This window comes from Cavia porcellus, unplaced genomic scaffold (genome assembly GCF_034190915.1).
Source record: "Cavia porcellus strain 051 isolate PalLab524CR breed Dunkin Hartley unplaced genomic scaffold, mCavPor4.1 scaffold_23, whole genome shotgun sequence".
Taxonomy (NCBI): Eukaryota; Metazoa; Chordata; class Mammalia; order Rodentia; family Caviidae; genus Cavia; species Cavia porcellus.
The window spans coordinates 40,050,373-40,159,552 of record NW_026947506.1 but is presented as its reverse complement, the minus strand read 5'-3'; the positions used below and the strand labels follow the sequence as shown (position 1 = coordinate 40,159,552).

The 109,180-nt window shown below is 49.7% G+C and overlaps 6 protein-coding genes across 15 annotated transcripts; 2 read left to right on the top strand and 4 right to left on the bottom strand.

The window, feature by feature from the left end:
- Window positions 1-10,481: 10,481 nt before the first annotated feature.
- Mospd3 (motile sperm domain containing 3) lies at window positions 10,482-13,290 on the bottom strand. 4 transcript variants are annotated; one of them, XM_013152799.3, is made up of 7 exons: window positions 13,192-13,290; window positions 12,639-12,734; window positions 12,467-12,540; window positions 12,170-12,245; window positions 11,754-11,983; window positions 10,821-10,985; window positions 10,482-10,714 (listed from the first exon to the last, which is right to left on the bottom strand). In XM_013152799.3, exons 2-7 carry the CDS (start codon window positions 12,692-12,694, stop codon window positions 10,683-10,685), a joined length of 633 nt encoding a protein of 210 aa, XP_013008253.2. In that variant the 5' UTR covers window positions 12,695-12,734; window positions 13,192-13,290; the 3' UTR covers window positions 10,482-10,682. The 4 variants fall into 4 exon arrangements, with proteins under 4 accessions (XP_013008253.2, XP_013008254.2, XP_005003745.2 ...); XM_013152800.3 differs by lacking the exon at window positions 13,192-13,290 and adding an exon at window positions 12,903-13,028; XM_005003688.4 differs by having other exon boundaries at window positions 12,467-12,734; window positions 13,192-13,289.
- A 679-nt stretch (window positions 13,291-13,969) lies between these two features.
- Pcolce (procollagen C-endopeptidase enhancer) lies at window positions 13,970-18,947 on the bottom strand. 2 transcript variants are annotated; one of them, XM_063234226.1, is made up of 10 exons: window positions 18,734-18,947; window positions 17,847-17,955; window positions 17,167-17,425; window positions 16,881-16,955; window positions 16,229-16,353; window positions 15,724-15,860; window positions 15,143-15,426; window positions 14,818-14,895; window positions 14,532-14,702; window positions 13,970-14,204 (listed from the first exon to the last, which is right to left on the bottom strand). In XM_063234226.1, exons 1-10 carry the CDS (start codon window positions 18,826-18,828, stop codon window positions 14,038-14,040), a joined length of 1,500 nt encoding a protein of 499 aa, XP_063090296.1. In that variant the 5' UTR covers window positions 18,829-18,947; the 3' UTR covers window positions 13,970-14,037. The 2 variants fall into 2 exon arrangements, with proteins under 2 accessions (XP_063090296.1, XP_003470197.2); XM_003470149.5 differs by lacking the exon at window positions 16,881-16,955 and having other exon boundaries at window positions 18,734-18,945.
- Window positions 18,948-19,116: 169 nt separating this feature from the next.
- Window positions 19,117-27,057, bottom strand: Fbxo24 (F-box protein 24). The gene is given in 11 exon segments (XM_023565162.2): window positions 19,117-19,873; window positions 19,875-20,198; window positions 20,527-20,697; window positions 22,737-22,868; window positions 23,081-23,202; window positions 23,453-23,611; window positions 24,245-24,479; window positions 24,639-24,877; window positions 25,641-25,824; window positions 25,919-26,017; window positions 26,359-27,057. Coding segments are annotated over 11 exon segments (1,776 nt in total). The 5' UTR covers window positions 26,431-27,057; the 3' UTR covers window positions 19,117-19,834.
- A 1,886-nt stretch (window positions 27,058-28,943) lies between these two features.
- Window positions 28,944-40,741, top strand: Lrch4 (leucine rich repeats and calponin homology domain containing 4). Of its 4 annotated transcripts, none has more exons than XM_003469962.5 (18): window positions 28,946-29,221; window positions 33,056-33,200; window positions 33,336-33,462; window positions 33,638-33,743; window positions 36,333-36,469; window positions 36,606-36,718; window positions 36,865-36,964; window positions 37,215-37,305; window positions 37,391-37,467; window positions 37,567-37,628; window positions 37,722-37,850; window positions 37,943-38,008; window positions 38,080-38,183; window positions 38,290-38,373; window positions 38,554-38,639; window positions 38,776-38,913; window positions 39,117-39,194; window positions 40,427-40,741. In XM_003469962.5, the coding sequence occupies exons 1-18, from the start codon at window positions 29,002-29,004 to the stop codon at window positions 40,529-40,531; spliced, it is 1,968 nt and encodes a 655-aa protein (XP_003470010.2). In that variant the 5' UTR covers window positions 28,946-29,001; the 3' UTR covers window positions 40,532-40,741. The 4 variants fall into 4 exon arrangements, with proteins under 4 accessions (XP_063090295.1, XP_063090294.1, XP_003470010.2 ...); XM_003469961.5 differs by lacking the exon at window positions 40,427-40,741 and adding an exon at window positions 39,560-40,176 and having other exon boundaries at window positions 28,947-29,221; XM_063234225.1 differs by lacking the exon at window positions 38,776-38,913 and having other exon boundaries at window positions 28,944-29,221.
- Window positions 40,742-40,882: 141 nt separating this feature from the next.
- Sap25 (Sin3A associated protein 25) lies at window positions 40,883-42,584 on the top strand. 2 transcript variants are annotated; one of them, XM_013152652.3, is made up of 6 exons: window positions 40,883-41,237; window positions 41,459-41,556; window positions 41,648-41,736; window positions 41,834-41,984; window positions 42,081-42,178; window positions 42,259-42,584. In XM_013152652.3, exons 1-6 carry the CDS (start codon window positions 41,113-41,115, stop codon window positions 42,523-42,525), a joined length of 828 nt encoding a protein of 275 aa, XP_013008106.2. In that variant the 5' UTR covers window positions 40,883-41,112; the 3' UTR covers window positions 42,526-42,584. The 2 variants fall into 2 exon arrangements, with proteins under 2 accessions (XP_013008106.2, XP_003470199.3); XM_003470151.5 differs by having other exon boundaries at window positions 41,648-41,742.
- A 7,042-nt stretch (window positions 42,585-49,626) lies between these two features.
- Window positions 49,627-77,623, bottom strand: Agfg2 (ArfGAP with FG repeats 2). 2 transcript variants are annotated; one of them, XM_005003692.4, is made up of 13 exons: window positions 77,309-77,623; window positions 67,060-67,153; window positions 65,107-65,222; window positions 63,215-63,368; window positions 61,749-61,914; window positions 60,951-61,079; window positions 60,290-60,322; window positions 53,775-53,895; window positions 53,546-53,625; window positions 53,286-53,372; window positions 51,616-51,744; window positions 50,962-51,047; window positions 49,627-50,750 (listed from the first exon to the last, which is right to left on the bottom strand). In XM_005003692.4, the coding sequence occupies exons 1-13, from the start codon at window positions 77,527-77,529 to the stop codon at window positions 50,691-50,693; spliced, it is 1,476 nt and encodes a 491-aa protein (XP_005003749.1). In that variant the 5' UTR covers window positions 77,530-77,623; the 3' UTR covers window positions 49,627-50,690. The 2 variants fall into 2 exon arrangements, with proteins under 2 accessions (XP_005003749.1, XP_003470016.1); XM_003469968.5 differs by having other exon boundaries at window positions 53,286-53,369.
- Between the last annotated feature and the right edge of the window lie 31,557 nt (window positions 77,624-109,180).

Genomic DNA, 109,180 nt, shown 5'->3' with positions numbered 1-109,180 from the left:
TCAAAATATAAAAGGAGCGAGGATACAAAGCCCTTGGGTTCAACATCCACTACCACAAAAAAGAAAAGAGGGTTATAGACTGAATTGAATTGTGTGTCTCCTCCCAATTCCTACACCAAGTCTTGAACTTCCAGTACCTGTATTTAGATATAGGGCCTTTAATGAAGTGATTAACTAAAACAAAACCCTAAAATAGGGGCTGGGGATTTAGCTCAGCGGCATAAGTGCCTGCCTTGCAAGCGCGTGGTCGTGAGTTCGATCCCTGGTACTGATTAAAACAAAAAACAAAGAACCCTAAAATAACAAAACAAAAATCCTGATATTAAAGCAGGAACTAGCCAGGCATGTGACTCGTGTCTGTAATCCAAGCACTGGGAAGACTGAGGCAGGAGGATTGCCCAGGGTTCCAGGCCAGCCTTGGCTATGTAGTGAGTTTGAGACCAGCCTCAACTACAAAGTGAGACCCTGTATCCAAATAAATAAAAAAATAAAAATAAAGTGAGATCTGATCCAGTCTGATGGGTGTCCCAGAGAAGCAGAAATTTGGACACACAGGCACCAGAGATGTGTGCACATGAGGACTCAGCAAGAAGACACCTGTCTGCAAGCCAAGGAGGTAGGCCACGGAGCAAACCAACCCCGCTGACCTCTTGGTCTAGGGCTTGTGGCCTTCAGAATTATGAGAAAATAAATCTCTCTTATTTGGTTTCTGGGGCATTGGCTTTTGTTTTTGTGTTTGCTTTGTTTTTTTGGTGCTGGGATTGAACTCATGACTGGGCTGGCACTTAAGCCATTGAGCTAAATCCCTGGCTATTGGGGGCATTGCTTGTCTTTTGTTTGCGGTGCTGGGAATGGAACCCAGGGTCTGGCACAGGAGCTCTCTGCCACTGAGCCATGCCCCCAGCCCTCAGCCTATGCCATTCTATCCAGGCAGATCTAGCACACTAGTACAGGGGAGTATCCCAGATTAGGGTGGGGGTGTGATTACAAGCGGAGCCTTGTAAAAGGAGACGGGAAGATCAGAGACAGAGATGTCAGTGGAAGCAGGGGTCAGTTGAAAGGTTCTTGCCCTAGTATAAATTACTGTACAGTTATGGCGGTGGTCTAACATGGCGGAAGGCCACAGTGGCAATGCCTACCACTTCCTGCTTCTTCTTCAGCCCTAACTGCAACTCCCCTTCCTGTTTGCATGCACAGAGAATTCCAGTCAGTTCCTCACACATCATCAATATCTGCGCCCTGCACCACTTCAATCAGAGGTCATATAACCCACTGCCTGTCTGTATTATGTTGAAGACAGCCCAGCCGCCATCGGTTGTGTGCTCCTTTCTACATCCTCAATTCAATAAACCTGTTTGTTTTGTATTTTTTGCTTCTCTATTGTGCTAGAATACTCTAACATTATGGTGCCTTGAAACTCAGATAGCTGGGGATTTAGCTCAGTGGCATAAGCACCTGCCTTACAAGCACAAGGTCATGAGTTAGGTCCCTGGTTGCGAAGCTCCTGGGAGTCACTCCCAATTCAGGCTACTCTGCCTATGAACCACCTATTTTTTTCCTTTGAACTTATCTGTGGCTGTAGCAGTTTTCACGCTCCTTAGGCAGGACAGCCTGAAGCAAGACTGTTAATTTTGTTCCCTGGAATCCCACCCCATACTCTTCAGTGACACCAAGGAAAACGGGTGTCAGAAACTTCCATGTCACACTTTCAAGACAGTGATGACTTCTTGTGACAGGCATGATCCAGGACAGCTTCCACGTTCCTTGGGAGAGAGCTAAAGCTCTTACGTCCCGAGGTGAAGTGGTTCTCTCAGCTCACTTATAATTTCATAATAGGGACCATTTCCTGTCCCCCAAAAAATACATCTCTGGGGTGCCTGGTTTATAACCTTGGTGCTTTTGACCTCAAAAAGGCTATAAAAACCCCCAAAGCTGATCTTTTATTTATAGTTTGGTCATAATGGTGGCAAGATGGCAGAAACCCTTCATTTTTAGGCCATTTTACTTTGAGGATGTGTCCTTCTCTCACTCTGCCTTGTGGCCCAGATACTTCTGGCTCACTTTGCTCCACCAGGATCTCTTCCTCCCTCCCCACCAGACCCCTTAGATCATCCATTTCCTGTCTTTATGGCTCTTCTCTGGTATCTCCAAAACCAAACTCTGCACCTTTCTCAGCCAGAGGTTTCTGTGCCCCCTGCACCATCCTCTCCCCGTTCCTCACCCCCAGTGGCCTCTAATCCTTCCTTTAGTTTCTTTCCCCAGTCTCAGATTTCTCAGTCCCCTCTACCTGCACCCTATATTCATTCAGATGGCTCTTTTTGTCCCCTACTCCTGCATCGCCATTTTCTGTGCCGGCTCATCATACTTGGTCTTGTGCGTTTCAGTCACCTAGCAGGCCACATGGTTCTCAGCAGCCATCTTGTTAGAGCTCACATGGAAGATAGCCGCCATCTTGCGGCTCTCTGCCATGTGACAGTGCTTTACCATCTTGCAACAGGTCACAGGGTAAATGGCAGCCATCTTGCGATCTCTCATCACAGGATCAGCAGCAGCCATGTAGTTGTGGGTCTCATGGTAATCAATCGCCATCTTGTGTTTTCCTGTCACATAGTGATGAGCAGCCATTTTATAGTCAGTCACCCAGTAATTGCCCACAGACACCTGCTGGCCAATTGGCTACTCGGTGGCCATCTACATCTCCCACTGTATAGCCTTCTTAGCCTCAGTCCCTATGCCCTCTTCAGGAACAGGCTTTTTCCCTCATTGACCTATCTCAGAGTAACCATAAATTAGGTTCTTTTTCTGCTATTCTTATTTCAAGAGATCTGTATTAATTAATCTATAAAAAGATTCACATTAGTCTATTTATTATAGTTCAAATTGGCCAAACATATTTAAGTGCATTCTGAGTTTGTAAGATATTTGTCAGTCTATATATCTGTTGTCTGTTTGTCCAGTCTGTTTATACTGTACAGACTGTCTGTCTGTATTTGTCCATTTGTCTGCTCTGTAAACAGCTGTTCCTTTTTATTTGAGCTCAATAATCTTTTTCTTTATCTTTTGCATTTTCGGATCATTTAATCAAGGTATACTTGGGTTATGGATTTAAAGAGCATGCTTCCATCTAGTTTGTCAACTTGTCAAAATGATGCTAAAACTGGTTAAACAAAATTGCTTGGGATTGAGGAGACATTGGAAAAGATTTCAACTGATGAATAAGAAATTGGCCATGTGGTAACTTTAATCAGCTCTTATTCATTAATCTGAGGCCTCAATAATCTCCATAGCCTTGTGGGAGACACCCCAACTAAAGTTCATATGACTAAGACAACTTCTTGTTGCTGATCTGATGGTATAGTCATACCTTCAGATATAAAATTGGGATTGTTTATGATGATAAATATTTTCTTTCAGATCCAGACATCTGCCTTTTTCTTTTGCTCCAGCCAAGAGATTCAAGTCAAAGCAACATGAGGTCATCAGTCAAATGATAATTTTTAAACAAAAATGTATGTAATGTCTATCAACACAAGGACCTAATAGCCAATGAGTTACAATTGCTATAACCTAAAAGCAGTTTCTAAACTTAACTGTCAGCCTACTGCTCTTGCTTTGATTATACATGCTTTCTACTCTGATTATGCATGCTTTGATTAAAGTTTGTTCTTGCCTAAAATATGCCAAACCCCAAGGTATCGTAACAAATATACTAAATTCTTTTTAGATTGCTTTTACTGAGCTCCACCAGACCTTTTCCAGAAAAAGGTTATATGATGTATATTGGGGCTATAATTAACTATACTCATGTGGCCTTAAATAACAATGCAGCTCAACTCTCTCCTAAATAAAAAAAGGTAAAATTAATAAAACAGGCTATCCTCCAAAATCAGATGACATTAGACATTCTAACAACACAGTAGGTACTTATAAAATTGTAAAACCTAAATGTATGTATGACAAATGAATGACATGTCAGTTTCTAAAATGCCCTGGACCTTATCCTTATCCTCCTTTAGTAATGGGAAGCCATTACTAAAATTATACTCATAAATATCCTGTTGATTCTATTGACTCCTGCATACTTAATTGATTCTTTGCTTTTGTCTCCTTTAGACATAAAGCTATATACCTACCCAAGGTAGAAATGCCTGCTGTCTACTGAGGGTCACTAGTTAAAAGCTCTGCAGAGTATCCCTGATTGCCATTCGACAACTTCAACCCTCTTCAGCCTGAAGAAGTCAGATTGGTCACCACCCATTATCCTATAGGGCAGTTTGGGTTACTTCTTCAGAGGAAAAATGCTACAGGCAACTAAGTCAGTTAGTAAGACAGGGCTAGGGCCTCAAAGTAGCCAACACAAAAGACCAGATGTCCCACTGTGGGCCAGATCCCAAGACAAAAGGCTAAACTTGGCCCTCAAACCCCACAGGGAGACCTTCTTAATATAGCTTTTTGTGAGTTCAACAACAGAGACAAAAATCAAAAGAAAAAATAACAAACTGATCTTTTAGTAGTGACACTTGGAGCTCTGAGACAGGTAAACCGAGACAAGGTGGAGCTGCCCAAGCTTCTCCTGGAACATGCTTCAAGTGAGACCAAAAGGACTCTGGGCAAGAGAATGTCCCTTCTAGAATCTCGAGGGCTATTAGAAGAGGGACTATCCTAGCTGCCAGAGATCGGGTAAGCCATCCTCTAAATCCTTGCCCTCACAGGAGATCTCATCACCCCTGGATTCATCACTGGCTGATCTACTCAGACTTGCTGCTGAAGACTGATGGGGCTTGGGGCTCACAGCTCTCTATTGGAAGAGGTCTCAGAAATCCTAACACAAACGTGGTTGTTATAAATCTTTAAGTGAAAATACTGGGTAGTGACAAATATATAATATCCAACATTTCTTTTTATTTTTCTTTTGGTACCAGGGATTGAACTCATGCCCTGGCACTTTCTAGGCAGGCAGTTATGCCACTGAGCTAAATCTCCAGTCCTACAGCTCTCCATTAAGGTATCCTTCTCAGAGCCCCAAGTCCCACTGGAGGTCTCAGGTTAGACATTCTCTGTACTTATAGACATAGAGGCCATATATAGTGTTCTTCCTGAGTTTTCAGGCTGTTGTATTAAGTTCTCAGTCTCAGGGCTGAGAATTTAGCTCAGTGGCATAAGCACCTGCCTTGCAAGCAGGCAGTCTTGAGTTTGATTCCCGGTACTGATAAAAAAGTTTTTTAAAAAAGTTCTCAGTTTCTGTAGTGGGTGTTGATGGCCAACCTAGATGGCCTGTACAGATAGGGCTTATTCCATGCAGATTCCAGACTCTCTTCTTTACCCATAGCTTCCTAGTAATTCCAACATGTCTCACACCCCTTTTAGGTAGGGATCTTCTTCAAAAAGCTTAACTTTTCCTTTATCTTCTCCCTCCCCACAGCTCTAGTTCTCCAAACACCCTCACAGTGCACTGCAAAGCCATCCCTTTCCCTCCCTTGTTCTCTGGTCGATCACATAGTTTAAAACACCTCCAAACCCACAACTGCTACCCATGCTTTCTATGCCTATTTTATCTCAGGGATCCTTCAATTTTTCCTTGAATTCCCCTATAGCTTCCAAACATTTATGGGGGTTAAACCTATAATCAAGTGTCTTTTATACAGTGGTTTTCTTTTTTTTTTTTTTTTTTTTTTTTTTTTGTCTTTTTCCTTTTTATCGGTACCGGGGATCGAACTCACGACTGCCTGCTTTCAAGGCAGGCGCTTATGCCGCTGAGCTAAACCCCCAGCCCCTATACAGTGGTTTTCTTAACCTTACCCACCCTACAATACTCCCATTCTCCTGATATTTAAGCTTAATGGGTCCTATCAGCTAGTACAGGGCCTTGGGGTAATCAATGATGCTGTTACCCCAATTCACCCAATGGCGCCAAACCCTTGTACTATGTTCTCTCATATCCCTCCCTCCACCACTCACTTCATAGTCCTAGATCTTAAAGATGCCTTTTTTACATCCCCCTACACCCTGATTGTCAGGATTCCTTTGTGTTTATGTAGACTGACCAGATACACTCAGGTCTCAACAACTAACAGCTGTCATCTCTATATTAGACCCTCTCCTCAGAGACACGTGCCACCCTCTTCCTTTCCTATTCATCAATTTCGCAGACACACCCCTGCTCAGGACTGGCAGATAGATTTTACACACATGCCCACCACAAAACTCTCAAATATCTTCTCACTTTTGCTTGTACTTTTTCAGGAAACATAAAAGCCTTTCCCACAACCAGGGAGACTGCTGATATAGTTACTAAAAAATCATTCCAAGGTTTGGTCTACCTCAGAGTAGCCAGTCAGATAATGGTCCAGTCTTTATTTCTTAGATCTCTCAACAGGACTACAACCAGTGGCCCCTAGCTGGTCTTCCTCAGAACTTCAACGATCAAAGTTGCTGTACTGCCATCACTCAAGGTAGGCAGTGCCCTCCTAACCCTAACTCCCTTGACTCTAAAAATCTGAGTGGTCATCTCATCTCCTATCTCCTGTCTCCATCTCACCAAGGCCTCACAGCCCCGATTTTCAGGCTGGGTCATGTTTTGCTATTCTATTTGGTTCCTGATCTCTTACATTCTATTAGTTAATTTTTTCAGTGTAACTATCTCAGTTCTCTCCATCCTCAGCTATTTAAACATGAGACTCCTGTAGGTGTAAGATCTCATGTCACTTACAGTGACATGGCCACGGCCCTCCCCATCCCTATTCTATAATTTCCCAAACATGATTCAACTGTCAGGCCTTGTATTTCTCATGCTTCTTATTCTTTCCAGCTCAACTCCTGGGGCAAGGAGAAGTCCGACCTACACTTTTAACTTTTACTTTTTCAGATGGGGGAATAATTACCTCTCATAACTCTACCCTCTTAACTCCATGCTTATTTTTCAGATTCTACCTCACCATAGCGCTGATAGAATGATACATTTGGATCAAGGATACCTTTCCTTCTTCCTCTCCAGAGTCCTTTAATTATGATAGTGATCTGCCTCCTCATAACATCTTGTGTTTTTTATTTCTCCAATCTAGGATGCAAGCATTCACCAATGATTAATTCCTTGTCCTGGCTGAAATACCTGGCACCAGCTTCTACGTGGGCATCAACTGTCATCCTGTCAACCCCATAGACCCCAACATGACACCCCTGTCCAGCAGGCAGTAGTAAGAAACAGTCTTTGCCCTTTTCCTAGCAATACAAAGACGGGAATGAAAAGTTCTTGCCCTGGTATAAATTACTGTACAGTTATGGCGGTGGTCTAACATGGCAGAAGGCCACAGTGGGAATGCCTACCACTTCCTGCTTCTTCTTCAGCCCTAACTGCAACTCCCTTTCCTGTTTGCATGCACAGAGAATTCCAATCGGTTCCACATACATCATCAATATCCGCCCCATGTGCCACTTTTGATCAGAGGTCACATAACCCTCTGCTTCTCTGTATCTGGTCTAAGGAGACCACACAACCGCCATGGATTGTGTGCTCCTTTCCATGTCCTCAATCAATAAACATATTCATTTTACTCTTTTCATTTACATTTACATTTCATTTACATTTTCAAAATACTCTAACATCAGTAAGAAACAGATTTGAAAATGCTGATGTTATGCTTTATATTTAGATGTCCCCCCAAAGCCTCATGTGCTCTTAGGTGTGGCTGGGGGGTGACTGGATCATGAATGAGACAATCATCACTGGATTCCCCCACTGATGGTTTATAGCACGGTGTGATGTCAGGAGGTTAGTGGCCTGGGTGTATGTATATCCCTTTTCTCCTTTGATGCCTGCTGCTTTCTGGCTGCTCTGCCATGAGCTCTTTCTCCTCTGTGATGCCCCTCTGCCATGTTGCCTGTCTTGCAGCCAGCTGACTATGGACTGAAACCTCTACAAACTGAGCCAAAATAAACGTCTTCTCCTTTAACTTGGCATTTTGTCTCAGCAATGGAAAGTACCTCAGACCCTCTGTCTTTAAGATGAAGGAAAAAAGAGAAAGAAAAAAAAAAAGATGAAGGAAGAAGCTAAACTGGAACAGCAAAACTGGAACATTCAGTGGTAGAGCACTTGTCATGCCTGAAACCCAGAGTTGCATTCCCAGTGCTAGAGGTGATGAGGAAAAAGAGGTCACAAGCCAAGGGCCACAGATGATCTCTACAAGCTGGAAAAGTCAAAGAAGTAGACCCTCCCATGTTGCATCCCAGAGAAACACATCCTTGTAAACACCTTGATTTTAGCTCCAGTCTCTATTGGATTATAGACCCCCAGAACTATAAGAGAAATTGTGATTTGTTCTGTTTTTTGTTGCTAGGCATTAAAGCCAGGACCTTGCATGTGCTAAAAATTTATTATCGGGGCTGGGGATTTAGCTCAGCGGCATAAGAGCCTGCCTTGCAAGCAGGCAGTCATGATCCCTGGTACCAATAAAAAGGAAAAAGACAAAAAAAAATTTATTGTCCAACTGAGCTACACCTTTTGTGTTGTTTTAAGCCATGAAAATTTTCATAACTCATTACAATAGCTATAGGAAACAAATACTCCTACTCCCACTGATACAAACTCAGTGCTGTTTTCTAAAAAAACCCACTTACCCCCTTGACCAATGACAGAGCCTCAACAGGCCTTCTCAGCCAATGGCAGCTCTTGTGGCCTCCTTTGGGCCAATGATGTTGCCTCCAATACCCTTTCTCCCTCCTCTATGCATGTCCATTGCAGAGAAGGGGACTGAGACCAAAGCGGGTGGGGATAATAGGGAGCTCCATTTCTGGCCAGCATTTCAATGGGCCTCCTCTCACCCACCTACCCAGTTTATTTGTGCTTAGAAACCAGGAAGATTGGGATCTAGCACTAGGAATAAACCTTTCATAAAAGCAAAAAAAAAAAAAAAAAGCCTACTTAGAACACAGTGTGTAGCATGTGTGGTAATCCCAGCACTTGGCAGCTGAGACAGGAAGATTGCTGCAAGTTTGAAGCCAGTCTGGGCAACACCATGAGTCCAAGGTGAGCCTCAACTACTAATGAGACCTTGTCTCAAAAAAACAAAACAAGACAAAATGAAACAAACAAACAAAAAAAAAATCAAAAGACAAGGGGCTAGGGATTTAGCTCAGTGGTGTAAGCCCCTCCTCTCAAGTACAAGGTCTTGAATTCGATCCCTGGTACCGGAAAAAAAAAAAATCGAAAGATAGTATGTCCCTCCAGCTCCCAAATTGTCCTTTCACAGTTGTATCTGTGGACACTTTTGTATTTCAGGAATTGGGTGCAGTGGTGCACACCTGTATTCCCAGCACACTGGGAGGCTAGAGAAGGAAAATGGCAGCAAGTTCAAGCTCAGCCTGGGCAACTTAGTGGCTTAGTGGTGACCTTCTGCCTTTGCAACCTGGTGAGAGGGGTTTGCTGGGTGTGCCAAGTTTTCCCTGGACTTCTGGGTACAGACTGTGAACCCCTCCTCCGTACACTGTGGGGAGATGGCAGCACAGTTCGGGGTGGGAGGGCCACAACTCCCAGGGCGGGCTTGGGGGAGATCCCAAGGCCCACAGCAAAACTGGAACAACTGATAACCTCCCAGTAGTGCAACGGACTGCATCTGTCTAACATTATCTTGCAGATTCTTTGTCCCCAGCCAACAATCTACCCACTGTCCCTGGTTCCTTCTGTCCCTCCTTTCTTCTCCCCTTGCATCTGGAGGACAGGTGGCCACAAGCTGCCTTTTGAGGCTTAGTCATTTCCTGTACCTTAGTCTCTCCCATTCAGTCAGGGTGAGGTCACATCAGGCAATGCCACTTCCCCCAGAGCGGGCAAGGATCTATGTGTTTTTGATGCATAGGAGCAAAAGTCTCAAAGGAGGGAAAAAATGAAAACTCATTAAGGGTCACAAAGGCAGAAAAGGATTCTGAGGATTGTAAGTATGTGGGTCAACTTGGCAAGAAGCCTTACTGGTTCTAGTGGGATTAGGTGAGATTTCTGTTTGTTTCTCTTTAGTTAGGCACATTGACTGAGGACAGGACCCTACTATAGGGCCAAAGAGGACTTTTCTCCCCAATACTAGGGTTGGAACTTGGGACCTCACACAGGCCAGGCATGTGTTCTACCAGTGAGCCACAACCCTAGAAGAAGATCTTAAGAATCAACTTGCCTGAGGTGTAGTTTAGTGGTAGTGTGCTTACTTAGCATTTGCGATTTCTTTTAGTCTACTCTCAGTAATGTACACACACACACACATGCATGCACACACAGTGTGGTCAGTGCTCGTTTTAGAGACCAAAACTCTTGAGAAACAAGTCACTCAAGGTCACACAGTGTTTTGGATGCAGCATTAGGACTAACCCAGATCTTCTAAATACTCACTAGACCCTTTCACTGGCCCAAGGGTCTGGGTCTCCAGAGAATGGCAGCAGGAGAAACCAAAGTCTGTTTATGCACCAGTAAGAAGTGGGAAGCTAGGAGCAAGTAGCCTACATTTCTCATTTTCATTTAAAAAGTTTATTTTATTCAAATTGGAAAATGAATACAAATCTCTGGGTATTTTGGCGGGGGCGGGAATGTTAAGGGTTGGGCACGGAGGAGGAGAAGACAGTTGAGGTAAGGTTATGAGCATCACAGTGGCTGCCTCGGGGACCCTGCCTGGAAGGAGAGGGTGGCATTGGGTTGAGCAGGGTGCTCAGGGCCGGAGAAACACCATGGTGAGGAGGCCTGGAGGTGGAGAAAGAAACGGCAAGTCAGCCAGAGAATCCCTCTTGGCCCCTGCTCCCTTTTCTCTGGATGTGGGTCTGGATCCCCATGCCATTACTGCTCTCACCTAAGACATAAGCTGCCACCAACTTTTGTCCCAGGGAAACATGCAGGACCTGAGGCAGCTGGCTGCCGGATTCGTCCTGAAGTGGAAGCAGCAAGAAGGCCACAGAGATGATGCCAGTCAGCAAAAAGAGGACGAAGGAGCTGGTGGCCAGCTGCTGATGGGGACCTGGAAACAAGGGTCCTTAACAGCGGTATTCTCTCCTGTCCAGCTAGGAAGCTGACATGGAAGATGTCTCTACATTTTATCATCCACCAGAGGCCCCACTGTGAGTGCTCTCTCTTCCCTGGAGCTTTGGTCCCCAGAGCCACAAGAAACTCTCCTTCCTCTGGTCCCTCTCCTCATTCTGTAGTCATTGCCATCTTCTGTGCACTCATGTAGCAGGTCTCTCCTGTACCCACCACAACGCACAAGCCAGGACAGCATACTTGCTCAGCCTATGTCTGTCTGCCTGTCTCTCTCGTCTTTCCTCCCTTCCCCTCTTCTCCTCTCCTCTCTGCTTGCTGGGGTAGAGGATGGCATGGGATTGAAAGCAGGGCCTTCCCACTGAGCTGCATCTCCAGCCTTTTAAAATCTGAGACAGGATCTCATTAAGTTGACCAGGCTTGGCTCAAACTTGTGATTCTCCTGCCTCAGGCTCCCAGAGTACACATATGTGCCATCACACCTAGCTGTCAGTATAGGCTTCTTATTGAACTGAACTGAGCTGACACTTGATACAAAGCCCTACAGTTAGAGTTAAATGAGTAGAATCCAAAAATCAGGGAAATGGCAAAGACTTTTCTTTACCAAATCCAAATTTCGACTAGGAATGTTTCCACCAAAAGGCAAAAAGGTGAGCCAGAAGACTTTTTTAAACCCACTTTAGCTCATCTCTAGAGTAATTCTAGTTCTTCCCTCCATACAGAACTCCAGAATCCACACTACCCTACTTACTCTCCTGGAAGTGTCTGGCCGAGGGTGGTGTTGTCCAAGCAGGAGGCCCTGGCTGGGGTGTTGGCTCGGGCTGTCCCTGAAGCTCAAGGGGGTACGCTGGGGCCCGCAGAACTGAGGTGATGTCCTTGCGCCCCACCACTCGGCCCTCGGCCCCCTCCTCTGACAGCTCAATGCGGAAGCGGTCCTGGACATCATAATGACTGGGAATGGGGGCCACGTGGCGAATCACACTGGGTCCAAGATAAGACACAGGATCATTGGAAGGAAGTGAGGTCACTCTCCCTAGAAGATCTCCCTCCCAGAAGGGTTCCCTAACAGATATTGACACGGTGGGGAAAGCACCTTAAAGACGACAAGGCCTCAAACCCAAGGTAACGACCCCCAGCTTGCTTCAGCTTCTCTACCTTCCAACTCACATGTCAATACAGGACTGGGGTTTTACATATCCTTCAGCGTCAAACACCGTGTATTTGGCAGGTGCTGTGCACAGAACTGTGGATAAAGAGATCCACAAAAGAGATCTTAGACAAGTCTTCCCCACGGTAGAACACTAGAATTTCCTGTCTCCAATCCCAGCCAATCCAAGGGCTAGACATGATTCTTGTGGTCGCCAAGATTTGGCATCTGGCCCTACTCATTTGAACCTCCAGCCCACACAGCCCCCAGTGTTCTGCAGCCAGTCCCAGATCCCCAGCAAGCACCCATTCCTTCACCTCGGAAGCGAAGCGCAGTTCCTGTGGGGTTATAGAGGGTCAGCAGCTGCCGGGGTCCACTCCTTTGGTCCGCCCTGAATACCAGATCCGGGGGAAAGACGAGGACCGGGACTACAGGTCCCGAGGGAGGAGGGGCGCCCCGGGACCCCCGCCCAGGGGCCCCCGGACCCACCAGCTCCAAGTCCTGGGGCGCCCCACGGCGCATGCAGGCTCTGGGCGGTCGGACATCCGAGGAGAGAGCTCAGGGAACAAGGCTTGGAGTCTAGAGCTGAGGGGTAGAGGTGAAAGCGGACAAGATGAGATCGTGTAGGGCTCGAACTGGTGACGCTGCGGCCTCAAAACCCTGGTAGAAGCAGCTTGTTTAGTTCTAGGACCCCAAACCTTCCCACTTTCCAACTCGGCCCAGATCCCTGCAAACCCCGCCCCCAAGCTTCACCTCGACAGCCACGCCCATCTCGTTAAGCCCTGCCCCTAGTGGTTCCCAATCCGGGGTTTCTCAACCCCGAATAGAGATCTGTATAAGTGCCTCCCTCCTCAAGGCTCCGCCTTTTCCGGGACTTCCGGTGTCTCCTCCCCATCTTTCCGGCCAGAGTCCGCCCTCTGTAGTGGCCTCCTCTGGAGCAGCCTTTCACGTCGCCTGCTCTGCTATCCCTCCCTGTCCTCCTCCCGTGCCTGGTCAGACTCGGGCCGCTCGTGCTGTGGAGACCACCTTGTGGTCAAAGTACCTGCCAGTCAACCTGTGGCCAGACTAATTGTGCCATCTTCCCGAGTCCCTTTCTGCGCTTCCGCCGTACGGCCTCTCTCATTGGCCAGAGTGCGCTTCTCTCCGCCTAAATTTACTCTGATTGGTCGCTTAAAGACTAGCACCGATGATTGGCTTGATCTCAATGACGTAAGAAGTTTATGGGCGTCTCAGTCTCAAATTCAAACCGCGAAGTAACTGGGAGAAATGGCACTGGGCTGCGAGGTGGGCTTTGTTACTTTCTCCCTACTCTTAGATTGTCCAAATCACTAGATCCCAATTCTGGGCTCAGATCCTATTCCTTTCCTTCCTGGACGTGCCTATAGAGTCACATATACCTGGGGATTTAAAGACTCACCTAACCCTGCTGTTTACATCGTCTCATTGAATCTTTATCTCCTTTTACTGACGGGGAAACAGCCTCAAAAAAGTGAAGAATCTCACTGTAGACCACACAATTACTGGCCAGTGTAGCAAAAACTAAGTCGATCTAATGAGAAAAACGTTTCCCTGAGCATCTTATTTATATAGAATCTCCTTTGTCCTCTTAATCATGCTTTTGCTTTCCCTGTAGTATTTATAATTCTAGTTGACATTGTATTTTCTCTTCTGAAATTGAATATTCTTTCTACAAAAATATTTTTGTTTTGTGGTGGTGGTGTTTCTGTGGTTCCTGAGATTTTATAGTAAAACTTAATAAATGAATGAATGAATGAAATCCCCAGGATGGGACCCTAACTCATAGAAATGGAAATAACACCTTTCCTCAGATAAGAAACATTTATTTGGATGAGAACGGGGACCCAAGCACACAGGGCTGGACTCAGTCTCAAGCCTGGGACTCCACAGCCCGTACAGGTTGGGAGAGGCATTTCCTGTTACTTAGGTTGGTGAGAACCTGGTCCTGGTTGGGCCGGTAGACAACTACAAAGCTGTCTGGAGGAAGGGTGGGACCTCTTTTCTCATCCATTTGGCCCATCATCAGATAACTGATTCCTGGGGGAAGGGAGGAGAGAAAGAGAGTGAGTTGAGACCTTGCCAAAACATTGAGGGAAGGGGCCTTGGAAATGAACCCAGGGACTTCACACTGAGGCACATACACACACACACACACACACACACACACACACACACACACACACACCAGCCCTATTTTTTATTTTGAGATAGGGTCTCCCTACATCACATTTCCCAGGTTGGAGTTCAATTTGCAATCCTGCAGGGAGTACTGAGGTTATAGGTGTGCACCACTATACCAATGCGTTATATCTCTATTATTTTAGTGTTGTTAAGTGCCCCCTCCTGATTTCTTTTGTCTGTTACCTTTTTTCATGGGTGGGTACTGCTTGCAAGGCACGTAAAATTTCAAGGAGGTGCCAGTGGGTGGAGAGGGTAGGTCCAGTCCTCCATTTTTGTAAACACCAATGAGATTGACAGTGACAGTGAGGGCATCGCCTGGGCCCCGAACCATAGACTTCACTGTCGCTGTCACCACTGTGGGAGAATGGGGGTGAGAGATGAGGAGATAGGAAACCAGGGCAGAGCCAGCACCAGGAAGGTGCCAAGGTAAAGAAGCTGGAAGAAGAGGGCATGGGGAGGGGTTTCTTACCCAGATCACTAGCGCAGAAGTTGCTCTGCAAGGTGCCTGTTCTCCGGTACTGCTTTGGGCAGGTGATAGTGGGGGCATCTAGGAGGGAGGGGGGCTGTTTGTGAAGGGTACCTCCCCAGCAGATAGGAAGGCCCACTTTCTCCATAACTACTTCAGAGTGTTAACCCCAGCTTTGGTTCCCAGAAACCAGTACCAGCCATCGGAGGAACGATCCTCCAGCAAGTGTAGCATGAATGAACGGGTAATTAAATGGATGCCTCAAGAAAACTGTAGGAAACAATTCCCTTCGGTCTGAGCTTCCTTCTTTCCCCCTTCCCAGACTCACTGGGGCTCACTGGAATTCCCTGGGCCTCAGGCAAAGCTTCTGATTTTTCCACAGGTTGGACTTTGGGCTTGGTGGGTGGCTTGACTTTGGGTCCAGCTTCAGGCTTAGAGCTGGGGCTGAGAGTAGGGGGACCAGGATGGACGCCCCCTTCTGGACTCGAGGCTGGCCTTTTGTCAGCAGAGTCCCGCGGCAGCATCTTGTAGGAGGCTGAGAAGCCATCTGCGGTGACGCTGAGATCCGAGACGAACTGGACCAGAAGTTCGTTGCCTTCTGAGGAGATAGGGCTGTAGGCATCGTGGGAGGTGTTAGGGCGGCCGCACACCCCTCACCCCCGCCTTCCCAGTGCCCATGGCCATTTGACCTCTTGGTCGCCTGGCTTCTCCACCTCAGAGCCCCACTTGCCTCGCCTCTAGCTTCCAGTTCTGCAGACCCCAAGACCTTGGCCTCTGCTCGCCCCTACTCGCTCTGCCCAACTGTTGGGAGTCTCAGGGTTCAGTTTCTACCCCCACCTTCACCCCGCCCCTCAGTCCCCTGGGTGAAGCCCAGATTCTCCCAGCAGCCCACCGCGTCCCGCCCCTCACCCGGGGGCGGTGTCACCGCAGAATTTCCCCAGCCTCTTGGAGTCGTCGCTCAGGGCTCCGTTGAACACGCTGACCGAGTCGTACCGGCAGTAGGTGTCCGGCTCCAGGTCGAACTTCCCGAAGGTCAGCAAGATCACCTGGCGGTGGCCGAGGCGAAAGCTGCTCGGCTGGACCTGAGCCCTGCACCTCTCGCCTCCCTGACTTCCCACACCTGGTGCCCTCACTGGGGCATTCACACCCCAAATCCTGGCTCACTCTCAAGGGACAAACCCTGATTCCACCCTGTGGCGCCGCACAGTTTCGGGGCACCATGTCCTCGCTCTGCTAAGACCGCACAGTTGTGATTTCAGTTTTAGTCTGCGTGCAAGCAGGCTCTGAGTCTTATTTTTGGTCCACACAAGCTCTGGGCTCTGGACACAGAGGATGCTCAATAAATCCTTGCTGGCTAGGTGCAAGAGGGGGTGGCTCGGGGTCCCCACGGGCAGTCGGGGCACAGGGTCGGTACCTGGTTTGGGGGCGCGATGATATGCCAGTTACAGTTGATGCCCGGGGGGTAGTCGGACTCCGGCCAGTTGGGTGTGGTGAGGGATCCCTGCGCCTTCTCCAGCCGCCCCCCACAAAACTGGTGCTCTGGGGAGGGGAGACAGGGGAGGGGGAGGGGCGGTGGAGACCCTCAGTAAGCTGGAGGAGAGTTCTGGCTCAGAGCCGGGTCAGCAGTTCGGATGTTTGGGTCTCAGAACGAGGGGACGAGGCGTGGGCAGAAGAGCGGGGGAGGTTAGCAGAGAGGGGGCCGAGAGGAGAGGATGGGACTCAGAGCTGCAGCTGGGCGCGGTGAAAGGGAAGGAGAACTGGCTGGATGCGCCCGTTTTGCCCCTCCCGACCCAAGCCTCTTCCCCTAGGAGATCCCATCTCCCCAGCCTGGCAGAAGAGTTCCCTCTGTGAGGGTGCCCTTGATTTGGGCCCTTCCGGGTGGTCCCCGGCTGAAACATTTCCAGGGAGATTTCTGCCACCAGGAGAAGGTGATGGGACCGCAATCGGGAACCCAGGGCTGGGTGCCGGGGGCGCCACGTAAGGGAACCTAGTCCCCCAGCCCTGGGGTGCCCCCTCGCGCCCGTCGGAGGGAGCCCGATTGCGGACGGGGGCGGGCAGTTACTCACCGTCCCAGTAACCCCAGGCCGCCCATTCCACCCGCGGGTCCATGACCCATTTCCGCCTCGCGCCTGGGGGGGGGCCTGGAAGAGGGGGTGGGTGGGAGCAGGAGGGGGAGAGAAGACGGGGAGGAGGGACTGAAGGGGCAGTTAGTGAGGAGAAAGGGTGAGGGAGTATTGGTTGCCCTAGGCTCTTGGGATTGGGTCCTCTCAGGGGTTGAGGTTAGGGCTGGGGTCTGGGGCCTGAGCAGGGTCGGGACAAGGACAGGGGAAAATGGAGGTAGAGGAGGCTCACCATTGCCTAAGGTGGCCCGCCCGCTGTACCAGAGCAGGAAACCTCTTCCTCCTGTTCCCTCATCTGCTGTCATCTTCAGTGTCACCTGATTACCAGGGGCAACCAGGGGCGCTGGCCGGAAGGTCCCACAGAAACGTCCAAGCCGCTTGCCCGAGGTTCCAGACCCAGCAAAGACCTCCAGAGCATCATAACGACAGGCAGGGTGCAGCTCCAGGTCGAAGACTCGGAAGGAGAGGGACACAGTTTGGCCCTCAGGGACCTGACATCAGGGACATTAGGCATGAGACCCACAGTGCCAGGCTGCACAAAACCTGGGCAGAGGTCTTCTAACCCTCCCTGAGTGTTTCCTAGAGTAGTGGCTGGGCCTGGAAAGGACCCTATGCATAGCTGCAGAGCAGAGGCTCTGGGCTCTGCAGCTGTGGTCTCTGGAGAGATAAAAGAAGACAGGAAGGAAGTTGGGGGTGGGGTGGGGTGGAGAATTAGGATTTGAGTTATGGGTAAACTGTGGGGCACTCGTTATGTTGGAGATTGGTCCCCTCAGTGATCAGAGGGGATAGGGCTTAGAAGATGGTATGGGGTAGGGGGACCCATTAGCATCCGTTTTTTTTGTTTTGTTTTGTTTTGTTTTTTTTGCCTGGAATACTTTGATAAGAGGACAGTGACCAGAGGGGTCTTCTCACCGTTATGGTCCAGATGCACTCCTTATTGGGGGGGTAGAGGTTGGGGAAACCCTCACTTGCCACGTAACCTGACTCCCCCGTCACATCCCCTCCACACAGGAACACAGGTCTGGAGAACAGAAGGGGTTGGTCAGCAGTGGGGAGCAGTGGAGGGACATGGATGGGGTAATGAGAACAGGAAGCCAGGGCAATGAGGGAAAAGGCCAAAGGGATCCAGGAGAGCCTTGGCCAGCTGGGCCAGGATGGGAGCAGGGTGAAGAAAAAGTGAGCCTCTCCAACCCCCAGAGGCCCCACCCCCACCCAAGAGGAATTCCCAGAATCCTCCTGGGGAGCCTCCTCTTGCTCACTCTCCTCCCTCATACTGCCTGGCAGTCTGGAAAAGGAGCTGCTTAACTACTTCCAGATGTGGTCGAGCCACGAGGCCAGGCGGTGGGGGGAAGGGGAGGGCCAGGGATGAGGGGAGCAGCATAGAATTGGCCCTCCCATTGGGCCCAGAGACCAGGCTCATGCACCCCCACCTTTGCCCTGCTTCTGTTCCAACTCCCAAGGCTCCTCTAGTCTCCCCCACCCCATCTCTCTTTCCTTTCTGGAAGCCAGATGTCAGCTACCAGGCAAGTTCAGGATCTTGGCTCTCCTTTGAGGCTCCATGGGGGGCCACAGGTTTGGGTGGAGGGGGAGACTCAAGAGGGCAGAGGGTGAAGGTTGAAAGAGAGAGCAGTGGTGACCTGCAGATCAGGGTCTCACAGCAGAGGGGAGCCCTTGGGTGCCAGAGAAGACAGGGTGGGAAACCTGCAGGGGTGGGTGAATCCGAGGCCCCACAGGCACATCCCCCGGGGCCAGGGTTTAAAAGCTCACTGGGGTCACCTGAAATGCCGAGACCTACATACCTGGTATAGTTGGGGGTCTGGCCCTGGGCAAGAGGCAGTAGGGCCCAGGCTGTGAGGAGGGGCACCAGGAGGGAGGCTGGGACAGCGGGCAGCATGTCGAGGGGGACTGTGCTGGGGTCCTCAGCCCAGAGGCAGCAGTTAAGTTCAGCAGCAGTAGAGGCAGCAGCGGCGGCAGCAGCGGCAGCAGTGGCGGCAGGATAATCAGGGCCAGATGAGACAGCCCAGGGCGTGTGGGCGTGGGGACTGGCCTGTGGGGCGGGCAGCAGGAAGGCGGGACAGGGAGACAGCTGTGACCGTAGTGAGGCCAGGGGCCTCTCTAGGTCTAGGGCTCACAATATTGACCGAAGGATGGGGTGGGGGGGAGAACATTGACCAGAACCCGGACCCCACTTTGTCCCACATGCCTGAGCACCCTGTGCGCAGAGCTCTGCCCTTTTCTGGGGACCCAGCTCTCTCCAGCCCCTGCTTCCTCAGCACTCAGAAGATGCCCTTCCTGAGAGCCTCTCCCATGTATGTCTTGGCCACCCTCTCCCCAGCTGCACATTTCTACTGTCTCCCCTCTTATACCTGGGGGATAATTTTTTTTCCACTATTGGGGATTGAACCGAGGGCCTTCATGCTGAGCTATATCCCCAGTACTTTTAACATTTTTTATTTTGAGCCAAGGTCTCACTGAGCTGGTCAGAAAGACCAGCTGAGGTCTGGGAGTGGGAAGGGGAAGGGAGGCTGGAGGACTCAGGTGCCAACAGCTCTCAGCAGCAGAAACTTTGATCGTTCCTGCTCTGCCTCACCCACCATGCCAGGTACCAGGCACCCCATCCCCTGCCCTGTGTACCCCCAGGCTCCAGGGTTCCAAACTAGGCCTTATTTCAACCTTTTATTCTGTTTACCCATCAAATCTCTTGTCCATGATATCTGGTTGGAGGCTCCACCTGGCAGCCCCTGAATATTTTATAAAAACTTCATTCTTTGCCTTACCCTACCAGGTCTGGCTGTAATCCCCATCCCCCTGTAATCCGTCCCTGTGTGTCCACTACCACCACTCCTCACTGATCCCGACTCAGGGCCACTGTCCCATCAGGGAGGTGGCCAGGAGAGGGGTCAGCTGTTAGGGGTCGAGGGGCCTGGACCAATCCCCCCCAGCAGCCCTCTGCAGCATGTTCAGGGCCTGCCAGAAGAAATCCTTCTGTGCGGCCACCAAGGGCATGTTGCCCACGATCTCTTTCATCTTTTCCACGCGGTCCTGCAATGTGGGGCAACTGTGGATCTGGCTGAGATATTCCTCGCAGGCCCAGTCTGTCCTCCCAGGGTCGTGGGCAGCTCCAGCCCCCAGGTTGGGCTCCAGGCTGTCCACTGCCCAGGTGGCTGGCAGGTCCCGGTAGAGGGAGCAGTGCTCAATGTCGTGGCTGGACAGCATGTAGAGGCACTCTCTAGTGGAGCAGAGGGAGCAGGCACACAGAGGGACCTTGGAGGAGAGAAGGGGTGTGCGCTAGCACTGCAGGGGCTCCCGGGAAGCTGACTAATCTGGCCAGTGTGTTTCTGCTCTCAGAGCATCCCGGAGCCAGCAAGTGAGCTGCTGCTGGCCCCACACAGGGCCTGTGTAGGGTCACACAAGGCCAGCAGTATCTGCTAAGGGACAGAGCTGCCTGTGTGCCTGCACGTGGCAGGAAAGGGAAGTGGAGTGGGCCAGGGAAATGGGCTTGCCGGGTCCTTGCAGGAGATCGTCCTGTGGGCTCCCTGGCTCTACTGCTCTGCTCCTCCCGGGGGTCCCACTTGCCTGCCCCTGCTCTGACCTTGACCTGCAGCTTGACGAAGGAGGCGCTCCCCTTAGGCCAGCCAGGGAGACGGCCACCGGCCCCACAGCCACAGCCCAGCAGCTGCTTGTTGAAGTCTGAGTCCTGGCTCAGCACCAGGGAATGGTTGAGGCCGCACCACAGGGCAATGGGGCGTTGTAGATAAGGTACCTGAGGACACAGGGCCAGGGTCCTTGAGAGGGCAACACCAAGGGGCTGGGGGCCCATGGGAGAAGGCTGACTGGAAGGCTCATGGAAGAATGTCATCTAGGGAGGGAAGAAACAGGAGTCTCCCCCTTCCCTCCCCTACCAAATGCAGAGCAGCACCAGTCTCCATACCCTGCAGCCCCTAGTGGTTGGACATATGGCGTCTTGGTGGGTAATTTATCTTGGTCCCCAGAAAATAAGCTCTTGCCTGAGACCAAGGCCTGCTCTGTTCCCTTGTTCTTAGCCCATACTCTACACCATCAGTCTCCAACCTCACCGGACACTGAGCCTTCCTCTTCCCAGGGGCTGAGGTCTCCTCTCCTTCCCTGCACAGTTCCACATTACCCCATCCCTCAAGGAAAGACTGCCTTTCATTCTCTCTAGCATTTTCAGTGTGTACGGGTGTTACCTTCCAAAGTGACCGCCTTACTTTGAAAAAAAAAAAATCTGTTTCTCGTTGCTTCCTGTTTCTGTCTCTGTCTTTCTCTCTAGTCCAGGATGGCCTATAACTCATAGTGATCCTCAGGCTCAAGTGCAGGGATTACAGGTGTGCACCACCATGTTCAACTCCTACCTCTCTCTTTAAAGTAGCACAGTTGGCTCCCTGAGCAGACTGAGGCTGACCATATTCTTGTTCCTTACTAGTCTTTCCTTAACCTCCTTGTCATCTGGCTTTTCTTCCTGCCATGCCACACTTTGCTCTCCAAAGGTACTTAGTTTTTCAGCTGCTAAAACCCAGGATGTCTTCTGTGTATGCTCATTCTCCTGAGTCTGTTAACATTTTAATTTCAAAAACACAGGTAAGTAATCTATGGTCGCTAAGAGGAAATTACAAAATACTGACAAGTAAAAATTTAAAAATCAGCTGGAAATACCACCATGAATAATTAACATCTTGCTGGGTATTCTTCATTGTTGCCTAGACAAACATATATAGATTATATATATATTTTAGTACCGGGGATCAAACTCACAACTTCGCGCTTGCAAGACAGGAGCTTATGCCACTGAGCTAAATCTCCAGCCCCTAGGTTGTATATTTTTAAGCAAAACTGAGATTGTAAAGCTGGGCATTGTGGCACAGGCCTGTGATGCTGGCACTTGGGAGGCTGAGGCAGGAGGATCACTACAAAGGTCAGCCTTAGCTACATAGTGAGTTCAGGGCCAGCCTGAACTACACAGCAAAACCCTGTCTCAAAAACAGACAATCAAAAATGAGATTGTACTATGCAACCCATTTCATAAAAGTTTCTTTCACCTAACTATATAGCACGGTCATCTTTCCATGTCAATAAATGTGTTCCTGTGTTGTCAGAGTGTCACCAGTAGCCCCCTCCCACACGCCCTGTTGAAACTTTCTGCTCTTTGGCTTCTGGAATGTAGCAATGGAGGGCGATCCTCCTGTCCCAGAGATGTCGCTTCTTTATCCCTGCCTCCAGTGATGGCTGCTGTCGGGATTCGCTCTCCTCTCTGCTTTTGTCATGTCAGCCTTGTTCCAATTCAAAATGCCAGCTAGACAGTGTTTCACTTTCACCAATTTAGTGTTTCACTTTCCCCGCAACAAGCCCAAATTCACACATTCTTTTTCCTGAAACCAGCAATCAGTTTGGAGGACCTGTTTATTTTCTAAAACATCTCCTCTACCTGTTTCTTTTCATTCCTGCTGCCACGTACTAGCCCTGGTCTTAAGTGCTGCTGTACCTCACTAGGCTCCTGTGTGCCATGGCCAGCTGACCTTTCTGGTCACTCCTTGGTTCCTGCCTTCTCAGATCCCCTGGCCACGCCCTCATTCAATTCCAACTGTGGTTTATAGAGTGAACCACACGGAACAGACCTTCTAGTGCCAGCCCTATGTAAGACCATCAATATAATGAGCATTTCCTGCACTGGCTTTGCCTTCCTGGGGAGGAGCAAGTGGGTTCTTACAGAAAAGTATCCAGATACAGGAGTGAGGGAACTGGAGAAAGAGGGTTCAGATGCGAGTTGCTGGGAAACCACCTTACATGTGTGGGTTCCCCACGGTCCATTTTGTCCCCTGTTCCTAGCTGCCCATATCTGTTATTCCCCTGCATGAAGATTCGGCCAAATTCATCCACCAAGCCAAAGTGATTGTAGCCAAGAGCACAGAATAGGACCTATGAGGTAAGAGAGAGGGCAGGTGGGCACTGAGTTCCCACCGCAGGAACCCTGCTATCCAGAATCTCCCATCTGCTAAGCCTCTACCTTCCAGCTCATCCTTTTGACCTTGTCTTTCCCCAGGCCCCATCTCCCTCCCTGGTTAATTATGGGTCCCTGCTCCTATTTTAAACCATTAGTCCCTAAAGTCCCCATCCCTCCGGGATCATACCTTGGCAGGCAGGGAGAGAGCAAGCGGCATCTGCTGGTCCAGGGGGTCAAAGGCTTGAAGGGTCCCAAAGAGGTCACGATATACCCCTGGGGTATGCACCTCAAAATACACTCCTCCCTGGTCTGGGGGGTCAGGAGCCCTTAGCTCAGCAGCTTTGGCCACCCATTTCCTAGGGCAAAGACCCCACCTGGGATGAAAGCTGCAAGCCCAGGGAGTATCCACACCCACTAGAAAGGCATCAGCAGAATTCCTGGGAACCTACACCCCATTCTTCCTGAGGGTGCCCTAAGGGGCTCACACCACACAGCTGGAATAAGGGTGAGGGTGTCTACCCAAAACTGGGGGCTTGTGAAGAAGGTAGGTGGTTTGTACCTGTGATGTAGAGGGCACTGCTCTGGTTGGAAGCCATGCAGGTCACACGCAGGTGTGGCAGGCAGCAAGACACCTTCCTGAGGGCCAGCTGAACTGTATAGGAGCGTGGCTGGTCCAGCTGTGTCTCATTCACTACCAAAGAGTAGATCTTTCCTTCCTCTGGGGAATGAGGGGCGGAATACAATTATGCGGGGATGAGGACTCACCAATACTCACATTAATGTCCCAGTGAATCCCCTGAACCACACGGATGAAACGTTACTCTTCTAGAGGGTGGAAGAAAAAAGGGTAGAGATGAAATGGGAAGAGTAGTCTCGAGTGCCCCAGACCTCAGCCCCAAGAATAAGTTGGGCAACTATGTCAGCATGAGAGAGGAGTTGCAGGAAAACTGGCCAGGACACATGGCAGAATCTAGTCTGAGTGTTGGGAGGATGACCCTTGGGGGCCTGCATGGCAACACAAGTCCAGAGGTCTCAGGCTTGAAGGAATGGTACAGATGACACTGGGACAAGGCTGTGGCTTGGGGTGTTAGGTGAGATGCCTGGCCTGGTGGGTAGGGGATTAGAATTTTAAAACTCAGGCATTCAGTGGAGTAGTGATGTAGGGTCCTTTATTCTCATGAAATATGATGCCCAAGCCTAGCCAAGGAGGCAGATAAAAGGGCTGTTTGGATGGCCAAAGCAAGCTGCATGCAGGGCCTTGTGTGAAAGGCCTGTCTCCCTCTTCCCTGCAGCAGCCCTAAAGAATCTGCAGGAAAAATCTGTAAACTAGTGCTTTAGGCCACACCCACACCTGTGAGGAGCAGCAGAGCCCGCTGTGTCTCCTGCCCAAGCAACGAAATCTGTTTGAAGCTCATGGAGTGGTGGAATGTCATCTTGAAGACCCGCTGCCCGCTGGACTGCAGGTAGACCTCCACGCAGTCACAGGACCGGCCGCCAGTGGTGCCTGCCACTCCCGACTGCTCCCGAGTGGCCAAGACATAGAGGTATTTACGATAAACCGTGTCACATCTTGGGTCAGAGGCAAACTGTGGGGGAAAATGAGATGTCTAGAATCCAGGGCCTCAGAATGCGAAAAGAGTGGGAGGGAGGTAAGACCCTGGGGTTCAGGGTAAGGGGGGGTATTCTGAGAAGGTCAACTCAGTACTGGGGCCCCAATTCTCAACTGCCAGGGTCCTCTGACTCACATCCTTGGCTCCACGACACAATACGACATAGCGACATGCCCGTTTCCACTGGATCTGGCCAAGGGTGGAGGAGATCAGAGCATTTTTGAGGAAAAAGAGGGTTCCCAGGTAGTCAAGAATGAAGATGTGGTCCTTGGTGGGCAAGAAGCGGCGGTAGCCATGGGCTAGCAAGGGGGCCACACTCTTGCTGAGACATCGGCGACGGCCTCCAAATGCCTGGAAATACAGCCCCTTCGTGTCTGGAGAAGGGAAGGAGATGGAAGGTTCAGGGGTTGGGGCTGACACACAGGAGGATGAGCTTGGGCAAACTAGATTTGCCAGACATATGCTATTTATCTTTCCCTACCACTAAACCTGCAAAATACAGCCCTTTGCAAGGCCATGTGAAAGGCTTAGGTTAGACTCCAACCTGCACCTCCTCAGCCCTGGGCCACACCTGTGCTGTTAAATGAGCCCCTCTTTGGTCTAACTTTGTGTGAAAGATGAGAGGATTAGAACAACTATATAGAAAAGAGGCAGAAAAGGCACTGACCTGACCAAGAAAGACCAGTAACCTTCCCTCACCCCAGAGGTGGATCTGCTTTCTGGATCAGTCTTCTGCCCTAGTCTGTGCGTGACAGAAGCAATTGGATAGGGGCTTGCTGAAGGACTTAGACTACAGCACGGTTCTCAAGTTGGGGCTGACTTTGTCATCGGCTGTCATAACTAGGGAGGTGCTGATGGCATGTAGTGGGCAGAAGCCAGAGACTGTGCTAAACCATACAGAATGCACAAGACAGACCCCACCACAAAGAATGACTTCTCTCAGGGACACTTGGGTGGGATTTCTATCATGGGATGGCCCTGGGGTTTCAGGGAAACTTCTTCCTGGGGTCTGTTTGACTCGGACAAGTTGCCAAAGCAAAGGGCCTGTGAGGTGGACAGCAGGCTAGTTTACAGAGCAGGATTCCCAAAATAATCCAGGACAGAGGAGAGGAGAGAGGGGTGCTGGGGAAGGCATACAGTTCAGAACAGCCGCTCTCTTCCAGGGCCGGACTCCAGAACCCTGCTCCCGCAGGTGTGGACTAAGCCTGCGGCAGATGCGCCTCCACACACCCTCGGTGTCACACACTTCGTGGAAGTATCGGCAGGTCTGACCTAGGGCCACTGCATCTCTTACTGGGAGGAATGAGATGATGTGCTCCACCTGGGGGTTGGGGAGGACACTGGGTCTTTTGCAGCCCTGGAGTGGTCAGGTCCTCCAGCCTGCATTCTCCATGCTGCCCCCCACCAAGACTCACCAGCTCTGGGGGGAACAACTGAACAGAAATACAGTTCCCTCTTTCTTTCTTCTCTTTACCCCCATGCTCTGGGCCACAAGAAGGACAGCTCCGCTTCACCTATCAACAGAGAAGAGGGGTGCATGGGAGTTCTGTGAGGGTTGTACCTCTTTTCCACCTTGATCTCAACCTTTTTTTCATTTTTCTTTTTGCAGCAGGGTCTCATTATGTAGCTCAGTCTGGCATGGAACATGTGGCAAACCTCCTGCTTCAGCCTTCTAGTGCTGAGATTGTGGGCATGCACCACCATGCCCAGCCCTCTCAACCTGTCTTTCATGAACTCCTGCTGTCTTGGGGCTCATCTGACTTCTACTCTGTGCTGTCAAATCCTCCCATCTGTCGCCAGGTCCTTGGACCAACCCTCCCTGTCTGCTTTGCTCCCATCATCACCACCCCCTCACCCGGAGACCCTCCTCCCGGCCGCACAGCCCAGTCAATTTTTGCAGCTTCTGTCTCCGGCTTCTCCTCACCATCCTGACTGTCCCCCCTACCCTGCTCCTGCCCTCATCTCTCTGGGCCCTGTCCCCACTGCCTTTCCCACACCATGTCCCCTGTCTGGGCCTGGGTAACCTCTTGGGCCCCTCCCTTATGGAGTTTAAGCCAAACAAACCTCTCTGTGACCTCACTGTCCAGCCACTGTGACCTATTCTCCTGAATGTGGTCTGGGACCTGGCTGATGGGTTTTAGCTCATGCCTAGCTGGGTGGCTCATGCATGACACTGGAGAAAAAAGTGTACACTCCTAAGAGATGAGGCCTTGACTTGCAGGAGGTAGATTTTTCCTCATGAGGTCTTTTCAGCACCAATGCTGTAGAGAAAATGTGAATCTTATGCAACTCAGCCAGTCGAGTCCTCCAGGAATTTGTAGCTCAAGAGTACAAACTTGGAAAAGAAGAAATAAAAATGTAGGACAGCTTGACAGGTGGGGAGTTGAGGGGACCCTGCTCTGACTACCTGGCCGACAGAGGAACCCAGCAACTCAGCACAATTCTTTTTTTTTTTTTTTTTTTTTTTTTGTCTTTTTCCTTTTTATCAGTACCGGGGATCGAACTCACGACTGCCTGCTTGCAAGGGAGGCACTTATGCCGCTGAGCTAAATCCCCAGCCCCTCAGCACAATTCTTTACAGTCCATAAAAACACATCCCAAAGCAGCGATATCACTTAACAGGAAAGATAAGCTAGTAAGGTGGGAGGAAGGGATGGATTTGCTCTGAAAGCTTCTTAGCACACATCCTAAGAGCTAAGATGGGCTCTGAAGAGAGCAGAAGGTCTACATCTTCCAGCAATAGCTGACTGTACTAGGAGCTGAAATTCAGTCTTGGTTGACACCCAGCTGGTCCTGCACTGTAGGACAGATCTGTACATTGACTGCTCCAGCCAACAGTGTGCACACCCACTTTGATTTCTTTATTTATGCAACTGACAAACAGCTGCTTGAGAATACCTGAGAAGGAATTTTAGTATTTATTATTTGTTTTATTATTTTTTTGGGCACTGGGAATTGAACTCAGGACCTTGCACTTGCCAGGTAGGTACTTGTGTCACTGAACTGTATTTCCAACCCCTTATTTTGTTTTTTTGTTTTTTTTTTTTTTAAAATGGTCTCACCATTTGGTGCAGGTTGGCCTTGAACTCACTTATGTAGCACAGGTAGGTTACCCTCCTGTCTCAGCCTCCCAGAGTGCTGGGATGACAGGTGTGTCTCCATCTTGCTGGCTGTGACCAAGTTTTGAAAGCCAACTGTTAGGACCTTGCTGTTTGTTCCTGCTAACTCATTAACCGCCCCCTGCCTGTTTCTTTACTCATAAAACGAAGACTGTTCAGATCATGTTTTTTTGTTTTTTGTTTTTGTTTTTTTGAGACAGAGTCTTACGGCTGGGTCTCTACAGCCAGTTCAGGCTGGCTGGCCTGGAACTCATGATCCTCCTGCCTCAGCCTCCACGCCTGGCTACACAGTCTTTTTAGAAATAGCTTCCAAGGGGCTGGGGATTTAGCTCAGCGGCATAAGCGCCTGCCTTGCAAGCAGGTAGTCGTGAGTTCGATCCCTGGTACCGATAAAAACGAAAAAGACAAAAAAAAAAAAAAAAAGAAAAAAAAAAAAAAAAAGAAAGAAATAGCTTCCAGAATATTCAGATCCAGTTATTACAATTCCTGCCCAGGGGAGCTCTTTGGGTGATGTCGGGGAGCCGGGCAACTCTCATTTGAGTGTCTGCACTGCCATAGGCCCTCCCCCCGCCCCCGTCAATGTCCCAGGGGTCCCAAGACCCTTGCAGGGCCTCAGCCTCTGCAGCCGGAAATCGCCCTGGCGGCCCTTTGGACTCCAACAACTGTGCGCTGGCCTCAGACTGCCCTTGGCCTCTCTCACGCCCTCAACGCTGGCTAGCTCCCTAACACGTCCGGTTCGCACGCGTTATTCCAGCCCCTGGACTGCAATCCAGCGCGCTGCATTTAATTTCTTCACTTCTGTCTCAAAATTCTAGTTCACGCGCTTCCTTAGCGAAGGGATCGCCTTCTTGTCGATGCTATTGGTAGGTAGAGCCATCCTTCGGGGAAGAGGCAGGGCCAGGTTCCCACCCGAGGCTCTAAATTGGCTTTCTTGACAGTCACTCGCCCGTATCTGGTTCGCGATTGGTCTTAGTTGGAAAAGCACGAGCGCTCCGGCTTACGGTCTCTGGGTCTCTAGCCCTATACTAGTTGAGCTCTAGCGTCTCTTCTCCGACTTGAACCTGATTGGCTCCATCTCTAACCCTAGGGATTGTGATTGGATGAAACCGCGCGGGGCGGGAGGACTAGGAGAGACAGCCGTTGGGGAGCGCTCCATTCTTTGCCCCTCCTTTCCCTCGCCTGCTCCAGGACCCGAGGCTCCACCCCCCCGGGGGATTCTGATTAGCTGCTTCCGATGTGCCTCCCGATCGCGATTGGTTCTTCAGGTTCTTGACCCCGCTTCCGCCCCCCCCAAGCGACTACGGCGGCTCCGAGGAGGGGGAGGGGAAAGGAGGGACGGCCGGCCCCGTCAGTCAGGCAGCGGGAGCCGCCGGGAGCGGATGGCGGCGGTAGTAGCAGCGCCACTCGCCGCCGGAGGAGAGGAGACGGCGACCACGACCTCAGTACCAGGGTCTCCGGGTTTGCCTGGGAGCCGTAGCGCAGAGCGAGCCCTTGAGGAAGCCGTAGCCACCGGGACACTGAACTTGTCTAACCGGCGCTTGAAGCACTTCCCTAGGGGTGCGGCCCGCAGCTACGACCTGTCAGACATCACTCAGGCTGGTGAGTGCGTCGCATGTGGGGGGCACCACTGCGACCCTTATTTGCATAGCACCGCCCGCCTGTCTGGCCCGGCCCCTTCACCTGGCCGCGGGGTTGCTTGCCCCTCCCGGCTAGCATAAGATTGCGACCACCCCCTTCCTGCAGTTAGAATCCTGGGCTACAGCCGCCTTTCTGGTTTCACGGAAAGCCTAGAGTCTCTATGTGAACGTTGTGAGACCTCTCCCCTCTTTGTTTGTGTGTTGCGCACCTGCACCGTGATCCCGCCCCTCACCTGGTTTCCTTATTTGCATGACCTCAGTTATGCTCTATCTCAGTTATGATCGTTCCTTAAAGCAGCAGCCAAGTATTTCTAACCACTCCTTTCTCTCCTTGCTTGTCTCCAGCTCCTTTTTCCCGTTCCACCGAGATCCGAGCTGCCCCGGGAACCTCTTTCCCCTAGATCATCCCTAACAACGGGATGTTTCTTCTGGGATGTTTGCCATGGTCCCGCCCCTTTGAGTCCTGGCCTTTATTCTTCACCCAGGCAGCCTATGGGAAAACGAACAAATCTTTTACCTCTCCTGACTTTGCTCTGAGTTTTTGTGCCTGTGATTCCTGACTTCTTTAGCTGAGAGTCTTCCTCCGTCTGTGTAATTATTGTGGAGTTTACGACCTCATAAGGACCCTAGAATTCCCACTTTAGTTTTTGTTTTCTCAGAGAGAGAAACTTGAGGCAGATGCCTAAAGGAAGGAAATCATGTCTCCTAGCTGAGAGTGCTGACACCCCTGGAGACACTTTTTCCACTCCCCACCTGAAGGATCCCTCTAATCATGCTCCTTCCACCCTGGTACCTGTGGCGGGTGGGGAACTCTGCTATGACAGGTAAATCAGGCCTCAGCTCCTCAAGAGGCAGCTTATGACCTTGCGCTTCACCTGGGGGCTGGGGATCAGGAAGGGATAGGAGTGTATTCCCGAAGCCCGCAACTAGGCTGGGCTGTGAGGAGGGTTGGGGACATGGAGCTGGATAGAAATGTGCGTTTCTTCCCTGGCAGGTGCATACCTGCCTGCACATACTTAGCCAGCCCTAGGCATACACTCCCCATCCCATTCTAGGGAGAACCACTGTAAACCCTTGCCCTTTATGCAGTGAGTAAGTTCAAAGGGGTGAGCCCCACAAACCATTCTTATCCCTCTTAGACGCACCCTCATCCCCTAAGCTCCAGATTGACCTCAGCAGCTGTGTGACACTTGCTGTCTGTTCTCTTTCCCCTCCCCCTTACTTGTTTTTGACAAAGACCAAATGTTATTCTTTACTTCCTTAGGGCTCTGTCTCAGTGAGTGGACTCTTGGGGAAAGCTACCAAGAACTGCCAGCCCCTCCCAGCTCCTGTCCCCTCCCAGCCTCCTCCCCCAGCATTCCGGCTCAGGGTGCAGCCAGGGCTCCTGAAAGTTCCCTTGAGTGGTGAGGCGGGAAAATCCCAGCTTCCTGAGAAGCCCCCTCTGCCCTCCTCAGTCCTGTCAGGGCCCAGGTTGTAGGCGAGGTGAATTGTATCTTTTCCAGATCTCTTTCTCTGCACCCTTTCCCTAAGCAGAGTGCTCCCAGCCTGGAGTGGAAAGGGGAAGTGACAAAAACCCAGAGTTACCCATACCCCGCCCTACATGTTGCCTTGTCCTCAAAAACGCTCTGCTGCGAAATCGATCTGAACCCTCTCCTCCTGCTTTCCAAGCTCTTTGTGGGTATCTTTCTTCCCAGCACGTTCCCTATGCTTAGGCCCCGCACCCCTTGGACTGTGTTCCTTGGGTCCCCTAGTAGGGAGAGTCTGGGGGAGGGGCCGCAGTAGCAAAGGAGAAGTGTAGCTCATTCACAGACCACATCCTGTGCCCCTGGTTCTGCCTCCTCCAGCTTGGGCTCCCTTCCGCTCCTAGCATTTGCCCTGACACCCACTGCTTACCCATCAGAACTTCATCTCCACCCCTTCATTCACATGTGCATGCAAAGACACACTGGTAGATGCAAAGGAAGCAGACAGGTGTTCGGCATGGGTGGGAGGGCCAGATGCAGTCCTCCCACCCTCTCCGGAACTGCCTTCTCCCATGCCAGGTGTTCTGTATATGTATACCAGGGCCTGGGGTAGAGGGAGAGAGAGAGCAGTTCCTGAGCCATTAGGCTGTCTGTCATCCATCCTGGCAAAAACAGTACCTACCAGAGACAACCTACTTCATTTCCTTGGGGTATTTGTCCAGCTTCCTTTCCCTTTAGCCTTTGCTGTCCCAACACCCAGGAGAGCCCTGGAAGAAGTGCACCAATATCTGTTGCTTGGGACTTCCCCAGCAGGGCTGGGCCCCTCCCAGTGCAAACCGGCTGAACAAACAGAAACAGGTTTCTAGAGGTCTGTGCGGTCAGCCTCCTGGCACTGTTGTAAGGAGCCACTACATGAGATGAGAGGAGGGTAATGGCTTATTCCCTCCTCTTGCTACTCTACCCCTAGAGCCCAGGATAGTTACAAATGTGGAGGATGCTTAAGTCAGGAAGCAGAAGAAGGCTGATAGGCTGGAAGAGGGTGGGAAAGAGGCCAGAGGACTCAGGATGGAAAGGACTGAAGAATTCTGGCTCCCAGGGAATCTGGCTCCTAGGGAATCTGGACCTTCGTAGCTCCTTTGTCTTGAGGACTGCTAAATTGTTATCCAGCATCCAGGCCCTTAATCTCTAGTATAGTGACTTTGGTTTCTCCCTGTGTGGAAAATAGATTGTGGTTGCGGGGAGGGGCTCTCTTGTCTTGTTTTTTGAGACAGGGTCCTGTTATGTAGTTCAGGCTGACCTTAAACTCACTATCCAGGCTGGCCTCAAATTTGCAGCAATCCTCCTGCTTCTGCCTTCTGAGTACTGAGATTATAGGTGTGTGCTAACACATGTGTGGCCAAAAGGTTCTCTCATCCCCAGGAGTTTTCCATATGATTTTCTTCTTGAGCCTTCCACTCCATCACTTTACTCTTTTCTTTCCTTTGTATGTGTGTGTGGGGGGTGGGTGGTAGAAGTCCTAGAGATTGAACCCAGGACATTCACACTGAGCTACATCCAGAGTCCTTGTTTAATTTTTTATTTTGAGACAGGGCCTCACTAAGTCACTACATGAAGCAGATTGGGCCCAAATCTTGATCCTCCTGTCTCAGCCTCCTAAAGTATGGGATACAGGCCTGCTCCTCCCCCCGCCCCCTCCTGGTCCTTGTGCATACTAGGGATGTGGTCCATCACTGAGCATGTAGTTAGTATGCACTGAATCGCTGTTTTCTTGTGAACGCATCTCTGTGACATTTTCCCTTCGCTTCTCCTGGCATCTTAAAATACAAAGAACCATAAGTTATATAGAATTCACCCACTCTTCCAGGAGAGCTTATGGTGTATTCCTCCCCTATTTCCGAGTATCTGGGCTTCTCTGGCTGCTAAGGCCATTGCCTTCCTGTTCATGCTTAGAAAACTGTATGCTTCACTTTGCAGGAGGTTTTGTTGTCTCTTTAGGAAGAAAGCCCAGATTGTGGGCTAGATTTTTTTTTTTTTTTTTTTTTGGTGGTACTGGCCTTAACCTAAGTCCTTTACATTAAGTTCTACGCCATTTTTTATTTTGAGACAAAGTGTCAATCATTGAGTTTCCCAGGCTCAGCTTGAGTTTGTGATCCTCTTGCTTCAGTCTCCCAGAATGCTGAGATTACAGGTGTGTACTACCATGCCCAGCTTGAACTTGATTCTTTAGATTTGCCAGGAGTAGGTAGCTGGGCAGCTGGCTCAGGGGACTTTAAGGTCCCCCTGTGCAGATTTGGGCCTTTCCACTGCTCTCCCCTGATACTTGCTTCTCCTAGACCTGTCGCGGAACCGGTTTCCCGAGGTGCCTGAGGCAGCGTGCCAGCTGGTGTCCCTAGAGGGCCTGAGCCTGTACCACAACTGCCTGAGATGCCTGAACCCTGCCTTGGGGAATCTCACCGCCCTAACTTACCTCAACCTCAGGTAGGAGGGGAGCTTTGTCCTTATGGCCTCAGGTATCAGTGCTTAACATTCCGAGTGACCCCCTCGTCCTGAGAGGAGGAAGGGCTGATAAGCTGTGCTCGGGGAGTGAGCCTGCTGCCTTTCTCCTGTCCACAGCCGAAACCAGCTGTCATCGTTGCCACCCTACATTTGCCAGCTGCCCCTGCGTGTGCTTATTGTCAGCAACAACAAGCTGGGAGCCTTGCCTCCTGACATCAGCAGTTTGGGAAGCTTGCGACAGCTTGTGAGGATGGGGAGCAGGGCCCAAGGAGGGACTGTTGAGCTGGGGACCTGGGACCTCTTGGTGGGGAAAGCCAGAAAAAGGCAGAAAATATCCTTAGGGAAAGACTTGGACTGCCAGCATGGTTGCTGTTGATCCAGGTCTTACACTTCCTTTCCTGCTGCTTTCTTGGCTGCAGGATGTGAGCAGCAATGAGCTGCAGTCCCTCCCTATGGAGCTGTGTAGCCTCCGTTCCCTGCGGGATCTCAATGTTCGGAGGAACCAGCTCAGCACCCTGCCTGATGGTAAGGAAGACAACTGGAGGGTGGAGCATGGGTGTTTGAGTCTTTATCTACTCAGGCTGCTAGAACAAAGACACCATAGAAGGGGTGGCTTATCACCAACAGTTCTAGAAGCTGGGAGGCCAAGCTCAGGGTGTCAGTGTGATCAGGTTCTTTCTGGTGAGGGTCGTTTTCCAGACTGCAGATGGCCAACTTCACAGTGTATCTTTGTGTGGTGGAGAGCAGAGAGCTCTCTGAGGCTTCTTTTAAAAGGATACTAATCTCACGAGGACTCCACTATTATGATCTAAATTACCATCCAAAAGTCCTGCTTGCTAATACCACTTTGACAGCTCTGATTCCAACTTTGGGGGAGAGGGAAGGACATAGGCATTCAGTCTGAAACCATTCATCTACCTTGGAGAAGTTATAGGCAAGGAATCTTTAAAGATGAGTCATGCCAGATTTATGTAGGGTTTTGCAGTATTTAACACAAACTGTGGGTAGATGTTGTGGCCCACACCTGTAATCCCAGCATTCTGGGAGGCTGAGGCAAAAGGATTGCAAATTCAAGCTCAGCCTGGGCAACCTAGGCATTCAGCAAGACCCTGCCTCAAAAAAGGACTGGGGCTGTAAGTCAGTGTGAAGGCTCTGGGTTCAATTCCCAGTACTACCAAAGGGTGGGGGAAGGGAGAGCAAATTGTAAATGGTTTTACTTGCTTATAAGCATAGCAGTCCTCTGAGGCTGGCAAATCACAGATCGCTAGCTTATTTTATAAACATGAGAATGAGCGTAGAAAGGGAGGAAGTTAGAGGGTTTGCTCCACATAGAATCTCAGTGTTGGAGGGGGCCTTCGAGGTCACCTTTTGTCAAGGCTCACAAACACCTGAGTCAGGTGATGCCCTGCATCTTCTTGCCAACTCTCTGAACCGAGAAAGCCCCATTTTAACAGCTGATTGTGGTGCACCAACATTTGATAGCTCTGCCAGCTGACATCTCACTGTATTCAACCTGTGCTGGTTTTGTGTGTGTGCCACTCTGGTTTTAGGTGGGACCCAGGTAGGTGCAGGGGATGTGACTAAGATCTGGGGCCAACTCTCAAGGGTGCAATGGGGAGACACAAACATTCATAGGGATACTGTCAGACCAAGGAGTGAGAAAGGAGGCAGGGCTCTGCTTGAGGAGTCCTGGAGAAGACTTCTCGCTGGAAACTCAGGTCAGCATGGGCTGATCTTGTCCTTTACCCAGGCTGAGAAACCATCCACCATGTGCAAAGCATGTGGGTGGGAGGGAGCGTGGACTAGAGGGACCCAGTTAGAAGGGCGAGCCATGTTGAGGCAGGAAGGGCCCCATGCCAGAATGGAGGGTCTGAACTTGGTTTGGAGAGCAGGAGTCAGGAGGTCACCCATTTTCTCTGCCTCCTCACCTTTCTGCACCAACCCTCTTCTTTCCAAGTTAATAGGTGTCTTTAGTCTATTTACTATTGCTATAACAAAGTACTTGAGGCTGAGTAATTTATAAAGAATAGAAGTATTTTGGCTTGTGGGTCTGAAGGCCTAGAAGTCCAAGAGCCAAAGCACCAGCATCTGCCAGGCAGCTGGTAAGGGCCTTCTTATTTCAGAAGGCATCACATGACGAGGCAGAGTGCGTGTACCAGGCAGGGCTTGCTTTATAACAAAGCCGCTCCTTTTACAACAATTTATCCATGATAGATTAGTTGTTCCCGAGGACAGAGCCCCCGTGACCCAGTTAGCTCCCACAAGCCCTACTTCCAAATTTCATTAGCATATGGATTTGGGGATTAAGTTTCCAACACAGGATGTTCAGGGTCACATTCATACCAAAGTAGTAGGGGTACAAATATGCATTGATCAGGGTCATCCATGGACTACAGAAACAGATCTCAGCAAAATGACATGGGGACACAGGAGGAGCAATGAATTCTGAGCCTGAGATATCTGGAAGGCTGCATGGAAGAGGTGATGGTTGAGCTGAACCTGGAAAGATGGAGTTCAGTGTTACTCCCAGATGAATGAACAGGATATGGGAAGGCTCAAAGCTGAGGGATTCAAGTGGATGGTAAGGTTGGAGATGCAAGTGGAAGTCAGCTGGTTAACTATTCGGGACTAGGAGGTGGTTGTTTTATTCCACATCTAAGTCCAGCATGAACCCAGGCTGCCATCTGGAGAATCAGCAAAAGTCACCCTTGTGGGTAGCCAGAGCCTCGCTTGAGGTGTAGGGCCTGCTAGCACAGGGCACTCATGGGCAGGGCACTGGCCACCCAGCCTCAGCACCCTTGGCTGCCCAGCATGGGAAGGTTTTGTGCAGTAGGTGTCACGTTACAGTGTGTGTCTTATGCTGGTCACTTGATAATGATCCGTTGTGTGAAAGGACAGGCAAGGAGAGTCACAGAATTAGGCAGGAGTGAGGTCCAGCTGGGATTATGGGGTGGATGTGAATGGATAGAGGAGCTGGGAGATTGTCCTCAGCCAGCAGGACAGAGACTACGATGGAGCCCGGGGTGATGGGCCAGCCAGAACTGAGGGCAGGGAAGGGAGCACGAGGCTCCAGGATCAGGCCTGCTCCTGACTTGTCCCTCACCCACTACCCAGAGCTGGGGGACCTTCCTTTGGTCCGCCTGGATTTCTCCTGTAACCGTGTCTCCCGCATTCCGGTCTCCTTCTGCCGCCTCAGGCACCTGCAGGTCATTTTGCTGGACAGCAACCCCCTGCAAAGCCCGCCCGCCCAGGTGAGGTGCAGGCTAGGTGCGCCTGGGGACAGGGGTCCCATTAGGCAGGGATGTGGAGGGGACCCTTAGGGCAGCCCAGCAGGCTCTGGGAAGGCATTTTCCTCTTGTCACTTCCCGCTACGTGTGCCTCACGCAGATCTGCCTGAAGGGGAAACTTCACATTTTCAAGTACCTATCAACAGAGGCTGGGCGGCGTGGAGCTGCTCTGGGGGACCTGGCCCCTTCCCGCCCCCCGAGTTTTAGTCCTTGGTAAGTCTTAGTGGGAAGGAAGGAAGCTCCTTACTTAGAGATGTTTTGTCTCTTTCTGGCCCCGGGGATGCCCCTGGATCTCTGATGGGGGACTGAGGAGGGCTGCTGCTGGTGTGAGTCTGACCAGTCTTCCTGGCTGGCCGCAGCCCGGCTGAGGATCTGTTTCCAGGACGTCGGTACGATGGTGGGCTGGACTCAGGCTTCCACAGTGTTGACAGTGGCAGCAAAAGGTGGTCAGGAAATGAGGTAAGAGCCTCCTTTCTTTGAGTGATCGGTGGTGTCAGTGCTGGGAGAGGACCTCAGCCCTGGAGACCCTGGCCTGGTACCTCTGAATGGTGGTTGGAGCTCTTTCCTTTCCTGTCCCCACTGTCCTGGAAGGACCACCTCAGCAACGGACCCCAATCTCAGTCTCTCACAGGGCCCTTTGGGCCTGGGGCCCCGTGACCGCCCAGCACTTCAGAAAGCCCCCTCCCACTGCACCCCTCTGCCTTTACAGTCAACAGATGAATTTTCAGAGCTGTCGTTTCGGATCTCAGAGCTGGCCCGGGAACCTCGGGGGCCCAGGGAGCAGAAGGAGGATGGCTCTGGTAAATGGGAGTGGATTAGGGAGGCCAGAGTGAGCAAGGGCTGCGCCCGTGCTGCATGCCAACTGACGTGCCTTGGCCCCTCCAGGGGATGGGGACCCTGAACAGATCGACTTCATCGACAGCCATGTTCCTGGCGAGGATGAAGAGCGAGGTGCAGCTGAGGTGAGGACCCAACCATGACCCTCCTCCAGGAAGAGGGGATCTGGGGGTTGTCGTGTCTGGGGACCCAGCCTCCCTTCACCCTCTGCTGTCTTTCCTCAGGAGCAGCGGCCTCCTGAATTAAGTCCTGCAGCAGGGGACGGGGAGCGGGGACTCAGCAGCAGGTACCCAGCCTCGGAGCCCACAGCCTGCCTTTCACTGACAGCCCCAGGGCCCCCTGCTGGCCCTGACCAGTGTGTCTTCCTGTGTGTCCCCAGGCGTGAGGAGCCTGCAGGGGAGGAGCGGCGGCGCCCTGACAGCTTGCAGCTGTGGCAGGAGCGAGAGCGGAGGCAGCAGCAGCAACAGCAGCAGCAGCAGCAGGCTTTGTGGGCTCCCCGGAAAGACAGGTGCAGGGCCAGAGCTGGCTGGGCTGAGCTGGCCAGTGGACCCCCAGGCTGCAGCCCGTCTGGCAGCTGACTGCAGCTCTCTGTACTTGCAGTTTCCTGAAGCTGGGCATCAAGGCCTCAGGGGGCGGAGCCACCCCATCCACTCAGACCACCTACAAGTAGGTTCCCTCCTGGATGCCTGTCCCCAGTGTCTTCTGCCACCTTCTAATTCTCCTCCGTCTCTCCTCAGTGGGGCTCCCAAGCCCAGTGTTGCCCCGCTGGGAGCTTCAGGGATGCAGGGATCCCCTGTGCCTGCTCCTCCCTCCCAGGAGCCCCTTCCTGTAGTTGGACCAGGTGGGCAGGGACTTTGGGAGGAGGATATGGGTGCTGGGACCTGGTGGCCTGAGGCAAGAGTGGGACACTGGAGTCTCTCACCTGTCTCTCTACCTCTGGCCACCAGCTATAGCACCTGCTCCCCGGCCACATGGCTCCATTCAGAGACCGAACAGCTTCCTCTTCCGCTCCTCCTCTCAGAGTGGCTCAGGTGGGTCTCCTCCCCCACACTGCTCTTGCTTTGGCCAGTACTAACTAGGGGACTGGTGTCACCTCTGGACTGTGGGCTCTTCAAGTCTGTTGTTCCTTTGTGTTGAAATTTCCACAAGCAGAAAGGCTGGAGGGGTGGGTGCCAGCCCCTGGAGACGAGCCTGTGGTGCCTTCTTTCCAGGCCCTTCCTCACCAGACTCTGTCTTGAGACCTCGGCCTCCCCCCCAGACCTCAGATGAGAAGGAATTGATGTTTCAGCTGCGCCAGGTAAGCAGAGGCAGCACTATGGGGGGCAGGGCTGGAGTCAGCATGACACCTCCTCTCCGCAGCACCCATTTTCTATCCTCATACCACCCCTGAGGGGGACGGTAGGTGTGAGTCCCAGCTGGCGTCCCTTCCGCAGGCCCTTGAGTCGAAGCTGCAGCGACCCCTGCCTGAGGACCTGGCTGAGGCCCTGGCCAATGGGGTCATCCTCTGTCAGCTGGCCAACCAGCTCCGGCCACGCTGTGTGCCCTTCATCCACGTGCCCTCACCTGCTGTGGTCAGTGGGCTGCAGGGAAGGTGGGGGCGGGAGCACCAATGGCTTCTCCATTATCCTCTGTTCATTGATGTTTTTAACTTTTGTTAGCGTGATTGCAGTACATAGTGATGATTTGTCATGGGGAGTTGGGACATGTGCATAAGGTGTCTTTTATTTCTTTTTACATCTACTTCCCCTCTTCTCTGTTCATTTCTTATACCCAGCCAAAGCTCAGTGCCCTGAAGTGTCAGAAGAATGTAGAGAGTTTCTTAGAAGCCTGTCGAAAAATGGGGGTACCTGAGGTATGAGGGTTGTTCTGTATGCTAAATGGAGGTGGTGGCCGGAGCTCCCTGAGCACTTTGCATGGGTGGCAGTGTTCCATTCACAGGGTGCTTACTTCCAAAAGAGGTGGATCTGCGCCCCCCTGTCCACGCCTCTCCCTGGCCCGCTGTCTCATTGGTCTGCATGTCTCCCTGCCCCACCATCTCCCTGCCTGCATGTTTCCCTGTCCTGCGTCTCCCTGGCCCTCTGTCTCCCTGGCCTGCATGTCTCCATGTTGCTGTGGCTGTGGCCTTGGCATGTGTGGGTGGAGGTGGGAAGGACTGTCTGGCTGCTGCTGCTAACATCTGTCCTCTGTCCTTGTCCACCACCCTGCCCTCCTTCTCAGGCTGACCTGTGCTCGCCCTCGGATCTCCTCCAGGGCACCACCCAGGGGCTTCGGACCACACTAGAGGCTGTGAAGCGGGTCGGGGGCAAGGCCCCTCCACCTGCCTGGCCCCCTTCTGGTCTGGGTGGCTTCGTCTTCTTCTACGTGGTCCTCATGCTGCTGCTCTATGTCATCTACACTCGGCTCCTGGGTTCCTAGGGCCGCAGTCCCCCTCCCCACTTCTATTTATAAGATTCCTGCTCACCCCCCCCACCAGTGGTGCCTTCAGCCCCTACCAAAGACACTAGAGTACCCTTCACAGACACTGACCTCAGAGGCCCCACTCTGGTGCCCCCAGACCCTGGGTCCCCCGCCTCTGGCCTCCCTCCTGTAGGCCCTGGCCCGCAGTGCTGATGTGGCCTGAGTGACCTTCAAGCTTCTGCTGCTCTTCACTGCCCCCATCCTCCTGGGGTGGGGAAGAGCCCCACTCTTTTCCTTCCTTCTCCACCCTCCCCCCACTGGTTGCTATGGGGGGGCTAAATTATCTTCTATTTTGTAGAGAGAACTCTATATATTTGTAGGGGATGTGGGAGCCCAGGCTGGGTCCCCGGCTCTGTGTATAAACTGTACAGACTGTGGCCGCCTCTGTGTGCGTTTGTGTCTGTTCGTGGTCGGCCCTGGACGCTGTGTGTCACCGTGCCTGCCCTGGCATTTCCCTCTGGAAATGACAAGCCTCTCGTCCGCCTGAGCCTTGGCCCCCAATGTGAGCGCCCTTCTGTTACCCGCTGGCAGCTCCCCTGCGTCTCATTTGTCCCAGGCCATGGGCCCAGTGTCTACCGCCGCCCCCCCTCCGGGCAGGGGGAACCTAACCTGGGCCCCTCCCCCCAGGAGTCCCTGTGCCAGGCCCACCACATCCTGGAGGAGGAGGGGACCCCGGGCAGGGGCCTCCCCCACATCGCTGCTGTGGTCCGAGCACTGCTGGAAAGGCCTTAGGGGTGGAAGTAGGGGTGCAGGGCCCCAGCCGCCCTCCCACCGACCCCCAGCCGGGAACAGAAGACAGCCTGGGCTGCGCCCGCCAACAAAGACTTGGTGAGGGGGGCCTGGGCCTGGCCACCCCTCCGCCCTGGTGTGGCCAAGGGTCTGGGCGGAAGACCCCGCGTGGCTGTTGTGTCAAGCGCAATAAAGAGAAGCCCGAGCCCTCTAGCTGGCCCTCAGGTGTGAGTGTGTCTGTGGGCAGGAGCGGGCAGCCAGGGGAGGTCGCAGGGAGGCGCATCGCCTCCACTTGGCGGAGCCCCCCAACGCCGCCCTCGGTGCGCGTGGCCGCTCGCGGGCCCTGTCACCAGGGGGCGCCCGTGGAGCTAGGCGGGAGCGAGCGCGCCACGTGGCGGGGAGACGCGCGGGGCACGGCGGCGTCGCGGCGAGGCGTCGGGGCGTCGGGGTGGTGAGCTGGTTGCAGCACCCTGCAGGGTCACGTTCAGAGGGCGCCGAGTGGGGCCGGGTGGGCGAGGAGTGGGGGAGTGGTGGGCTAAGGGTGCCGAGCGTGGCCCGGAGCCTCCCCCGCGGGTGGATGCAGCATGTTACCCTGGCCGCGGAGCACGGGCAAGGAGGCAGCGGAGGAGCAGGCCGGCGGTGACCAGGCGGAGGCTTGCGGCTCCAGCGAGGAAGCCCGGAGGGAGCTCGGAAAACCCCCACAGGACAGGTGAGGGCTTGGCCGGGGCCTCTCGGGGACTTCTGACTGGGAGCCTCAGAGGCCTTTGTCTGGCTCATGTAAGATTAAGAAAATTGCGCGGTCCGGATTCTGCCGGAGAAGGGAAATTTCATTGGGACAATGCATCCTGGCCCTGCCCTCGGCTCAGGGGATTCTTTGGAAGGGGACTGCAGGTTGGGAGGCCCTGAGTGGAGGTGTCCTTCTCTCCTCAGGCTGCAGCCCACAGCTCTCAGGCCTGCTGGGCCCCGGAGGCGACAGCTTCTGCCCCGATACCGGCCCAGCCCCGCTGAGCCGTCCCCAGGAACTCCAGGTAGGCCGAACCTTACTGCCTTTAGCCTGTAGACCTCCTCCCTGCCTCCCAGCCATCCTAATCTGTTCAAGCCCCACCCCTCCGCCCCCAGTCCCGATTTCTTCCCAGGTGCCTTCCTCAGGGATGCCACTGTTCTCGCCCTGGGACCCCAGCTATGGTGCTAAAGCAAGACCTCAGCAGGTGTGGGTGAGCTGTGGGGATCTCTGGCTCTGGCTCAGGGTGGCAAGGATGTCTCAGGAAGACACTGAGGCTCAGTGATCCCTCCTGCCCTCCACAGGCCCCTGGCTGCGGGTCAGGCGTGACCTTCGCAGGCCGGACACTGTGTCACCCCTCCTTCTGGCCCGTGTATGAGGCCTGGGGCAGGGGCCACAGGTACCAGGCCCCCATCCTGGGGCATCAGAATGGACCGCAGGCACCCAGGGATTTAGGTACCTCTGCTCAGGACATGTGATGCCCACACATCCCTGGGGCATGGGCAGGAGGCCCCAAGATGCCACTGTCACAGGTCCCTCTTCTCCCCACAGGGTTCCCAGTGATGTGCCCTGAAGATGTCTTTTTCTTGGACCCTCTGCTACCCCCTGGGCAGCGAGTTCCCCTGTACCTGTCTGAGGTTCCTCCGCAGGTAAAAGTGACTGCCTTCCACTATCCACAGGCTTGTGGGGGCAGGGCACCTGGGAGGCAACACTTCTCCTCTCTCCTCAGGCCATGAAGCTACAGCTCCCACCTCCCATCATGTCCCCAGCAGTCCGCCCCTCCCAGCCCAGCGGCTACTGCATGACCCAGCTCAGTGGGCCCGAGCTGATCGCCATCACGGGCCTGCTGCTGATGAGCCAGGGGGAGCCCCGACCTGGCGGCTCTGCTGCTCCTCCAAGTCCTGCTGGCCCTATGGAGCCCACCTCTGACCACCAGAGCTCCTCTGGAAGCGCTGATCCATCTCTGCCTACGACCCCAGATACCCACTGTCCATAGCACACCTGGGGTAGAGTGCCCCCCCTTTTGTTAATAATAAAACTTGGTTTGCAAAAAGACTCCTGGTGGCAGGTGACAGAGTGCGACAGGGAGGCAGAGCCAGAATCTCTTCCTTTCCCACTGGGTTGGCTGCCTTCCTCTGACATTCTTGGCATTCACTGGGTATCCCCTACTGTGGGGCAGGGACTCCACTGACCTAAGAAGGCTAGGAAAACAGGGCCCCTTCAACGTGTGGGCTGGAACTGACCCTTTGGGAAGCCAGGCTGGGAGAAGAGAGTGTGGGCCCATGATCGGCGCTGAGAGCAGCAGATTGGAGAGGGGCACACCACTTTCAAGGTACACCAATGGTGAGATTCCCTCGTGCTCCCACACCTCTGAAGGCTCAGGATTCAGCCGTGGGGCTCGGCGGGGCTGGCTGGGCAGTTCTTAGGCTCAGAGAAGACACATAAAGTTGCCACAGGGGTGTGTGGGGTCCCAGCCTGGCTTCCTCCAGATAGGAGTCTTCATCTGTGGCATTGAGAGTCAGCCAGAGATTGATTCCGTGGGAACACTGCAGGGACACAGGATCAGGGCTTCAGCTGAGAAAGCCTGGGTGAGCTTTTGAGGGGAACAGGAAGGAGGAGAAGAAGGAGCCTCTAGGATTTTTGCCTGAAAAAAATCCAACTTCAGTAATAAAGCAGATTTGGCAGATAAAAATTAGTAAGAGTTTAAAATATTTAAAACAACTTAATTGAAAAGCCTGATATAAAAGAACACTTTTAAGATTTTTCAGGGCATAATACCAAAATTTGTAATAACGAATGCAATGTATTTTAAAAATGCAGTTGTGCAGGGTCTATACAATCCTTTTTTTTTGGTACTGGGGAATCAAACTGACGACCTCATGCTTGCCAGGCCAGCGCTTATACATTTTTTTCACAGTCATATGGAACACGATATACATTTTACCACAAACTTAGCTTAATGCAAGTAAATAAGTCAACAATAAAAAAACCAGAAAAACAATGCATTTGGAAAAGCATACTCCTAAATAATCTCTGAGTTAAAACTATGAAATCTTTAGTGCATACATACCAAGATGTTCGAGAACTACTTCAGGGGCTGGAGATTTAGCTCAGTGGCATAAGCACCTGCCTTGGAAGCAGGCAGTCGTGAGTTCGATCCCCGGTACCGATAAAAACGAAAAAGACAAAAAAAAAAAAAAAAAAAAAAAAAAAAAAAAAAAAAAACCAACTTCAAATTGTACTTAGGCTAAGTTTATACTTTCAAATGGATTTATTGGAAGACAACAAGACAGGGCCAGGGATACAGCTCAGCGGCATTAGAACCTGCCTGGCAAATGGTAAGGTCCTGAGTTCAATTTCTGGTACAAAAAAAAAAAAAAAAGAGTTTCATCAGGCTGACTTGCTCAAATCTGGGCTGTTTCTTTCGGTGTCTTAACAAAATGGAAAAAATCCAACTTGGCTAGGATTAGTGGTGCATGCCTGTAATGTCAGCACTCTGAGGTGAGAGGATCCCAAATTCAAGCCCAGCCTGGGGAACTTAATGACTTAGACTGTGTCTCAGAATAAAAAGGGCTCAGTGCAAGGCCCCTGGGTTCAATCTCCAGTGCCACAAAAGTAAATCCAATTTGTAGGGGCACCTCTGGAGGGGTTTCTTGAGTCACAGCCAGAAGGGGCAGAGCAGCACTGTGGGCTAAGACATGTGAGCCAGAAAGACCTTTGGCCACTGTAGGAGAGATTAGAAGGGACAGGAAGGGTAATAGTAACCTTGCCCTGACTCCCCTGACTTCTTACCCTGCCCAGCGCCCAAGTCTCTTCAGTGGCAGGTGCCGCTAGAACTTGATGTGGGTGTCACTGCGTGGGAGTTGTATGCTGGGTGTTTGGCCTGCACCTTCAGAGGGGAGACCAGGTCCAGCTTGATGTAGCTGGCACTGCTGTCTGGTGCTGTGGGCTGGCTATGTCTATTGCCACCGAGTCTGTAGCAGAACACTGGATGCAGAGAAATCCCTGGCAGACTCGGTCCCCTGAGAGCCTGGGTCCATAGAGGGCATGTATTCAGGCCCCCCTCCCCTCCCATCCTGGTTATGGGGAGTGGCACTAGCTGAAGGATTGTCCATGGATCACTACTCTGGGACCCTGCTGCACTCCATATGCTCAAAGTCACCCATAGGCGCCCATGGGGATGCAGCCCCCTCACTCTGATCCAACCCTCCAGGATACAAAGCGGCTGCCTCCAGTCTTGCCAAGGTCTTGCTTGCTCCATGCTCTTCCCCAAGTCTCCTGGTTGGGCCATGGAGGCCTGGGTCTCAGAAGACTTGGGGACTGGGGATCTAGAGGCGCTCAACACAGGATTCCCAAGCAGGCCACAGGTACTGCTGTCCCCCAGTACTGTGGTGGCCAGGATGGTCTTGCGGCCACTGCGGCATCAGGTGCCTGCAGCCATAGCTGCTCTCTGGGCCCAACGGGCGCTGAGCGGCCGAGTTCCAGGAAAGAATCCACGTGCCACAGTGGCACGCACTGAGCAGGGACAGGTGCAGGACTGGCAGTGGCGACAGCTGGCTGTCCCCTGAGCCCCTGCTCCTAGGCTTCTGTAGGAGGCTCAACACCCCTGACCCCAGCACAGATGGTAGCCACTGCTGCCCAGACCTCAGGTCCGACCTAGGCCTTTGGGCTGAAGCGTCAGGGGCCATATGTCCTGAAACTGAGAAAGGATTCAGGGCTTGGGCTTCTCATGAGCACTGGGACTGGAGACAACAGGTTGGATCACCGGAGGCTCCAGAACCAGAGAGAGTACAGCCACCGTCCTGGGAACCGCACAAGCGCAAACTCCTAAAGTGTAAACTATCCGGGATCTGGGAGAGGGCCAGGTCCACGACCCGCCCTCCACATCCGTACTCTTCCTGCGGCTGAGGTGCGCACGTTCTGCGGGGAGGGGCCGCTCTACGAGGCCCGCAGCTCCGCCTTTCTGCCGTTGGGCGTAAAGATCGGGTGGCGCTGGTGTGCGTCCGCGTGCTTACAGATGTGCACGCTCCGGCTAGGCTCATGTTGTGTTAAAGGCAGCAGCCGCCAGGCGAGGAACTTTTTGCTCGTGGCCGTCGGGGCACTTTGGGTCGGCGCGCGTTACCAAGAAGCTGCAGAGGGCCGCCTTCTGGGCAGACTGTGCAAGTGCGAGGCCAGTTAATGACAACAGAATCCGCCAATGTGGCACTGGCAATTGGAGGGCAACCAACCAGGTCACCCTTACAGCAGACACTACGGCTACAGCCAGCTCACGCTTATAGGCATCGGTCGCCTGTGTACTACCACCCCGCCCAGGGATATTTGTGGCGTTCCTTTGGATCTCCCAGGAGCCAGGGCTGTTGGGCAGTGGGCTCATTTCTGAGCCTCAGCGCAGTTTCTCCACGGTGGGAGTGTGGGAGCTGCCTGCCTTGGGATAGGGAAACTGGCTCGGTCCCTGTGCACAGACCCTACTCACCAACATCCCAGTCAAGTTGGCCACTGAAGGTCCCATGGAGCAAGACTTGGCCACCTCCTTCACTACACCCCCCTCACACTACCACGGCCCCATGAGGCCACCTTGGACCCACCAAAGGTGTGGATCAGGGACTTCCTTGGTGAAGGTCTGCCCCTTGCCTTGAGAGGTTTGGATGGGGTGGGACTGACATGTTTGCACCTCAGTTCTGATCCCAGGACTGCTGGCACAGTTGCATGTGTGTGGTGCAGGTGGAGTCGACCAGTGCACACTCCCAGGCACGCCCCAGTTGACACGTAGGTAGTGGGACCTTAGAGGACTTCACCAGACCTTGAGATCTCATCCCCCAGCAAGCAAAATTCCTGCAGGGAGAAGCTGAGATCTGGAGAAGCAGCCAAGTTGTGGCCCCAGTTAAACAGGACGTTGGGTCGGGGCTTCCTCCCAAGGGTGACAGCTCTAATTGGAGACTGAAGCAGGGAGCCTGGTTCCTTTCCTCACACTAGCCCAAGTGCAGCATGAGCAGGGAAGGGCAGGACTTCCTGAGGAAGGGCCCAGTTCATGACCTGGAATCTTGGTGAAGCCAGCATGCTGTGTGAGCCAGAATCCTTGGACAGTTTTCTTTCTCCCTTCAGTTAGGGTAGTACTGGGGATTGAAACCAGAGTTTTGTTTTTTTGTGTGTCTTTTTGGGACAGACTTCTCAATTTACAGTTCAGGCCGGCCTTGAGCTCACTTTGAAGGCCAGTTTGGTCTCAAACTTGTAACCATCCTCTAGTCTAAGCCTCTAGAGTGCTGGGATTTCACGTGTGTGCTACCACACCTGGTTGAAACCAGGGCCTTTTGCACTGAGCTACCTTCCAGCATTTCAGTTTTGAGATAGGGTCTCAAAAGTTGGGGCATTGTCCATGCTTAACTTGTGACCCTCCCGACTCAGCTTCCCAGAGTGCTGGGATTATAGATGTTACATTTTCAAAGGCCACATTGAGCCAGATTGAGAGGACCAGCAAGCATCACAAGGCTGGGTGTCTGGCTTGGACCTCAGAGCTTGTTCCAGCCAGAAGCACCACCATCCTCAGGCTCAGGGGTGCAGGGGCAGCTGGCAGAGGTGGATGCTGGTCGAGGAGAGCAGGTTTGCCGTGGTTCCTGAAACAGTCACCACACAGCACTGAATTCACGGTTTTAGGTACTTCTTTCCTTTCCCAGCCTTGCTGCCACCTCAGGGGGCAGAACATGTGCGGAGCCCATCTGTGCTCCTAGCCGGAAGCTTTATTTCCCCGGCTTGATTGGCAGTAACTCAAGGAGGGTCTCTTCACCGCTTTTCCTCCCTGTCTCCCTCAACCAGGTCATTTGGCAACATGTGTTCTTGGGAAATCGTAGCTGCTGTCACAGACAGCTCTGCAACCCCATGGCATTGAGCCCTGGGGTGCTAGGTGAAGATGAAAGCAGGAAGCGGCAGCAGTCTGTGTGCCTGGGGTGTGGACAAGGGGCAGTGGGGGCGGGGGCGATGGTAGCGGTGGTAATCAGTGCCAGGTGACTGGGCCTGCTGGGTGCTGAGAAGAGCTTGGAGTCAAACTGGCTTACATCAGTTGCCATAGCAACAAGAGTGCCCTTGGCCTTACCCAGACAAAATTTATTATTGTCTGTAGCCCTGGTAACTGGAGTGGCTCCCCAGAGACAGGAAACACAAAACCTCAGCTCTGGTAGGTGCGCCCCTCCTACCCTGAGGTGCCACATTTGCAAACCACCCACCCTTGTCAGGTGTAGGGCACATTCCACATCCCCTAGGACTCTTGGGACCAGGGGACAATTCCACCAGGAGGCCATGCTCTGCAATGTGAGGCCTTGTTTCTCTGTGGAGACCTAAGCACAAACCCAGAGATTTAGTCCCATGTTCTCCAGAACGTGGTCACAGTGCTGGCCAGGGGCTCGTGTCAAGGGGAGGACATGGCCAGACGTGTGGTGAGTGGGGTGCATCACTCACTCTGGCTGCGTGCCGTGAGCCTGCAAGTGTGTGCCCTCAGTCAGGCTGCACTGGAAGGGACGTGGCCTCGGCAGCTGGACATTTCCAACCAGGCTGGAAAATTTTCCATCCTTTGCCACTGGCCTGAAGAGGAGGCTGGATGGTGGGCAGCTGCAGCCCTGGTCTCAGCCCCAGCCCAGAGAACTCTTGGTTTTTCTGCCTTGGGCTGAGGTTAACTGCCAGTGCAACTCCTCTAGCTGGTTATGCAGCCCCAGCCAGAGGCCACAGTGGAAGGAGGGACTGGAGGGGAAGCACACTGGAAGCCCTGGCAGCCAGCGGCTAGCAAGGGATTCCAGCAACACAGCATGGGTGTGACTGAAACACAGGCCTGCAGGCCTTTCAGCTCCTGGCCCTTTAAACCTCAGGCGGGGAGCAAGGAAAAGGAGAAGGGAGCCAGGGAACAGTAAAACCCAGACTGGCTTCCCTCCTTGCCAGGCCCTGGGCACAAAGAAAGGGAAGTAGAAATAGGGAGGACATGTGGGTGGGGTGGGCAGGCCTGTGATCCCAGCACTCTGGAGGCTGACACAGGAGACTGCCACAAGTTTAAGGCCACGCAGCCAGAGTGCCTACGTAAAGACTCTGTCTCAAAAAAACAAAAATAAAAACCACGGGCCAGGGATTTAGCTCAGCAGCATAAATGCCTGCCTGGCAGCTTAAGGTCATGAGTTCAATCCCGGTACCGGAAAAAGGGAAAAAAAAAAGCACACACATGTAAAAACAAAGCAGGGTGGGTGTGTGGCCCATTGCTATAATCCCAGCACTGGGGAGGCTAAGGCAAGAGCATCATTGCAAGTATGAAACCAGCATGGGCTACAAAGTGAGCCCAAGTCATACACACACATTGAGACCGTCTCAAAAAGACCAAAAAAAAAAAAAAAAAAAAAAAAAAAAAGACAACAACAAGGACAGAGTGATAGCCAAGGGTAGTAGAGAAAAATTCTGACAGGAGGGGCAGAGAACATGGAAAACCCTGGGAGCAAAAGACAGGGCTCACCTGAGATCTCACAGGGAGAAGGGAAAGGGGGAGAAGCTGGGCAAGTAAGCAGCCAGACAAGTGGTCTTTCCAGAAAACTGTAAAGCACATCAACGGGTGGGCCCAAGCCTGATTTCTCTGCTGTTCTCTGTGAAGCCCTGAGAAATCCCAATGAGCAGCTGAAGGACTCAGAGTTCCTGAGCCATGGTGGTGGGGAAGGAACCTTCCCAGCCCCGGGCAAACTGCACCTATTCCCCCAACTCCTGTCCTGTTACCACACAAATAACCCAGATGTCCAGCTGTTGATACAACAGCTGCTGGGGCAATGTCTGGGGGGCTAGTTTACCCTTGGGGTCCATGCCCATCTCCATGGCACCTGGCTCCTCTAACCCACCCTGGTGGGAACCCCCGACCCTGTATCTCCTGAACTTCAACTCCTGCAGGGGTCCCTGTTCCAATACACTCCTTCCCATCATCAAGGCGGACCCTGGCTCTGACGGGGGCTGGCTCTGGCTGGCAGTAAGCGAGTCCCCTTGTCATCAGCCCAGACAGGCCAGGCGGTTGGCACCTGGGCAACACTCAGCCCTGTTCACTGACCCTTGGCCCCAGAGCTGCCCAAAGCAATACAAGAGCCACTTTCTTTTTCTTTCAAATGCAATTCTTTTCCAACATCGCCAAACAAGCTTTGGTGCAGAGATTTGGGAGCAGGGGAGGCACATGGGAAAGAAAAAAAATCCCCAGCCAATTGCACAAAGCCTTTCCCTGGAAAAGCCCAGGTTCTGAGGTGGTCAGGACATGTGACTGCCTCCCCCATCTCCTGGGCTCTGGCTTTGAAGGTCCAGGCACAGATGGGGTTCATAGCATTCCCATTAAAGGGCAAGGGAGAAGGGCTGGGGATGGGTGTGTATATATGTATGTATGTATGTGCATATATATATATATATTTCTATAATAAGCTATATTAGAAAATTCTCTCTATGTATAAATATAAAACACTGGTATCCAAACATGACACTGACAGATAAGTAAAGTGCTTGACAGGAGTCAGGCATGTGTGTGTGCAGGTAAAACTATGCATCCCGAGTGCCAGGATGGGGGCGCTGGAGAAGCAGAAGAACGGAGATGGAGAAAAGCAGGTGCAGCCCAGGGGGGTCACAGAGGCCTTCTCAGCCCCAGGGCTCTCTGGTGCCGGGCCCAGTCCACACTCCTCCTCTTCATACCCTGCCCCTTTGTTCTAGAGGAGCACAGTGTTGGAAAGCTGGAAGGGGAGGAGGAGCCCTTCTCTGCTGGGGAAGGCTGGTCAGTAATGGCCACACCTTTCTCTGCCCCTGGATGGACTGGAAGTGAGAGAACCACTGTGTGTGCCCAGGGCAGGAGAAGAGGTCATCTGTGTCACTGGTCATTTGAAAAACACACTGACATTGGTCCTCTGGGCCAGCCCTACTTTTCCTCCTTCCTGGGGCCCCTGGTAGGGGTGGCTCCAGAAAGGAGAAAGCCCCTGGGCCACTGGCCCAAGCTGTGATTCATCTGGAAGCCCCCAGCAAAGCACTAGCACCTCCACCATCCTTGGGACCCTGCCTGCTGCCAGGCTCATTCTGGTCTCAGACCCGCAGAAATGCCCAAGGCAAGGAAGGGGTTACCAGAACCTTAAGGAGCAGGGGGGTTCCAGAAAATGGGGAAGAGGCCCCCGAGACACAGTGCTACAAGAATGGGTTGGTAGTTGGAGGTTTGGAGGCAAATGGGCTTGGTGAGGATCCAGTCTGGAAAGAAAACAAAATGAAGTTATTCGATTAGGATTAAGAACAGCTGGAAAATAGAAAAATGCTTTTCAGGATTCCTTTTACTGGCAGAACTACCCAGTGGAGGGAGAGGACAGCGTACGGGGACGGTGTGGGCCGCAGCAGAGCCAGGATAGCCCATGTTGCCCTCTCCTGGAAGGATTATGTTCCTAGCACCACGTGGGGCACTCACCATGAAGGGGTTGGTAGAGATCCCAGCTGGTTGGCTGAGTGGCCTTTGCACCAGCCTGGTGGGTCCCAAGTCCCCAAAGGAAGAGCCTGGAAAGCAAAAGCAGTGTGTCAGCTGATATGGCTGTGCTGCCACCGTGGTAAGGCTCCCTCTACACCTCCAGGACACAGGCATTTGCTACATCTTAAAGCGACAGCCAGAGGGACTCCTCGGGAATTGTGGCATAGAGTAGCAGCTGGGCGACACAGGCAGATTTGCTGCTCCCCTGCTCCCCCTACTGGTCAAAAATGGAACTAGCTGAGAGGTGGGCTGGGGCCCAGCGCCGACAGTGGCCTTCCACATCTGTAGGTTCCCCACGCTCACACTCAACCAACCGCAGGCTAAAAGCAGCTCTTCCCTGGGCCTGGACTGAATGAGTGTGGACTTTTACTCCTCGTCATCTGCCCTTCGACAATACAGTGTAACAGCGGTTTAACAGGCATTTATATGGCATTAAATACTGTTAAGTCGTTGAGATGATTTAAAGAAGACAAGAAGAGGTGCCTAGGTCCTGTGCAAATAGCATGCCATTTTATATAAGGGATGTGAGTTTCCCGTGGCACTGAAGGCCGATGGTCTGTGCACATGGAGCGGAGCAGGGCTCACAGAAACACTTACCATTTTGCTGCGGAGTCAGCGAGGTCTGCGGGGGGAATAGTGGTGAGGGGAAGGTGCTGGCAAAGGCGCCAGAGGGTGGCACTGGCTGGGCGAAGCCAGGCCCGGCACTGCTCATCCCAAAGCCAGGCCCTGTGGAGTGACAGGAGGCTTAGGTGAACTTCCAAGAGGGATGAGAAGTTTTTCCTATTTCCTCAGAAGAGGCCCCAGGGGGAGGAGCCCAAGTGACTCTTCAGCTTCTCTTGAACTTACCAAGCCTGCCATCTTGCCCACGGCACCGAGGGCAGCGGTCATGATGAACACGGGTACCACACAGAACCCGGGGAGCTCTCTGCAGTCGTGAGGGTCTTTACCACCCTTGCTTTTGCCCTCCTGTCTCTAACATGGGCACAGCGTATCTCTCATGGGGGTAAGGAAACCGAGCTCCAGGAGCCCATCCACTCCTCTCTCCTTGGCCTTAGGATTGCAGACAGCTAGAGGGTGATGGACAGGAGTTTGAAGGCACAGAAGCAGAGGCTGCAGAGGGTGACACGGGCAGGGTTGTGATTTCACAGTGGCCCCCCGGAAGCTTAGGAATACAGGCCAGGGCCGTAGACAGGGGACTCCCTACCACTGTCCGTCTCATGAAAACAGCATTCAGAACTGGGCTCTTCTTTGGTTTCTGCAGTGCAGGGGGGATGGAGCTCAGGCCTTGTGTAGGCTAGGCAAGTGCTCTACCATGCACTACATCCTAGCTGTTATGGTTTAGATCTAAAACGATGTCCAAACTCTCCAGTTCTGAGGAGGTTTGGAAGGTGACTGGGTCATGGGACACGGTCTCACCAGCACACACAGCCTTGCTGAGTCAGAGCTGAGTGTGCTGGGAGGAGGTGAGGCCTGGCTGGAAGAGGCTGGGGACTGTGGGAGGTCAACCTTTCTCCCTGGCTCCCTGTTCTCTCTGCTTCCTGGTTGCCCTAGGTTGAGCAGCTTTCTGCTGCCAGATCCTTTCACAATGCCATTTCCGCCCTGGAGCCAGCCAGACATGGACTGAACCCTCTGAAACTGTGAGTCAAATAAACCTCTCCTTTAAGTTTGGGGTGCCACGTATTTGGTCCCAGCAAAGGGAAAGCTGATCAATATGCCAGCCCTTTTTATTTTGAGACAAAATCTCATTAAACGGCCCAAGTGGGGCTCAAACTTTTAATCCTTCTACCTCAGCCTCACCAGCCACTGAGATTACAACAGGTGTGCGCTTAGTTTTTTCCTATTCTAAGTTCTGCTTGTGTGGCTTAGGTGCTTTTCCTTTTAGATTCCCGTGGTGGCCTGGACAGAATAGGCCTGGCCTAGGCTCTTGCACAGTGGCTAGGGATGCAGTGGGGCTTCTGGCTGCTTCTCTGACAGTATGAAATGAGGTGTGTGTGTGTGTGTGTGTGTGTGTGTGTGTGTGTGTGTATACGTGCACGTATGTGGTAGGGGAGAGCTGTAGAGGAAGTGGTTCCCTGGAGAGTCTGAAAAGGGCAGAGGAAATGGACACAGTGGCTCAAGCCTGTAATTCCAGCACTTGAGAGGCTAAGGTGGGAGGATCATGCAACTTTGAAATCAGCCAGGCTATGCAGTGAGTTCCAGGCCAGCATGAACTACCTGAAAGACCCTGTCTAAAGTGAGGAGGGAAGGGGACAGTATAGGTGACTTACCTGGGGCCAGGCCATTGGGCTGGAATGGGTTTGTGGAAGGCAGCTGGGGCTGGGCTGCAGGCGTGGCAAAAGGATTGGTGTAGGCTGCTTGGGGTAAAACAGGAAGAGAAGAGTTACCTTTTATCCACTTGCTTAATCCTGGGATGACTGTGCATTTTCAAGCTGGCCTGCCTCTCCTGCTCCCCTCCCTGTGCAGTCTCCACTTTCTTCCTGCCATGGACCCATCGCTGGTCCCCCACCCCCAGGTAGGCCGGACTTACCTCCAAAGGTAAGGTTTGTGCTGCTGCCGCCAGGCATGGCAGACTGGAGTGCGGGGACCTGGCTGGCCATCCCAAAGATGCTGCAGGATGCAGAGAGAAATTGGGGTGCTCATCCTCCAGGGCTAGGGGACACATGGCCCCTGTGTTCTCAGGGCAGGAGGGGAACCAGGAGGGAGGCAAACACGAGGAGCTGAGGTGGAGCCAGCCCTGAGGGAATGCTTGCACTCACCTGCCAGGGACACCTCCAGTGGACAACCCAGGTCCCAAGAGGCTGCCCACATCTGTGAGATTGCTGGGCTGGCTGGCAGCTGCAAGTGGAGCGGCACCAAACGGAGTCACCTGGCTGCTCCCTAGGCCACCATGAGAGATGAAACAGGAAGGGCCGGGGTGAGACAGGAAGAAAGGGGCAGGAGGTAGGGGTGGGCTGCCGTAGAGGAGTGGGTTTTGGCAGGGAAGCAGCCCTGGCTGCTCTGAGGCAGCTCATGTCCCCCTCCGAGTTCCAGGCAAGGTGACAGCTCAGGCGTCCCCAAGGTCCCCAGTGCTCCAAGCTGCCACTTGGAGAGAAACACAGTTCTTCCTTGAGTCAGGCCATCCTCCCTCCTGTCTAGTTCGGCTTAACACTTCCCAGATGGAAATGTCTGTCCCTTCCTCCAGCCAGTGCGTTTTTATTGATGTGTCACATGAAGGGCGAAGCAGAGGAGCTGGGAAGGACAGAAAGTCCGAAGCACACCCGAGAAACACAGGGACTGTGCATAAGTCCCCAGACCTCAGCACACTCCTGACAACGCTTCCTCTTGGAAAGCCACCTTGACTGATGCCCTGAACTTGGGCACCTTGGTCCCAGGGTTCACATCCATGAAGCAAAGCACAGAGGGCCAAGCCCGTGTGGAAGTAAATGAAACAGCTGGAGGAGTGCATCTTGGAAATCCCAAGCAGTGTCATCACAGGGTGTGCACAGGACCCGAGTCAGTCACACAAACCCTCTCTATCTGTGTTGGACTCAGCTGCATTGTGGGACCCTGTCAACCACACAGGGCTGCTGTGAGGGTAGACTGAGACCACGGACGCAGGGAGTCTGGAAGACTTACTCCTACCGAAGCCAAGCAAACTGTGCTTAGCGTCCACAGCACTTGATGCTCCATCAGGGTTTATGCCAGGGAGATCTGAACAGGAGTCAGAAGAACTGGATTCTAGTAGCGGCTCTGCTGCTTGACCTGACTCTGGACACTCATCCCCTTCTGAGCATCCCTCTCCCCTTTCTGCTGCACGGGAGATGGAACCAGGCCCTTGAGCATGCTGGGCAAGTCTTCTACCACTGGCTGCACCCCTAGCCTGCTGAGCCGTCTATTGTCCTGCCCTCTTACGGGGGTGGCTGTAAAGACCTCCTGAGGTATTTGAAAGGATTTTGAAATCTGCAAAGTGGGACACAAATGGGAGGTACTATTTTAGCCATAAGGAACTACTTCCGGGGTCACAGGTGCGAGGCAAGGTCTCAAAGGAACTGTATGGTGGCTGCTGCGGATTGAAACCCAGTGACCAAGGCCCTCCCCTGCACCTGCACCCTCTAGCTTCGCCTTTCAACAAGAAGCCCTGGCTGTTAACCCTCCTGCTTACCTCATGTTCAACAGAAACCTGTCTTCTGAAGGGCCTGCCCTGACCACCAGGGTGAATTTGATCCTGGATTCCTTCTTGTAGCATCCTGTTCTTGTCCTTCATAGCACCTGACATATTTGTAGTGCTGTTTTGTTTTGTTTTCTTGAGACAAAAGTCTTACTAAGTAGTCCAGGCAGGCCTCGAACTCACTATGTAGCCCAGGCTGGCCTTGAACTCAGGGCAATCCTCCTGCTTTGGCCTCCCAACTGCTTACAGGTGTGTGCCACATATCCTGGTTTCTTGCTGATAAAATTTTGGGTTTTTCTCAAGGACCTAGATCTATGATTCGAATCTCCATGTTTTCTCCCTTTTAGAAGCTGTAACAGCCAAGTGTCGTGGTACAAGCCTGTAATCCCAGCACTCAGGAAGCTGAGGCAGGAGGATTGCATCCTTTTAAGGGCTCCTCCTCCACCGGGCTACACATGACGACAGCACCAGCAGCTCACGAGGCAGCAGGAAAGACAAAGTGCATGGTGCCTCCCTACCACCAGGTCCTCAAGGCATCTGCCCCTCCTTGACCACCTCCCTCCCCCCCTGTGCTTTGTCCATGAACACAGCCATTCTTGGCCTCCTCCCAGCCAGCCAGGTTTCCCACCACAGGAGGCAGGCAGGTGGGGCGGGGACTCCTGGGTCTCCAGTCCTTCAATCTTCAGGAAGGCTGGTGTTTCTCAGAATACCGGCTCCCTCTCCCCAGATGAACCAGGTTCTTCATGCTCTGAGTCTTTGAGTTCTGGGGGCTTCTCACAGTGAGAACCAGGTTGCCGCTCCTCCAGGCTGCAGGGGTGCTGGGCCGCAGGCTGTGATGTGCTGCCTGCGGACACTAGAGGGCAGAGCTGGCCCTAGCCCAGGTGGCCTAGGCTGCTCTAGTCAGCTTCTCCGCATAGGGCTACCTTGCAAGGCAGAGCCTCTGGTCTCCTCCAACTGGCTGAGCCACCCAGTGTGCGTGCCTTAGAGCAGTCAGGTAAACTGCAGTTTCAGAAAGCTCCCTGGCTCCGTACTCCTCCTCAGACATATAAAAATAAAACTAGGCTTGTCAGAGGAGATACCTGCCTCTCAGTCTCCTTCCATACTTCCTACCCCATGACCTTCGTACACGCCAGGGTTTGAACCCAGTGCCCTGTACATGTTAGGCAAGCAGTCGACCACTGAGGTACACCCCAGAGCCTCAACAGTCCTCTGTTCAATGGAACACTCATGATCGTAGTGGGGGAAGAAAGGGAATAAGGAACATGAGGCAGGAGGATCGCAAGTTCAAGCCCAGCCCGGGCCACTTAGTGAGACCTTGTCTCAAAAAACAAAAAACAAAAACAGGAGATTTAGCTCAGCATGAAGATCCCGAGTTCACCCCCACTTCCAGTACCACACAAACACACAGAGGGCAGAGAATAGGGTCTGCCCTCAGGAGCATTACTCTTGGCCAAGTCACTGGTCATGTGAGCCAGTTTTCTCAACTGCAGAGTGGGACTCTTCCCTCCTGCCTGCACACACAGTGCGGAAGCTCTTGGCGAAGGCGGGAGCCTCCTAATGCTGGCTGGGTCTGGATTTCGTTGCAGAATGTTTGCTTTCTGAGGTGAACAGACACTGGACAAAGCGTTCATTGCCTAAACAGACCATCTTCTCTCTGGGTCTGTCCCAGGAGCAAGGTCTTAGCGCAATCCTGTGCCAGGAAGGCATTTCACAAGCCCGGGCTGGGGCGCTGCTCAGGGGTGCAGCACGTGCTTAGTATGCATGAGGCTCTGGGTTCAACTCCCAGCACCATGAAAATAAAATAAGAACTCCCTTATCTTGGCTGTTTTATCTCATGCTCCCATTCCCAGGCAAGTGACTCTCTTGATAAAACTGGACATTCTAGTATCCATTTACATTCCTGCCAGTGGTGTACAAAGCGGTCCATTTCACCACGTACCAAGGGCCTTTATCAACCTTTAAAATTTTTTGTCAATATTATCCTCCTTTGAGTTTTTTTTTGGGGGGGGGGTTGTCTTTTTTGTTTTTATTGGTACCAGGGATTGAACTCATGACTGCACACTTGCAAGGAAAGCGCTTATGCCGCTGAGCTAAATCCCCAGCCCCTCCTCCTTTGAGTTTTTGATTAGCTAGTTTGAGTCTACTTTTTTTGAGACGTGGTCTCACTATGTAGCCCAGGTATACTCCTGGTGATCTTCCTGCCTCAGTCTCTTGAGTGATGGGATTACACACAGTGCTATAATTTCTGGCTCCGTATTTTTTCTGAATACTGTCTGCTTTTATCCCTTGTCCATTATCCCATTCTTTCTAGCTTATGTTTAAGAGTTTCACAAAAGCCTTTGGATATTAACTTTCTGTTTTCTATGCTCTATCTGCTTCTTGTTTCATGGGTTTGATATTGGTTCAGAATACATATTATCATATACAACATGATCTATGCAGTGTCTGTTGGAATTTGTAGAGATTTTGTTTTCTGGCACATAGTCAAATTGTAGTAAGGATAAGTTTGAAAATAATGTGGTGATCAAAAGGTCTGATAATGTTTAAATTTATTCATTTAGGTTTGGTTGGGGGTTTTTTTGTTACTGGCAATTGAATTCATTAACCTCTGCTTGCCAGGCAGGTGCTGTGCTGCTGAGCTATATCCTAGGCCCTTTATTTAGGTTTCCTGAGATGGGCATGCACCACCACACCCTTTGTAGTGCACGCTTGAACTCATTACGTAGGCCAGGCTGGCCTCAAACTCATGGCATTTCTCCTATCCTAGCCTCCCAAGGTGTATGCCACCAAGCTTAGATAAATAATGTTTAAATTTAGTACAATAAAAGACACACTGCTAAACTGGGTGTGGTGCACCTGTAATCCCAGCACTTAGGAGGCTGAGTCTGAGACCTGCCTTGGCTACATAGTGAGCTTTCAAGGTCAGCCTGAACTGTATTGTGAGATCTTGTCTCAAAAAATAAAGCAATCAAAAAAAAGATACATTTCCAAGAACAACGGGATGAGTGTGTCTGAATCTAGGGGGAGGATGTTGTGAGTATTTTAAGGGAAATTAATGACAATTTAACTATAATTTTAAATTTAAACATCCACTGTCTTAGATTATGCTTTCCTTATGTTGATCAAACAATTATGGCAGTTTCTATCAAAGAAAATAAATAAAAACATTTGGTGAGAAAAAGGAATAATATCTTGTGGGAGACCAGATGAAAACTGTGGCTGGTTGGCCCCCTCTGTGAAGCACAAAGGAAAAGTCAGCACGGCTGAGATCAGGGTGTTTACTGGGTGGCACTAACGGATCGTGGTCAGCAGAGGAATCCTGTGAAATTTAATTGCTTCACATGCTCCAGGGAATAAAAGCAGGGTGAGCCACATTCTCAGGCCCCTCTGCCCATTAGAGGCAAGACCTCCTGGCTGCCTGCACGCTAAACTAAATCTGTGTCTGTCTTTCACCCTCGTTCTCCCTCAGGTTAGGTGACAAACTAGCAGGACCAGGTCCCTACAAGTGGTACTTGGGTAGGGAAAGACCAGAGTGGGCTGGTTCCCCATGGGTGGCCTGGGACTGGTGTAGACTGGTCTCCTACAGTATCTCTTAGGTGTCAAAATTCATAATTTTCACATTTATATTCTCAGTATCTAGTGTACTGCCAGGCATGTAGCAAATATTTACACTGAATAAATTAAAACTTTAGGATAAACATATTTTACATTTTAAATTTCATTTCTAAATTTTACACGAGTTTAAATAACTACAAAAATCAAACAAAATCTACCAACTTACCACTTATTATTGTTTTTATCTTTTTGAGACAGGGTCTCATTATGCAGTTCAGGCTGGACTTGAGCTCACTGAGCCCAGGTTGGTCTCGAACTTCCTGCCTCAGCCTCCCAAGTGGGGGGATTACAGGCATGCACCACCACGCCTGGCTTATTTTTATTATTTAAAAATATGCTAAATAAAATATACTTTGAGTTCTTAAAAAATTACGGTGTGTCTGCATCTACCTCATTCACTCAATCTGGCACTGTACAACTCTGGGATATTCCTCAAAGCTAAATAACCATGAAAAGTAAATGCTGTGAATTGATTCAGGTACTGAGGCAGCCATGTCACTGCAACTGAAAACACTTAAGAAAGAGGACTTCCGGAACTGCTTCCGGAAGTGGCAAGAATGACAGGCTATGTGTGTTTGAAGTAAGAGGAGTATTCTGAGGTGGATTAATGGCAATGTGCCTTTTACTGCAATAAATTAACACTCACCATATGTTTTGATCATCATATATTTTGGGCTCGAGAGGTAGCTCAGTAGTAAGCACATGCTTAGTAGGTGTTATGCTCTGGATTCTGTATTCAGTACTATTTTTAAAAAAACTATATAAAGTTCTATTTATACTTGTTAGGTCAAACTTGTTAAACAACTACTCAAATCATCATTATTGCTTTGTTTTTCATCTTTTTGAGACAAGGTCTTGCTATGCAGTTCAGACTGGACTTGAACTCACTTTGTAGCCAAGGCTGGTCTCAAACTCCACCAACAATCCTCCTGCCTCAGCCTCCCGAGTGCTGGGATTACAGGCGTGCACCACCATGCCCAGCTTTTATTGCTTTCTTATCTACCTGTTATATCTAGCAATCTTGTGTGAGAGTGTATTATAGTCTAGTCTATTGATTTATTAAATGCCCACCATGCCAAGTAGGTTTTGGTTTGTGAATCTCAAGGTTCACTGTCAGTTACTTTAAAAATGTGACTGTGAGAACTTCCTTGTGAGTTTTAATTTTTATTAATATAAAGTGTGTCTTAGCGGTCCATTAAAAATAAATAAAATTAAAACAACTGCAGCTCAACAGTTCTCAGTGGTACAGGGGAAAGTCTCAGCTTTGCCACTATGTGGGCCTCACAACTAGGTGACCTGACTAATTCTCCCATCTATAAAATAGCTCAATGGTGACTACTCTTTGGGGTGGGGTGGGGGGCTGAGTATTGAACTCAGGGTCTCATACATGCTGAGGATATGCATGCTCTCCCACAAAGTCCTGGTTAGACTGTACATGGATCCTTTCAGAACTCTAAAGTGTAGATCAGAGGAGCTTGGGCAGGCTGTGGGGTGGGAAGAATAACTTACCAAAGCTGTAACTTCCAGTTAGCATCCGACTGGCTGGCGGTGAGGGTGGAGAAGGGAAGGGCAGGGGGAGGGAGAGAGAGTGCGTCACTGGGCTGTTCACAGACATGGGGTCTACAACACCGCAGCCGCCCTCCTAGCAAGGCCCAAAGGAAGAGGCAGCCTGAGGCTGTGAACACTGATGGCTGAAGGCTGAGGGAGGAAGCAGGTGCTTTAAAAAGGCCTTCAGAATCCCTTGCAGTTGGAGTTTACAGGCCTTTGCCCTTAGAGAGATGCAGAGGACTTCTGGAGACAACCTTGGCCTTGACTCAGCCCCTGAGCCTTTGGGGGCCATGCACCACACACACAGAGCACTCGCAAGAAAAATTCCTATCTGCACTCAGTTCGCCTAGGACTCAGGTCTTTCACACTTCCTAGTCACAAACAGTCTTGGGACTGCACAGCTCCTGCTGCCACGGCAGCCACTTCATTCTGTGAGGGACAGGGCCACAGCACCCGCTCTCCCAGCAGGCGTGCCTCACACATGCTCCTTCCCTGGGGCCGCTTCTCTGAGCCACCTCCTTTGCCAGGTCGGGGAGTGGGGGTGGATATGACTGAAGGGTGACACTAGGATGTGGACAGCTGGTGCCACAGGAAGAGAGAGAGGCAGCTGGTGGCAGTTTACCTGTGGGCCCTGGCTGGGCCTGGAAGGGGGCTTGGGCGGCGGGAGGGAGGCTCCCGAAGGCAGAAGAGCTGGGACAGCTGCTGCCGAAGGCATCGAAGTTGGCGAAGCCCCCATGGGAAGGTGTCTGGCCTATAGGTGGAAGGAATATAAAGCTTGTAGAGAGAAAAACCTCCTGCATAGCTACATAACATACCTAGCAATTCTACAGGCCAAAGAGCCAGTCCCATGTGGGGACAGGGGCACTAGAAGGCTCCAAGTTTACCCCCTGTGGCTTTTCATCCCCCTAGACCATGAGGCATTAATGTTTTTGTTAAGGCCTAATTTGGGCAGACTCATGTGGAGAACTTCCTCTCCCCACTTTTTTGGGAGAACTTCTTCCCCCCACTTTTTTTGGGGGGGAGGGAAGGGACCTGAAAACAAGAAAAAGGGAAATTAGATATTGGACAACTTTGTTCAACATTCTGCTGGCTACTGATGATGCCTGAGAAGAGGGAAGGGGAAATGGAACATATGATAATCCACTTCCTCCCATCTTAATCAAGAGAAAATAATGAAAAGGCTCTTCCGGTGTTCAAGGAGGAGCTAGGAGCCCCCTCATGCTTTATAGTGCAGTCCCCTGTGTAATCCCTGCCACATGACTCCACCCTCCCCGCCCAGGCAAGCTGCTTCCTAACAACCATCATTTCGTTAGTGTGAAGCGATCAAGAGCCTCAGATAACTGGGCACCTGAGCAGCTGGACGTGTCTGTGTTACAGGTGCGGGTGTTGTAGGGAGGTTTTCACTGCAAGTCCTACTTACCCGCAAAGGCTGGGAACGCAGCAAAGGATGGTGTCACCTGGGGTGCAGCAAAAGGGTCTCCCCCGATGTCAGCCAGCAGGTCAGTGCTGGCTTTCTTGGCAGCGGAATGCAGAGGCGGCTGGGAGCTCCGGGCCTGGGCTGTCCGAGCCTGAGACTGGCTGACAGACTTGGAGGACAAGAAGAGCAGGTGGCACTTAGAATCCCAGAGAAGACCCAGGTCCCTTGTGCTCCCTAGGCTGCCCGGACAGGCAAATGGAGACAGCACAGAGCGAGCAACCGAGCGGCTACCATGCTGAAGGTGTCTTTAGTACCTCTTAGAACACAAATCTAATTCATCTTCTATATGAGGTCTCACTGAAAAATACAGTGCATTTTTTTTTTTTTTTTTTGGTCTCTTGAGACAGGTCTCGCTATGTAGTTCAGGCTGGCCTTGCGCTCATTTGGTAGCCCAGGCTGGTCTCAAATTTGTAATGATCCTTCTGCCTCAGCACAGGAATGTGCCACCATGCTTGGCTAAAATTTTTAAAATTAGAGTAAGACACATTTCCATGAATCCCCCTCCAATACTTTCTTTCCCTTTGAACACTCTTAGTTTATAATTCCTGCCACTTTTTTTTTTTTTTTTTTTGTACTGGGACTTGAACTCAGGGACCATGTGCTTGCCAGGCAGGTGCCTATACCAGAGAGCCATATCCCCAGCCTTTTGGTTTTTTTGATTGCCACTTCCTGAAGCAGCTCTGGAAGTCCTCTTTCCTAGGTGTCTTTAGTTGTGCTGTCATGGCTGCCTTGATGTCCTGAATCAATTGAAAACATTTCCCTTTCATGGTCATTTTGGCTTCAGGGAAGAAACAGAGGCTGCACATTCCCAGATCTGATGAAGAGGGTGAACGAGGACACTATGTCTTTACAGTTCACCTTTCCATTGGATGGCATGCAGCAGCAGCATTCACCACATTTTTATCACACCTCATAAAGGCACTCGTGAGAGAGGACTTCTGGCACTGCCTCAGAAAGTGGCAAGATCAACGGGATAAGCATGTTCAAAGCAAGAGTTTTTGAGAGGGATTCACAGCCATGTATATGAGTATCTTTTACTATAATAATTCTAAAAACATTTTAAAACTTGCACTACACATTTTGGTCTTACCTCATCTAGGAGGGCCCAGAACTGCATATTTGCGATCACATTAGTCAATGTAACTCTGAAATACACAGGAATGTGTCCAACAATGTCCTGGGGCCTCTGTTTGCTCTGAGCGAATGGTCAGGATTGGAGGTGGCACATACCACACCCTGCTGGATTTTGCCTTCCAAGGGACACAAGGTCTACAGGTGACAGATGCCAGCTGTGGGGAATGGCAGAGCTGAGGACAAACAGCTTCTCCCTTGTGTGATTTTAGGAGAGTGGCACCTGTCTCATGGCCCACCTCACCCAGGTATGTTAATGTACAGGGTGTGTGAGTTACCTGGCTAGAGGTGGCGGCAGCATCTGTGACAGATGGCACAGGATCCCCCAGAAGTGTCCTCTGGGGCTTTCCGTCTGGCATGGAGCCCTGGGCAGGGGTGGAGGCACTGCCTGTGGTGTAAGTGGGCCCCTTGACTTGGTCCGGAGGGACGTACCTTTGAGAAAGGACAGACAAGCTATAAAAAGGGTGGCAACTTTGGAGTAGGCTCAGTTTAGGTGCTTGGGACAACATCGGTTATGGAGGTCAAAGTTCTTCCTCATATTTTCTTTACTGGTTCCCCTCCTGGGAAGGGAATAAGGGAACCAAGCAATCTTTCTTGGGACTGAGAGCGTAGCTCAGTGACACAAGGCTTACCCAGCATAAGTGAGGCCCTTAGTCCAATTCCCAGTCCTGCCCAGAGAAAGAAAGAAATGAAGAAAGAAAGAAAAAGAAAGAAAGAAAGTAAATAAATAAAGGGCAATCCAGCTTTCCCAAGTGCGTCCCTCGAGGCCTTGATGGTCATTTCTTTTCTGTAGGAATGTAGCACTAGGCTGCTTCTGTTTTCTTTTCCTCCTTTTTTGCCATCTTAAACTACGGGGGGTTCAAGTAACCATACATGTGCTCATCCTGAGTCCTATTTGCAGCTTGCTATCAAGGTCCCCCTTTTCCCTTCCTGGGTGTTTCTTCCTCAGTCGTCTTCAGTGTGCAGAGAAGGTACTGGCATCACATTCTAAGTGCTTACAGGCCATCCTGTCTTTTAGGTCCTGCTACTTCTGATAAGATTCCCTTCTACAGATGATCAGATTCCTTCGAATCCCTTTACCTTGAGAGGGTGAGGCAGAAGGATTGCAAGTTCATGGTCAGGCTGGGCAATTAGCAAGACCTTGGCTCAAAATAAAAAATAGGAAAAAAAAAGTATGTGTGTTGGGGAGCTGGAGATGTAGATCAGTGAGAAGGTCCTGGGTTCGATCCTCTGTACCATACAAAAAAAGAACCCATCCCATTGTAGTCTATGTGTTCCCAACTCTGGAAGCATCTTAATTTGGAGACATTATGATGAGATTCAAAAACATGTTTGCTTGTCTGTTTTTGAGACAGGGTCTTGGTAGATAAGATCAGGCTAGCCTCAAATTCACAGCAATCCACCTGCCTCAGCCTCCCAGTCAAAATCATGGTTTATTTTTTAGGTGCTGGGGATTGAATTCATGACCTCATGTTGGCCAGGCAGGTGCTTATGCTGCTGAGCTAAATCCCCAGCCCAAAAATCATGGTTTATCAATGTCAATCTCCTTGCTTTCTGTATTGTCTTCCCCATTCTAAAGTCACCCCCAGTCTGAACAGGCCACATGCCCCAAAGCCCAAACAACTGGAGAGAAAACTTGGAGACAGCACAGGAGAATGGAACTGTTGCTTTCTTCATCAGGAAAACAGAAAACCCGTAAACCATGAATAAAACGATGAGCTTCGTGGATAAAGCTGTAGACTCTCCCGATATGTGAGATCAATTGAACTCCCATTAGCCCATCTCTCCAGGCCACTTTAGTCTCCCCCAAAGCTGCAGAGTTAGCAGCTGAGAATGCATTGTCCCTCAGTGTTGATTGGGGTTTTTTTTTTTGGTCTTTTTGAGACAGGGTCTTGCTATGTAGTTCAGGCTGGCCTTGGGCTCACTTTCTCTAGCCCAGTCTGGTCTTGAACTTGCAACAATCCTCCCGAGTGCTGGGATTACAGGCGTGCACCGCCACACCTGGCTCACACGTTGATTGTTTTGAAAACAGAAATTAGTGAATGTGAGTGGAACAGATTCAGGCCAAGCCCAGCCCCGGTGTAATGCCCACACCACTTAAACACTAGACTGTCAAAGGAAACATGCCTTGGACACATGTATCCACAGCCATCTCTTTCTTCTTCCTTACCATCTTTTCTTTTCATATTTTTCCTGGAGAAACTCCTTCACCTTCTGGGGATCCCTGGAATCTGGTATTAAAGATGTCCGAGCATCAAAAAGACCCAGCCAGATCTTCCTGCAGACCTAAAAAAAAGGGACCAGGTGACAGAGGAGTTGGAGCACAAAGCATGAAATAAATATGACAGATAGCTTCAGTATATCTTCCCTCAATGACCACTTTCAGTGTTTCCACCAGTATTTATTGAGCTTGAACACAGTGCTAGGATCTGGATAGGAAGTATAATAAAAAAATATGGTAAATGTTTTAAAAATCTTTAAAAATCATTATTTTTAATTTTTAAAAAATGTATTAGAGGGCTGGGGATTTAGCTAAGTGGTATATGTGCCTGCCTGGCAAGCGCGAGGTTGTGAGTTCTCCCCCGTACCAAAAAAAAAAGTACAAAAAAATGTATTAGAGTAAAAGACACACTGCCATTAATATCCTTCAAAATACTCCCCCTCACTTTAAACACATCCCATTGTTCATGCCACTTTCCAAAGCAGTTCTGGAAGCCGTCTTTCATGAATGTCTGCAGTTGTGCTGTCGTGGCTGCCTTGATGTCCTAAACTGATTTCAACATTCTCCTTCCATGATCATTTTGACTTTGGCGAAGAGCCAGAAGTTACACAGTGCCTGATCAAGTAATAAGGTAGGGAGGACACTCTGTCAGGTTTCTATGACTTTGACTCTCCACTGGGTGGCACTGGGGGGCAGTAGCCCTGGATACTTTATCACACTGCATGAAAACACAAAAGAGGATTTGCAGAGCTGCTTCAGAAAGTGGCGAGGACAGGATAAGGAGGGACACTGTGAGGGGGATTCACAGCAATGTATCTTTTACTGGAATAAATTTTAAAAATTTAAACATTCACTGTATATTTTGATCACACCTGGTCCCTAAATATCAGCCCCCCCCCATCCTCACAGTTTCTATTCTAATGGGCAGGTCCGCGCCTTACACAGACACATTTATAATTACACACTGTTGTGCATACTGACAAAGGAAAACAGCCAGGAGAATGATGGACAATGAGGTTTGGATGTGGATGAGGTCAGGGACGATTTTCAGAGCCCTTGATGTTACCCTGTATGAAACCCATTCACCGTGAACTAAAAGTACTGCTCACACCAAGGCCAGCAACTTCTAGTCAGCAGATTTAGCTGGGGAAGGGCTTTAACTCCCTTTCAAGTGAATGACTCTGACTTAAACCTAGGCAGTCCAGGCTCAAGGCAGCGGAGCTCTCCCCAGTTCCATTCTGGGGTGCCCACCCAGGCGCCTCTGAATGTGACCAGCACAGGCCTCTAACCAAGTCCCCAACTATGGTGGGGGGGGGCTGCAGAGGTGTTGCTCCTTCTTTTGATTCCTCATAGAGGGGTGCAGATAAACCACATTCAATTCTGTATATAAATATTCAAATACATAGAAGACATGAAATCTCGTACTGGCTGGGTGTGGTGGTGCACACCTTATGATCCCAGCATTCCGGTAGGCTGAAGCAGGAGAATCATAAGTTCAGGTGCTGCCTGGAAAACTTTGTGAGACTTTGTCTTGAAATAAAAAGTAAAAAGAGCTGGGGATGTAATTTAGCGCAAAGGCACTAAGTTCAATACCTGGGACCCAAAATACAAAACAAATCTCATATTCTAAAAAGTTAAGAGAAACTCAGCTGGATGGTGGCATACACTTGTAATCCCAGCACTCAGGAGGCTGAGGCAGGAGAACACCTCAAATTTGAGGTCAGCCTAGGCTACATAGTGAGTCCAGGCTGCCTGAACTACACAGCAAGATCCTATCATTAAAACAAACAAACAAACAAACAAAAAACAGAGACAGACAGATAGACAGACAAACTCCACTCCAAAAGAGTACTGTGGGGTTTTTCTCTGATACCAAGGCACAAGCTCTGCTGGCGGGCTCACCTCATTTCCACGCGACTGCAGGAACACTACCTCAGGCTCCGTGAAAGTTGTCATGGAGATGGACTTGACTCGATGAGGGGGGTTCAGGCCTCTCCTTTAGGAGGGAGAAAACAAGAGAAGTTCCACTCGGTTAGCATGGCTGGCCTAATTTACAGGCAGCGGGAGAGGGAGAGAGGGTAAAACAGCACATAAGCCAGGCTGGACAGAGACCCCTGCCCAGGGCTGGGCGCTAGCTCAGCAAGTGCAAGGCCAGGTTCCAGCCTCCGCACCCAGAGCTGCTTCCTAACTCCAGGAAAGGAGGGAAACGGAAATGTTTTGGGGCTTTCCGAGAGAAACAGGGTAAGAGCCACAGCCACAGCACCCTCCCGAAACCACCTGAGACTTCAGTGGGCCCGGCGTTCAACTCAGGCTGAGGGGCTCCTTCTGGTACCTCAGACAGGCTGCCCATTTCCCGGTAGGTCACTGATTTTTAGACGTGTAGCTTTCAGACCTTTTAGACCCGAGGTCTCAAAGCCACGAGAACACAAATTTCTGAAGCAGAAGTGAAGGTAAAAATGAAGGCCCTCAAGGAGTCCTGATAACACTAACAGAGAGAGGAAATGGTGACCACCATTAAACCCATGGTCTTTACACTGAGTGACATCACTAAGTCCTTTTTTATTTTTGCTTTTTTTTTGGACAGGGTCTTCCTATGTAGTCTAGGCTGGCCTTGAATTCATGGTGATCCTCCAGCCTCAGCCTCCCGAGTGCTGGGATTAGAGGTGTGCTCCACCATAACCTGGCCTTTTCTTATTGAGTTAGGGTTTTTCACATCACTAAATTGCCCAGACTGGGCTGGACTTTATGATCCTCCCACCTCAGCCTCTCAGGATGCTGGGATTACAGGTGTGCACGACTACGCTCAGCTAGAAAGTCATCTTTAAGAAAAGAAATGTTCTAGCCTTTCTTCTTTTCATGGGTAGATCATTCATTAAAGCAGGAAGCTGTCTAATCTAACCATGAGCTATGAGAAGGCCTGGGCCGGGAACACATGTCACGAGGCTTTTGTGCTTGCTCTGTGTAGTTCCGCTACCCCTGGGAGTCCAGCTCTGCCCACAGGAACCCTGTGGGGACAACAGCAGGAAAAGTGGCTTCCCCACCTCTGCTCACTGGTCTCTCCTGAAAGGGGAACCCAGCACCAAGCCAGGCGGGCTGCATGGATTCCGCTGCTTTATGCCTTAAGGTTTAGTCTGGTCTAGAAATACTGCCCTCCTACTAAAACTGGCCACATCTAAAATAAACAAATTAGAGACCACAGACACGTGCGGGGAAGGCAGTCTCAGCCAATGAGGTCTTTATGCTTTTAAAACTGTGAGACCGACCGGGGATGCAGCTCAGTGGCAGAGGCACCTGCCTGGCAAGAACAAGGTCCTGTGTTTGATTCCTGGTCCAAAAAAAACCCAAACCCTGCATGAATTTAGACGTTAAAATTATAATCAGCCCTCCATATTCATGAGATCTGTAGCCATGGAATCAACCAACTGTGGTTTGAAAATATTTGGGGAAAAACTGCATCTGTACTGAACATGTATAGACATTTTTCCCTGTCATTATTCCCCAAGAACAACTATTTACATAGGGAGCATTTACATTTCAACTAGCCTGGAGAGCATTTGAAGTATACAGGAGAGAAGCTTGGTGCGGTGCCACATATCTGTAATACTAGCACTCTAGGAGGCTGAGGCAGGCAGACTGTCAAGTCCAGCTTGGAAAATTTAGCAAGACCTTTTCTAAAAAAAAATAAAAAGGGCTGAGCATGGTAACTCAATGTCAAGACCCTGGTTTCAATCTCTGGTACTGCCAAAAAACAAACCAAACCAAAACAGGAGGATATGTACAGTACATATAACACACCATTTTTATATAAAGCACTTGCCATCATGGATTTGGGAGAGGGGTCTTGGAATCAATCCCCCCAAAAATACCCAGGGATGAGCTGGGCATGGTGGCGCATGCCTGAAATCTCAGCGCTCGGGAGGCTGAGGCAGGAGGATTGCTATGAGTTCGAGGCCAGTCTGTGTGAACCATACAGTAAAACTCTGTCCCCCCTCACCAAAAAAGGACAAAAAAAAAAAGATACTCAGGGATGACTGAGTCAGGCATAAGGTCAGGAAAACAAAGGGGGAACAAAGAGATGACATTTTCCAAAGAGAAATCCTAAAAAACCATAAAGAAGGTCAGGAAAACACACGCTCACTCACACCCACAGGTGCATACACAGAACAAAGGTGCTCCTGCCAGGTCTTGGGAATGGCAGCCCACGTGTCAGTGTAAGTGACTGCAGAGGGCGGGGAGAAAGACAGTTGACACAGTGCTAAGTGAACAGTGACAGGTGCTCTTTGGGATGATGAATTACTCATTAACAGATCTGAACCAAGGATGGGGCAGGGCAGGCTCCAGTCAGGTCCCTTTCAACAAATTCTGCTGCTAGACTTTTAAGTGAAAGGTCTTGAGATGTGCTTTAAAAAGACCAGCAACATCAGAGAGCTCTGATGCCCTCTGGAAAGATAAAAGCAGGGAAACCAAGAGCAAGGCTTTGGTCTGACATCAAACAACAGCTCTTAACTACCAATGGCCCTAAACTCCCTTCCAGATACTCCGGTTTTCTCTACCAAGGCTTCTCCTGCCTAATGGCTCAGATTGGTTTGGCTTTTAATTTCAGCCTGCTTTTCTTTGTTTTTTGTTTTGAGAGAGGGTGTTGCTATAGAGTGCAGGCTGACCTTGAACTCCCAGTGATCCTCCTGCCTCAGCCTCCCATGTGCTGGAGTTACAGGCATGTGCCACCACGCCCAGTCAGCCTGCTTTTATACTCTTTCCATTGCTCTTTGTCACCATAACCCCAGGTCCTCCTCTTTCTCATGCCAAGCCTTCCTGAAGCCTGGTCAGAATCACCTCAACTTTCCCTATGACATGGAGCCTCTCCTTCACCTCCTACTACTAAATTTTTACTTTGGGGGATGCAGAAACCATAGGACCTGAGAAGCCCCCATTGGGCACTGCTGGCTCAGCAGAGGTCATTCGGTCTGACACTGACAGATCCGGAAGAATGCGGCTCCAGGATGCAGCAGTGGGGGAAGGAAACTAATTGAATCGGTCACAGGAATGGCAAAACCTGTCATGTTTACATTAGAAAAACAGGTCCCAAGCCTGTCACAAGAAGGTCATTGATATTTCCAAGAGGAACTGTTAGCAAAGTGTAAAAAGGGAGGTGCCCTTTCATCTGGGGTGCGGGGTGAGGGACCTCACCCAGACATCAATCAACAGGGGTGTCTAGAACAACAGTTTCTTATGACAGAGCTTGGACTGGAGGGTTTTTGGGGGGGTGGGATGTGTGTGTGTGTGGGGGTGTCAAGATGATAGGGGCAAAGGAAGGCAGAGAAAGCAAGGAGTGATTTGCATGCCCTGGGCCAAATGAATCTGATGGAACAGGATGTTTCCATAGCACAGTACAGAAAGCCTTGCTCTGACCTTGATGTCTGTAGGCTGGATTATGTAGAACCTGAGCCACGTCTGGGGGCAGGGAGAAGCCTGACAAGGCCACACGTTGCAGCCCGGGAAGAGGGCGACTTGCAGGCCCTGTGAGTCAGGCCATTTCTCTCTGAATCTCAGGGAGGCCACTGCTGCAGAGAGAAACAGTTTAGAAACCAGCCGCCTCTGTCAGCTGCTGAAAGCAAATGGTCTAGGTGTGTTGCACTTGGTGGGGACACACCGGGGTCACGCTGTGGGCCCAAGTGAGTCACTGGCCTGGAATTCAGCAGACCCAACCCTTGGACACGGCACACCTCCTGGCCCCAATACAGCTCCCAAAAGAAAGTTAAGAGGGAGCCACTGCCCTTCAGCTATCACAACAAACCTGTTCTGTCATTTCTTACTCAGGAGGTGCTTAGGGAAATACAGAGATGAATGTGCTTGCCCAGAATAGAGCGAGTTTTTCCATTCAAGACCTAGTGAGTTATTAGGACTGCAGCCTTAAACCAGTCATGTTCCTTCTCATTTGCTTTGGTTTCTTTTTCACCGGGCACCCACCAGCGTCTGAAGAACTGTGTGCTGTGAAATAGTGGGCCAGTGAAAGCCTGATTCTCCCTTCTCCTCCCCCTTGGTTCTGTTCATCACACAACTATGTCCACAAATACCACACCTTTTGTTTTTCTGTGGTCATCACCCTCAAGCTGGCCTATATTTTGCTTCTATTTCACTTCATAAAAACATCAAACCTGCTCAGCTGCTCAGATAAGAAGGTTCAGCCAGGTCAACAGTGGAAAAAAACCAGTTCCACCCAGCACCCAAGTGCTTTTATTTGTACCAAATCTGAACTCAGGAGTCCCTTGCCTCTAAACATTTGTGCTCCAATTCATAAACCCTAGATGGCTTCTTTGAAGCTGGGTTTCCACTCTTACGCCTTCCTCGGAGGGGAGAGCTGATTACTTTCACTCTTGGGCTCAAATCACTTTTAACAGTCCCAAATAGGAAGGCTCTCCTATTACCCTGCCCCTGGGGCCAATGTCACTAATTTTAGGAAACTTCTTATCTAAATTCTGCTTCAACCCATTTCCTTTGTTCTTCTTGGGCAGCAAAGATAAGCAACTTCCTATTGTGCAGAGCTAGGTACTGGCCGACAGACTTTTCTCTTTCAGGCTCAACCTCCATCCTTTTGCATTTTTCCCTTCGCCCCTTCTTCATCTCCTTTTCAAGCTATTCAGGGCCCCTTTTGATAAAGAGCTTAAATCAGCAATGCAGGGGAGACTGTGTGGTAAACCTCAGCCCAGCAGCCCAGAATATGAAGGGTGGGGGAAGCGGGGAGGGAGTGACGGCACAAACAGGGGCAAAGTACCTGTGCACCTCCCTGACCCGGACAGACGGAAAAGTACTGAATTATTGAACATGGGTCATCTTCCGGTCCATGGAGACCAAATGGCTTCAGCGAGGCCACCACTACTAACAAGCCAGATTGGGACATTAAGGCACACGTTGTGTAGGGACTTGTGACAAACAGAAGCAGTCAAAAGCATCTCTTGACCCCCAGCTTCGAGTTCTGCCCACCTTAAGTTGGACTCCTGTTCTCACAGTAAAGTTGGACAGAAGTACGAGAGACAAATGTATGTCTGGGTGTGCTGGTGCACGCCTGGAATCCCAGCTACTTGGGAGGCTGAGGCAGGAGGTGCATATGTTGGAAGCAAGCCTAGGCAACCTGGTGAGACTCAGTCCCAAAAAATTTAGAAAAGAGCTGGGTATACGGGGCATGGCTACAATCCCAGCATTCAGGAGACAGAAGCAGGAGAATCATGGTGAGTTTCAGGCTAGTCTGGGCTACACAGTGAGTTCAAGGCCAGCCTAAACTACATAGAGACTTTGTTTCAAAAAAACAACAAAAATCCCAGCACTGGGGAGGCTGAGGCAGCAGGACTGCCAGGAGTCCAAGACTAGGCAGAACCACATAGTGATACACTGTCTCAAATACCAACCAAACAAACAAACAAAAAATTAAAAAAAAAAAAGAGCTGAGGATACAACTCAGTATTCCTGGAGTTCAACCCCCAGTACTGGAGGGTAGGTGAAGAGGGCAAAGAGATCAATAGCCATCATCAAGACCTAAAAGATTAAAGAAAGACACAAACAGCTAAGTCACGGAAGCTTGTCATTTTGCTGAAAAAACTTGGTATGAAAGTTAGTGCCATCTCTGATGTCAGCGAGGCCTCGGGGTTTGATGTCCACTTTCTTTCTAAACAGTGGGCTTATCCATAAGGCCATTCAGGCAAACAGGAACAAGAAAGAACATTTAAGACATCACTTTGAAAACAGATGTTTGTTGGAGGCTTGCTCCCTTCTTCCCCCACCCCCACCTCATTCTCTCTTTCTGTGAGTGGCCCCTGTGTCCAGGGCCTTTGTACTGAGCTACAACCCCAGCCTTATTTATTTTTAGACAGCTAAGCTGCTCGGGCTGGGCTCAAAGCTGCAATCCTCCTGCCTCAGCCTCCCAGAGTGCTGGGATTATAGATGTGTCCCATCATGCCCAGCATCTAGTGGCAACTTTTACCTCATTTTAAGCATCAAATGGCAGGTTCATCTTCCAGTAGAAGAGTCAGAACTATAATTACACATATAAACATATGCATATGTTAGGAAAATAAAAGGATCCAAATCCAGGTTAAGGAAATCAGGTATTGGAAGACAACCAAATTAGAAAAACTAGGTCAAATTCGGGATGTACAATTGTGGCAGCACATACATAAATTTAGAAACAGGAGAAACTAGCAGCCTCTGTCTCAGGCCCGCACACCAACGCTGTAAGATTGTGCTACAGCTGAGAAACTGTTTCTCCTGGAAGAAGGGAGAGAGGACGGGCTCACGTATACAGGGATGAAGACATAATCATACCTAACTCACCAATATTAGACTGAAAATTTTTCTTCAGATCTTAGGAAGCTCAACTTTGGCTGCAGTAGTCAATTTTGCTACATCAGCCAATCCAGCCAGCTGGGAATCCTGGCAGTTCTGCACAAGGGCCCAGCAGCCTCCCTCCCCCGAGAGAGAGAGAGAGAGAGAGAGAGAGAGAGAGAGAGAGAGAGAGAGAGAGAGAGAGAGAGAGACACATTTGGAGTGGAGTCATCAGAAAACTGGCCTTTAAAAGAGACCAACCCTGCATTCTCCTTTCTCCAGCTAGGATGTTAAGGATGGCATTTCAAATGCTCAATATGCTCTTAATTTTTTAAAATACTGGGAATTGAACTCAGGACCTTCCCAGTGAGCTACAGCACCAGCTAAATATGTATACACATATATATGCACACACACACATATATGTATACGATGGTCTTATTACGTAGTCCAGCAGGCTGGCCTCAAACTTGCAGTTACCCTCCTGCCTCAGCCTCTTGAGTGCTCCCATACCAGCCCTCTAAAAATTTTTGTTTTTCCTTTTTAAATTTTGACAAAGGATCTGGTTAAGTCACTAAGTTCCCTGGGCTCACCTCAAATTTGTGACCCTCTTCCCTCAGCCTCCCAGAGCACTATAGGTGGGCCTCTCTACACCAAGCTATTATGCTTATTTTGAGAAAGAAAATTTCTTCTCTTTGCATCACAGCTCCATGTGAGCTCCCACGGCTTTCTAACCCATACTGAGCCTTTATTTCATAGCACTGAGCACCACCTCCTATCATATAAAGGACTTCTTCACAGCCCCAAGGCCTCTGCTATCAAGAAAGAAGACGGGGGGGGGGCTTGCCATTACCATTGCTTCAATGTTTTAAACAGTGTTTCACATTCTCAGGGTACTTAATGTTTGTTGACTGAATGAATAAAAGTGCAGGCCGTTAGTCTACCACAATTTTGACTTCCTACCACCACAAAATCCTAATCTACAGGCAATCAACTGAGTAGACTTCAGATGCTAACTTGTCTATGGCCACAAAGAAGCCAAGTCTCTCCACTGTTGGCTGCACTGTTTGTGACCTCTCCTCACCTGGCAGACAGCAAAAATCACTCCTTGCCGCAAGCAGTTTGCCTAGGGTTTGCCCGCCAGCTCCTAACCCTTTCCAGGATAAGGAGGCAGGTATACTTTAAGACCTTTTAAAAAGATTAAATGCCTTGCCGTAGGCTACACTAATTAGAACTCCAATTAGGAAGTGAGAGGCTCCTCTAGAACCGGGGCAGCCACAGCCAGGGAAATTCCAGCTCTGTCAGTTTCTCCCTGTATTTTTCTACTAACCTCAATATGCCTTCAGTTCAGTTTCATTCATTGGCTCAGATTCTCTTTATTCCGGCTTTGGTACCGTGAAGCTCCCCTCCCCATCTTTTTTAAATTTTGAGACAGGATCTCACTGTCCCAGGCTGGGCTTGAACTTTTGATCCTTCTGCCTCAGCTTCCCAGAGTGCTGGGATTACTGGCCTATATGCTGCCATGCCTTACTTTGGCCTAGCCCCTTGCTCCTTCATTCTACTTACTTTCTGCTTTGCAAAGGGTTAGCCTTGCATCTCATTTCCTAACCACTGAAACATGTTCCCTAGAGTCTTCCACCTTGAGAATCACGCCCTCAGTGATTCTTATAAGATTTAGGCAAAAATACCCTTTTTAGAATTTCCTGAAACTACAAAAGGGCAAGAGAGTCTTCTTACTTGGTTAGATGGGAAAACGAGTCCCTAAGGAGCTAAACCCCACTCAGTTTGCCAGTTTGAGGTACACACCCCAGAGTGCTGCAGTCCTCTTGAGGTACCGCCCTGTTAAAGGATCAATCCCCAGGCTATGGCCTCTAGATCACAGGTGTCTGACAGTTCACTGGAGAGAAGACAACAAGGAGACTGACCATTGGGGAAAGGAGTTATGGCTCTACACTGCTGAGTGATATTTAAGGACTTAACCTTTTTTTTCCCCTGGTAAAAGAAATCAGATTTTTAATGTGGCCCAGGTCCCTTGGCTTTTCTTCTGTCCTGATTGAGGGATATTCATTATAGAAATGCTATTTGTAGGATATTTTAAACCAGTATCTAAAAAACAATGAGAATGATGTCAGCACTTCCCATTTATTAAGAGTTTTATCTTTCAAGCCATCACTGCTAACTCTGAGAATGAATTTGCACCATTTTCTGACATTTTCATCCTAGGATCAGTGTTGCTAGGCAGACCATCAATGTCATCTCTCTGCTTCTCTTCACTTCTCCCCAGACACTACAGTAAGTTCTTCCGCTTCCAAATAGCATCTTCAGAAAAGAAAATCTGCTATTTTCTTTTTATTCTACACTGTAAATACTCCTAAACCTTGTTTCTTCTGGTCATAGAGTAATTGTGGTATCTTAAGTCTCCATCTCATCTAATGACACCCAAGCCTTCCCTGTCTGGGCTCTAAATCATTGTCTCAAAAGCTAGACCAAAATCAGCTTCATCAGATTGATCAGAACATAATTTGACAAAGGAGATAAAAACACAGTAGAGAAATAGTTCGAAGCTGTATCTAAGAAGACCTGGATCTTCATTTCTGGTCTGCCATGATCATAACTAATATCAAGCAATGCTGAAAACAGCAAACCCCATATGGCACTTGATAAGTTAGTACACCTCTCTTTGCTTCTGTTCTTCCATCTGTCATGCAAGAACAATATTGCTTGTTTATTGGCTCCTAAAGGTTTACGAACGAGGAAAGCATTCCTTGCAAAAAAAAAAAAAATGGTGCATTAAGATAGTATTAAAATGAGGCAAAATAAATTCATTAGCAAACATAAAAACCAGTCTAGGTCCAGTATCAGAGGCTAATCATGCTGCTGATCAAATAACTCCCTTAAGGAGGGGGATTACTATATAACTAGAAATCTAGGCTAGAACTGTGGCTGTAAAGTAGCTCTGGCATGACCAAATTCTGTGTTAGTACCAAGGGTAGCATTGCAGATTACATAGCAAAGTCCCCTTCCCTCAATTTAGAAAGTTTATTGGATGCTACCACCAGGATCTATGGTATCCATGGTAATAAGGAGCTTAAAGGTACAAATGAATACACTTAACCGCTCCAGATCCCTCACCTTTGGAAAAGTTCCACTCTCTACCAGGGTAACTAACCCATTTGCTCTAATCTCTCATTAGATCTCAAAAGCAGCCTATCCTGAGGCTAGCATTCCAAAGCCCTGCAAGATAAGGTTCTGCACCTGAACCCTGGAGGCACACCACTATCTCTAGCTGTCAATCTGGGTTAACACACCTGTTTTCAACTAGTTTCTGCAGTCACACTCCAGAAGGCACATAAGCCAGAAAGAAAAATCTGCCTCCGTTTTGAGCCCAGCTTCCTCTATCTCTTTCCTTTTCGCTTTCCACCTACAGGAAATTCCCTTTAAAGGTGTATGTCATTTTCGGGCCATTTAAGTCCCCACTCCCTTCCCCCCTCCCCCCGTTACCATGTTGCCTTCAGTTTCCACACTTTCTCCCTCCCCACCTGCAGTTCCCTTCGCTTCCCTTGGGGAGTTTCTCCCTGGTTCTCCCGGCGTCCTTCAGCCCCCACCCTTTCCTCCGCAACGCGACTCCAGCCTGGTCTTCTCACCCCAGTGCCTCTCCTCCCCACCCCGCTCTGCGGCAGGTGACCCTTACTGGCCGGGCGACCCTCTCTCGTTCTGCGTCCAGGCCGATCCCGGCCTCTCGGATCGCCCCGGCTCCCACGACCCCCTACGCCGGCTCTCCGCCCTTCCTTCCCAATCCTCTCCCTTCCTCCTCCCCCAGCGCCGCTCCACTCACAAGAGGCCAGAGCAGGTGGTGCAGACGAAGCTGCCCACAGTGATATCCACGTAGGTGACCCCGCGCTGGGCGCACTCGAAGCAGTGGCGGTTCCCGGCCTGGCTGCAGCCGCCTAGCTCCCGCACCCGGCGGCACCACACCTCCGAGGCCGCCTCCGCCTCCGCCTTTCCCCCGCTGACCCCGCCACCAGGGCCTGGACCCTTTTTGGCCGCCATCACCATAGTTGCCCACACCCTCCAACCTCCTCCCGACTAGAAGAGCAACCGCTCCTTCAACCACTGCCAGCTTCCCGCCTCCGCCACCTTCGCACGCCGGGCAAACCTGACAGGAAAGCTAGGAAGCCGGCGGCGTCCGCTCTAGACTCGGCCGCCCCTGCCTCGCCTGTCCTGGGCGCCGATTGGCTAGCCTTCTCCCACCTCCTCACTCTGATTGGTCTGACCCGGGACCGCCTCCGGTTGCCGGAGCTGCCAACGCCGCACCCCCACTGCTTTAGGGCCTCAGGCCTCTCCCATTGGCCCGAAGAGACCCTAACTGTGCGTGCCCTCTCTCTGTCCCCGCCTCCTCTCGCCACTGTTTCCGCTGAGGCCCGCCTCCCAGTTTCAATTGGTGACTTCTGGGCACTCGCTCTCCTATGCTAACTCTGATTGGCTATCAAGGTTGGAAAGTTAGCCCGCGAGACAGAGGCGGGGTCCCGCGCGCGGATAACTCTAGTCTTCCAAGGCGGAAGATAATTCCCGCCAAATTTCAAAGACTTGCTCTAGGCTGCGAAGTGACACGCATGGCAGAAAAGTGGCCATTCGAGGGGCTGAAGGGAAACGAAGGAGGAGAGAGTTTTAAAAAAAAAATGCCATTTCATTTTTTTCCTATCCCAAATCATAGATGGACTCTTCCTTTTACAGCTGGTGCGTGGCTCATTCTTGTTTGGAATCTGTCTTTTGACTTTAGAAACCCCTCCTTTTAGCCACCACCTTTGGTGGAACTATTCATTTGACAAAAATACTTGAGTGCTACGTTTTGGGCGCATTTTAGACACTAGGAATAGGATAGCAGTAGACCAAGCAAAACAAACTCCTACCCTTGGGGCTGGAGGTTTAGCTCAGTGGCATAAGCACCTGCCTTGCAAGCAGGCAGTCGTGAGTTCGATCCCCGGTACCGATAAAAAGGAAAAAGACAAAAAGAAAAAAAAAAAAAAAAAGTCCTGCCCTTGTGGAGCCTCTTTTCTGGAGGGTAGAAGCAGACACAAGACAAATGAAAGAATCATCCATTAGTAATAAATTCTTGGAGGAAAACGAACGAGTGATTTGGTATCTTAGAGTGGGAACCCATCTCAAAAACTGACCTTTAAACTGAAGTCTGGATAACAAAAGGAGTCAGATCTGCGGAGCCGCCCAGACAGTTGGAAAAACTTGATGGAAACCCTTAAAGCAAGAGGCTTCCTATGTTGAAGCAGCAAAAATGGAAGGCAGCACGGTTGGAGAATGGTGAGTGGAGAGGATGTTTTTTGGAACTGGACTACGTTATGCAGAACCTTCCAGACTCTGTTAAGTTTGGATTTTTAAAGTGTGATGGGAAGCTATGTAGTTAGAACATAGTGGAAAACCATAAATTGTGTGCAGGACCTAGGCTTCTTCAGCTGTGTTGCTCTACAGGGCACCATATCTACTCCCAAATTCACCTTATGTTCTAGTCTAGCTTCAGCCATCATGCTAGTCAAAGTAGTGGGAAAAACCTAGCTGATTTTAAGGCCATTTCAGGAAACCTCACTGGTTCTCATCTCTTTGGCCAGGGCTTTGTGATGTGATCACAGCTAAGTTCAAACACTGGAAAATTTATTTTTGTATTCTGGCTTTCCATGTGCTCACCTAAAGTCCAGAGGTTTTATTTACAAGGAGAGAAGGAATGTAGGAATAAAAACACAGTTACTGCAAACAAACAAACAAACAAACAACACAGTCACTGCCATAGAAACTATTAGAAAAGTTGTAGTGGGGATAAAACTTGCTATGATTTTCAGTTTGAATAGATCATTTGGTCCACTGTAGGAGAACTGGTTATGGATAAGATTGGAAGTAAGGATTCTGGTAAGATTGGGAGAAATAATGTCAGCAGGCCAGGTAAATGATAGTGGAATTGACTGGAATGGTAGGAGGAACTTGAAGAGAAGTGGATTAATTCAGAGAATGTTTTGGAGGTGAAATCCTCAGGACTGGTTAGTGGATTAGATGTGGGAGGCGACAAATAGCAACTGAAGGCAACTTTCTGTGATGATGGAAGTGTTCTGCATCTGGCTCCCAGTGTGGTAGCTACTAGCCGTAGTAAAAGACTTGAAGTGTGGCTAGAAAAACTAAGACTGGAATATTAATAGTCATTATTATTATTAGTAGTAGTATTCCAGTCTTAGTTTTTCTAGCTACACTTCAAATAGTTATTATTATTATATTTATTATACATTTACGGTATCTCAAGTAGTTATAATAATTACTATTATTTTGAGAATTGAACCTAGGGCCTCATACATGCTAAGCGAGTGCCCTGTCTCTGAGCTATGTCCCCAGCCCTGTTTAATTAAAATGTAAATTTAGGTAGCCATATGTTACTAGCAGTTACCATACTGAAGAGAGGAGCTCTGGATTTTTGTTTGTGGTACCATTTATGGAAAAAGGTTAGACTGGAGGAGCAGCATTTTAGGGGTTGCTGATAGGATAGCTTGGGTACGCTAATTTGAAATCCTTGTGAGTCCTTCAAAGGCAGATAGATGGATAGTCTGGGTTCCACATGAAACTAGAGCTGGAAACAGGTTCGAAAATCATCAGCATGCAGGAAGAAGCCTGGAGCTGCGAGAGACTGCTAGTCCAGCTTGCAGACAGAGTATAGAAGGGAGCCCACAAGTGAGCCCTGGATGTTCCTGGGTGTACTTGGGTCCATCCTTTCATTATCACATCTGCAAATGTGCTTCAGCGGTCCTAAAGGTAGGCAATGCCAATCGTATTCAGATATGAAGAAGGGACATCTCAGCCCACTTGTGACATTTTCTCTGAATTTTTTCAGAGTTCACGGTTTCCCATTTCTTTTCTAGTTTCTCATTAACCAAGTTATTTCTTCCTATCTTGGAACCTTAAACAACTTGGTAAATTGAGCTTTGGCCCACAGTGAGTGAAAAAAAATTAGAACTTTCATGAGGTTCTGAGAGTTTTCTGTTACTTTTGGTTCTGGGTGTGTTCTTCAAGGCCAACCAAGGAGCTCATTCTCCTCCCATCTCTACTCCACCAGGTCCTATCAGGGAGTAACAACCCCGTTTCCTCTTCATAATCAAGGGATGCACAGCCAGCAGGAGGACAAGCTTTTCTGCCATTGCCCTAGTGGTGGGAGGAGTCCCAAATGAGGAGTCCCTGGGGCAGTGAGGACCACAGAGCCTGAGGAACGTGGAGAATAACAAAGCAAATATTTTTAAAGAGCACAGTAATTGAGGGAGCTGCTACCCTCCACCCTGACCCTTGCTTCCTGGACCTCTGTCCTGGCTGAGCAAGAATTGGCTTTTCATTTCAGTCAGTGTGTTGCTATCTGCAAGAAAGCATCCCAGCCTTGCAGGTGTGGTCTCCCGGCCACTGCTAGATCAGTTTTCATGAGATCAGTTCATTGTTCTATAAAGCCAGCTGCTTCTGGTAGATAGGAAATATGATAGTGGCCGTGGCTGTTTTTTATTTCACTGAGAAGGAAGTTTCTTGGCTGGAGATCATTTTGTCTAGACCAAGTGTTATGCGAAGACAATAATTCCAGGGATCATTAAATAATCCACTTGCAAGGAAGGAAAACCCAAATAGAGAATAACTGTTTCTTTCAGAATATATCACCTCATAATCTATGGCAGAAGGACCCGATAAGATAAGAGTGGACCTGTCACTGAATCTCTCACATCTTCCCTTTCTCCGCCTCCCTCCCTCCCTCCCTTTCCTCCTTCTCCTCCTTTCTTCCTACTTTCCTTCCTTCTTTCCGTGGTTCTAGGGATTAAACCCAGGGCCTTTGTGTTTAGTAACATCTTCACTTTTTAAAAATATTTTATGACAAGTTCTCACAAAATCATTGTTTCCCAGGCTAGACTTGAATTTGTGATCCTCCTGCCTCAGCTTCCCAGAGTGCTGGGATTACAGGTGTGTGCCACCATGCCCGGCTACTGGATTTCTGATAAATTCCCAAGAAGCCTGGTGATCTGTCAAACTCTCAGAATGATATCCAGTCTCCCACTGAATTTACTTATTGATTATAATATTTTAAAAAATTGATTTTCTTCATTTTCCAGGTAGAGATCATATTATCTTCAAATAATTTTAACTTTGAATTGAATTGAATTGAATTATATCCAATTGCTTTCTTTTGTCTAATAAATTGGTCATCAGACCAAGTGAACATCAGATCAAGTAAATAAAGTGCTATCTTTTCTCATTATCTCCTTTAGTGGGAATGTATCTTCGTTTCCTCATAAAGCTCAATGCTGACTTTTGGGTTAACCTTAATATGTTTTTGTCATATTAAAGAAACACCCATTTATTCTCAGGTTTTTTTATTAGTCCCTCTGATTTTGTTGTTGGTTTTTCAACTTATTTTCTGATTGTATGTGTTAATTTATTTATTCTGCCTGTCTTTTGGGGAGCATGAGGGATTGAACTTTGGGAGTTTGCACCGAGCCACATTTCTAGCACTTTAAAATTTTTTGGTTTTGCAACAGGGTTTGCTAAATCACTATGTTGTCCAGGCTGGGCTTGAACTTGTAATTCTCTGCCTCAGCCTCTTAGAGTGCTGAATTACAGACTTGCACCACCATACTTGGCTTGTTCTACCTGCCTTGAGTTTATTTTTGTCATTCTTTTCCTAATTTCCTGCGTTGTATGCATACTTATTCTACTGTTTGTTTGTTTTTTGCTTATTAGTCTAATATCAGAAACATATGAACATTGTTTGAGCTGTGTCTCAAAGATTTTGTTATTTTTTTATTGTTATCTAACTATTCTGTATCTGTGGTCTGTATTTATTTTTTCAAGACTTTTTATTTAAAAGAAAAAAAGAGAAAGGGCTGGGGATACAGCTTAGCAGCACAACTGCCTGGCAAGTACAAGGTCCTGAGTTCAAGTCCCAGTATGAAAAACAAATAAAAATTAAAAAAGAATAATAAAAATGTTTAGGTGATAGGGATATCGCTTCCCCTTATTTTTAACATTAATGTTAATGTTGGTGATTGGAGATTAATGTATGCACTGGTTCTCCTTATTCAGAGTGTAATAAGGCTTCCTTTGTAGCTTAGTATGCAGTCAACTTTTGTGAATTTTCTCTGGGTACTTGAAACTAAGGTGTATTTGTTAATACTATATCTACTTTATTAATTATGCTACTGAGATCATCCAGATCCTTACTTCTTTGTAGAGCTTCCTGTCGCGTGCACCACCTTTCCTACCTAACTACCCCAGAGAGGGGGCAGTGGGTTGCCTGTTTGATGTATTCGGCTCTCACCTCTTCTGCCTTTCTGGTCTACACAGGATAGAGTGCAGGAAGCTTCCGTTGTTACTCTGTCTCCTCAGGTCCTCCTCTTTCACACGTCTAAAACAGACCCTGAGGTTGCATTTGCACATTGTGGTGTGCCCTTCACCCTTGAAAAAATGAGTTTCACTATCTCTGAGATCTGCAATAGCTGCGACTTGGCCTCCTTCCACCCACATGCACTTCTGCTAGAAACTCTTAATTTGGAAAGCTCTTCCACCAGACCCCTGCTTTGAAGAAGTTTTAGATAGCTCATTGTTTTGCTGAAATTGGAATTTGCACTTTGGTTTCTTAGTCTCCCTATTGCTTTTGGATGGTTTCCAAAAAGGTATAGGGGCAAACACTGCTTTTGTGCTATCATCTTCAAAATGGAACTTTCCGTGCTCTTTTGCCAGGGGACTGCGTAGGTGACCCACTTCCGGGCACTATCATCAAACCACCTGGAGCCTGTGTTACCCTGCCTAGTCTTTTTGCCCTCACTGAGTAAGTGTAGGAGGCTCTGTCCTGTACCTTCAGGGGGCTAAATCAAGGATGGGAGCAAAGCAGCAAAGGCAGACACTAGACAGGGGCTAGTAACAAATGTAAAGGCTTAAACAACTTGCTCCAGTGGCTTTGCAATCCCTTCAGAGTCTGGATTTTACATAAAACGGAAGCTTTTGGGCTACACAATTTTGGGGTGAGATGGATTAAACAATACTCACTTTGGACTTCATGCTAGTTTTTTTCTACCCAATGTTTACAGCAAACTTCATGAGCAAGCTAGTACATGTTTCCCAAAAGCAGAATACTTACCTGCTGAAATAGGGTCTTACTTTAACACCCCAGAGGTGTTGGGGTGTCTGCCCGGACCCCAGGTTGGGTGTGGAAGGCTCAGTGGGATAGATTCTTCCAGTGCCACTGGTTTGAGCATCTTTCTGTAAAGCCTAGGCTTCAAATTTTCCTTTTCTTCTTCTCCCCACTCAAATGGATTTTTTTTCCCCAAGCCAAACCAGTGGACTCCTAAGTAAGGGCTGTTTTCCACGTGTTGGCCATGACATTTCCCATGCCTATAGTTTCTTCTATGGAAATTGCAGTACTGTGTTTTCCATTGCTATAACAAAACACTTGAGGCTGGAGAGAACAAGTCAGCATATCCTGAGAATCAGCCATGCTGGAACTTGGGGGATAGATCAGGAAAGCACCGAGTCAGCTTTCCTGGTAAGCGGGTGCGAGCTGTGGGTGAGCCAAGGGTGAGCCAAGGAGAGAATAAGTCAGTGTCTCCCAGCACAAAGGCTGAGAATCAAACATCCCGTCCCTCTCCCCAATTAGCAAATCATTAGTTTTGAGGTCAGTCGGAGTTGATAGCAACTAAACGCTTGTATTGTTTGGTTGATTATGCTGACCTGGGGCCAGAGGTCTAAGTATCTCTCGGGAGGATGACCATATGCAATATAGCAAATATGGGGGATTTCCTTCTTTTTGTCTTTTGAGGCCAATACTGTTTTCACTATTTTGCTTTGTTCTGATTGTTTTGCTTTATTCAATATTCTGTTTTGATTGGTTTTATTATGTTTTGTTTTTGTTTTGATTTTGCTAGACCTGATGGAATGGACTATTGTGAAGGTAACAAGATATGCTATGGTAGCTAGTATTGTTATTCCAGTATCCTGCTCTGAAATTCTGTACCAGTTTCACTGCGTTGTCTTGATTGGCTTTGCTCTGTCTTGTTTTGTTGTATTTTACTGCATTTAAAATAAAAAACAAACAAACAAAAAGCACTTGAGGCTGGATAATATATAAAGGAAAAGAGATTTCTATAGCTCACAGTTTTGGAGGTTCAAGGGCGTGGCCCCAATATCACCTTTGCAGGGGTGAGGACTTCATGGTTATTTGGTCACAAAGGTAGGGCTCCACACAGGAGGGAGAGGTCACAGGGAGAGACAGGAAGCAGACAGTTGGGGGGGGTCAGTCTTGCTATTTTATTACAATTGCCTCAAAAGAACTAATCCGGGGTACGCAAGTACTTCTTTGACCTTTCTGTAAGGCAGTGGCCCAATGACCCAAAAATTTCCTGTTAAACCTCATTTCCTAAAGGTTGCACTACTTCTTAATATTGCTATGCTAGGGTTGTGCTTTAACCCATGATGTGTTAGAGGACAACCACATTAAAGTCCTAGCAGAAGTCAAGATGTTTTCCCATCGCCTCTGCTGAATGGGCAGCCCACTGGCACAACACAGTATTATACCAAGTGTCTCTGGCTATAGCTGATTGGAAGGTGGGAAATCCTAGGACAGAGGAATGCTAGGAAGGCCTGTGTTCTTTCAAGTTGCTTGACATACAGAGATAGGCTTCTGCCTATGATAGAGTTAGTTTCTCTCTGTCTCTGTCTCTGTCTCTGTCTGTGACCCTGTGACACAGGGTCTTGCTGTGTAGCCCAGGCTGGCCGCACAATATGGTGATCCTCTCCCTCAGTCTCTGCAGTGCTGGAATTACAGGTATCTGCAACTATGCCCAGTTAGACCTTCTCACTTTAAATGATTAAAAAATAGACACAGCATATAAAACAGTTGTTTTCAGAGCAGACAATGGGCATCACAGGATAGTGACTCTTGAGGAAAGAATCTTATCCTCACCCCAGTTTACTGCCTGGAATGAGGTTTCAATCTGCAGTACAAGGAAGAGTGACCTACACAGGGCCCCAGGTTCCCTGAGTTAAGAAGACAGAACTAGCCGGGCATGGTGGTGCACACCTGTAATCCCAGCACTCCGGTGGCTGAGGTAGGAGGGTCTCTGAGAATCTGAGCCAGCCTGGGCTACACAGTGAGTTCAAGGCCAGCCTGCACTGCAGAGTTAGACACTATCTCAAAAAACAAAGACAAAATTCATAGACTGAGACATTTTCTACTATCAAGTAATGTTTAAGTTTATAGGGCAAAGTACTGTGAGAGGAAATGGAGCATTCTCAATAGCTTCAAAGATTCCTGTTGGAGGTTTAGTTGAGTATTGACCAGCACATCTGTGTAAAGAAACTGCTCAAGTCCAGATAATGAACTTCCAGAAAGGAACAGGTGAAACAATTTCTGGAAATCACACATGACTGGGAATAGTTCACATTCCTGGTAGCCTGAACGGTGACACCTCGTAATACACAGGTATTGAGTGTGCTGAGTGGTGTTGCCTCACTAGTGCGGCCAGTTAATCCAGATTATTTTGAATCATGATTTCATTTGAATCTGCCATTCTCCTGCCTCAGCCTCCCAGAGTGCTGAATTATAGGCCTGCACCACCATGCCTCACCAATTCTAGATTAAAAGCTGCCTTGGCTTTCATTAACAAAGCTCAAAGGCAAACACTGAAAAAAAAATTACAAAGTATTTCCAAATTTCCAAACTGTATCCCAAAATAGAGGTAAAAAATATTTAAAGGAATACAAAGAAATCCAGTACCCAGGTGTAAAATTCACAATGTCTGTTATCAGTACAAAGTACCAGGAGGCTGGTCACAGTGGCCCCAGCTGTAATCCCAGTTTTCTGGAGGCTGAGAAAGGAGAATCATAAATTTGAGACCATCCTGGGAAACATGATGAGTCCTTGCTTCAAAAAAGGGGGAACATTTTGTAGTTCTAGCCCTCTGGGAGCTGAGGCAAGAGCACCCCAAGTTCTAGCCCAGCTTGAGTGATGCCAAATGAATCAGAAATCTAAGTTGAAGACTTTTAAAAAGCTTTTAGAAGAAAATACAAGGCAAAGGCTTCACCACATTGGATTATTTCTTGGTTGTGACACTAAAGGCACAGGTAACAACAACAAAAAGACAAATTTATGAAAATTTAAACTTTCTTTTTCACCAAGAGACAATATCAGTGTACATAAAAAGGCAACCCATGAAATGGGAGGAAATATTCACAAACAGTATACGTCTGATAAGAGATCAATACCCGGAATACTGTACAGAGAACTCCTAAAACACAACCATGAAAATCAAACAATCCAACTCAGTGACAGGAGAAGAATTTGAATAGACATTTTTGCAGAGAAGTCATGAAAATGACCACAAAGCACTTGGAAAGATCCTCAGCATCACTAGTCATTAGAAAATACAAATCAAAGCCAGGGTGAGATTCTACTTCCTACACGCTAGGATAACTGATTCATACTGGGAAAACTAACACTTGTTTAAGAAGATGTAGAAAACAGGAAACTTTATACCTTCCTGATGGGAACGTAAGATGGTGCAACCCCAATGGAAAACAATGGAGCAACCCTCATTAGTTAGCTGTAGAATTATCATAGGACCCAGGAGTTCCATTCCAAGTTAGCCAAAACAATTAGGAACAGCTACTCAAATAAATACCTGTACATGAATGTTTATAGCAGCACTATTCATAATAGCTAAAAGGTAGAAACAATCCAAATATTTATCAATAGATAACTAGGTAAAAAAATGGTGTATACACACTATGGAATATTACTTAATCACGAAAAGGAAAGAATCGCAGTTGGCTCTTTCTCTTTGTGTGTTCCCATATGTGGATTCAGCCAATTGTAGATTGAAAATACTGGGGGAAAGATTACATCTCTATAGAACATGTACCAGTTTGTCTTGTCATCAGCCCATAAACAATACAGTATAATAATTATTTGCATAGCATTTGCATTTTTCTAGGTATGATACAACTTAGAAGTGATTTAAAGTATACAAGAAGATGTATGTAGGTTATATGCCAATACTAAACCAATTAAATTAACTTACTTTTAAAAGATTTTTTTGGTTTTGTGAGACAGGGTCTCGTTATGTACCCCGAGCCAGCCTCCAACTTGTGGAGATCCTCTTGCCTCAGGCTCCTGAGTACTGGGATTTCAGGTGTGCGCCACTACACTTGGCACTAAGCCAACTTTAAAGGGGACTTGCAGGAGCCAGTGATGTTGGTATTGTCTGGGGGCTCTGCAGATAGTGAGGGACAGCTGCGTTGCTCTGTGCAGGATGTGACTGACTTGAAAACGTGCTAAGTATCTAATATGCTAAGAAGTCAAACAAAAGGTCACATTGGTGTGATTTCATTGTTATGAAATATTCAGAATAGGAAACCCACAGGGACAGAAAGCATGTTGCTGGGGCAGGGAGAGGGGGCTGAGGGGTGGATGCTCACTGTCTCCGGGGAGTCCGTCTTTGGGGTGCTGGAAGTGTCTGGGAACTAGGCAGTGGTTGCTGTCATACAGTACTTTGGCTCAGAGTTCCTTTCTTTCTTTCTTTCTTTCTTTCTTTTTTTTTTTTTTTTTATCAGTACCAGGGATCGACCGTGTGCTTGCAAGGCAGACACTGATGCCGCTGAGCTAAATACTCAGTCCTGTCACACAGTACTTTGAGTATGCCAGGCACCACTGAAGTTTAACTTTAAAAGGCTTAGCTGTGCTGTGGCGCTCGCTGCAATCCAGCACTCCGGAGGTCAAGGCAGGAGGATCAATGTGAGTTCAAGCCCAGGCTGGGCTACAAAGTGAGTTTGTGGGCAGCCTGAACTGTGTAGTGAGACCTTGTCTCCAAACAAACAAATCCTAAAATGCTTAGTTGTATGATATGCGATTTTCCCCTGAGTCTTTTAGGAAGGCACAAAGCCACTAGATTCCTTCCTTACTCAGTAGCCACAGGTGGGTCTCCTGTTTTCTCCCCAAATAAGACTAGAGGTCTCTTCCCGAAGGAGGCAAACAGTTGTGAGCTGTGGGAGACAAGACCAGCGCAGGAAGAGAACACCTTCCTGGAGTTGGAGGGAGCAGAGCACCAAGTACTGTGACTGCCAGCCTTTCCCTCCCCCAGCTCTCGGGTGCTGGCAGCCTGGGAATCCTTAGGTGGGACTGGAAAATACAGTTTACCAGTAGATCAGACTTAAATATACTGGCTGAGCCACGTGTGGTGGCACACGCCTGTCATCCTAGCATTCTGGGAGGCTGAGGCAGGAGGATTCAAAGCTCAAGCCCAGCCTGGGCAACCTGGTGACTTAGGAAGACACTGTCTTAAACTGTATAAAAGGAATAGTGGGGGTAGGTTGTGGGGAGGGCAGAGGGAGATATACAGCTCCATGCAAAGGCCCTGGGTTCAATATGGAGTAACTAAAAGTAAAACCTAAAGAGAGACCCTGGCTTTGGAGCATCTCATGGGAAAAGCTCAGTCGGCTCAGCCCACCAAGAACCTCATGCAGCCCAGCTCCATCCAGGTACAGAACTGCCACTCAGCTTTTTGGGCTATTCTCAGAAAAACCTGTGCTGGGAAAGGCACAGAGCAAAACAAGCAGAAGCAACTTGGATGAAACAGAAACTATGTGGTAAAACTATATTTATATTTTACCAATAGCTTCTCATGGAGCTGATGAGGAGAAACAGAGAACCAGTGCCAACCTAGAAAGTACCCACCTCATTAAATATGAGGAAACCCTCAATAGTTTTTCAAGCCCTGTCAATCTTTGGTACCAATCAGCCTGGAAAACTGCATAATTTGGAGCAGCCTTCCCCAAACTTCTGAGCATCCCCTTTTCCTTTTAAAAAAATTTTTTTTGAGATAAGATCTCACTATATACAGTAATTCAGGTTGGCTTCTAACTCTGGGGACTCTCCTGCCTCAGTCTCCTTGGTGCTGGAATTACAGGCATGCATCACCATACCCAGCCTGATCTCCCTCTCTAAGGGGCTAGAAATGGACTCAGGGCTGGTTATGGCCAGACACCCCGTGGCAGTTGGTGGTGTACTCTCTTGGGTTAGATCTCCATTTATTAAACCAAGGAATTATTTTGCTGTACAGATGAAGCAGAACCCAGGCTCACCCATCTGCTTAGTTCCTGCCAACACTTCATGCAGAAACCAAAATCTTAACTCCATGTCAGGCCACTTCTTGCAATCCATTTGCCACACCTCCTTGGCTTTGGGCTTTTCTTGTAGCCACACTAGGGTGATATTCAAAATATTTAGCAGCTGGTTCCCATATGGCCACCAGCCAATGAGAACAGACACCTGATTTCAGCACAAAGTCAAGTTCCTGGAGGTGACAGCTGTGCTGCCAGTTAACCCTAGTAGCTGCTGACTAACAAAGAGGTGTGGTAGCCTACATGCAGGCGGGGGAGGAGGGTGGTCAGAGGGAGTTGGCAGCAGATTACCAGCTGCGAGGAAGGCTTTTCAGTGTTTGCAGTGAGCAATGCGGCCCCTGCAGAATGTTATCCCAGCCTCAGTAAGCGATGGAGACCAGGGCGTGACGGTTTCCCAGGCATCAGGTATAACACCTGTTTCCTTAGGGGCCTCACCACCTGCATCCCATCTTTCCCAGTGGAACCAGAAATGTCTTACTGGTTAGCTGCTCTTCTTCTGTCCTAGATGGGACAGCTCCCCCGGCCCCCACACACATACTGCCAAAGAGCTTCATTAGTTACTCGTTCACCATGGTAAAATTTTCTGTGTCCTAAATAACAGGAAAATGTTAGAGATGTGAGTGGGGGAGGAAGCAGTCAGCTGGTGATTGCTGGCAGAAGTCATTCGTTTTTCCTTTGGTCTGGGTGTTTGTTCACCCAGGATTTGCCTAGGATAGACATCAGAGTCTTCAGTGTTGGGGAAAGAAGTATAATCAGCCACTCCTGTAATCCCAGCTCTGGAGGCTGAGACAGAGGATGGCAAATTTAAACCCAGCCTGGGCAACTTTACAACTTAGCAAGACATGTCTCCAAAAAAAAAATTTTTAAGGGCTGAGAATGTAGCTCACTGCAAAGGTTCTGGGTTCAATCCCCAGTACCACCAGAAAAGAAAAATTACACACAATCCATCAATCTGTGTGCACCAAGAAAAGGAAAATGAGAGGAAGAGATGGCAAAGGAGAGACAGACAGAAAAGAATAAGGGAGTAAAGAGAAAGTCAGGAAATAAAGCAACATTCTGTCTGCCTGAATGTGGCCTGGTCCTCCTTGATCACAAATTCACAGGCTTCAAGTCCATATAGTTAATCCTTTTATAACTCCCTAGGAAAATTTGCCTAAAATTCCACTTTTCCCTGCTTGGAATTTGCATGCCATCTTGGGTTTCATAGTATTTCCAAGTTCCTGTGACCAGCTGTTCCTCATTAGGAAGTGACTCATCGCATTTGCTTGGCAATCGTGAATGCAGCAGAAATTACTTGGAGGGACTGGAGGGCCTGGGGAACCCCAGACCTTCAAAATACTGCTGTTCCAAATGCTGGGGTATCAGTCTGATAATTAAGGCCTTAATTTTAACTGTGAAAACCCAGCACAATTGTGAACTTACAGAATGCTATCATTTGGCAACGAATAGCATCATTACTTTATTATAAAATGTTTGGCAGAAAAATGTTATAACATCTTCAAAAAGATATAAAGAGCATATATTATGCATGTTAATTGCCACTCGTATGATGAACAAACACTGGTAACCACATTGCTCAACTTAAGATGTAGAATGTAATCAGTGTTCACCTTGGGAATCTAATTTTCACTGGTTTCCAAGTACTGGCTGATAGTAAAATGTGTTTTTTGTTGGAGGCCTATAGACTAACCTTGAATATTCTTATCTCATTTTACCCAGGCATACTGGAACTAAAATTTGTCCTTGCTTGATGCAGTTCACATAATTTTCTACAAAGTGTTCATCCAACCCAGTCTTTATACTCCTTATTCCCTTAGAAAATCTTCAATCAGTGGTTCTCAACTTTGATGTATGTTAGGATCAACTAAGGAGATTTGAAAAATCATCACACTCTGGCCCTGCCTCTGCACAATTAAATCAGAATCTCTAGGCCTCTATGCTTTGTTTCTTTTTTTCCCATCTTTCTGAGACAGGATTTCACTATGCAGTCCAAGCTGGCCTTGAATTCACTTTATAGCCCAGGCCAGCTTCAAACTTGCAGCAATCCTCCTGCCTCAGCCTTCCGGGTGCCTGGGATTACAGGCATGCACCGCCACCCCTGGCAGGCCTCTATACTTTTTAAAGTGGTTCAGGCACAGTATTTCTAATGTGCTCAAAAGGAGCAGCAAGAGTCTACCAAAGTTTTTTCTTCTATAGATGTAGTATCTTCCCATTCAGGGTGGAGAGATTGTCTCTGATAGGATTTTTGGCGCAATTAGAAGAGAAAAAATATAAGCCTGTAACCCCAGCACTTGGGAGGCTGAGGCAGGAGGATGGTTGCGAGTTCGAGACCAGCCTAGGCTACAAAGTGAACTCAAGGCCAGCCTGAATTGTACAGCAAGACCCTGTCTTTAAAAAAAAAAAAAAAAAGAGAAAATATAAAAATAAAAGTGGCCTTTATTCTAAGAACTTGGAGAGAATCCCATGACCACTGGGGCTTGGCTTCTCTGCTGGACGTGTAGTGTGGGGGGCATACATATAGCTTTGGTCTGGGGTGGTGCCTAAAGGGGCATTGCTGAGGCACAAGCAGCCCATTGGAACACATTTTGAGCCACAGGTAAATTGCCTAGGGATGGGGGGGGGGGAGGCCCTCAAGGTAAACGTCCCTTGATCCCACCTCTCACGGCTGTGGTATCCTATCTAGGACAAAATCCTTTCAGTCTCTACCTCCCTCTCCACCGCATTAGTACAACGTTACACACACACACACACACACACACACACACACACACACACACACACGGGTAGCTCTGAAACTTTTATAGAGAGATGGGGTGTGGGTGTACTGCAAGGACAGGAAGGCCTGGAACTGGAAATGCCCTCTCAGTCTGAGGCTAGCAGGGAAGTGATCACTGTCTCTGCTGCTCTTGTGCCCGTGTAGCCTCTAGATGGTATCGTCTGCCATGGTCCTTCCTTCAAGCAGTGAAAATGTTTTGGAATGTCTGTCCAGGCCATCTGGGCCAGAATCTGAATTAACAGTTATTCAAAGTCCAAGTCCAAGAATTCAAAAGGGTAGAAAAAAATTATCATCCAAATGAAAGAAAGATGGAGGCCACACCAATATCGGACAAAATAGACCCTCAAACAAACAGACAAACAGTTACTAGAGATAAGGAATGTGTTGTAATAAGAGGTCCATTCACCGGAAAGACATGTTATAATCATATATGCACACTAACACTGGAGTCCTAATTCATGACATAGAAACTGACAGAACCAGAGTCAAATAATAATAGTAGGAGACTTTCATACTTCACTTTATTTTTCTTTTTTCTTTTTTTGGTACCAGAAATTGAACTCACAACCTTGCACTTTCCAGGTAGGTGCTGTGCTGCTGACCTAGATCCCCAGCCCCTCACTATCAATACTGGACAAACATTAGGTGGAGAAGACCAAGGAAACAGAAAACTGGAACAACATAATAAACTGACCAGGCCTAACAGGCATCTGTTGAAAATGCCACTCCCCTATTGCAGAATATACCCATCTGAAGGGTATGTGGGCATTCTCTACAATAGATTATATGCTAGACCATAAAACAAGTCTCAATGCATTTAAAAAGATTGAAGCCATACAAAGGTGATCTCAAACCACAATAAAATGAGACTGGAAATCAATAAATAGAGCTGGGCAAGGTGGCACATGCCTGTAATCCTGGCACTCTGGAAGGCTCAGGCCGGGGGATCAAAAGTCTGAGTCTGGCCTGGGCAGTTTAGTGACTAAGAGAGACTATTTGAAAATTTAGAAAAAGGCTGGGGATGTATCCCTCAATGCAGGGTAGCTCAGATTTAGTCCTCACTACCACAAAAAAAAAAAAAAAAAAAAAAAAACTAAAACAAAATTCGAAACATAATAGAAATTTGGGGATTTCAAAAAAATGTGTAAACTAACATAATCCCAAATAACTCATGGAGTCAAAGAAGAAATAACAAGGGAAGTTGGGAAATACTTTGATAGAAGCGAATGATGCACCCAAACTTATATGATGTAGCTAACGTAGGCAGAGGGACTATTTATAGCTTTAAGAGCTTACATTTAAAAATAATAATGTTTTCCAGCTGGGAGTTTTGGTGCACATCTGTAATCCCAGCACCCTGGGAGACTGAGGCAGGAGGATAGTAAATTCAAGTCCCACCTGGGGAACTGAGGGAGATCCTGTCTCAAAATAAAAAATAAAAAGGGCTGGGAATATAACCCCGTTCAAAGGCCCTGGGTTCAATCCCCAGTATTAAAAAAACAAAACACCTCTCAAGTGAATAACCAATCATTTTGCCTTAATTCAATTAAAAAGAGCAACTACAAAATAAAAAGACAAATTACTCAATTAAAAATAATTCAATAGTAGAGTGTTTGTCTAGCCCAATTTCCAATACCACAAAAATAAGAGTAGGGAGAAGGATGTTTACAGTAAAGAAGATATGCAAATGTTCGACAAGAAGACCATGAAAAGATGCTCTCTGTCCTTTTAGTCATCGGGGAAATGTAAACTGAAGCTTCAAATCGGTGCCACAACCCTTCACATCCACTAGGATGGTTATAGTAGAAAGACGAGTAATGAGAAGTGCTGGCGAGAAGGCGGAGAAATGGGAATACTTGCGTACTCCTGGGAGGTGTGTAAGATGTGAGTGCAAGGTTGTGAGTTCAATTTCTGGTACCAAAAAAAGAAAAAAGAAAAATAAAGTGAAGTATGGAAGTCTCCTACTATTATTATTTGACTGTATATTTCTCTGGTTCTGTCAGTTTCTATGTCATGAATTAGGACTCCAGTGTTAGTGTGCATATATGATTATAAACATTCTGGTGGTTACTCAGATGGTTGGTTAGGATCAGCAGTCCCACTTTCAGGTATCTACCCCATGATGGCTGAAAACATACACACCAAAACTTGTACATTCATGTTTACAGCAACTTTATGCAGAACGCCCTAAAGGTGGGAAAGGATCCACATTAACAGATGAATGGATGATACATGTGGTATATCCATACAATGGAAAATTATTTGATAATAAAAGAATGAAATACACATGCTACAGTGTGGATGAACCCTGCAAACACTGAGCTAAGTAAAAGAAGACTGACACAAAAAAGGTGCATCTGAGATACAGTGAAAAGTAAAGTGAATATTGAAATTGAGGAAATTTTATGACAGTAAAAGACACATTGTCATGAGTCCTCCTCAGAATGTTCCCCCTAGCTTCAAACACACCCATCCTTCTTGCCACTTTCTGTAGCAGTTCCAGGATTTCTGTTTCATGAGTGTCTGTAGTTGTGCTGTCATGGCTGCATTAATGTCCTGAACTGATTCAAAATGTTTCTCTAGTGGGTCACTTTGATTTTGGGAAAGAGCCAGATGAGAACACACAGTGATTTTTTTTGGTCTGTTTGTTTGTTTGTCTTTTTGAGACAGGGTCTCAATATGCAGTTCGGGCTGGCTTTGAGCTCATTTTGTAGCTCAGGCTGGTCTTGAACTTGCAATGATGCTCCTGCCTCAGCCTCCCGAGTGCTGAGATTACAGGCGTGTGCCACCGGGCCTGGTTATAGACATACATATTTTTACAGTTTGCCTTTCCATTGGATGGCACTCAGCAGCATTCACCATATTTTTTATCACACCTCATAAAGACACTAATGAGACAACTTCCAGAACTGCTTCAGAAAGTGGCAAGAGCAATGGGATAAGTGTGTTTGAAGCTAAGGGGAGTGTTTTGAGGGAGATTAATGGCAATATGCGTTTTGTTATTATAACATTTTTAAATTTAAAAACAGCATATACGTTGATCACCACTTGTATGATTCCCTGTACCTACAGTAGGCAGACCCATGGGGACAGAAAGTAAATTAGTGGTTGTGCAAAACTGGGGAGGGGTGATAGCCAACAGGTGTGGAGCTTCTTAGGGGGATTATAAAAAATGTCCTAAAGTTAATTGCAATTATGGTTGCATAAAGATGAATACATTAAGAGCCATGAAATATATCCTTTAAGCGAGTAAATTCTATGATGTGAATTATATCTCAATAAATCTGCTACTGTAACATTTTTAAGTCCAAAGTTTGCTTTATTTAGCAGCCTGGGGCAGCGTCATCAGAAGGCATCCTGGAGCTTTATGCCTGCCCCAGGCAGGAGGCCAGGTGAGGGGGCTGACCTAGGATGCGGTGGTGGGAAGCAGGGGCACAAACCAATAGCAGCAGCTCATGGTTGGATGCAGGGGGCCTGAGGGAAAGGGAAGGTCCCCGGAAGAATCTGCATTTTCAACCAGGTGTGGCGGTGCATGCCTGTAATCCCAGCTCTCCAGAGGCTGAGACAGGAGGGTCACTGAGAGTTCAAAGCCAGCCTGTGATAGGGTTAGGATTAGGGTTAGGGTTAGGGTCAGGGTCAGGGTCAGGGTTAGGGTTAGAGTTAGCAAGACCCTGTTTTTTTGTTTGTTTGTTTTGTTTTGTTTTTTTTAAAGAATCTATCTTCCATGTTTAGTTACCTTCCCCCATTCACCCCTAACAGACCTCCCTGCTGCCTGCTTCACCCCTAAATTCCACTCATCTTCTCTTACACCACCGTCATTTCTTCCTAAAAGTCAGAAAAGTTGCTCTTTTCCTCCAAAGCTTTTAGAGGCTCTGAACCCAGCAGGTCTCGCACAGCTGTCCCACTGCGCACGCGCAGGTGCGCACGCGCTCCTTTGCTGTCGTCCAGGGAGGACCCTGTGTCTCCTCTGATCTTCCCACGCTCCCATCGCTCACCCTGCTCCGTCAAGTGGGAACATCCAGCAGCCTACACGTCCACACTATCTCCCTTCTTCAAGGCCTGATTACAAGTCTTCCACCTTCCTGTAACCTTTACATTTTTCCCATCCTACTCCCTGCTCTCTTGCAGGGAGTGCACAGCCTGGAAGAGGAGATAAAAGAGACAATTGGGTTCTGTACTGCAATGTGATAAAGCTCTGGCTGCTGTGGGCACAGTGTCCTAGGGCGACAAGGGATCAGGGTAGAAACTGTTCACCTGGCTGACAGAGAACATTCCACACTCGAGCTGACTTCCCCTTCTGAGGGAATAGAGCTCCTTGAGGCGGTGTTCATTTCATTCTGATGGGTATCCTTCTACCAGTCTGCTGGTGTTTTGTTTTGTTTGTTTGTTTGTTTTTTGGTGATTGAACTCAGAGCTTTCACAACTAGCTACATTCCCAGGCCTTTTCTTAGTTTTTAATTTTAAAACAGGACCTTGCTGAGTCACTAAGTTCCCCAGGCTGGGCTTGAACTTGTGATCCTCCTGCCTCAGCCTCCCAAAGCACTGGGATTACAGGCCTGTGCCACTGTGCCCACTAAGCCTGTGTCCTTCACTATAAGGATGAGTGCCCATTTTGGAAAAGGGAAAGACACATGGTTGGCCATGTCGATTTACCGTGTGTCTAGAATTTGCACATTGGGTTTCAAGCCCTGTGGCACTTTACTAATATTCCACCCAAACCTAGAAATGTCCTAACTCCGTTCAAGTGCTGAGAGAATGCTGCGGGCATGTGGAGGAGAGGTTAGCCAGCTTGGACCACAGTGTAAACTCTCTTGAGCCTGTTTTCAGAATCGGGGAGGGTCCAACACCCACAGAGTCAGGGTGGCTGAGTTCTGTTATAAAAATAATAGATATCTAGTGGGCACCCACTGAGTGCAAGTGCTGGGTCTGAGTCCTGATCCATGGGGGAGCCCAAAGGGTAGGAGGGTGTTGGGAGCCGCAGCCCCGAGCCCGGTCGCCTCACTTGGCGGACGTGAGGCCTGTAGTAAAGAGTGAGGCCTGAGGTAGATTACCCCTCCTATCGAACACGTTAGTTTCCTGCTTACCGCGTAAACAACCCGCTCAACAATATAGTCTGCCTGGCAACTGATGATGTTAGCCAATCAGCTTGCCTTGCTTACTTTAACATGATTGGACACTGTACCTGTATATATACCGGTGCCACCCCTGGGCGGAAGTAGAAGCCAGATAGAAGCCCAGAAGTAGAAGCCCAAAAGGAGCCGCGGAGAGCGGACCGGTAGAGGCTTTGGGGCAGGCTGAAGCACAAAAGGAGCCGCGGGGAGCGGACCAAAGGAGGCTTCAGCTGGGAGAACCCAGGGCAGGCTGTACGGAGAAGGAAAATAAAAAGAAAAGGTTGTCCACTACCAGACTTTGTCGTGTGTCCTTCCTGCCGGCCGGGAGCAGACATCGACATTTGGAGGCCCGCCCGGGGACTGATCACCCCCGCGACGTGGAAGTGGACAACGCTCCAGTACAGAGCTGCGAGACAGGTGAGTTGGGGATAAGCCTGGGCTCTGGGTGGCGCGCACCTACAGGGCTTTTAGACTCCCCTCAGGCTCACGCGTAAGTGGCGGATTCCTTGGGCCTCACGCGGTGAGTAACATATTAAAAGATGGGAAACATGTTAGGTAGCAACACTAAGAGCGAGGGTGGTTGTGGAGAAAGCTCTCAAGAGCTTACAAAAGTACGCAGGGTATCTGAGCAGGCCCAGTCAGGGAGCTCCCGAGAGGGGTCTGTCAAGGGGAACAAGGATGCTAAGGAGGAGGACGGGGCTCTAGCCTCGGAGTCGTCTGACTCCGAGGACGAGGGAAAGTTGAATGGCAGGGAGGCCAAAGAGACCAGCTGTCAGGAGCCTAAGTCGCTCAATAAGGAGTCGCAGGGTTCTTTTCCAGCGTCACGCCGCGAATTGCGCTCTGCTCAACCTGGTCTGCGGAGGAGTAGAGAGCTCCTGAGTGCGCCCCGGCGCGAGAGGGAGGCGAAGCCTTCCGCCCCACCTTGGGGGCCGTTTCCGGAGGCGGTCCCTCGCCACGAGGCGGCCGCCTGGGAGCTCCCTCCCCTTTCGCCAGAACAGGAAGTGATGCACGGGCCCCCATTTTCCGCCCAATCACGGCCGCCGTCTTATGCTCCGCCGCCGGCGGGTCGGTATTTTTACAGGCGGCTTTGGCAGGGGGGACGCTTGTCTCATGAGGTACATCCACCTGGGATAGATAGTGGCCCCTACGAGATATTTCCTGTACAAGTAGCTATGGGCCAGGGACGCAATGTATGGGAGCCTTTTGAGATAAAGCAGATTAGAGAACTTAAAAATGCAGTTACAACCTTTGGGCCGACTGCGCCTTACACCATTGCCATGCTGGAGAATCTGTCTTCTGGGCCCCTCACCCCCGCGGACTGGATTCAGCTGGCAAAGGCCTGTCTGCCCTCGGGTAGTTACCTGGATTGGCGAGCCTGGTACGCAGAGTTCTCTGCAGAGCAGGCTGAGAGAAACGCCAATCGGGGAAACCGGGGGTGGAACAAGGAAATGCTTATGGGAGAAGGTCGGCACGCTGATGACCAGACCCAGTTCCCCGGTGCTGTCTATGAGCAAATCAATGCCATAGGGCTCCGCGCCTGGAAACAGGTAAGTGGTGCTGGAACAGCCTCCTTGTGTCTTTCAAAAATAATTCAGGGTACCACAGAGCCATTTGTTGACTTTGTGGCCCGAATGCAAGATGCTGCCGATAAGATATTTTCTGATCCGGGAGTGGCTCGACCGCTGGTAAGGCAGCTGATTTTCGAACAGTGTACAAAGGAGTGCAAGGCAGCGATAGCTCCTCATAAGAACAAGGACCTCAATGCCTGGATTAGGATATGCAGAGAGATAGGGGGGCCGCTCTCCAACTCGGGAGTGGCTGCTCTCCTGGCCGCGGCTATACAGCAGAGGGGACCTCGCGGGTTAGAAGGGGAATGTAAGGCTAAAGGGTGTTTTGCCTGCGGGGAGCCAGGACACATTAAACGTCACTGCCCAAACAATGCAGGTGCTAGGCCTCGTCCTAGGAATGAAGAACCATATGTTTGTGGGCGATGCAAGAAGGGATCACACAAAGCTGAGGAGTGTAGGTCGGTCTTTGATGCTCAGGGCAACCGTATTTGTGGACAAGATGCTAAAGAGCCAAAAAACGGCCAGAGGGGGCCCCCTTCACAGACGGGCCCCCGCCCCAGAGACAGGACAGCTCAGGGTGGCAGCCTTCAACAAGGGCCACCCCTGGGTCAGCAGGTGTGGACCTCAGTGTCGCCTCAGGACTTATATTAGTGCCTGATATGGGTGTTCAAGTGGTTGAAACCACTTTTAAGGGACCGTTACCCAAAAATTCCGTGGGTCTGGTGATCGGGAGATCCTCCACGGCCCTTCGGGGTCTCACAGTAGTCCCGGGGGTCATAGACTCAGACTACACAGGACATATTAAAATTATGGTTCAATCTCTTGTGGGTACTATGGTAATCAATAAAGGAGACAAGATAGCGCAGCTCTTGCTGCTCCCCAGTCTCCACAAGAGATTTCCCTCAAAGCAGAAAATTAGAGAAAGTCAAGGTTTCGGTTCCTCAGGGGAAGTCTTTGAGGGACTCCATATGACACTTGGTAAAAGGCCCATGCTCTCACTTAAGGTCAATGGCAAAAATATAACAGGGCTCCTAGACACAGGAGCTGACCGTTCCATTATCTCCAGAAAGGATTGGCCTTCCAACTGGCCCACCAACACTGCAGATAACACGCTGCAGGGCCTGGGGATGGTGTCAGCTCCTCAGGTTAGTGCTTCAACCCTGCTCTGGTGCGATGAGGAGGGTCATCAGGGCCATTTCCAACCGTTTGTGTTGCAGTTGCCAGTGTCTCTATGGGGAAGGGACATCCTCACTCAGATGGATGTCACGCTTACGTCAAACTGCTCCCCCCAGGCTAAGGATATACTCAGGAACCAGGAATATACCCCCGGCAAAGGCTTGGGCATTGCCCTGCAGGGTCGGACATCCCCAATACCAGTAGAGAACAAAAAAGGTAGGCAAGGATTGGGTTTTTCTTAGGGGCCGCTGAAGAAGCTCTCCTACCCACTTCGATCAAAATCACCTGGAGATCAAATGATCCGGTTTGGGTACCTCAGTGGCCCCTGCCTAAGGAGAAGCTATTAGCCTTGTCAGAAATAGTCAGTACACAACTTAGATTAGGACATATTAAGCCGTCAACCTCCCCATGGAACACCCCCATTTTTATAATTAAGAAAAAGTCTGGCAAGTGGAGGCTGCTCCATGATCTAAGGGCGGTCAACGCGCAGATGCAGCCCCTGGGGGCGGTCCAGAGGGGGCTGCCAGCTCTCTCAGCCATCCCTCAGTCCTGGCCAGTTTATGTTATAGATCTTAGAGAGCTGTTCCTGTCTATCCAGACATTGCTTCAGAACAGACACCATAAGGTCTTCACCACCCACATAAGAGCACATACATCCCTGCCAGGGCCTATGGCACAGGGGAATGCGGCTGCTGACACTGCCACTCGCCCGTTATGGATTTTTACCTTACTAACACCAATTGAGCGAGCCCATGCCTTCCATGATAAGTTTCATGTCAATGCCAGGACACTAGCAAACCATTTCCATGTTTCTAGAGCAGATGCACGAGATATCGTGCGACTATGTGACTCCTGTGCCACATACAAACCTGCCATACCGATGGGAGTAAACCCTCGAGGTTTGATCCCTGGTGATGTTTGGCAGATGGACATCACACATATACAGGAGTTTGGGACTCTTAAATATGTTCATGTTTCCACAGACACCTGTTCTCGCGTCATATTTGCAACAGCAGAAACAGGTGAAAAAGTGTCTAATGTGATCAATCATTGCCTGGCAGCTTGGGCCGCATGGGGCAAACCAAAAATATTAAAAACTGATAATGGACCAGCCTATATAGGCAAAGCTTTCAATGAGTTCTGCAAAATGATGGAGGTTCAATTAAAACATGGTATCCCATACAATCCCCAAGGTCAAGGAATCATTGAGAGGGCTCATAGAAGCCTCAAAGAAATTTTACAAAAACAAAAAGGGGGAGTAGGCCAAGGCCTGGCCCCAAAGGCACGATTATCCATGGCACTATTCACACACAATTTTTTAAATTTAAATAATGATAATCGCTCCCCAGCTGTGGAGCACTGCAACCCTTCCCCCAACCATAAAGGGTGGGTGAAGTGGAAAGATGTCCTGACAGGACAATGGATGGGCCCGGATCCAGTGGTCAGCTGGAACCGAGGCGCGGTTTGTGTTTTCCCACAGGAACCGGGACGAGAACCACTGTGGATACCGGAGAGACTGACACGGGCAACAAAGCCCTCGACTAAAGATCAGACCTGCCCTACTGGAGATCCATCACAGACCAACCAACAAGATGAATAAAAATAGCGGTAGCCCGAAATGGACAAGAAGATCCTCAGGCATATGCATGGCTTGCTCAATTGGCCCACGACCGAGTCTAGATATGGCGGGCATCCCTCATTCTCCTCCATAAGGTGACAATACACAGCAGGGTAGGTGAGTCAATGACGGGTAAGAGCATGCCTCCCCAGCATGACTCGACCTAAGCCAGGCCCTACCCCATCCTGCACGTAAGCCGCTGGACTGTTAGATGCTGCCCAGGTCTAAATTTCTCTCCGAGGGGATTTCTTTACGGAGAGAAAATGAGTGCAAGCTTGTGTGCATCCAGGTTCCGTCCAGTTTGTGCCTGGCCCTAGAAAAAGGACGAGGGCCTCAGGGCCTTGGCAGACCATGGGACGGCCGACCAGGGTCTAAGCCAAGGACCTACGGTGGGCCTACACATAGGGCATAAGCCTCTGCACCCAGTCCAGGAAGGGCTACGATGCGCACATTCATAAAAAATAAAAAAGGGGGAGATGTTGGGAGCCGCAGCCCCGAGCCCGGTCGCCTCACTTGGCGGACGTGAGGCCTGTAGTAAAGAGTGAGGCCTGAGGTAGATTACCCCTCCTATCGAACACGTTAGTTTCCTGCTTACCGCGTAAACAACCCGCTCAACAATATAGTCTGCCTGGCAACTGATGATGTTAGCCAATCAGCTTGCCTTGCTTACTTTAACATGATTGGACACTGTACCTGTATATATACCGGTGCCACCCCTGGGCGGAAGTAGAAGCCAGATAGAAGCCCAGAAGTAGAAGCCCAAAAGGAGCCGCGGAGAGCGGACCGGTAGAGGCTTTGGGGCAGGCTGAAGCACAAAAGGAGCCGCGGGGAGCGGACCAAAGGAGGCTTCAGCTGGGAGAACCCAGGGCAGGCTGTACGGAGAAGGAAAATAAAAAGAAAAGGTTGTCCACTACCAGACTTTGTCGTGTGTCCTTCCTGCCGGCCGGGAGCAGACATCGACATTTGGAGGCCCGCCCGGGGACTGATCACCCCCGCGACGTGGAAGTGGACAACGCTCCAGTACAGAGCTGCGAGACAGGTGAGTTGGGGATAAGCCTGGGCTCTGGGTGGCGCGCACCTACAGGGCTTTTAGACTCCCCTCAGGCTCACGCGTAAGTGGCGGATTCCTTGGGCCTCACGCGGTGAGTAACATATTAAAAGATGGGAAACATGTTAGGTAGCAACACTAAGAGCGAGGGTGGTTGTGGAGAAAGCTCTCAAGAGCTTACAAAAGTACGCAGGGTATCTGAGCAGGCCCAGTCAGGGAGCTCCCGAGAGGGGTCTGTCAAGGGGAACAAGGATGCTAAGGAGGAGGACGGGGCTCTAGCCTCGGAGTCGTCTGACTCCGAGGACGAGGGAAAGTTGAATGGCAGGGAGGCCAAAGAGACCAGCTGTCAGGAGCCTAAGTCGCTCAATAAGGAGTCGCAGGGTTCTTTTCCAGCGTCACGCCGCGAATTGCGCTCTGCTCAACCTGGTCTGCGGAGGAGTAGAGAGCTCCTGAGTGCGCCCCGGCGCGAGAGGGAGGCGAAGCCTTCCGCCCCACCTTGGGGGCCGTTTCCGGAGGCGGTCCCTCGCCACGAGGCGGCCGCCTGGGAGCTCCCTCCCCTTTCGCCAGAACAGGAAGTGATGCACGGGCCCCCATTTTCCGCCCAATCACGGCCGCCGTCTTATGCTCCGCCGCCGGCGGGTCGGTATTTTTACAGGCGGCTTTGGCAGGGGGGACGCTTGTCTCATGAGGTACATCCACCTGGGATAGATAGTGGCCCCTACGAGATATTTCCTGTACAAGTAGCTATGGGCCAGGGACGCAATGTATGGGAGCCTTTTGAGATAAAGCAGATTAGAGAACTTAAAAATGCAGTTACAACCTTTGGGCCGACTGCGCCTTACACCATTGCCATGCTGGAGAATCTGTCTTCTGGGCCCCTCACCCCCGCGGACTGGATTCAGCTGGCAAAGGCCTGTCTGCCCTCGGGTAGTTACCTGGATTGGCGAGCCTGGTACGCAGAGTTCTCTGCAGAGCAGGCTGAGAGAAACGCCAATCGGGGAAACCGGGGGTGGAACAAGGAAATGCTTATGGGAGAAGGTCGGCACGCTGATGACCAGACCCAGTTCCCCGGTGCTGTCTATGAGCAAATCAATGCCATAGGGCTCCGCGCCTGGAAACAGGTAAGTGGTGCTGGAACAGCCTCCTTGTGTCTTTCAAAAATAATTCAGGGTACCACAGAGCCATTTGTTGACTTTGTGGCCCGAATGCAAGATGCTGCCGATAAGATATTTTCTGATCCGGGAGTGGCTCGACCGCTGGTAAGGCAGCTGATTTTCGAACAGTGTACAAAGGAGTGCAAGGCAGCGATAGCTCCTCATAAGAACAAGGACCTCAATGCCTGGATTAGGATATGCAGAGAGATAGGGGGGCCGCTCTCCAACTCGGGAGTGGCTGCTCTCCTGGCCGCGGCTATACAGCAGAGGGGACCTCGCGGGTTAGAAGGGGAATGTAAGGCTAAAGGGTGTTTTGCCTGCGGGGAGCCAGGACACATTAAACGTCACTGCCCAAACAATGCAGGTGCTAGGCCTCGTCCTAGGAATGAAGAACCATATGTTTGTGGGCGATGCAAGAAGGGATCACACAAAGCTGAGGAGTGTAGGTCGGTCTTTGATGCTCAGGGCAACCGTATTTGTGGACAAGATGCTAAAGAGCCAAAAAACGGCCAGAGGGGGCCCCCTTCACAGACGGGCCCCCGCCCCAGAGACAGGACAGCTCAGGGTGGCAGCCTTCAACAAGGGCCACCCCTGGGTCAGCAGGTGTGGACCTCAGTGTCGCCTCAGGACTTATATTAGTGCCTGATATGGGTGTTCAAGTGGTTGAAACCACTTTTAAGGGACCGTTACCCAAAAATTCCGTGGGTCTGGTGATCGGGAGATCCTCCACGGCCCTTCGGGGTCTCACAGTAGTCCCGGGGGTCATAGACTCAGACTACACAGGACATATTAAAATTATGGTTCAATCTCTTGTGGGTACTATGGTAATCAATAAAGGAGACAAGATAGCGCAGCTCTTGCTGCTCCCCAGTCTCCACAAGAGATTTCCCTCAAAGCAGAAAATTAGAGAAAGTCAAGGTTTCGGTTCCTCAGGGGAAGTCTTTGAGGGACTCCATATGACACTTGGTAAAAGGCCCATGCTCTCACTTAAGGTCAATGGCAAAAATATAACAGGGCTCCTAGACACAGGAGCTGACCGTTCCATTATCTCCAGAAAGGATTGGCCTTCCAACTGGCCCACCAACACTGCAGATAACACGCTGCAGGGCCTGGGGATGGTGTCAGCTCCTCAGGTTAGTGCTTCAACCCTGCTCTGGTGCGATGAGGAGGGTCATCAGGGCCATTTCCAACCGTTTGTGTTGCAGTTGCCAGTGTCTCTATGGGGAAGGGACATCCTCACTCAGATGGATGTCACGCTTACGTCAAACTGCTCCCCCCAGGCTAAGGATATACTCAGGAACCAGGAATATACCCCCGGCAAAGGCTTGGGCATTGCCCTGCAGGGTCGGACATCCCCAATACCAGTAGAGAACAAAAAAGGTAGGCAAGGATTGGGTTTTTCTTAGGGGCCGCTGAAGAAGCTCTCCTACCCACTTCGATCAAAATCACCTGGAGATCAAATGATCCGGTTTGGGTACCTCAGTGGCCCCTGCCTAAGGAGAAGCTATTAGCCTTGTCAGAAATAGTCAGTACACAACTTAGATTAGGACATATTAAGCCGTCAACCTCCCCATGGAACACCCCCATTTTTATAATTAAGAAAAAGTCTGGCAAGTGGAGGCTGCTCCATGATCTAAGGGCGGTCAACGCGCAGATGCAGCCCCTGGGGGCGGTCCAGAGGGGGCTGCCAGCTCTCTCAGCCATCCCTCAGTCCTGGCCAGTTTATGTTATAGATCTTAGAGAGCTGTTCCTGTCTATCCAGACATTGCTTCAGAACAGACACCATAAGGTCTTCACCACCCACATAAGAGCACATACATCCCTGCCAGGGCCTATGGCACAGGGGAATGCGGCTGCTGACACTGCCACTCGCCCGTTATGGATTTTTACCTTACTAACACCAATTGAGCGAGCCCATGCCTTCCATGATAAGTTTCATGTCAATGCCAGGACACTAGCAAACCATTTCCATGTTTCTAGAGCAGATGCACGAGATATCGTGCGACTATGTGACTCCTGTGCCACATACAAACCTGCCATACCGATGGGAGTAAACCCTCGAGGTTTGATCCCTGGTGATGTTTGGCAGATGGACATCACACATATACAGGAGTTTGGGACTCTTAAATATGTTCATGTTTCCACAGACACCTGTTCTCGCGTCATATTTGCAACAGCAGAAACAGGTGAAAAAGTGTCTAATGTGATCAATCATTGCCTGGCAGCTTGGGCCGCATGGGGCAAACCAAAAATATTAAAAACTGATAATGGACCAGCCTATATAGGCAAAGCTTTCAATGAGTTCTGCAAAATGATGGAGGTTCAATTAAAACATGGTATCCCATACAATCCCCAAGGTCAAGGAATCATTGAGAGGGCTCATAGAAGCCTCAAAGAAATTTTACAAAAACAAAAAGGGGGAGTAGGCCAAGGCCTGGCCCCAAAGGCACGATTATCCATGGCACTATTCACACACAATTTTTTAAATTTAAATAATGATAATCGCTCCCCAGCTGTGGAGCACTGCAACCCTTCCCCCAACCATAAAGGGTGGGTGAAGTGGAAAGATGTCCTGACAGGACAATGGATGGGCCCGGATCCAGTGGTCAGCTGGAACCGAGGCGCGGTTTGTGTTTTCCCACAGGAACCGGGACGAGAACCACTGTGGATACCGGAGAGACTGACACGGGCAACAAAGCCCTCGACTAAAGATCAGACCTGCCCTACTGGAGATCCATCACAGACCAACCAACAAGATGAATAAAAATAGCGGTAGCCCGAAATGGACAAGAAGATCCTCAGGCATATGCATGGCTTGCTCAATTGGCCCACGACCGAGTCTAGATATGGCGGGCATCCCTCATTCTCCTCCATAAGGTGACAATACACAGCAGGGTAGGTGAGTCAATGACGGGTAAGAGCATGCCTCCCCAGCATGACTCGACCTAAGCCAGGCCCTACCCCATCCTGCACGTAAGCCGCTGGACTGTTAGATGCTGCCCAGGTCTAAATTTCTCTCCGAGGGGATTTCTTTACGGAGAGAAAATGAGTGCAAGCTTGTGTGCATCCAGGTTCCGTCCAGTTTGTGCCTGGCCCTAGAAAAAGGACGAGGGCCTCAGGGCCTTGGCAGACCATGGGACGGCCGACCAGGGTCTAAGCCAAGGACCTACGGTGGGCCTACACATAGGGCATAAGCCTCTGCACCCAGTCCAGGAAGGGCTACGATGCGCACATTCATAAAAAATAAAAAAGGGGGAGATGTTGGGAGCCGCAGCCCCGAGCCCGGTCGCCTCACTTGGCGGACGTGAGGCCTGTAGTAAAGAGTGAGGCCTGAGGTAGATTACCCCTCCTATCGAACACGTTAGTTTCCTGCTTACCGCGTAAACAACCCGCTCAACAATATAGTCTGCCTGGCAACTGATGATGTTAGCCAATCAGCTTGCCTTGCTTACTTTAACATGATTGGACACTGTACCTGTATATATACCGGTGCCACCCCTGGGCGGAAGTAGAAGCCAGATAGAAGCCCAGAAGTAGAAGCCCAAAAGGAGCCGCGGAGAGCGGACCGGTAGAGGCTTTGGGGCAGGCTGAAGCACAAAAGGAGCCGCGGGGAGCGGACCAAAGGAGGCTTCAGCTGGGAGAACCCAGGGCAGGCTGTACGGAGAAGGAAAATAAAAAGAAAAGGTTGTCCACTACCAGACTTTGTCGTGTGTCCTTCCTGCCGGCCGGGAGCAGACATCGACAGGAGGGGACCATGTGACTCAATGCGATGTAATGCAAATGGCTGTAATGACCTTAGAATGTGCCCACAGATCTGGTGGTGCTCCCGCTTCCAAGGGAAGAGTCCTCATAATTCTGCCTCCCCTTAAACTTGTCTTAGCCTTGAGGACTTGCTCCCAACAAACAGAATGTCATGGAGATGACAATGTGTGACTTCTGTGCTGCATCCTAAATGACTCTGCTTCCACTAGGCTCTTGTCTCTCTGATCATCCAATCTGGAGGAGCCAGCTGCCACAGCATGGGGGCACTCGGGCAGCCTGTGAAGAGGCCACCCAGGAGGCAGAGACTGGCTGCCAATTACCAGCCCCAACCCGCCCAACCGCCAGGTGAGTGAGTCATCTGGGAAACAGCTCCTCCAGGCTCGTCCAACCTGCAGGTGACTTCAGCCCTGTAGCCTTCAGCTGAGGCCCCAGACATGCTGGAGCAGAGCCAAGCCAGTCCCTCCAGAGCTGTGAGGGAATAAATGGAGACTGTCACTGGAAGCCACTATGCTTGGGGGGAGTTTGTATTACAGCCAGGGAGAGCTGATTCAATGGTGGCAGGTGAACGTCACAGGGTGCTTGCTAAGCAAGTACCAAGGAGTACTTAGCTAAGTAGGGGGTGGGGGTGGAGACTTTCTAATGAAAAGGAAACTTTTACTGTACACGGTTCTGCTCTAGGATAACTGGGATCTGCAGAAGTTTCCTCTTGGCAAATATACTTAGCATATGATGGGATATCAGGACTTTTAATCTGTTGACTTTCCTTGAAAGGAATTTGAGGATATTTGGCATGTTAAATTTTTTCAGTCCTGGAAACTGAACCCGGTCTTTCACACTTAGCCACATTCCCAGCTCTTTTTTATTTGGAGACGAGGCCTCACTAAGTTGCTAAGTTGCTGGGCTGCGCTCAAACTTGCAGTCCTCCTGCCTCACTCTCCCAGAGTGCTGGATGACAGGTGTGGGCCACCGCACCTGGCTATGTCCTATTCATTTTTCTACACGGGAACGTACCATTTTATAAAAGAGATTCCAAACCTAGACAGGCAGCAGAATCATCTCAGAACTTAAAAAAAAAATTGGATTTCTGGGGCCTGATCTTGGCCAACAAAATCACCTCTGGGCCGGACTCAGGATTTGTTCCCACCTGCTGTCTTTCCCATGGGAACAGGATACACACAGGGTATGCCAAGAGGAGAACCTGAGCCTGTGTCTATTTGTGGGCTGGCTGCCTTGTTCCTCTGATGCCCTCTGGGGCATCTTACTTTCTTGTCATCATGACAAATCCCAGCCATGTGACGGTCAA

Bases quoted from the DNA above. Each gene is read 5' to 3' on its own strand.
- Pcolce (XM_063234226.1), bottom strand. From the start codon at position 18,828: ATGCTGCCCGCTGTCCCAGCCTCCCTCCTGGTGCCCCTCCTCACAGCC. The intron at 17,956-18,733 runs GTATGTAGGTCT...TCTGTTCTCCAG, and splicing joins CAGACCCCCAACTATACCAG to ACCTGTGTTCCTGTGTGGAG. The intron at 17,426-17,846 runs GTGAGAAGACCC...CCCTGATGTCAG, and splicing joins AGTGCATCTGGACCATAACG to GTCCCTGAGGGCCAAACTGT.
- Agfg2 (XM_005003692.4), bottom strand. From the start codon at position 77,529: ATGGTGATGGCGGCCAAAAAGGGTCCAGGCCCTGGTGGCGGGGTCAGC. The intron at 67,154-77,308 runs GTGAGTGGAGCG...TCCCTCCTAAAG, and splicing joins ACCACCTGCTCTGGCCTCTT to GAGAGGCCTGAACCCCCCTC. The intron at 53,373-53,545 runs GTAAGTCCGGCC...TTTTACCCCAAG, and splicing joins CACAAACCTTACCTTTGGAG to CAGCCTACACCAATCCTTTT.
- Lrch4 (XM_003469961.5), top strand. From the start codon at position 29,002: ATGGCGGCGGTAGTAGCAGCGCCACTCGCCGCCGGAGGAGAGGAGACG. The intron at 33,463-33,637 runs GTGAGGATGGGG...TCTTGGCTGCAG, and splicing joins TGGGAAGCTTGCGACAGCTT to GATGTGAGCAGCAATGAGCT. The intron at 37,306-37,390 runs GTAAATGGGAGT...TGGCCCCTCCAG, and splicing joins GCAGAAGGAGGATGGCTCTG to GGGATGGGGACCCTGAACAG.
- Mospd3 (XM_005003688.4), bottom strand. From the start codon at position 12,671: ATGCGCCGTGGGGCGCCCCAGGACTTGGAGCTGGTGGGTCCGGGGGCC. The intron at 11,984-12,169 runs GTGAGTTGGAAG...TCTTGGACCCAG, and splicing joins CCCCAGTCCTGTATTGACAT to TGTGATTCGCCACGTGGCCC. The intron at 10,986-11,753 runs GTAAGTAGGGTA...CCTTGTTTCCAG, and splicing joins GGCCAGACACTTCCAGGAGA to GTCCCCATCAGCAGCTGGCC.
- Sap25 (XM_003470151.5), top strand. From the start codon at position 41,113: ATGTTACCCTGGCCGCGGAGCACGGGCAAGGAGGCAGCGGAGGAGCAG. The intron at 41,238-41,458 runs GTGAGGGCTTGG...TTCTCTCCTCAG, and splicing joins GGAAAACCCCCACAGGACAG to GCTGCAGCCCACAGCTCTCA. The intron at 42,179-42,258 runs GTAAAAGTGACT...CTCTCTCCTCAG, and splicing joins TGTCTGAGGTTCCTCCGCAG to GCCATGAAGCTACAGCTCCC.